We start from the raw sequence: 144,179 nt of genomic DNA on the forward strand, positions 1-144,179 counted from the left end.
ACAAAGATAAAGAGCCATTAATCTTACTTTAGGTCTGCCACAAGGAAGCCTTTTACCTACAGCCAGACCTCTGATAGCAGAAGACAGGAGTAGACACACGTTTCTTCAATAGCACATCCCATTTGCTCCTGGGAAGTAATCATGTTTTTCACCTCTGAAGCTGTGTGCTGTTTTCCTCAGTAATGACTAAAATGGTCTGTAATAGAGAGCATAAACTAAGGAGGTGATTTTACATCTGTTCATAGAATTACTGAAACCGAGCCTAGAATACTGCTTTCGGTTCGTTTGCCTATGTTTTAATAAGTATGTTAAAAGTTTGGAGAGAATTCAGGGAAGAAAGAAATTAAAAATTGAGTTAAAAAATTGAGAAAAATCTTTAAAGAATAAATTTACGTAGAGTAAATCTTTTTAACTGACTGAAAAGGAAATTGTGATTAGCAGGAAATACCAAGTATTAAAGTTCTTGGCTGTAGCTGGGAAGGACAGAAGAAGAACCATAGTGAGAAGCTGAAGGCAGTAAAATTCAAATCAGAAATAAGGCATGATTTTAAATACAGATGGTAATTAAATATTGAACACACCATAAAGAGAAGTAGTGAGTTTTCACTCTTTTGATCTATCTGCTCTAGCTGAACACCTTTCAGAGGCTGACTGAATCAAACACTAATTTCTGGGCTCGAAACGGACGTAGACTGGTGAAAGTGAGGCGCCTTTTTTGTGGTTTTTTTTTGTTTGTTTATTTTGTTTTGTTTTGTTTTGTTTTTTGATTCTTTGACTCTCTAACAATATTGACCCTGGCAGGAGTTTAGGAGTTCTTCCAATAAATGCCTACTTGAAGAATCAGACAAATCAGCCATGGATAGACAGCATGGAGCAGATGTCCCTGGGCTTGTCCATATCTGTATAGCAGGTGAACTTTGACTTTTATATGCAGCCACATATCCTTGAATATTTCCTTTTATCTCATTCCTAACCAAGTTTAAGCTGCAATGCGGTGGTTTTTTTTTTGTCGTTGTTTTGTTGTTCTTTTTGTTTTGTTTTCTCGTTTTTTTTTGTTTTGTTTTGAGGAGTGTGGGACATGAAAGACACAGTAAAGGTGAATGGAAGCAAAACGAGCTTTCAGTCACTTCATGCTGCCTAGATATGGAACAGAAATTGTTCTAGCTTCATGACATGACTTATGCTTCCTTTACCTAACAGCACCAAGCTCCTGCAGAGTTTATGCCTCTGACTACAAACTGCAGAAGTCTTCTGACTCTAGGCTCCTATCAGTGAAGCAAACCTAAGGATTAGAAAGGGTTTTATTCATCACTGAATCCAGTTCTTTGGTTATTGAAAAAAATCTCACTAAACTTTTTATAAATGGACCTACTAAAAGTAGTGGAGATATTTCACTCAAATGTTCATTTCAAAAGCTTGTTCAAAACTGTATTACCTTGATGACTTTTTTCCTTCTGTTTTTGGGGGTATAGATTCATCAGTATATTGATGAATATATGTATAAAATCCAGCACATACCTATATGGCTCTATACCAAACTAGTTTATATCCTTTTTTTTTGTGCCAACATTCTCATTTTTAATTTAAATTTCTTTCCCTTGACTGTTTCAAAAAATATATATATTATGCCATAATACAGGATTTAGCTGGGGTGTTAGTGTTACTGGGTTGACACAATGAAGATACGGGATGGAAGTATTTGGAACTCAAAACCCATGCTTTTTTATTTTAAAAAAGCAAACAAATAGAAAATAGAAAGAAGGTATGAATAGAAATGAAATGCCAGTCAGCAATATTTCAAGTTGAATCCAGATCCAGGACTGATGATCTGGCTTTCTCAAGTTATAATGCAATTCTTGCTATGCTTTAGCTTACAAAATGTAAGACATTGAAATGATCACCCAATAAATAATCTTAATGTATGTAATTATGATAGCGTAAAATTTCTTTTATACCATGATCAAGTTATTTTAACTTTTCCATCTTTCTTTTTGTCTTCCATAATTGGCTTTTGAGTATGTAAAGGGCTGGGTATCATCTGTGGCATGTGTTTACCCTAAGTTCTCTTTAAAATCAGTGGTCACTCTCAGCAACATACTAAATTTGGCTTCAATCTGGACAATTCTTAGGCAATATCTCGAATGTAATCATCTAAGTAGTCATATTAACTGAGAGAATAACTTCCTATTTTCTGTTTAGTCCAAGCTGCCTTTGGCTGAATGATGACTGGAAAAGAAGGCATCACCTATACAAATGCTGCTAGAGAAATTTAGATTTAAAGGCATGGTGCCAATTTCACATTTACAGTTAAAGAGGGTGATCTAAAATCCATTGACAAATTCTGTGGGAGCCTTCCCAGTCAAACAGTTCCAACTTTAGCAACTTCAATTTTTGCCAATTCAACTAATTTTATTAGCTTGAATATTCCAACATTTTTTTTGGAGAATCTCGCAAGTTAATCCAGTGCACATAAAACCTTCCTTGGGGATTCAGGATACCAGACACTTACTGGGTTATCCTGAAGCTGAAAAACTGTTCATTTAAAATTAGACTGAAAAAGAATAAACTGAGCAAAATCTACTAAATCTGCTCAACTTTTACACTGAGGGGTTAGGCACCACTAAATGTAAGTTTAATAGAAGTCTGTTTTTCATTACTCCTTTGTGTGTGTATATCTGTACATTAGCAACTTGAGAAAATGTTCTGTTTACACCTAAATCATGTCTAGATCAAACCTAGACAAAGCTCCTTAGGGTTACTGAGGAAGCCCTAAGAATTGCTGAGGATAGTCCCTCCAGCACTGTCTTTGTTATGTCTGAAGTATGGAGGAAAAACATCTATTTTAACCACTTTTAACCACTTTCTGGTGCAAGGTACCTCAGGCTTAATTTCTGAGGTTTTTCTTGTGGTATGCTTCAAAATACTACTTTCGTACTCCCATCAAAAATCAATGGGTTCATCAGTCAGCCTTCTCTTCAGTTTGCAACAGCTGCCTACTCTAGACTGCATTTCCTTCGATGTAAATAGATTTTGCCATGGTGGGTACCATGACCTTCCTTCGTGATGTAGACACCTCAGAACTGAGCAATAACTTCTGCCCACGAAAGGATCGAAGCTATTTTTTTTCCCTGTCTTCTTAGCAAATATAAATGTGTATCATGTTTCTGATGATTCATCTGCTAGAAATGGAAGAAAGAACTTGCCAGTCAATAGTATGAGACAAATTATGTATCTCCTCCTCAGATGTATTTCAATATATTAAAAAGAAAACATACAGCTCAAGTGGAAGCGGAAGGTTCAATTCTGCTAAATCTTAACTTAATTTTATTTCTATAACAGCTGCAAAAGTACAGCTCATTTTCCTTACAACCTTCTATTTCAGAGCAGTCTGCACATAAAGTTAGAGGTGTATGAAATCCTTGGTGCGTAGATACAAATCTCAGACCTCGTTACTGAAATAAACTTAGTTTCAGATTCAATGAGCTGTTCCTTAGCAGTGGGTGAATCATTTCCCAGGTATCTCAGGAACTAAATCTCACCTCAGGCCTAGATTCCAAACCAGCTGGCTGTAGGTATTGGTATTTACTGGCAGAGATTCCCTAAGAGCCTGTAGATTGCCCTACCCTAAGCTTAGTTCCTTCCCTTGACTCCTAACTATATCTTTCACTGTCTCTTCTTCTCCAAACTGTTTCACTCTTCCATCTGCTTGTTGGGGTCATCCTTGTTGCCTGGATCAACTTGCTGCTTGACTCCAGCCATGCTCCTCCTTTGTCTTGGTATTAGTATGTATATTTTAACATACTGATTGCTGGACTAATCTCTGATTGTTCCCATTTTTCCCCTTTGACTGGACCTTCTGGTCTTCCCAGTTCTTAGCTCTGGTTTGTTCTGGCTACAACACTTTTTGTTCCTCACATCCTGGTTATAATACCGTTGCTATTTATTGTGTAGGTCTTTATATAGCATGATGAAAGGTGGGAACCTATCTGTTCTGCACAAATGTTAAGCGTGACACTTTGTAAGAGCAGGGTTTCTCTTTGAGATATAATTTCTATAGGCAGCTCTGAGAGGATTTGATTTCTCTGGGGACAGGTTCTTGCATACCAAACAGTTGTCTACTTTTTCCAGTACTATTTGTTGTTATAATAAAAGATATTACTTCTACCTATAAACCTCATCTTCAGTTATACTGTTCTCTGTGGACCAAGTCCGGAGAGGGGAACAGCACTAGCCCCTCTCACAAGCCAGAGTCTCATGTAAAATTCCTCTTGGCAGTGACGGATGCTTTCCCCACTTTCAGCATCCCAAGAAGAAAAGGTGATTGAAGATAAGTGGGGATAGCTGAAGAAAAAAACCAAATGAGTAATCAAGTCTGCTTTTAATGGTCTTCTCCTCTTCCCACAGCCTCAGTAAATACCTAGAAACTCTTCTTCCCCAAGCAGTGGACTTCAGGAGGAGAGAGGTGGGGCTATTTGTGACCTCTCACACCCATGGTGTGATTCTGCCTGACATCCCTCATCTGTATCTTTGTAAGTATCAAAAGAACAAGGGTGAAACCATGGCCATACTGAAGGTGAAGGAAGTTCTGCATCCATTCAGAACTAGAAGAAATACATTAGACAGTCAAAGATTACTTTTCTAACTCTCGAATTTAATAAATACTTCACCGTCTGCTTTTAACCAAGAAAATGGGCCAGAGGCTGGGAAGTGAATATCATCTGAATTATAATTGGCATGGATATAATGTATCAGTAGATGTAAATAGGCAGAAAGTGATGATCCTTATTTTTGAAACTTCCTTGGAATAATGTTACATATTTGGGTAGAAATAAGGGTTTGATTTGCTAAATTACCATCTATAATTTATAGTGTGTCCTAGATTAATAGTTTTTTGTGTATATTTAGACAATTGATCTACTTGCAAACTCAGAAACAAAGAAAATTGCTTGTGTGTATAGAGGGAACAGGGAACAACTGGGAGATTGTGCCTCCGTACTACAGCGCTTGGCCAGAAACCAACACAGCGATTTGTCCATAGAAGTCACGGGAGGACACAAAGCTGCTCCAGACAAGTGGAACACAAGTTTTAACGTAAGTGCAATCTTTCAACCCAGAAATGCTGATGCATTTACGGGGAAGCCTGAGTTCAAGGAGGATCGACTAGACCAGCGGACCCCCGGGCTCCCTCACGTTGCCCGAGCCCAGTGACAGCCCGTAGCTATCGCGCGTCCTGAGGGGGGAGTCTGACCCCCGCCCACAGCCGTCTCCTGAGGGGCCTTCCTGGGTAGGACCGGGTGACTCTTGCAGGCAGCCCCCGGGTCGGGACGGCTCTGGTGACTTCTCCCACCGGGAAGGGGGCTCCCCGCCAGGCCCTGCGCCTGCAGCTCTCCCCCTTCCCGGCCACTGCCTGCTCCCCCGCCCCCGCTAGCGCCTCGGGAGCCTCCTGTGCCCTCCCCGCAGGGCAGCTGCCCCCCCTTCCTTCCCCCTCTGCCCCCAGCCCCACGACACGCGGGGGCCTGTCACCTGCCCGCCTCCCGCACAGAGCCTGCCCCTTCAGGACGGCCAGCGACCGCCCGCGCCGCCGCGCCTCAAGCCCCGCCCTTTCTCGCTCGAGCCCGCGCCTCTGGCTCCGCCCCCACCATGGCCACGCCCCTTTCCAGCCTAACTCCTGCCTTCCATTTAGCCTCACCCCTGGACGTTGGTTCGCCCTCCCTTCGCTTAAGGGTAAACTCCGCCCCTTGCTCCTCCCCCGCCCCGGGGCGGTTTGGTCACGCCCTCTGTCCGTTAGCCCCGCCTCTCCCCGGCAGTTGGGGGCGGGGCTGTGCTGTGCGCGGGGACGCTGCGTGGTGACGCAGCAGGAGGAGTTGAGGCGGCGCTGCCCGCCCTTCCTCCTCCTTCTCCTCCTCCTCCTCCGCGCCCCGCCGGACGGTGACAGAGCGGAGGAGCCAGCCGCGAGCGCTGCCGCCGGGGCCCCTCAGCCGCCGCCAGGGCCCGGGGGAGCAGCCGGCGCTGCCGCTGGCCATGGTGGCCCGCCTGCCGCCGGGCGGGCAGGAGCAGGCGCGGCGGCGGCGGCCGCCATTGCGCACGGGGGCCGCGGGACTATGAAGGATGGAAGCGGACGAGGTGACGATCCGCGAGCAGAACTTCCACAGCCAAGTGCGGGAGTACACGGTAGGCGACGCCGTCCTCGCACCGCCGTGCCCCCGCGGCCGCCTGCCCTCGCAGCGCCCCGGCTGCGCGATCCCCCCTCCCGCCTTCCTCCCTGACCTGTCATTGCGGTGCCCCGGAGGCCGCGCTGCCGCGGGACCCCCCACCCCCCCCCACCCCCCGCCTTCCTGTACTCTCCGCCCAACCCCGGTCGCCGGGCGGCCGTGGGGCTGTCTCGCTCCTTCGTTGCCTGCCCTTCGATGCTTTGCCCCTCGCCCCAGCTCCCGTGTCCAGGCTGTCTCGGGTGGCCTGTCCCGTGTGGGCATAGCTGTGCGTGCACCTCTCCCTCCGGGCCAGGTGCGAGGGGGCGCGAGGGCCGGCAGGTGGGGATCCCGGCTCTTACTCCGTTGTGGGTCTTCCTCTCCCTGTGCCTTCGGCGAAAGGGGGAAACACAGTGTATACGCGCAGGACATAGGTGTGCTTCTGAATGTGCTCCTATGCACTGTGCTAGGTGTTCAACACCTCAGGCTTCGAGTGCAGCCGTGTTACTGGAAGGTATGCATGGGACTTGATGTTATCGCTTGTGATACTAAGGTCCTCCTGTCTTTTGGTGCACTGTTTGCAACAGATGTGTGTAACCATGTTTTCCCTAACTCCTCATGTCATTCTCAGTGCTGCTGCGTGCCCCATGCTCTCCAAGTGGAGCAATACAGAGTGCAGTGCCTGTGCTGTCCCGTCTTCCTCAACCTTCTGTAGTCAAGTGCAACACTACACCGTAGGTGCAGATGGAGAGAGCTGTTGTGGTTTCCTCTCTGACTGCCTCATAACTGTTTTTCAGGACTATTCAAAGCCAATAGAGGTGTTCTGATGGAGCTTGTCTTTCTTCTGCGTCAGTTCAAGGAAGGAAATATATGCTGCACATAGGAGACAGGCAATGTTGTCTTCTATGCACATGCTATCCTAACTCAACTGGGTAATTGCATTCTCTTTGCAGTTACTGCTGCCTTGATTTCTTGAATAAAAATATGATTTCATAATTTAGCTTTCAATGTTTTTCAGCTGTATTGGGACACAATATTACATATCACTGTTAACTGATTTATGTAGGCCTATGGCTAGGTTATTTGATAAAAGACACTTGCTTGAATCCCTAGTGTGTTAATTTCTTTCTATATTTTAAGAATCCATATGTTAAGATCTTCTTCCTTTTGGTGAAGTATTATATTTCTGGGACATTTTCTTCTGAACAGTGCAAAACAAGTCTGTATGAAGAGATCTGTTACTTTAGGAGATTTTCTGGACCTTCACTTTTCTGTGAGTGGATGTAGCGTATGTCATGAGAGCTGCGACCAGAGGAGGGGCATAAAAAGAAAAATACTCTTTTGTAAAGAAGTCTTTAAGCATTATCTTAATCTCCTTTGTGCTACGAAAACACAGGTGTGTATGCAAATCACACATCTCTTCTGGATGCTAGCATCCGTCTTTTCCCTAGTGTCCATTTTTCTGTTTGTATTTCTCTGTGCGCTAATTATCTCCTACTTACGTCCACCAGAGTCTTGTTCTGATACATCGTATGCTGCATACTGTGCTTTTGTGCATAGTAGGATGCACAAATTTTGAGTCTGAAGGAATGGCTATGCGCAGCCTCTCCAGGTACTGTTACAAATAGTGAAGGTCTATTAAATTCTTAAAGAACTAGCTCATCTGCATCATACTGCAGCTACTTCTCTAAAGCTTTTTCAGCCCCACTAGAGCAATTGATAACTCTTCCTATTGATGTAGTCATGTGAGAAATCACATAAAACATGAAGAACTCATATTTTAGAGGTGCAGTGTTGCTTTATTTGGACAGTGGAGGCAGAATATACAGTGAATGACTTCTTGCTCTTGAAACTGTACTTTGATCTTTAATATTGGTGAGAAACCATCTATGTTATTGTTTAATCAGTGGGGATAGTAATAACAATTTTGCCTTTTAAATCATGCATTGGTACAGGTGTGATCTTGTCTTTAATTTATGTTGGAAGACCACTGGGTTTTTGAGTGCATAAACTGCTGCCATCCATAGCTGAGTGTACAACCATCTTGTGGCTGTCACATAGCTGCAGAAGCATATTGCAAGTATGATTACACTTGTGGTTAGTTTAAGCATAAGAAAGTACACAGAGTATGTTGCTTACACGTACCATTATGTTAACATCCCCTCCTAATCATTCCTGCCCTTGCTGGTCATGAAGTTACATGGTGAATATAATTTCTTAAAATATGCAAATAGATAGTTGTGGTGTGGGTAGTGGGTATAATCATCGGCCCCTCAGCTGGAGGAGGGAACATATTCCACTTTCTGACACACGTACAAGACTTTCATTCCAGCTGCAGGTGGGCTGGGGGCAGTGGAACAGCTAATAGAAGGATTTGATGTTTGTTGTGTAATATTACAGTGGAGGAAACCTCTCTATGCCTGTAAGAAGTATGTCAAATTTATGGAATCTGGTAGTATTGTCTTCAGAGACCTAGTTGTGTGGCCCAATCTTTACTGGAAGCTAAAATGATACATTCATGAGAGAAGAGAAATCAAAGTAAGTTGATGTAGTTGAAAAGAAAGCCCTTTTCACTTTTCTTTTACAAGTTTTCTTCATTTTCTTTGAATAGATATGGAATCCTAGATTGTGCTTTCTGATGGAGTCCTAAGGGCATGCTAAGCTTAACTGCAGTGTAATGCGTCATTTCTGTTTCATCTATTCTCTGAACTGACAAGCTACAAAGTTTTCCATAAAGTTGTGTTAGGTAACAAAAATTAAAGGCTTGTTATCCTTCTGCTGGTGGTGCCCGTCTCTTTCTGTAGGTGCCAACTTATGCTAAGTCCACCTTGCAAAGAGAAATGTTTCTGACATGTTTATAGGTATAAGCAAGGGTAGTAAAAGATTTTTTTTTAAAAATAAATCCTTCATCTGCTTTTGAGGTGACTGTCTCTGTGATTTAATGCTTAATTTAAGTCAGGCCCATTCACTCTTGACCTCGTTTGGAGTGTCTGTATGATACCTGTTTTTTTCAAGAGGGTGCCTGTTGGCAAGAAAATAATCTGCTGTGCATTTTGTTGCTTCATGAGGATGATCTTTTACTAATAGGAGGTTAACTCCCTGGTCTTGTTTCTGCATGGCTCTTCAAATGTGAATGTGCTGTGTTGAGGATCTGTTGTTTGGAATAGTTATTGAAAACACCCAGGCTCTTTCAGGCTTGTACGAACTTTAGAATTCAGATTCAGTAAAGTAAACATAGAGACTGAGAACTGATGACCCAGTATGAGAGACATGGCACAGCCATGAGTTTGCTCTAGGTCAGTGAGAGCCTTGACTTCAATAAAGCTGGAGTCATACTCAGTTCTATCTAAAAGGGGCATCTTTCTGAAAAGCGGTTTTAGTTGGTTACAAAATACAGAGGAGTGTCCGTGTTCTGTACTTGATCAGCATTTGTATGAAAGAGTTGCAAAGGCCAGGCAATGTTCTGTGCTAGTCTGATACTATCTGTTCTTTTTGTACAATTCATTAGTTTGCCTTTCTTGATCCTTTAGATTCATTTATAGTTTGCTGAGATCTTGCACATCCATGGAAGATATTTAAGCCTTTAGGGAACTGCTTTTCCTTTGTGTCCTGTTACTATATCTGTTTACACAACATCGTTATAAAGTGTTCCGTTTTCCGCTAGTATTGTTGTGAACTGTTTATTTCAAACGCAAATCAAGTAAGTACAATGGTTCAGTCTCTTTGTGTTCCCCTGGGTTTACTTTTTAGAATATTCTTACACTCCTTTTTTTCCATCTGGAGTCTTCTATTCTGCAACACTTGTATTTTTAAAATTTAGATCTACTTTTTGATGTTAATTTTTCATTTACAAAATGTAAGATTTTGAGTTTGTAAAAATATACACATACACTTGGTTATGAGATTTCCTTGACAAAATAAATACACTGTGCTTGCATTTGTAGTGTGGGGAAAACTGTGAAAGAAAACAATTTGGTGACCATAGAATTATTAGTTAGAAAGCTTAAGAACAAACACAGTATATTTGGAAATGACTTAATTCTATCAAATATGTCATGAAAAAAATGAGTCCTGGTAGAATAAGTTCAAATCCAAAAGTGCTATTATAACTCTAATTGCTTCATGCAAGTCCAGGCAAATGTTGAAACTGGTGTAATAAGTAGTTTTATGATTAATGTCAGATGCTTCCATCTGAAGGACTAAATGTTTTCAAGGGTGTAGGCTTCAGATGCATCTAACATAGTTTCTCTACTTCTTAATGCAATTCCCTCTACAAGAAGGCTTTTTTTTTTTTGTTAATAAACCATACCACTTTTAAATATTAAGGTGGTTTTTGTTTTTGTTATAGGTGATATGATGGTTATTTTGTGTGTGTGTGTGTGTAAATCTGAATATAAAAATAATTTCCAGCAGTTTAGAAAGGCCTTTTTAGGTAGTTGCAACTGTGTCATGTCTTTGATTTTTGTTTGCAACTTCACACTAATACCACTGGCTTTGTTTTCTTCTCTGGTTTCTTTTTGTATCTTTTGTCCTCTCGTCCTATCTTGGGGTAGAGAGGTGTTCAGGATTTTTCTATATGAACTAGTGCAGTTTGGTTACTGCTGGTGTTTGTGCCCTATAGGGCTGTAAAATGAGAAAGCTGATTTGAGCACTGTATTCCTGTTGGTAGCGTCCTCTTATTCCTGACCAGCTCTGCTTCCTTAAATTTGTGCCCCAGACAAAAATTGTAATCTTCATAGACCGTTTTTTATGCCAGTGATGATATTCTGATAGTGGACCAGGAAGAAAATGCTGACTGGAAGCATACGTGAATTTTTTTTAAGAACAAACTTATTACAAATACGGAAATGTTTTTGTTTGAATGTTTATGCAAGTTTTATCTTTTATTCAATAAAATTGATGCTTTTCAATTTTTTTAATCTATCTTCCGAAAATTTGAGGAGTGATTTATATCTTAAATGGCTTCTTGTATCTCAAAAATAACTTTGCCTAGGTTTCTCAGTATTGCTTCTTGTTTTTAAATGCTTTGGGAAAAATTGTAACTGAATAAAGGAGTATTTGAGGTGGTGGCATGAGATATAGGGCTGAAAGATTGGTGCACATTGAACATAATTACATATATAAAATGTTGGCATCATTCTGCCATCTTAAAAATATAACTTTACTTGTAAACATGGGTGCTGTACTGAACTTTAAGAAATGATGAGTCATCTTCTGGCTGCTGGTCCTGAGGATCAGCACTGGTGGATCCATCTGGAATCAATAGGCATCTACAAACACTTGGCGTAGACAAGTGGCTAGAGAGATGCTTATTCCCAAAACAGGAACAACTTTTGGAGAGTTCCACTCTTTCCATTTACATAAAATGGAAGGCAGAAGTGTAAAAAGTTGCTATTAGTTACAGTTCAATATAATTCCTTTTGAATATTGGTGTGTTTATTTGTGGTAGCAATTGACCAAAAGGGCGACACACTTCATGGAAGGTACAGGCATCTGTTTAAGAAAATTGAGGTTAAGGTGTAAATTAGATTTGAGAAAAAATAATGAAAAGTGAAAGAATGCACAGCAAACAAAACCAGCTATTGATTACAAGGCCACAGACAAGTAGATTGATCTTGGGTTTTGTTTGGATAGCTGGTCATGTAGTAGAGGGACTGGGTAAGATGGCAGGATGTAAGTGGAAGATGGTAGGGTTGTAATGAACATATCAATCTTTGCTGTGATGTAGGGATGCAAGTGTGATTGAATTTATAAACCCAAGACCCTCTGGACAGAAGTGTTTTCAGAGATGTTGAAGAGGGTTGAGGAGTGGGTGAAGCAGAGCAGCAGAGGAGATGGTGGTAATGTCAGAGTGGTGAGAGATTCTGAAGCGTGTTGCCAGTGAAGTTATGATAAGAAAGTGAAAGTTCAGTTCTGGTGACATAGATGGGAATTTGGGTTAAGGAAGACTATCTAAAGAAAACATTTCATTCAATATAAGCTTACTGCTTTTATTTGAAGCTTAGGTAAGTGATATATATACTTTTTTTTTTTTAAACTGCAGTGCTTTCTCCTTTCCTGTCTTTCACTCTCCCCTATTTAATTTGGTATTTATCCTCATTTAGGAGGGCAGTGATAACTCTTGTAGGGAAATACTCTCTACTCTCTCCATGCCCTCCCCCTTACCTTGAAAACCACTGAGGCTTTCCTGTAAACATGTACTTATGTCAAATGACTAGGGACACTGACTTCTTGGTAACATTAATGTGCAAGAATTTACATAACTTATGACACAGGAACAGGAGAGACTTTGAAAGTCATGACTGTAGTTTATGTTTTTATGCATATAATAATTAACAGCCTTGGTTGTTGCATTGCCCTAAAAGGTAAGCATACAGCTGGGTAGAGATGACCTGCAATAAGTCACTGCTGTAACCCCCTTATTAGTCATTCACGTGACAAGTGAAATTGCTTTGTACTTTCAGCAGCTTTGATCTGTTGCTCTTTGGGGCCCAATTTACTCTCAGGAAGATGGTGACAAAACTCATGTTGATGTTTCATCAGCTTGGTGTTGAATATGTATCATAATGTTGCTGAGCTGCTTCCCACACAGAGTTTTCTGGTTTCTTGATTAACTGAATATATTAGAAGTTGTTTCTAACTACCATCAACGTGGTTCCAAGAAAGACCCCAATGCTTTGTACTGTTTTAATATTTGAGCATATTGATAATAATTTGGCTTTGAAAATTTTTATTAACTGGAAAATATTATTCCACAAAACTTTGTTTCAGTTCCTCTATTTCCATATCACATGTGCTCTCCACAGCAAGTAGTGTGTGTATAGATGGCATCTAAGTCTGTGTATGACTGAGTTTAATATACAGAGGATAGAAGCAGTATATGTGCATGTTTCCTCCCCCTTCACCTTCTTGGCTTATAGTGGTGTGGTTTCGAGCATTAGGCTCCACGATTGTCATCGAAACGTGGTGCTTCACAGTTTTACTGTTCATTTTAAGTGCCTGTTTATGCCTTGAGTATCCCATTTTTCCATTACCTAGTTGTACGTTCTATTTTTAACATATTTAGCTGATAGGAAGAATTGGTGCTGATGAGTTTGTGTTGAATTTGACAATAGCAACATGTCTAAAATATTTGTTGAGTTTAAGACTGTGATAACTTATGTCCAGTAGAGAGTCTGCATAATTGGTGAGAATTATGAAAACATACAAGTATTGCAGTTTAAATATGTTTTTGTTTTGGGAGTAGGGGTGAAAAAAAAAGATGTGCTGCTTAAAAATTCTACAGTATGTATGTGTGAGAAGACAAGGAAGAGGATTTTCTTGAGTTAGGAGGAGAAAATTAATTAGCTCTGTCTTCTAAGATAGTTATGCATCTTGCCCTGGAAATTAATATTAGCCAAAGAAGCTCTTTAACACAAATAAATTGTTTACCAAGTTTGTATTAATGAGGCTTTTGAGTTTATTTTTTCAGAAAGGAATTTTTAATGGAATGACTCTGTGAAGTTTTAATATAACCGATTATTATAGCCTGGCTGTAAAATGTTGAATAATACCTTCATTCAGTGGCAGAATGTTAGGTTGATCTAGGTTGGTGCTATTCGTGTTAATTCTAGAGGGTGTTTTTTAATCTTGCACTAGTGCTGAAAAATATTATTGAATTTGATTTTAATGGCATTGCCCATACAGGTCAGAGAAAAATGACTTGCAAGTCATTTTTTGAGTGTATTACTGGCTATAGAATACAGTACCCTGAACAAAGGTATCTTGGGGCTATTACTAAGGGGTTTGGAGATGTCGTAACGTATTTTTTTTTTCCCCTTTACCCAGCAACATAAATACATTCCCATTAAGTATATAAAAGGGAGTTAAAAGCTAACAAATTCATATATTGATTTGAATTGCTTCATTAGTTTGAAGTGGGTCTCTGCTGCTGGTGAAGTTAAGGTGAACGTAGTTTTAAGTGAATGACATATGGAAGCTATCTTCTGAAGGGCTACAGAGACTGTTTTTTATCTTCAGCTGAGCAGTATTTCTAGCACACAGAATATGTTTTTGGATGTTTCGTACTTTCTGTTAGATCCTGGATTTTTTCCTAGATGAGCAAATCTAGGCACCCAGCCTCTGAACCACTTACGATTTCTTCATGACTTAGGAACCAACAAAAAAAAAGTGGGTCAACTTCTTGCACATGTCTTAAGCCATGGAGGAGTCCTGAGAGGAGACCATACATGTGGGGGAAATCATAGGTGTGGAAGGCTGTGTTAATGAGTAAAATTAATCTGTAGTCATAAGATGTATTTGACATTTTCTTATAAGCTTGAATTTAGTGTGTCATGCTAAGTGTATAAGGCTGGCTGGATTAAAGTGAGCTTAATCTAACCACAGAGTGCAAAGTTTTTAAGAATAAGTAGTTAATATTTCATTTTGAGAAAAATGAGTGTCCAAAGCAGATGATATTGTGAATGCCAAGGTCAAACTGAGAGCATAGCTAGAAATTTCACTTTTCTTTAGTGTGCATAGTTTGTCATAGGTTGTTGACACATGCAAAACAGGTGGAACACCTTGTTTGCTTTTTAGATGTCAGTGGGATAATGGAGTTATTAGAAATAGACTGAGCAGAACTGCTTATCTCCACCTGTATTTTCTTGCTGTTTATTCCCGCCATCCTTTCCACGAGTAAACAAGAGTAGTTGCCAAGTGGGACAGTAGGAGGAAGCTTTTTAGTTGCCGTATGGCATTTTAATGCACATTAAAATACTTTAGCAGCATGAGAGCAGTAAGAGATGGGTGTAAAATGCTATGTTTAGTTGTTTTCTATTATAGAAATTAAAACTCAGAAGTGCAACACTACTACTTTTCTGTAGGTAGTAATCAGTCAAGCAAAACGCTGACAGTTCCGTTTTCAACTCTTGAACACGTTCTTAGATGTATTCTACAGGGTGGCGTTACCCAGAGTGACCTCTGCCTTCTATTTTCTCTGTGCTGTTTTTTCTATTTAGGGAAAAGGACGTGTTCTGTAAAGTAACAGCAAGAAGTGGAGATATTTTTCATTATGTCTGTAGCTGCTTTTTTTGCATATCCTTTGCATAGAAATGCTGGTGGATGTAATAGCAGTAACGTTTTTGTTTTAATACTGACCTCTTTAAAATAAAGTTATTTCCTTCCTTTCCTTATTCCCTAGTTTTTTGGAGCTTTTGATCTTCCATTTCATACGTAGTGTAGTAAAATGCTGTTCACTTCTTGTCTATTTTGCTCCTCCAGATTTACTCTCCCTATTCTAAACGCTAGTATGCAGTCAAGTGGGGGGAAATGATCACTTGTCTATTTTGATGCTTTTCAAGTGGAAATCTTGAACCTGTGTTTCATGCTTGAAGTGAGTTAAAGAACATTACTAAGGTCTGTGACTGCTTTCTGCAAAGAAGTACTCTGGTGGTTCCTTACTGCTAAAAGTTGTTCTGTAAGATGTCCAGCTTTTTCATAGTGGGAGGACATCCCTGACACAGTCCTATAGGGGCCTGTGCTTCCACTAATACTTTTAAAGACATTCATAAATGGAGAAGGGTACAAATTGTGAGGTGACAAAGTTTCTAATGATACTAATCTATTCAGGATAGTAGAAAAAAAGGCTGATGGGACCCCAGCCTCCTGCTCAGAGGAGCGTCAGCTATGATGTCAGACTAGGTTACTTAGGGCTTGAAAACCTCCAGGGATGGAGACTGTACAACCTTGCTGGGCAACTGGTTCCACTGCTTGGCTCTCCTCATGGAGGGGATTTCTCCTTACCTCCAGTCTCATCCTCCCACCGCGCCGTCAAGAGCCCAGCTCTGCCTTCTTAATGACCTCCTCACTGCTACTGACGTAGCAGTCCCAGTCCACATAGGCACTGCTGTCAGGTCCTCTTGAAGCCTCATTGTCCTCGGGTCCTTCAGCCTGTCTGCACCAGGCAAGTGTTCCAGCCTCCTGACCATCTTGGTGATCTTCCTTGCTGGAATTACCAATGTCTTGCCTATATTGGAGGCTCAAAACTGGATGCAGCAACTACGTGTGACCTGGTGAATGCTGACTGGAGAGAGATAATTACTTCCCATGATTATTAGCTTTGCTTCTGGTAATATAGCCCAGTATGTTCTTTGGAGTGTTTGCTACCAGGGCACACTGATTTTCAGGTATTGAACAATTACTGGACAATGCAGCTGTATGCTTTTTTCCTAGTATAAACTGCAGCTGTATTTCCTGCACGGCAGTTGGGAAGAATATCGTGCTATATAAATAGAAGCTGTTCATCTTTCTGTATACAAAAATGCAGCTTTTAATGTGCGCACACACACACGAATTACAGTTGTGAAAGATGGTTGTATCTTGTGCATAAGGGAAAAAAAAAGAGAATCTTGTGCATTTTGAGCATATTCTTTCTTAGCATGAAAGTTTAGCTCTAGCACCTGTAACAGAAGATAATGCTTTATCAATCTGAGGCATGAATTTCAGTGCCAAAGGTTTAAAGATCATCCACACGGACAAATTAGTGTTAGCTGATCTTTCGTAACTGTCAGTGGGATAAGTACAAAGTAATTTGAGTTAGTTCAGACCTTTATTACTGGTGTTTAATGCTAGACTCTTCAGTGCCAGCCCCTTAGATGCACATAGTTATGAACTGAAATGCATGCAGTTTATGTCCAGCTCCATTCTCGCAGGAGCTGAGAGCTGTCTGGTACAGATCCAAAAGTATGACTTGGATCATACTTGGATGACTTTGGATGACTCTATGGAAGAGTTGGATACAAGATACCTAAGAATGTAGTGCAGTGTATCTCCAGAAGTAGCCTCTCTTGGCGTGTCTAGTATGTAATCTAAGCAGGAGCATAGAGCACTTCCTTTCCCAAATGAAGATTAAGAACTCCAGGGGAAGACAGGTTTCTTTTGCTTGTCCTACCAGAGGTTGTATTTAGTCCATGCAAAGAGATGTGAATGAATTACATGCTCAAGGTTTGAAGACTTTTTAATGTGACACCTGTTAAAAGGGAGCCCCCAGATGTAGCATAGAATCCATGAGTTTTGTTTTCAGTTCCTGAGCGGTGTGGATGAGGGAACATTAAAAATTATTAAGAATTGCTGTGCTTGACTGTTTGACTATAATCATATAAAATTCTCAGACTCCTCTTAATTTGCTTTATATTTTGAGGCAGCTGGTCAAACATGGGCTGAGTGTATTTCCCCTATAATGTGAGAACATACCATAGTTTGGTTTAAAGTAGCTGCCCAGAAGCAGTCTTACTATGGCAGCAGATCCAAACTGCTTTACTACTTTGCCCCTCTAAAGCTGGAATGAATTTAAGGAAATACATTTTAAGATTGGAAGTTATTACTTGGTTTTGTTTTGTTTTGTTTTATTTTTTTAAGCTGACATTATCAGGGAATGTCAGAAATCCTTATTCATCACAGTTGTGTACATTCTCTGCACAGTGTCTTCACTGTCTCCTCAAGTCAAATCTGGAAGAGCTTCATTTGAGCTCCAGTGAAAAACTCCTTGCAGAGAACTTGGGGTTATAAGGAATATAGCTTGTCCTAGATTTGCTGCATTTGCAGCATCCTTAACTTGTGTCTGCTCTTACTGTAGAGATGGGTGATGGCATAGAACACTGGTTTTTGGTTGAAAACATGGCTTGCAGTATGATTTGGATTTAACATTGTATTCCAATATTGGCTCCAAAACTGTTACATATAATAGCTTTCTGAAGAAAAGATGGAATTTAACGAATACAGGCTTTTCTTTCACTGAATATATCAATGCAGATTTATGTATGGTGTTCTTTTTTGATTAGTGCCCTATTTCGGTATGACTACCTATGCTTTTTAATAAGTGATTAGAAATGAAAGTTGACAGATAATTTAAGGTACTATGAACATATGTATGTGAATTGGCCCTCTTCTAAGTTTTTTTTAAGAAAGTCAAATTAGGAGTTGTTAAGAAGTCTATTTTCTGAAGCCACGTGACTATTGGTAGAGTGTTTCTTTTGCATATTCCAAGGGCTATATCTAGAAAATGCATTTAAAGGTATTTCTTAAACTAGGGTCAGTGCTCCTTAGTAGAAGAGCTGTACAGTAAATAAGAAACTGGCTGTAGTGTACATGACAATAGGTGTTGTGTTTGGGGGGGGGGAAGGTTACTATTCAGTTTCCTTAGGTATCAGTATTAAGAGTGATCTTGCTCCAGTTAGATGAAAATGAAGTAAAACATTCCGTTGTTAGCACAAAACCAATTCTTTAGGAGATATAGTCAATACAAAGGAGGGTTAGAACATGGTGCAGAAAGGACTTGATTACCCCAAAATAATAGATGTAATATGAAATTAAGGTGTGGTTTTTAAAAGGGGAAAAAAAAAAAAAAAAGACGTGTTGATGAACTTGAACTCTAAAAACAAGTTTCCACTGTAACTTGAGAGCTGCTCTGCTGGAAGCAATTGGGGAGGACAGTGTGGATGGATTCAGCGATCGGAGGATAATGCTGTTATTAGTGTGATTCTCAGGTGAATGTGTTGGAAGTATTTTCAGTACAGAAAGGAAGGCTTAGTGCTGTTATATATAGCCATAAGACCTTACCTGGAGTACTGCATACAAGCCTAGTTATTCATAATTGAGAAACATGAACTGAAGCGAGAACAAGTACAAACAAGGGCTGTATTTTTTTTGCAGTACAAAAATATCCTGAAACAAAGAGCTGTATGGAGTAAGAACACAGGATTGCAGTGTGACAGGACAGTGGAGGCTATTCTTTGGCTATCATGGGCAACTCATTCCTTTTCCCCAACTTAACTGAGTTCCACTCTAAAAATAGTTAGGATGCTGGCTTTTGTTACTCCCTTTAGAAAGCTATTCAGAATACATGGTTAGAAACACTTCAGGATCATAGATTTCACTAAGTATAAATTGAGACTGAAGTAATATTTCTGAGTTTGCTTATTGACTTGTTTTGATCAGTATGAAGAACTTTTAACTTATAAATACTCTTTTGTTAAGATTCTAAAGCTTTCACTGATTATCATTTACTCAATTCTTTTCTTGTCGATCATTTTAAAATTATGTGTATTTTCAGTAATAACTTTATCAAATATTTACAAAATTGTTCTCAATTCTGACAGAAGTAGAGGGATAATTACACTAAGATACATTGTTACACCTTGTTGCTGAGTTGCAAAGTAGCTGTCATCTAAAACTGGAAATACAGCTTTTGGCAGTTCATGTTACTGGACAGTTTTCTCCTGTTGTGCCCTCAAAATACCTCAGTTATCTCAGTGGTACCTTATAAGTACAGACCCGCATTTTCATTGTAGCCTTGCTATCACAGATGGAATAAAGTTCATCTATTTTATTTAAAGATACAAACAAGATTGCTGTCATTTTTATTCTTGTTTTAAATAAAATTAAACAAAAAAATGAGCTTAACTATATCTTTAAGTTTTTTTTACACAGGAGCAGTGTTATTTGGGTCTGATAGATTTTTTTTTTTTTTTTAAAGAATTTTACTGGCCCTGTACATGTGATACCCAATTTTCAAAAGTGGATGCCTAAAATTAGATGTCTTTCTCTTTAGCCTTGGTCTAGTTTTCAGAGGAACTGGAAACCTAGAGAATGACTCTTCTTTCAGCACTGGCATTGCTTTTTCAGATACTGACAGGACAAGCTGTCAGAGTACTCTGAAAATCCAAGGCTGTTCTCAGGTTTTTTTGTTGTTCCTGATTCAAAAATTTACCAGCATATTTTTTTATTAAATCTTAATAAAATTCTTTATTAATAGAATTCTTTAAATAAAGAATTAAATTCTTTTTCAAACCCCTTTCCTCTTTGAAGCATCCTCTGGAAAGTTGGAGTGGTGAGCTCTATTCAGATTAAATATTTCAATTCAGAGATCTAGTTATGAAATCTTATTTTCAGCATCTGTATTTCAGCTCCTGCTGTGTGTTGCCTGCTCAGAGAATGAGCGCAGTTGCCGCTTTCAGACCTATGGCACTGTAATACTTCTGGGGGACATCCGTAGGGCAGTTGCAGGCACCCACGTGTCATGCTCAGACACTTGGCTATGCTTTGGGGTTTTTTTGTCTAAAATGAATGACTACACAAAAGAAGTAAGATTCCCAGGTTATTTTTGTTATATTTCTTAAAAAGTCTGTCTTTCCTGATTGAGTGATACATTCTTTCCCTCTGTGATTCTGATTTGGATGTAATACGGTTATTTAGATGTAAATTTTTAAGGGATATCATCACTACCCTTCCTTTCACTTAGGGTAACTTTTTTGCTTCTGACTTTTTTGTGACAGTAAATTCTTAAAGGCAACAAATCTTTAAATGACTGATTAAAGAAATAGTTCAGCTGTTGCTCAGTGAAGTAATTTTGCAATTTCAGATCACAAAGGAGATTAAAGCTCACACTGAAGTAGAACACTTTTAGGGTGCTAATTATGAATTGCAGATCCAGGCAGGGCCAATTAAACAAAACACCTTGTATAGGTAATAGGGCAAACTCAATTAGTAGTAAAAACTGCTAAAACAGTTTTGCCTGATTCAGTTGGTTAACTGCTGTTAACTGTGTATTAAGACTGACTTGGTGGCTACTAGTGTTGTGGACAAGCAAAAGAAGATTAACAGTTTGGACTACTTCAGGTAGCTTCTTAGCCCGTGGTGTGTAGGTAATCTGCTTCCTGCAAGCTAATAAAAAGCAAAATACACTGTGCACTGTGACTGCTCAGGTACTAGTGAAGGCTAAGGGCCACAGCATCTTGGAATGGGATGCTTCGTTCTTGTTTCATTTCTGACTGATTAATGTTTTTAATAGGTATCAACAAACAAGATTAAGGAAGCAGTGTTGAGCCACTGATGCCTCATTCAGGAGCAAATAAGATGTTTTTTTCCTTTTTCTTTTTGTTTCCCACAAAGGCTTGGAGGATTAAAACTGTCTTGCTCTTTGATTCCTTTCCTCCAAAATTTCCAACATATTTGTAGGGGTTTTGGTCTTCCCTTATTGTATTGAAATTCTAGTGCTAAATCTTAGAAACAACTTAATGCAAGTCACGCTGGGCTCAAGGTACATGTGACGTAAATAAGCTACCTGCCTTAGGAGGACGGAAGTTGTGCCCTTGACTTCTGACTGTAAAGGAAACATCATGTTTGACTAGCTCATGCTTGGACATCCACTGTAGGCAGATGAGTCTCTCGTGTGTGTAGTGTCGCATGGAATTTGTTTGGTTCAAGACATGATGGAAATAGTAAACATAACTGTTTTCTTCTTTCCACATATGTTGATAGCTTACTTCAAAATACATCTTCAAGAGCCCATTGTATAAGATATTATCCTGAGGTTATATGTGAAGGGGATACAAAGCCTGAATAACTTTTACAACTCAAGTGGATTCCAACTTTGAAAAACAACCCAACCCACCTCACCCACCCCTCTCTCAAACAAAAAAATTGCACTGTAAATAAGGCTTTTTTCTTAATTTTAGAGTAAAACTTGCTAGCCATATAATTGATCCAATGCCTGTTACTCTAATTAAACTGTTCTTATTGGTTTAACTTTCTATTAATAAATATAAAACATAACAGTGTTGACATTTATTTACATAGAGTACACTTTTGTTGATCTGAATTCAATTTTAAATTGTTGATACTGGATTTCCTGTTTATTCTTATTATAATCCAGGCATTTCTTCACAACCTAATAAATGTAATGTTTTTTCTTCCAGATCTGTTTTCTCCTGTTTGCTGTTCTCTACATAGTTTCCTACTTCATAATCACAAGATACAAAAGGAAAGCAGGTAAGCATAGACTTTTTAATATATTCAAAAATAATTTCGTTTTTCAAGTGAATAGGTGATTCTTTTTCTTTCTGCTTCCACAAGGAAAGCAGAAGAACTAGATCTCTAACCAAAAGTGTTTCTCAGGCTGCTGGTCTATGGCAGCCTGGACTGATCTGACTGTATGTGTTGCTATCTTGCCCTCTATCTGCTCCCTTTGTGCCTGAGCCACGAGTTTCCATCGCCTCCCTTGTGCCCACTCTGGCACTTCTCAGACGCTTCAACGTGCCTTCTAGTATCACTAACCAAGGGAGGGAGTGCACGGAAGCATCTCAGAGAAGGATCAGGGAGTGCTGTAGCTGATACTCTGAGTGAGAATGGGTGGCTGTTGTGGAGGTGGTGTGGATGGCCACAAGCAGTTGTTCCGTTGTGGCTCTGTGGCAGACTAAATTTTAATGGTTTTGAGAGGGAATAAAAGGGAGAATTTCAAGTAGACGCTTCTGCCTTCCTTGCCTTTAGATTCTGTTGTTCTCCTTTCATGTCAGTGTTTCCAGAATAAGTATCTTCAGGCTGTGTTCTAGCACCAAAATCAAGTTCAGAGCTTTAGCTGGTAAAGGGGTTGCCAGTAATACAGAAGGGAAGTAGCGGATCTCTTCTAAAAATCCTGCTTTGCTCAGGATTTCCATGTTCTTAACCTGTTCCTTATGACCTTAGCACTGAAGTCTTATTCCTTGAGATAATCCTGTATTTTTTTTTCTTTTAGAAACATTGTCTGTCTGAAACTAATCTGTAGGGACTCCTGTCATTTTCTTCTATATTTCTTCTAAAGACAAATAGCAAGAAAATCAGCATAAAATGGCAGAATCTTTGACTGTTGGCAGCTTATCTGGGACCTTGGTGCTCGGTAATACTAAGGCAGTCATGCTGGAGAAGCATTCTGATGCGTGATGATCTTGGCACTTTGAACTTTGATGGAAACTGTTTATTGAGCTACTGTGACCTGTGTTATGGTAGAGCTGCTTTCGTAGATGGACTTATGTTTAAAAAAGTAAACTCTTCAAGAAATTTAACATCTTTAAAAAAACCAAGTGCACCTCTTTAAACACAAAAAATAGTTAAACAAGTGAGTAAGACGGATACTATCTTCTGATCCTGATATGTATTTTGGATGCTACAAAGCTGCTACCATTTGGAGATAGGGAAGAACAGGCAGGGGGAACTCGTTTGGCAAATACTATTGGGTGTAAAGACCCTTTTATTACCTTTTTGGCAGTTGATCTCATCAGCTAGTGAGAGGAACTGTTCTGCAGCTGTCCTGCCTTTATGAAAGTTTTGTGAGCATTTAGTTAGGCAAACTTTGTAGCCTGCTAGGATCTTCCTGATGAGACTAGCAGAGTTAGCACTTCTGGAATTCTTTCAAGAGTTAGCACTTCTGGAATTCTTTCAAGACAAATTGTTTGCTGTTTCCACAACAAGCTCTTTAGCCAAAATGATTCACAGGAGACCTTGACTTAGTCTCTCAAAACACCATAAGATTCCCATCAAAAAACCAAGAAATGATATCCCAATGTACTTTCACAGAAGAATTTCAAAATAGCGTGATGTTAGTGGCTACATGTTTATGTGCATGACTCTTAAGAACTTGAAACACCTGGCTTTATTTATTCTTAGATTTTAAAATAAAATTGAGTTGCCTCTCATGGAAAACCTGGGAGACTTAGTTTTAGAGTTAGTTTCTTTTTTTATTTCAAATGCAGAAATGCATACGTTTGTGTACAGATGTGTGTAGAGGAGGATATAAAGAATAAATGAAGGATATATTAGTGATTTACCTCTGAGTTAAATGTTGATAATATTTCAAAAAGTTGGAATATTAATTGAGGAATAAGTGAACAAAAATGGTCTAAAATGTGAAATACCAGAAGGGAAACCATAATATCTTAAATCCCAAATGAACAACAACAACTCTCCTTCCCCCTCTCCCCCAAATCCCCAGGAGTGGGCAGGAGGGATGAGTAAGGGGAAGGAACTGAGTCGTCATCACTACTGTTCTGGGTATGCTTTCTTATTTTAAAAATACATTAATATTGAAAATGAAACATCTGTTTAGGGGTTTATAGTAGTAGTTAGTATGGACCCTAAGACTTTCCTGTAAGCTGTCTGCTCTCCATAGTTTCATATGTGCCCGAAGGGACAGTTCCCAGCAGTAGCTGTGGTAGTTGTAGTCTGAAAGCTTGTTTGCCGTAGAGCCCTTTGGAAGATGTTTCCAAGAAGCTTTGGTCTGCATATTTAAATAAAGTGAAATAACTTCGTAGTTATATTGTTTGAAAAGAGTTTAAGACTAGGAAAAAAAAAAAGTATTCATTCTTAAAATATTGATGCTAATAAATTGTTGTAGTAATTCTAAATTTTAATTGTAAATTAAAATTATTCCTATATAGATACATTTTAGCCCAAGGAAAGACATCTAAGTATTGAATATAACCTGCTGTAATTTAATTTTCAGATGAGCAAGAGGATGAAGATGCCATCGTTAACAGGATATCGTATGTATAGCTCTTCTTTGCAGAACTTCTTTTCCTGAATATATTGTTATGATAGGAATCTTGTATTTCAAATTTCAAATAAATAACAGTCCATTTTAAATTGGACAGCAAATAGATTGCTAGAAGGCAAAGGAAGAAGATTTGATCAAGTGGTACCTTGTATTATGAAAGGTATGACAAGAGGCAAGGCAGTTTGGTCTAGGGCTTTTTTCACCTGTGGTTTTCCTGGTAGGGATGAAGTTGGCCAGAATATTGCATGAGAACCTGATGCAAGAAGTGGAATTTAGTGCAAGACCTGCACCTCAATTTAGGCCTCTAAAATGTAGGTGTTTGTATGGGAGGTAGGTGCTTAAGTTCCCACTGCAGTCGATGGAAGTCCCGTCAAGGGAGGCAGTGGATCCTGGAAAGAAAGTTAGCTCACCCTGAAGTAGACATCTGTATTTGATCATCTTAAAAAAGCATAACGAATGGAAGACAAACACTTGCCAGACCTGCTCGTCTGCCAGCAACTTTCTCTCCTCTTCCTGTTCCTTTGTAAAGCTAGGTATTAATCTCTCCTATTTAAATATGTATGAAGATTTACAGAACATCTGTGAGCTGCTGCTGCCCTCTCAGTTATGTGATTTCATAAACCGTGTGGACTTGCTACTTACTTATTACAATGTTCTTAGCTCTTCCATGGCGGTACTGTCATCCTCTTGGAAGGAGAGCTTATTGAGTATTTTATTGATTTGTCTTGTACCCTGGGAGAGTGCTGAGTACATTGCAAGCTGTTCACTTTTAGTTGTGCATTTGTGGCAAGCTTGAAAGATGTACAAAGATGATATAAATCTTAGGCGTGCTTCTTGCAGTAGTGTCTGATACTAATATTTTTTATGAATTTGAAATGCTTATTTGCCGTAAGGTCTACTTCAGATCTAGAGAGAGAAAAATACATACTTTTAAATGCTGTGAAGCTCTTCCCTCTCAAGTAGAGCAGCATCTCTCCTGTGCTTTTAAGACTACAGCAAAGGTTCTTCTAACAGTGAAGACTCTTCTAGATTGAATGATTTTCATAGCAGCTGTGGTCTTAGCCTGGTTCTGAATTTTTCAACACTCAAAGAGTAAAATTGGTCTTGTTAACTGTTATGCCCCCTCATCTATTTTCTAGCTTAGCTCTAAAATACAACATATATCAATTATAAATACTGTGTTCTTCATGCAAAAACAGTGTAAGACAAGATTAGCACTTCCATCAGAGTAATAGCCTTTCATTAAGTGTTGTTATAAATATAAAATGCTTCTTGTTCTTTCAGCCTAAGCGTTCTTGTTCCTTAAGTGTGCATGCTATTTTTCAAAAAGCAATAACTGTCAAGCATATGCAGATTGATATTTCTTTGCATAGCATAATTGTCAGGACGTAAGAGGTGGGTGGGGGGAGAAAACAAAGCCAAACTGCTGTAGCACCTTGAAAGACTGTGGTGTGTTAGGTTTCACAATTCTGGCTTAGAATACTTAAACATCCTTAAATAAAAGAAAAAAATACCTCAGAAACCAACAACAAAACCATATAAGAATATATTTTTTTAAAATACAATTAGTCACCCGGACTTTCTTCTGTAAGTTAAGTAATGTGTCAATGAAGAATAAATCTGTAGACTGTTAAGGAAAAGTAAGATCTCTGTAAGCAACTTACTGATATTCCTGTTGTAGCAATGATCTATTTAAGTTTATCTTTTTTGAGATGCAATTTTGAGAATTATTTCTAATTTTATTCTAGCACTGGATTAGTTCTGTAAGAATGTTTTTGTTGGTCTTATTTTTTTTAAGAACACAATTCTTTTTAATGCCACAAGATGGCATTTGATATAAGTTGTATTTGGGATCTTAAAAGAATAAGCTTAAACATTTTAAATAATTCTGACAATTTCTCTGTATTGACTTTACAGCTATCAGAAAACCCCAAGCTATGACTTTGTTAAAGAAAAGCAATATTTTTTTCAGTTTGGTGTTAAAATATTTGTTTATGTATAATTATACTCACTTTTCAGACATTAAAAAGCTGCTCTGCTTTTAAAAATTCTAGTAAGAATATAGAAATGGAATTTTTTTTCATTCTGAGTGTCTATGTGGAAAATTAAAACTAAAATAGGAGACTTATGAAAAGGTAATCCTGTGTATGACATTGGAATTGGATGCATGGAAGTCCCAGGAAAATAATTGTGGTAGTTGGTAAAAAATAATTATTTTTACTGGACTCTGTAAACTACTTGGTATTTGAAATTTGCTTTTTGGAAGTGAAATATTGTGGAAATCACAGTTTCTGCTGCCCCTTTACAATGTAAGAATGGATTGCCTTCAGACACTGATTAATACGTAGGCTAATTACTTTTTTTTCCCTGTTCAGAGCATGTTGGTGGTAACAGTGGTACATTTCTTTAAATTTCAGGCTGTTCTTGAGCACCTTCACTCTAGCAGTTTCAGCTGGTGCAGTCCTGCTTCTACCTTTCTCAATAATCAGCAATGAGATCCTGCTTTCTTTTCCACAAAACTACTATATTCAGTGGTTAAATGGCTCACTAATTCATGGTTAGTACTCAGCATAATGTAATTAAAATGGGTGTCTTCATTATACATGCACAGATATGTTCTTATTTTCAAACTAATAACTTCATTTTCATTTAAGAAACTAATTGAATTGTTAATATGTTATTGGCCAGTTGTTTTTGCTTCTGTGTGATATATCACAAAAGTCTGTCTTAACTGCTGTGTTGGGTTTTTTTAAAGAATTATGCAGAATTGATGGAATTAAACCAAATTCACTGCTTTTAGTATTAATGTAGAATAAGAGCTACTAGAAGCTAACTTGAAAACTCACTGTTCAAACTTCTTCCTCGTGTTAATGCAAGATTCATAAGTCTATCTGTTTATGGTGATACATATAAATTTATTCTCAAAATAAAAAATTTGTTTTAAGAAACTTGCTAACTATGAGCGGTTGGGATTAGATAGTTAAATTCAACTGTTAGTGATTTATTTGTAAACAAGGAAAATGATAGAATATAAGTGTATTGAGTATGGTAAAGAGGCACAATGAAAATGAACTATTTCAAGGAAAACAAGATGCAAGAAAAGAGTATTACTTGTACTTGCAGCGATGATGGCTTGATGTCTGGCAGAGTGAGTTTTGCATGCTTTCCAATATTGGTTAACATGCTTACGACTATGATGTGTATAATGGATACTAATGTTTGAAAATAATTTGGATACTTCTGTGTGTCTAAGGGAAACAACTGGTCAAAACAGGACACTCTTTAGTAGACTTGGCTGGGGAGAGAAGATAGTACCTTCACTATGTGAAACAGTTTATTAAATCTGGAACAAATAATTTATACGTTAACTGTGCTGTCATTCTTCTGCTCTTGTGAAGAGATAATAATTGGACTTTGGAGGATTTTTCTCTGAAAAATGTACTCTTTTTGCTAAATGTCTAGTAATACTCACAAATAGCAAATTCATGAATTCCAGATCCAAATTTTTTTACAACAAACTAAATGTGGATAGGTGAAGACAGGAAATAATGCATATTGTCTGCTTTCTGAAACTAGTTGAGTATTTTTTTGTGTTAGCTGGACAGTAACAGAATTTTTTTTAAACCGTTGAATAAAGAGGAGTTGACTGTAGGTGTGGTGGTCAATGATGACCCTGACTGTGTTGACTGAGTAGTTTAAGACCTGAGAAAAGTGAGGAAGGAAAATAGTAGAATAAAGACATTAGATTTTAAGAGAGTAGACTTTGTTCTCTTCAGGAAATGTGTATGTGGGACCGTACTGGAGAATGCCCTGAGGGCAAAGGAAGCCAGGAAAGATGGGTACTTTCAAGGATAACCTTCAAACACCGTAATGTGCACCTCAGTGTGCAGGTGTAATAGGAGGTCTACTTGGCTTAATGGGGGAACTCCTGAGCTCAAAACCAAAAAGGAAGTGTACAGAAGGTAGAAGTAGGGATGAACTGCCCAAGAGGGGTGTAGAAATATTACCTGGGTTAATACCCTGGTATGAAATTAGCAAAGCCAGGGGTGAGGGGTTTGTATAGAGCCAGCTTCTTCTCTGGGGCACGCAGTGAGAAGCGACAGCAGTGTTGACAGGACATAAAGCAACAATTCTTTACAGTGGGGATGGTTGAGCACTGGAAAAGGTTGTCCAGAGAGACTGGGAGATCTAAATCCGTGGAAGTTTTCCAAAACTCAGCTGGCTAAAGCCCTGAGCAACCTGATTGCACCTGCAGTTTAGCTGTTTTAAGCAGCAGATCAGACTACATGACTTTAGAGATTCTTTCTAGTTGAGTTATTCTGTGATCTGTTTTGTCACACATCATGGGGGATTGCTGATTTGGTATGTCTCTTACTTAGATGAGAAAAACCCAGCTAATTTTCATTTTTCACATGGATTTAGCTGCTCAGACAGATTTATATTCTTTACTCCCGAACATGAAAAAAAAATATTTAATGGAAAATAATCCTTCCTTCTGTGTCTGAATTGACTTTGGAAGAAGTACAATAAAATATTTCAGAGAGTGAACATTATATAATAACCAGTTCAGAAGTTTTCACTCTGTCAAAGTTGCTACAGTACTTGAGAAAATTTGGGTTAATTAGAAATCTGCTGGAAAAAGTAGCTGTCACATAGGAAGGCCTTTGAATTTTCCAGTGACCATCTTCTTTTGATTTTAATGTGATAATCTTTTGAAAGTACCACTTTATGCATGCACAGTATAATTTATATTTCATAAGTCCAATAGTAATGGCTAGCAAGGAAGTAAATTCAGCATCTTGGTGTTTCCAAGTTTGACTGCGTATTGCAAAGCTTACGCTAGGGGTAGACATGGCTGAACTAAACCAAGATTTACCACAGTTGATGTGAAGACTTCAGAAACATCAGTAGATTTTTGGATCGGACCACGGGCTTCTGTTACTGCAACTTGACAAAAATCAGTGTACTTTATTTCAAGACGTTACCTTGGAGAGGGGCTCCCTCTTGTGGTATTCAGTAGATTTGCACAATAGCATTGCACTGTTCTGTAAAAACCTATTCCATGTAGTGGCAATACCTTTTTGAAGTTAGTTATGAAATACCTGTGCAAGTTTTGAGAGCTGATAATGCTATCACAAGCACTCAAGCTCAGAAGATGTTCATATGTCCGTAACACTCTGTCTAACATAGCCTTCATGCATGGTTTGCTTACTGCTTTTCAAATGTTATCAAATGGGAAAATTTGTATTGCTTTAAAACACTTCGGTTTCGCTAGATTTATCAATTACAGTTATAGTCTGAGGTACTTGAATGTTACATTAAGGGTTTTTATACGGTAAACTGTTGCATTAGTTGTGGCATATAGAAAATATATGCCTCTAATTTTTGAAACTAGGCAGAAAGCCCATACCTGGATCCAGTATAAACACTCTTACCTAATGCATGTTGAACTAAACCCAGAAATACTTCTGACAGCTGGGTGTTCACTTGTGCTGTTGTTGGAAACAACCACCAGGTGGGGGTAAAACGTAATGAAACTGCCATGAATAAGAAAGATGAAAAATTCCTGAGGGTCTAATCTGTTTGCCAAAGACTGAAAGATTTTTAATTTTTATGTTTTATTAACTTGTTTTATAGGGGATATTCTGAGGTCGCTACAAATGCAAAAAATTTAAAATATTCTAATAGGCTGCTTAAAGCTGTTATATATGTTGATATCTGCAAGTCTCTTATGCAATTTTATGATGCAGTCAGTGTGGTAGGAAATAATTTTTCTGAGTCTATTTTAATTTTATTTCTGAACTATCAAATTGGGATAAAAAATACGGTAGGAGAAGAAGAGGAGCCTGTACGTTCCTTACTTTGAGGAAGGTGTATATGTATGTCAGCAGCTGTACAGCACTGTCCTTACCTCTCATAACTTTACATGCATATTGTAGCTCTGTAGTTTTATACTCTGTAAATGTGGTTCCTATCAGCTGCTAATGTGTAAATTTTTGGATTTTAACTTCTTAAAAATCACCTCAGATGTACACCACTCTCCTCTCCCTTCAAATGCTCTGTACATACTATGCAGCTCCTAAGCACTGTTTTACATTAGCTATACATGTAATGGAGCTGCTGAAATTAGGACAACCAGGTATTCAGCTTTACATCAGGTAACTGAATGCACTATCTGTCTTCAGTTGGAGAGAACCACTGAAATAAGACCCCCACCCCGATGTAGTAGTATTTCTACTCTAACACTAGTGTCTTCATTTTCTGAAAAAAAAGAAGGAAAAAAAAAAAGTACACAAACTGCTTGAGTTAATGTACCTCTGGTAAGGGCTGTTAATGACATTCTTGCTGATGTTGCTATGTGTGAATGTTCCTTGAATGGTAACAGGAGCTTCCTGGCTAAGCAAATTCAAAAGGAAAAATCCCCCTCTTTGTTAACTGGAGTTTAACCATCTTTAGGCAGTCTGTTTTCTTTAGCAATTGAGTATTATATTTCACGCATCTTTTGGAATTTTCTTGTTTTGTTTTCTGTAGTTTATTTGGCTAAGTTTGGTTCTTGGTGTCCTGGTGCTATCAATTGCTGAAGAGGTAGATTTCTTGGCCCCCCCACCTCCCTCCTCCCACCCTGTTCTTATTACTCCTTGAAATTTAATTTCATTTAAAGAAAAAGGAAGTCTATATGGTGAAAGCTTTTTTTAAGGGGTTGTAGGTGAAGATAACTGCTGATTATTTTACATTTTAACTAAATACAGGAATTTACCTCAATAATGAATTCCCCAGACATGCAGTATAAATGTTTCTCTCCTTCCCTATTCTTTCCAAAATGGAAATTTCAAAGAAGAGAACGAACAAGCCTGTATGTGAGAAGAAAGAAATAAACAAAGCTGTTAGTTCAAATTTTCTTATCACGGGGGATGTTCTTTTTTGGATTTCAGATGATGTAATACAGTCCTGCAGAATTGTGGAAATCTGTGTGTTTTGGGGAAGGTAGGGGACTAAGCCTGTTTTTCTCAACTACAAAATAAAAGCTGTGTTTTCAGGATACAGAACATGTGACACTAGTTAAACCTTTTAGCTACACTAGTACTAAATTGCACGTAAGCTGCTGCTTTTATAAAGAAGAAACACCGCATCCTGCACAACTTTGATAGGATGATGATGGTTCATGTTTATGCACCAGAAACCGGCTGTTCAGAAAGTGTTCAGCTTAGAAAATCTTAATAGAGCAGATACCTTTAACGGAGATCAGTTATCGCTTCAGGTTGTTTTCTAAACCTTTTCCCTTCCTGCAGATGTCACATGTGTCTTACAGATGTCCTAGTTTTAGTCAGTTGTTGATTTTTCACCTAGATCACAGAATGGTTGAGGTTGGAAGGGACCTCTGGAAATCGTCTAGTCTGACCCCCCTGCTCAAAGCAGGGTCAGTTAGAGAAGGCTGCTGAAGGCAGTGCCCAGTCGGGTTTTGAGTATGTCGAAGGATGGAGATTACAAAACCTCTCTGGACAGCCTGTTGCAGTGTTTGACTGCACTCACAGTGGGAAAAGCTTTTTCTTACATTTAATTTGGTTTTTTTTTTTTGTGCTTATTGCCTCTTCTCCATTCACTGGATACCACTGTGGAGAGTCTGACCCTGTTTTCCCTTCCCCCTCCCTCATCAGCTATTGATATACATTGATCAAGTCCTCTCTTCTAAAGGCCAAACAATTCCAGCTTTCATAGCCTCTGCTTCTGTGACAGATGCTTCAGTCCATTAATCATCTTTGTGGTCCTTTACTGGACTCACTCCAGTATGGCCTTGTCTGTTTTGTATTGAGGAGCCCACAACTGGATGCAGTGCTCCCGATGTGTGCCGGCAGTGCTGGGCGGAGAGGAAGGATCACCTCCTTCGACCTGCTGGCAACACTTCTCCTAACGCAGCCCAGGATGCTGTTGGCCACCTTTGTTGCAGTGGCACATTGCTGGCTTGTGTTCAACTTGGTGTCTGACAGAACCTCTAAGGCCTTTTCTATAAAGCTGCTGTTGGGACGATTGGTCCCCGGTGTGCGCTCTGCCCATTTGTCCAGCCTGTTGAGGTTCATCTGAATGGCAGGCCACTGCTCCTCCCCATTTTGTATCATCAGCGAACTTGCTGAGGATGCACTCTCTCCCATCATCCAGGTCATTAATGAAGATGTAAAACCAATTATCGACCTCCTGGGGTACACCATTGTGACTGGCTTCCAGCCTGACTTTGTATTGCTGGTCACAACCCTATGAGCCTGGAAGCTTAGCCAATTTTCAGTCTACCTCAGAGTCTACTTACCTAGCCCATAATTTATTAATTAGTCTGAGGAGATTATGGGAGATGATGTTGAAAGCCTTACTGAAGTTGAGATAAACAACATCCACTGCTCTCCTCTTGCCCGCTGCTCCTGTCATCTCATCATGCAAGGCTGCTGTTGCTGTTACCATGATACCTTCTTTTAATTTGGAGGCGGTAATGGTATTTTTGTATTGCTGATGTTAAAAGCCATGATTTGTCTAAGTTTCTCTTGAGGAAAAAATATGGAAGGAAGTGAATACACAGAACTGAATTTTGTGAGATTCGCTGATGGTAGTAAAATACTTTTGTCCTGAAAATTTTTTAAACAGTTATCTAAAGAGCCTTGAGTGGGATATTGTGGAAGTCGACCTGAGTTTACAGTCTTGTCTTCCAAGATTTCAGACAGTTGCTGCTGTTTAAGTTGATATCCAATTTTTATTTGAAGATCGTTATGCAGACAAATTTTTCAGCAGTGACCTGTAAATAACTACGTATCCATAAAAACCTGGCTTCTGTTAGCACTTGTATGTATACTACATTGTTAATAAGTAAGGGAGGAAAATGTAACATCTTTCACTTTTAAAACTGAGAAACTTAGAATGTAAACTCTTTCTCGTTTGTTGCAGGTTTATGGAATCTTGCTTCTCTTTTTTCAAATTTATGTTTGTTTGTGTTGATGCCCTTTGCCTTTTTCTTCCTGGAATCGGAAGGATTTGCTGGCTTAAAAAAGGTAGGAAAATACTGTTAAATACAGAGTAATTAGAGTATATATTCCATTTTCAGCCCTCGTTTCTGATGAAACTGAAATGACAAATTTGGGAGGATTTGGTGCTGAGATGTGTATGCTCATGTGAATGTTTATGTACAGATACGCACTCTTGCACAAGCAGGTGAAGCGAGTATACGGTGTGTGGCTGTGAGTAAGCTTAAGGGGGAGAAAAAAGTCCTTGAAAAACCATGTATACTGAGATCAAGAAAATTACTTAACTTGTCTTTTTTTTAAATAACAAATTGTTTTAAGCGGCATTTTATTTTTTGGAAAATGGTTTTGTTGGGATGCTAAAAGAAGAGAAGGTTCAATAAGTACACTAGAAATAAATTAACAAAGGAAAGAAGTACAGGCTTCTTACTAATGGAAAGGGTACCAGATGACCCAGAGAAAACAAGCTTGATGTGTGAATTTTAAAGATTACAGACATCCCAAAAATGGTTCAGGTGTGGTCGGTATTAAGAATAGTATGTTAAGAAAACTGTCTTAAATGGGTAGAGAATAATTAAAAATATTCAGCTTAGTTGAACATATTCAGGTTGAGAGGGCTGAATATTTCAGTGAAGCATGGAATTTGGCAAAGCAATTTCTTAACAATAAGATGATAACTATTATATTAATATGTGAACTAAAGAAATATAATGAAAAATTACTATAATGGAAGGCATAGCAAAAGGAATTTCAAATCATAAATATCAAATAAATTAAACTGGAACGACTGCCTGGGGACCAATTGTAGCAAGTTTTCATTAATCTTTATCATCCAAATGATTACACTTTTGTTTTTAATGATACTACACTTGAGGGAATTCTGCGCCCTTTGGATGACAGTTATTAGAAAGCAAAGGATTGTGAAAAGTGGTCTGAAATCAGGAAAATGAAATGCATTAATCAGGGATGGAGAAGACTATGAGTCATTGGTGGATCGCACGTAACATAAATCGACAAGGGGATGATTGTGGCGGGAAGGAATTAGCCACAGCTAATGTATATCTTTTCTTCTAAAAAAGAAATGTTAACTGATTTTAGTGGGGTTTGTGTCTCCTGCAGTCCAACCAAACCCAAGGATTTTCTCCATTAGTTTACATGTACGGTACTGTGGTGTGTCCCCTTGACTTGTAGATTTCTGTTGACTTCAACAGCTGCATTATGTATCCCAGCTGCATTAAACTTGCACTTTACATAAAACTTCAATAGTTAGACCGTAACTTTTAAACTTACTGGCTATCAATAAATCCCATTCAAGATAAACAAGATCACCGTTGCATTTTTACTCTTGGAAGCATTTGTAACTCCAGATGAGAGAACCATAATCTGTCTGCATATGTCAGCAAAAAGATGATTGTTGGTGCTTTAAGAGTAGTTTTGCTTCTTCATGGGGGTAGATGAGACCAGATTTTAGTATCAAATCCCATCTATTGTGAGGGGGGGGAAACCCAATTTTTGGGATGTTTTGTTACTTTGACTTCTCCTGGGTGTTTTTGTTACATCCCAGAAGCCAAATGTGATTCCTAGTACAGGTACTCAAGGCGTTTGTCCAATGTCTGTTCTACCTGGCTGCTCTATTTAAAAGTATCCAAAATGGATGCAGACATATACTGAACTGTTTTACCAGCTTTGAGTGAGCCCTAAAGCTATTGATGAAGATGTAGGAATTGTAGTCCATTTTTGTATGAACATACCTTGTCTTTGGTCGCTTTTCTTAGAAAGCATGTGGCAAATGTCACTTTTGGACTAAGTTGATAGTTAAAATTGAGTGTGCTGTTCTGTTCAAATTCTGATGCAGATAAATGATTCTGCTTGCAATAAGTACTCCATATATATACTAAAGACATCACATAATAGGGTGATTGGAATCTGGGAAAATTTATGCTTTATTGAACTCAGGATTACATGTAAGCTTTTCAGTTATAGAATCCGTGAAGGGCACTTCCCATCATTTTTACTTTTCTTAGATTTTGGCACATTGCTTATCTCTTTTCAGAGAAGATTTTGAGATCATCGTCACCTTGTAGAATTCTCGTAGAATTCTGGTACTTCAACAAATTATTTTGGTTTTGATTATACTTGTGCAAGTTTAAAAAAAAATATGTTGTATTTTGTCATTCATCACATCAGACTAATGGGCCAGAGAGATAAAACATCATTCAAATGCTATTACTGTTAACTGGCAAAATCAGATTTTAGTGATCTCGGTTTGAAAGAATATTTCATACATTGGGCAAAACTTGCAGCATTTAAGAGAAGAGCGATCTACTGTAAATGTAAAGACATTCAATAAGGAGGCATGGGATATGTGATGTTTAATCTTTCAATTGGGAGCTGGATACAAGGAGTAGGGAAAGCAGTTGATTCTAGATATCCAGCTCAGCTCAAAACTTGGCTAAAAAGACTTCCAGTGGAAGTTTTTGTGCAGGTCATCTTGAATTTGTCATAGAATTACCTTCATTATAATGAACAGATAGGTCACTTAAGATTTAGGTGTGCACAGTCGAGATAACTGTTTGAAGGTGTTCATGTAAGAGTTACTTGTTGGATTTTAATAGAATTTCTGAAAATTAATGATTAAAAGAGGTTCAATTCTGAAATTGAATTCATTTTTTAATGGATTTCTTTGTTCAGCTTAAATTGTGACAGTAATGCCATTATCACAAATGGGTCTAACCCCCAAAGTTTTTAGCCATCTGTTTGAGTGTTTATCATAGATTATGCTATAAAAGTTGATTTTCTCTGTTCACTGTAATGTGAACTTTTTGCAAGCTATGATATTTCAGAGAGCTCATAGGTTACTATCACAAGCTTTGTATAACTTTTCTTTCCATGTTCTTGTAAGGAAGTATTGCCCCCTCAACTGTTTAAGTTTCATGAATCAGAATGGGTTTGATTAACCATCTTCCAATTTACTATGGCTTTTTTTCTTGGTTGCTAGTATACTTTCTAAACGGCACATGGCCCCTCTTATAGACTCTCTTCGATTCCCCAGGGCAACAGTTTAAAACAACCAAGAACTTGCATATTGTGCAGAGGAGAGAAATACGGAAATTAGGCACTCACCATGGACGGATGCAGTGTTGTACTGAAAATCAAACTGATTCTCTGCCTAGTTTTTAATTAAAACCACTATGTTAATTCAAAAAGGGTATTTTGGGCCTAAGGGGGTTGATCATGCCCTTTTAAAGAGCCTAAGTGCTCTTCCCTGCTATAGGTTATTTCCATTTAATGGCAGTTGCAGACTTCTGTTATCAGGAAAATAATTGCAAAAGCAATATTGGAGGTACATTTTATATATATGTGTATATGTATATCTTTGTGTATATATGTGCACATGCCATGTGTGTATTTGTGCACACATGTATTTTCATGCACGTGTGTGAATTTGGTTTTTCAAGACTATTTGAAGTAATTGGAGGTCATTGTGATGTATTACACCTTAGCCTCTGATATTAACTGAGCTATTGGAGTACCTGAAGTAACTTTAATCTCTTGTATTGGTATTAAAAACTTTTTCGTATCTCTCTATATTCTTCTTGTCTTCCTTTGTAGAGTCTGTGCATAAAATTATATTTCTTGTACTCTCAATTCTTTGCCACTGGCCTTCTCAAATTCTGTAGTACAGTTACGAAACTATAGGTGTCAACCATGTTTCTTAATGTCAGAATTAACCTCATTCTGTATCATTCTCTCCAAAAAAGGAAAATTGTGGAATTTGCAGTTGAGCATCTGTAGTTCACAGTGCTGATGTTTCCATGCGTGATAACAGACGGCACAGAAAATTACATGTGTGCTGCTGTGTGAAGGAGACAAGCATTTTTGGATTTGAGGAGATAATTGCTATACCTTTTCTTGACCTTTAAAATATGCTTTCTCTTGATGTAACTTCAACTGAAATTTGTATTTGTTTGAAGTTGACAAAGATAAAGATGTTAGGAGTAATTTCCTTGTAAGAAAATACAAATAGTGCAATTTACCGCCGTGAGAAACTAGAATAACTGGGTATTGCATAATCATGAGTGTAGAGTTTTAAAAAGGCTTTATGAAGTATTTTACCTTAATACTGATCTTTGAACTTGAAGTCATGGCATAAAGTTTAACATGAGCGACAGCAACATCCTGACCAATTATCCAAATTATCCAGACATCCCAAAATGTTCAGAACACAACACACAGAGTCTGTGGATTAAGAGGTTAACTCCTGGAACATCAAAAGAAGTGCATGATAATAAAAACAAATAGTACAAAAATTTGAGGTAACTTCCTTGCTTAATTAATTAGGTAGACCAGGTGGAAGCGAAGAGGCCAGAGCTGGTGCTCAGAATGTCTATAAAGCTGAGCAACATGACAGCACAATGGAGGAGGAACAAAGATTTTTTTAATATACTTCTATCCTGTGTCACAGTTTGAAATTGTCCTGGTTTATGTCCCTTTTGGCAAACTTACATAAAAGTGACCCTGTACTGTATTTTATGACCAGATGACTTTTTTCCCAGTGGCTAATTTGTATCAGACCCCCATCTTAAAGAGACACAGAAATGAGTAGGAAGTCCAAGCCGGTTTGTCTCAATGAGCTTTCATTGCATGCTTTCATTATTTTTGCTCGTTTTTGCCACTGATCATCCATAAATTGTTGGAAATGAGTGATTAAGGAAGTGCTGCTTAGTGTTAGTGGCACATGCACATTCTTGGTATGTTTTTTGTGGGTGAGAGGAAATCGCGTACTGCACAAACAAAAAGGAAAACTCCTGCTGGGAACCTTTCAAGGAAATTTAACTTGCATAATGTTTTGATCTTGGTGTTTATTACAGAAAATAAGAGTAATATTTCACCAGCTATTGTTATGTGTCAGCTAGTCTCTCCATCTGCTTGCCTTTCCTTGATATCTCTTCCCAAATTCTCATTGAGTTTATTTTAATAAAAACACCACTTAAAAATATAGCAGTTTGTTCATACACTTAAGGCAGGTGAGATGGGCCAGTGTTCAGAACAGTTTATTGCGTAGTGCTTGCTACTGTATAAAGATTCGGCTGTCATGACTGCAGAGTCCTGCCTGTGTTAGCAGTTGCAGCTTAGTTGCATGCAAGTAAAACATGGTGTGTAGGTTCCCTTCCAAACAGTGAAATACAGTGGTTTCTGCTGTTAAAGGCAGATTTCTTCCCTTCCCCTCTTTCATTGGAGCATGGCTTTTAAAAATGTATTTTGTAAATAAAATTGCTTATTTGGCGGGGGAGTGAAATGTTGAAGCTTTGCAAAAATACGGTTACTAGCATTTTTTGAAACTGCTTTTTTGCTGTAAAGGTAAGCTATTGTTAACTTGCTGAGCAGCCACAGTGTGTATGTCTTCCATCTCTTCAATATTTGAGTTGATTTGATACACTCTATATTTATCAATAGGAATGACTTTTCCTAGTCATGTTATTATATAATAAAACTGAACTAAGCTTAAGTTTCTAATGTGTTGTGTTGCAGTGCATTGTGTTTGCAAACTCTAGGTAACTAAACATAGTAATAAACGTAAGTGAAAAGTAAACCTGCCGCTTTTACATTATTGGTGGGTATGGAAGTTCCAATTTCTGTATTTTTCCACGTAGAAAAGCTGTACTACCCAGTTTTGCTGTGTGTACTAGTAGAACTCTGGTACACCTATAGGTGTAGAGCACTGTAAAATACATTTTCAGTATGTGATGAAGCCAATGTAGGAAGTATGTTCAAAGTTAGTTTTGAAGGATTTACTTTTAGAAACTTTTTTGCTAATCTCAAGCAGTATTCCATGGAAAGCAATTGTTCCTATAATACTGGGGAAAGTGGCTTGGAAATCCTTTCCAATATGAGATTATCTCTAATTAAAACCAGTTAATTTTCTAAATTTGTCTTGATTTTTCTGGAGAAGTGATTTGGAGAGCGCAAGAGTCTTGAACCTTGTTTGGAAACAGCATTTGACTTCGTGTTTTATGCTTGCGTGTACGCCTGACTGCAATACCCACGGGCCACTGTGTGTAATGGCTCACCAAAGAGTCTTGAGGTACCCTGTTAACAGTGTATGTTTATTTGGCATTTAAGCTCATATTTATTTGTCTATAAAATCATTCAGCATGAACTGAGACTTTAGTGCTCTGATCTCCATGAAATGTTTACTAGTATGTAACTGAATTATTGTACACTATATTACAACCCATTTACTCATTCCATTAGTAATACCAGAGACAAAAGTTGTTTAATCAGTCACATCAAAGGCAGCTGTTTGGTTTTGTATTTTTTGACATAAGCTAACATCTTAAGTTCAGATATGAAGTCCAGTTCTTTAAACTGGAGGCATTTAAAATGACACCACTTAAAATTTATTAGACTTTTTTTGTTGTTGTTTAGAAGCAGATCCTGATTATTCTGGGATTCTGATTTGGCAAGTAGCTTTGCCTCCCTATTAAAATAAAAGCATACTGAACTGACAGTTATAGAAACCCATAACATAATCTGTAAGATGTAAGGTGGATAGCTAAGGACTATATTTAACAGTAAATCTTGCATTAAGAATGTGTATCTTGACTCTTTGTATGCTTCCTGCTTCCGCTGAAGTCTCAGAAATGGTGTGTACGCAGCTAAATGTAGAGTGTGTTTACAATTCGTAACGTAGAGGACAGGCACGTCTAATATTAAATTTGAGAAGAGCTTATAAAATGGCAGGAAATGGAAGACGAGAAGGTTTAGCATACTTGTTAGCATGTCACGTTGACAAGTGTCTACACTAAACTCTGAAAACACATTAAAATTATAGCTTTGCACTATCAGGTCCTTTATTTGCAGTTCTGCAAATACCTTACAAGCGTATTTCAGCAAATTAGTCTGAAAAGAGTTATGTGAGTGTATGACCTGCTTTTGAGGACCTGCGATTGGAATATGTAACTATACTATAGGTCAGTATGAGATGAAAATACTTTTGTCTGTAAAAGTATTGCAGGGATGTCTGTTTTTCTGTCCTTTCACAATGACTGTAAGACAAAGTTAAGTTAAAGACAGTAAGAACATGAAAATTACTACAGGTAGGTCAAGAACAAGTTGGGAACGTTGGTTGTATTACAAAGCCTAGACTTCAACATGCATAATTTTTTTTTTTTTGGTGTCTGTGTTTAGACATTTAGGAACAAAGGCTGTGCAGGACAGGTAAATAACACATAGGTATTCTTCAACTTAGGGCCACGTCATGTTTCAATGAGAGCAAGATAAAAAGAAATTCAAGAATCAGTGGCTAGGAGAGAGAAACTTGTGACTGTTGAGGAATAATGGCTTAATGTGAATTTGTTTTTGTAGATACATAAAACATTTTATAAGGTTTTATAAGACATCTTGCTTAAGTCAGTTGGGGACATTATATGCAAAATCTATCCTTTTTATTTTACCATAAGGAGATCTGTGGTTTGTTGAATATATGTAACAGTTCTGTATCTGGGGACAGCTGAGGGGGAAATAAGTGGATGTTGGTTGTTGCACACATTGGATCAAGATGTGATGAGATGTGATCTGTGCTCCGTTTCATTGAAGTAGTTAAATGTCAGTTGGTTGCTTCCATAAATTAGAATGTACTTCTTTTAAAGAGGCCTCATTGTAAGTTACAAAAAAATAGGCTAACAGGAGATAAGCTAAGGGTATAGTTTATTCGGCATTGCTTTTCTGCACTACCTGCCTCATTGCAACTTCATTAGCTGAGCAATGATTCAGCCTTTCTGCAGTAGTTTATGGGGTTGAGATTATAATTACTTTTTTTGACCAATTCTTTAACGTAGATAGAAAAGCAAGATGTGTCAGGTTAGTCTGTGTTCTTGCAACATTTTCATGTGTTTGAACTATGGAAATTAGTAGAGTAACAAGATGAAACAAGGATTGTTAGTAATAATGGGATAAAAATACTGTGCAAAGAAAATCCGAAACGCACTTAGTATTATTTCAAAATGTGGTTTTCTGACCATTGCTTCTCTAGCATACTGTGAGAAACTGTATTAGGTGACTGATGCATTATGAATAGGTAGTCATCTGTAAAACTAATTAGTTTTAGAAGCTAGCACTGGAGCATTAGTTATTCCATCTCATCTGAGCCAGGAATGAAATGCATTGCTGAACTTTTGTGCTTTCCCCACTCCTACGTCGTTCTGAACTTGTACATTTCTGCTGTATTTAGCATGCTTATGTTTTGTGGAATTTCCATAGTTCTTCGCTAAAAGCTTTAACATGAGGCTGGAAGCCTGCAAATGGCAGAAGATATGAATATTTTTCTCTGCTGCTCTCCTAGTGAATAAATTGAGTGGTTTTTTTATGTTACAGTTTTTATTTGTTTTTAGGATAACTTATGGAGTTCTGCATGATTAAAAATAGACATGCTAAATACTTCTACTACTTGCAAAGTGTACAGATGGTACAGCTACCAATACTAAGCTTGAATTTCTTCATTTATCGTTGATGTAAACTGAAGCACTGGGTTCTAAAATACCTTTTTTTTTTCTTCCCCTCCCCCCCAAGACACTTTTTTTTTTTTTTTTTTTTAGTCAGAAATTAGTAGTTTTCAAATTTTGTTTGGATGGAGCATTCTTAATGCCCTCTGTAGACCATTCTGTTTGTGGCAGATGATAGCTGTATATCTAAAACCTCTGAGATGTATTTCTTAGTTTTTTTTTTTTTATTGTCAGTTTATAATAGAATTTGTGTAACTATTTCATTTAAACTAGAAAATTTTGCCAACCTTTGGGAAGGAAGGAAGTATTCACACATGCAGGATCCCTGAAATGCTGTGATTTGGGGGATCTAGAAGCTTCCTCTCTTAGTCAATGGAAAAAGGCAGATGCCTCTAAGAATTTGGCAGTCTGGGTTAGAGGCTTCAAGAAGGCAATGTGAACACATTTCCATCTCAGTATTTGTGTTTCTTTTATTAAATGGTAAGAAACATTAAATTGATCTGCTGCTGTTTTTATTTGTGCGTGGTGATTTGTTTTATAAAAAATGGCTGGATTATGCATGAGGAATATTTTATTAAGATTTGAATATTTGAGTATTTTCACATTAGTCTATGTTTTCATTTTAATCTTCATTGACACCAAATAGTGACCTTTCAGGATAAGCAAAAACATTGTATCTATTTTAAGTATCTTCAAAGTATCTTTGTTACTTTTATATAAAAATAAAGAACGACTTTACAGATTTAATAGAAATGTCATTTTAATTCACAGAGAGGAAAATTGCCATATAATTTTATATTGATAGTGACAAGTTTTAATATAAATATCTTAATCATAGAAAGGCACGAAACAATTTTCTGATAGGCTTCCTTTTATTAAATGAGGCTTTGCTGGGTAAACACCATGTCTGATTCCCTCTCTAAAAACAATGTTTTTTTCATTAGTACTGATAACCAGCAATGTGATATTTAGACCTTTTAATCTATATTACTTATTTAGTATTACTAGAAATACTCCACATTAAGGATTGCTCTATGTTAAGAATTACTTATTCTGAATTGACAGGGCAAGGAAGGAGCTAATGCATCTGTAGTGAGGATTTGTAAGGCAGCCAACAACTTTATTTACAAAGGAGGGGAGGAAGGAGGACCAATGAGTTTGTCTGCCATCCCTGGCCATTTTCTTTTTTCTCTCTCCTTTTTTTTTTTTTGGTGTAACTTTTTGAAGGATTTCCCAGCTTATTAAAAGGAACTTCCAGCAGTCTGATACTTTGGCCAATTCCTAGAAGTGTGCTTTCTTTTTGATCTTATTTACTCTTGTACGGGTTTAGTAATCGACATGGACACCAAAAAACTTTAGGTTTCTCTTTATTTTAGAACTTTAGAATAGTGACCTGTGTGCTTCTACGTGTCATTTGCTTTTGGGAACTGTCTTCATGGCTTCTTTCTGCCAGAAACACAATCAGAAATTCCAAGTCTTTCTTTATACTTTTGCATTACTTATCTTAATCCTCTGCCAAGCTACAAAGAAGTTGGAAAATATCTATTTATCTTCCTATCACTCCAGTCTAGCAGGAAAGATTCTTTCTGATCCAAAAGTAAATGATTAGAGGGAGACTCATAGTGTCAGAAGTTCCACAGCTCCCATGTTGTTGTTGCAGGTGGCTTTGGAAAATCTGGGAAACTTGGTAGGTGGAGGGAGTGGAGCATTGAAGAGCTAATTAGTGAGGGCTGGGCTAGTGAATGGAACAACAGAGCAAACTTGTGGGGGAAAGGGGTAGCATTGGGGCAGTCATCATTTTACTATATGTATCCTTTCATTTCTTACTTCCCTTCTCCCCAAAAGGTCCGAGTTGTATGCTTTTGCTATAGTGTCAATAGATCTGCATCTGTCCTTTTTAATAAGAGCTTAGACATAATCCTGGGTTTTTTTGCAATTAGTTTCTTTCTGCAAAGGAGGGAAGGGCAGGCTGCAGCAGGGTAGTTGCATACATCTGACAGCTGTAATTATTTTGTTCCAGCTAGTAGGTGTTTGCATTTTCTCTGATATTCTGTCTAGCTTTTCCTCATTTTAAGAAATTGGTATGTCTTCTGTAACAAAATTTAAAGGGAAGGTTTTTCTAATACACTGTTTCTATGTTAAATACGCAAGAATAATACCTAGATGCGGAAGAGCCAGGTGTATGCTCTTTTCCCTTAAGTAATTTGAATCCATGTATTTGAAACAATGCCTTAACTACTAGGTAATAAATAAATCTCACGTTATCACTCTTGCTGGAGTCCGTCTTGTATTGGATAATTAAATAGATCCTAGGAAAAAAAGTGAGAAAGAACTGGTTTTTATCCCATTTGTGAGGATTCAAGTCTGCAAGAAGTCCACCTTGGTTCTTAGGTTATTTCAGTGGGTTATTTGCATGCAACGATGTCAACAGGAAAGTTTGACAGATATGGACCCCAAAATATACTATAACACTGTGGTTTGGATGCTCTTCTGGGACACTGGAGAAGAGGGCCTAAGTTTTCTTTGGCAGAGGAGTCACTCCAGCGGGTGTACTGCATCCTGGATAGATGTCCTCTTCACCAGTCTACTAAATAAAGACATCTTTTTTGACCTCTAGTTGAGTGATTTTGGTCCTTAGTTTCTAACCTGGCAGGCATAGCTCTAATGCTTATTGGTACATGTCTTTAGCCAATACCCAAAGAATTCATCATGGTTTTTTCATCAAGTTCCTTTAACTTTCATTTTGATTTTCTTTCTCCAGTTCTTAGTTTCTTTTTGATATTTCTGGATTTTGTTATTTATACTGTGTAACTATTAAATTCTATACAGTTAAATGATTTCAGCTGCCTCCTCTTGCTCCGTTGACAGAATGGTAACCACCGTGAAATCATTTGGGAAAAGATACTAACACAAAAATCAGCTGAAAGTTGCTGGGAATGTTTTGTGACTATGAATTTTTAAGATTTGTATTGTGTGGAAAATAAACTTCAAAATACATTCATTGTGTTGTGATGAAAAATGTTCATTTTAATCTTAAAATCTCCACAGGCTGGAAAGATTCTGTGAGGAAAGAGGTGGTGTGGAAAAGACACAGTCAGCACTGGTTACAGTCTGAAGTCTTTGGTTCTTGCATGGGCAAGGCAACTTTTTTCCTGATTGCTTGAATCTGATGCCTAAATATATTATTTCTTGATTAAAATTTTTTTAGCTCGCTCTGTGAGGGTTCTGAGTCGTTGGCTTCTACATTTTTAAAATGAACTGAGTTTTCCTAAAAATACAGCTTCTGTTTTTGACTCAGTAATTCGTGGTAGTCTCATAAGGTAATGACCCTTTGACTAAATATCAGTGTGCTAAATGTAGTGTGTGTTTCCATGTTACCTGATGGAAAATGGGTCTCCTTTGCTTGTTAAAAAAATTGTTTCTGCCCTGCCTTGAATAGGTCAGAACAAAGATTGCTCAAAGTATAATTTCTAACCATAGAAATGGTTAGAATGCTTGAAGCTGATCTTCACTAATGCTCACAAAATGAGAAAGAGGGGGTATCATGTGCTAAAAATGTAATTGATGTTAATACATAACATCCCTAACCTCATACCTGCTGTAATTATTGTTCTTTTTTAGTGCCTCCATTTATTTTCTGCAGATGTTAGCATGCATGTTTGTTGCAGTCAGCCTCTCACTGAACAAATCTTAAGGTTACTAAGAATCCTTTTTGTCACATGAAAACAATGGGCTTCGTGTGTACTTTAAATGTGCCATGATTGCAGAAATGTTTCCCAGGCTTTCCCCATGGGTCAGGGCATGGTGTAAAAAGTAATGTTTACCTACCTTGCCAAGAGGTCAGGATGTCCAAGCAGAACTGTGTTCAAATATTCAGCACCATAGAAACTTTGTTAGGACTCTCTGGTTTTGTGTGTAACATGTTGTAATTTTTACTTCATTGATAATAGTTTTTTTTGATTATTTTTTTCTGCACAATTTACAACCAAATTAAAATGTAGAATTATTATCTAGAATTAACAAAAGCCATACCATGTTGTACATTGGTGATGTAGTTCCAAAAATGTCCATCTTATAATGATGGAGCTAAATCTTATGAAGGAGCTAATAATGTGTTCATCAAAATCACTGCAGCCAGGTAATGTTCCAGCAAAGAAATGCTTTTTCTTGAGGTAGGGGTGGGGCTGTAGTTCTTTGGTTTTACCAGGAGTTTTGCCTCTTACAGAAAGAGAAAATAACATTGCAAGTTTTTCTACTCCTTCATCAGTGTTAAAAAACAAGAACTCTTGGTAAATATTATCTGTACATATATGTTGAAATCCTTACAGCATTAGAAAGCATTAAAACTTAGGCTTAAATTGCTGGAAAATAATATTTCTGTTACTAATCACAACTGGCAGAGCAAAAATGGGCAAAAAATGGTTCGATTGCTTTCATTTATGTAATCATTCTTTCCGAAAAAGTAGCAACTTGTGAGTTTCTGGCATAGGGTTGTGTCACTGCTTGGAAGGTAACCGTATCTTCCACAGTGTGTTTCTTGGATATATGGTGCATGTTTTACTTTAGCTTTGCAAGAATGGTGGTCACCAGAGATTTCCTTTTAAGCCTTTCCAGATTTTGCATGTGACAGTTAACGGAGAGAGGAGCGGTCAGCAGGTTTCTTGCCTATGCGCTGTCCTTGTGAGTCATTGTAGTCAGGAAAGATCCCTGTGCTAACTGCTAGTTACACAAGACACCTGAAACCTTGTGGACAACCAGCGTGCAGAGCAAGGTCTTCACTTGTTACCTATGCTAGCTTAATGGCAAAGCTTTTTGTATTGTTACATTTCTATCGTGCAAAACAGTCACAGAATTTCAAATGGGGAAAAAACCCCAACACTTCTTACTGTCTCCATTATCAAGAAATCTCCCTTTTCCTTATTGAAAAGCTGTAAGAAACTATCACCAAACATATGTTCTCTTATAAAGTAAAAACCAGCCTCTAGGTGTTATGTGTGAACACACATGGTGGGAAAAGTCTTCATGTGTTGCAATTGGCATAATAGTCATCCTGCTTAATACAAATGTACTGGGGAGGAGAAGTGGTTTCCTTAGTAATTATACTTTTTTACTTTCTTGTATGACATCCGTCATCCCTTCAGGACTGTTGTTCCCATTTGTACTTCATTGGGCTTTTCAGCTGAAGAATTACCGTTTTTTGGCCATGTGCTTTTTTTAATGTGTTTTGGATAGTTATTATCCAGGATGACTTATCTGTGTTAATCTTAATAGGAAACAAACATGGTAAGATTGTGATGATGCCTTCCAGAGTAGCAACTAAAAATTTGTTAGAACACTTCTAGCATAATTAAAACCTTTCTTGCTAAAATTAGGCTTTTCTGGAAACGTGAATCCTTAGGCCCGCTGCTCCAGGCAGCGTAAGTAGCTCAGTATTAAACAGTATAGAAACTTCTGAATGTCTCAGCAATTGAATTTTAAAGTAGAAGTCTGCGAGTCAGATATCTCTAAGGCGGTACAAACCACAAGATCCTTAGAATGTGTTCGTTGGACAGCTTTTATTTGTAGGCATGCCTTGAGAACTTCAGATGCTCCTTTTGTTCATCTTTTATTTTGGGCGTGGGGTGGGGTATTCCTCCTCATTATTGTACAGAGGAGATGACAGATATTACTAGGCTTCTGGCAAGTTCCACGCTGCTGCGATTGATATGTTAAACATCTTTCCTTTAAAAAAAATATTTCACTTGGTTAAGCACTCACGTTAAAGAACTAGGTGGATTTTGAAAACGTGCTGTGAGTAAAAACGTAGGTGAGCTGTTGAGTCTAAACTGTGAAGCTTTGAAGTTTAAAAAAAAAGTGGGGGTTAGAGGGTATAATCTGCCAGTCTTTTTCCCTGATTTTCTTGATAAACAGTTTAATTGTAATTTCTATCAGATTATAGTAATTACAGAATCATAGAATAGTTTGGGTTGGAAGGGACCTTTAAAAGTCATGTAGTCCAACCCCCCTGCCATGGACAGGGACATCTCCAACTAGATCAGGTTGCTCAGAGCCCTGTCCAACCTGACCTTGAATGTTTCCAGGGGTGGGGCATCTACCGCCTCTCTGGGCAATCTGTGCCAGGGTTTCACCACCCTCATTGTAAAAAATCTCTTCCTTATATCTAGTCTAAATCTACCCTCTTCTAGTTTAAAACCATTCCCCCTTGTCCTGTCGCAACAGGCCCTGCTAAAAAGTTTGTCCCCATCTTTCTTTTAAGCCCCCTTTAAGTACTGAAAGGCTGCGATAAGGTCTCCCCGGAGCCTTCTCTTCTCCAGGCTGAACAACCCCAACTCTCTCAGCCTTTCTTCATAGGAGAGGCGTTCCATCCCTTTCATAATTTTCGTGGCCCTCCTCTGGACCTGCTCCAACAGGTCCCTGTGTTTCTTGTACTTAGGACCCCGGAGCTGGACGCAGCACTGCAGGTGGGGTCTCACCAGAGCGGAGCAGAGGGGCAGAATCACCTCCCTCGACCTGCTGACCACGCTGCTTTTGATGCAGCCCAGGATACGGTTGGCCTTCTGGGCTTCCAAAAGTTTTTGTTGACCATATTTTTTTTTTTTTTTTTCATCCTCCACAAGAGGCTCCTTTTATGTGTCAGGTTGGCCTGTATGATGCCAAACTTCTGCTTCCCTGACAATAGGGAACCACACAGGTAATTCACTTTCAGAAGTCCGTTTTGCCTTGTGGATAATCTGAAACTCACTTGAGGAAATTGCAAGCTGTTGGATGTGTTTTGTTTTCCTCTTTAGCAGTTACCAAACATCATCTTACATGCTTGTAGTGCTGGAAGCAATGACAGTTGATGTTTTGTTCTAGATACCTTCATGGAAAAAGACTTTAAAATTGGGCTACTAAAACTAAAATCACTGTCCAGCAAGAGAAGTGCCACCTTCCTTCAAATTGTGGTTCATGTTTCCCAAAGGATAGCCCTAACTGAGTCTGTCCCGGGAACAACATTCCTCTCCATTTCAGACCTACAGAGAAATTTATGTACGAATTGAAGACCAAAGATCAGGTGCTTCTCAACACTTCTGGTTTTCTTTTAGCTCATAGTATTGCTGTCCCTTTCCCTTCTGTTTCACTTTCAGCTCATCTCTTTCTCCTTCTTAGTGTTTTACAGACTTCCCTCTTCTCTGCATATCCCTGGGGAGTAGGAGCAACACCAACACCTACAAAAGTGAGGATGCTTTCTGAGCCCCTTCTCTGTAACAAAAAAAATCTGTTCATGTCATGCTTGTTTTTTGAGATCTTCAGGGATTGTCTGAAGAAGTAACCATGGTCTACATTGCTTCATCCATTTCCTTTGAGGACTGTGTGTCCTGGTTACAGATTCAGATTTCTAATCTGCCTGACTGGCAAATAATCTTTCTCATCCCAGGCTTTATTCTAGACAAGTTTGGTTTTTTTTTTTTAAAAAGGAATATATGTTTTTTCTAGGTCCTCTTACTTCTCTTATTTCTTTCCCACTCCTCTCTCCTCATGCACACAAATGTAAGCTGAAGTTACAGCAATATTCTTAGTGTAAGGCAGTGAAAGTATGAAAAACCACTACCTTAACATGTATTTCCATTTCTCATTTAATTTTATAACTTCAAGCTCAATTACATTTTGTGTGGTTTGTGATTTTCTTTTTGATATCTGGTATTTGTAGCACTGTAAAAAAAAAAAAAAAAAAAGATTTTAAAATCTTGGTGTGGGTTTTTTTTTTAATCTCTCCAACTTAACCAGCATCCCAGCAGTAATTGGCCAAGAGAAAGCAAGGGATTTGACCTCCTTAAAACTGACACGCTAGTAGAAGTACTGCAGGGGTCAGCTTGTCTTGCTGAAAATAAAGCAAGACAATATTGCCTGAGCTCACTCTCTCATTTAGAATTGTCTTATTACCATATTTAAAAACAACACAATTTAGCCCGAGGTGGAGGGGAACATTTTTAATTATTTCTAAAGGCTATGGTTGTCTTCATCTCGAAAGTCTATAGCATGGGAGCGTTATTTAAGGCTGTGTAGTTAATGCTGTACTGAAATCTGACTTTGATATTTTATTTGATAGTGGTGTCAAGGTTGTTCTCCTTATGGCCCCCTTAATAAGCTGTATAGACATTTATAATTTGTTTCAGTCTGCATCTTACATTTGAATTCTTCTTTAAATACTAGAACACAGGATAGATGCAAACCAGTCTTTTTTTGTCACTGTGAATATCCTGGAGGTATCCTTCTGGTGCTTTATTGTGCAATCCATGCTTGGTTTGGAGGTAAATAAATCCCTCCTCCTTTAAAACATGTTAAACTGCAAGTGGAATTGCATTAAAGTAATTTATAAGACAGTGAGTTAATTGTGGTATATGCATTCTGTTCCTAATGAAGGACATCTTGAGAATGAAGTAGTATTTGTGTTATCAAATGCAGGTTTGAAAGTTGAGATGTAGAACAACTTTCTGAAAAACCTGATGCAAGCTGGTTGATTGTATAGTGCTTACTTTCCTTGTTCTTACCTGTCAGAACCATTAGGAAAAGAAGACTAGATGAAGACTTGGACAACTTAGTTTTCCTTCTTGAATACAATATGGAAAGCTAAAAATACAAAGTATTTTCCCATTCCTCTTTCTTACAGTCAGTTTAGTTTCCATAGGATTGTTAAGTAGTGATCATAGCAGCTTATGAGGCAATTTCTCCTGATTAAACAATTGAACTGGAAAACTCTGATGTAAAAGGTGACTATTCCTCCATTCTTCCCTTACCTGCCCCTGTGTGTGTACGTACATATGCACGTCCACACACACTTAACTTGCTGGGTAGGCCGCCTCCTTCGCTTGTGTGGTAAAGGTTTCCTTTGTTTCCAGTTGCACACTGACAATGAGGAATCAGAGAACTCTTCCAATTGATTCAAATGCAGTCACTTTTTTGACACTAGGATTTAATGCTGTACGACTATTTTTCCTTGCTTAGTTAGAATGCTAATTTGAAGTAGTCCTACATACCTACACTACATGTTTTTTCATATTGTACTCATTTGTTAATTCTGTACTCAAGACAGATACAGTGGTGCAGACTAACATGAACAATAAATGTACTCTTACAAGCTGATTTGAAATCTCCAGTTTTGGATGGGATTGTTGCTGTTTTTGAAGATGGCAGACTCTTATGCTCCTTTTCACGCAAAAAAATGCAAGGAGTAAAGGGATTCAAGAAGTGCAACAAGTATTATGTGAAACAGAAGGGGCAATATATTCTGTATCATGAAGATATGCCGTGACATTTGGTTCATCTAAGAAATCTGAGTAATATAATGGGGCTGTGGGAGAGAAGTGAAATGACTCAAAGAAGAAATGTTAAGCCAAAACCAAAATGTCAGTGAAGAGGTTTTTGCTCAGAAAAAAAAAAATATTCAGTGTTGAATTTCAAGGTTTAGTTTTGCTTTCATTGAAATAAAATGAAATGTTGCTTGTATTTATGTGTTTTTTCTCTCTGTTCTCAAAGTCAGGAGTATAGATTTTTGCCCAACTCTTAAATTAGTGATGTTACTAATGATAATGTTCAAGCTTTAAATTTTTCACTTGAACAAACAAAACTACCTTCAGCAAAAATAAGAAGTAGTAAGGGTGTCTAAAGCTCACTTCTCACTTTTTTTTTTTTTTTACCGTGAGGGTGCCTGAGCACTGGCACAGGTTGCCCAGGCAGGGTGTGGAATCTCCATCCTTGGAGATATTCAAAAGCCGCCTGGACACAGTCCTGGGCAACCTGCTCTGGGTGGCCCTGCTTGAGCAGGGGGGGTTGGACCAGATGATCTCCAGAGATCCCTGCCAATCTCAGCCATTCTTTGATTCTCTAGAAGTTTCCTCTGTGTGTGTATGTGTGCGCATGCGTGGGGGGAAATTCTGTACCTTTTGTTCCTTATAAATGGCAGCTATTTGACAGTTACACTAATGTATGTAAGTATGAACTAATGTGCTTGGAACATTAATGTTTTAATAGGGCACAGTCTTATGTGTGTTTAATTGCGATTAAGTATTTACCTATATGCTTTAAGCATTTGAATTTTTTTTTTTTTTTATTCTGGACTCTTACCAGGTATTCATTAGTGCTTATGACGGAATTTTTCTATCTAGTCACTCCACTGTGACTATTTTACTATTTTAAAATGATCATCAGTTTGCGAATTCTATTTTGTGAGTGTGTGTGTGCGTGCTGTGTATTATTAAAAATTGTTCTGCCCTTGGAGTGAACTGTCAGTCCTGCTTTTCAATACATACATGAGACTGCAGTGTTGTTGATGTATCACGTAGGTGCAGAGATAGGTGTAACTAGTGAGAACAGGAGATTGATACAATTTTCTGAGAATCAAAGATTATTCAAATTAGCATGGAAACCAAAAAATGGAGAAAGCTCATTAGGCAGCTTAACTGGCTTTTTCTAGCGTTTGTGCCAATGGTACTTTTGGCCAAAAGCAATGGTTACCTCTGAGTACTTGCTGTGGTCATCTCTCTTTTTTTTGAGAGAGTGTGTTATTTGTATTGTCCTAATCTCACCTGTCTTCAGAGAACACTTGCAGTGAATATGGAAAAACATTATTTACAGTTGACTGTCTCCATCACAGTGTATTTCTTGTTTATCTGTTTTGACAATTGTGCTACTCCATCCAAGGGAGGAGGATTTGGTGTTCAGGTCCCCATGTAAAATGAAGTATTTTCCACGTTTGTCCAGAAGAATCTGTTGCTGTGAAACTTGAAGTCAGAGAGGCTGAAATTTGTGCATGTGTCCCATAGCAGGAAAGTAAGGAATCCACTTTCTGTGGCTAAGGCTTTCAGAAACCCAGAAGGAAGCTTTACAGTATTTTCCTCTGTCTGGGAAAGGAGAGGAGTCTTCAAAGTTTTTGGAAAGCTTAAAGCAGATCTCTGTGCATGCATCCTTGAATGTTTTGGGTTTTCGTCTAATCCCGTGACTTTCTTCTGTTGTGAAGTGAAGGCTCTGTATCAATGCTCAGTACTTTAACTGTAATCTGTTTGTTCCCGGGTGATTTATTGGTCAAGTTCAAAACTTTAAACATGTGGCTATTTAATCTTCAAATACATATATTTGGCTTAGATGCTCACCTTCAAAATAACTCATGGAAGATTGAAAGCTAGTTTCTGAGCACTACAAAAATAACTTTTTAATAACTTTTAACAACCTTAAAGCCACTTTTATTATACACAAAATACATTCTAGGAGTAAATCCATATCCTATCCATACTACCTTTAATTTGAAATTTGGTGTTTGAGATTCCTTTACAGAGTTGGACTTAATCTGCCTGCTTAAGCCTTAAGGGGAATTTTGTGAAGGTCTCTTTTTGTCTGGTTTTCCCTTCATGCTATCTGTTCTGCAGAGGACTGATGGCGGAGAGGAATTGGTGTGCTGGAAGAGATCAATGCCCATGGTTAGGATGCCGGAGGTCCTCATTCATGATTGGATGCAGGGGTTATATAGGGAGCATAATTTTCAGAGTCGTGTAAAGATTACCCTCTTGTGTTAAGCAGTGAGGGAAGAGGTGATAAAAGTAGAGAAACAATAAAGTAAAACAAACTTTCTGCTTTTACCTATAAAGTAGACTTTCCAGTGGAATATGCCCAAGTTGGGGTGAACCTGTGTGAGAAATGAGATTGGGTTTGCTTGTGGAGGTGTATACTGGCAAGTGAAGAAAAATAAAAGTGAAATTGTTACGTGAACAGCAATCTGATGGTCCCTTAATGGCAAGGATGTCTGAAGAAAGTGTCCCAATGGCTCTGTTTGTTGAAATTAGTAAAATTAGTGTTAAAAACACCAGTAAAAAAACCCTAAATATGATTTTGTGTATTATTTGGTATATTTACATTTGCAAATCTAACACTCAACTATTAGAGTGCTGTTACATTTTTAGACTCAAGAGCAAATGCTATGATATAATCTTGTAGACCTGTGATTTGTGTGTGTTGTAAGAAAGACGTACGTGTTGCGTTCAGCGTGGAGCATGCAAGGATGGGAGGTGATGGATGCGGCTGCAGCAGCTGCAGTGTCTGGGCAGGCTAAGAGCGAGCAGTACTCCAACCGTACGCTTGAGGGCTCTGAAGACTGTGAGGAATGGTGCAGGAGCAATTGCAGTTGAAGAATGTATTTTAACTAAATTGGTGCATTGTACCTGCGCAGGGTTTAATGCTTGCTGGGCCATTTGGCTATTTGCCATAATTGGCTTTCCATTCCCTTGATTGGAATCATAGATAAAAATTTGCTAATCCACTTTCTTTGCTGAAAGTATTAGAAAAGTAATCCATCTTTTAAAAATGCTCGAGCAAAATCATATGGTATAAAGAATACTTTATGGAATAATGAGATTAATGAGAACTGTAAGGCATATGCAATTTAAAACATTTTTCTGTGGTTTTAAGGGGAAAAACGCAATCTAGGCACTATAAAGCCATAAGTACTTCCTTTTTTCATGCACTGCCTTTTAAATGTGCATTATATGTTATGCTTTTGTCTACATGATAAAATGTGAGTATATATTTAGGAAGAAAGAACTGCTATTTATTTATATTTTTTTTATGTTTGAAAATATCTGATTCAAAGTTCTTGGCTGTGTTCTTTCCTCCCTCTCCCCTCTTCTGCCCACAGGGCATCAGAGCACGCATTTTGGAAACCCTTGTAATGCTTATTCTTCTTGCACTGCTCATCCTTGGAATCGTATGGGTGGCTTCAGCACTCATAGACAATGATGCTGCCAGTATGGAGTCTTTGTATGGTATGGAATTTAAAAAACACCACACTAGTTTCATTTTAATTAAGGAAATGGATGTTTTCAATTAAATGTATTTCTAGTAAATGCTACGTGAGTATTGCACAGGTTGTGAAGAAGCTGTATTAATTTAGGCAATACCATTTTTTCTGTTAAATCCGTTCTTAGCATGCTGAGAAGTTCCATGCTCATGTGGACATGAGGTATGTTAAAAACAAGTGACTGAAGTGATAAAAGCTGAAGATATTTTTCAACCTAAAGTACTTGGGATTTAGTTGCCTGCAGGATTATTAACTGACTAATTCTTAGTTTATACTTGAAAATAACAATTGTTCAATCCTGAACACTTAAGAAGTTAATTCAGTTTTATTTGTGACATAAGTAGCCTATTTGTAATACGCTAAGGCTGTGCTCAATATTTGCTTTACAGACCTCTGGGAATTCTACCTCCCGTATTTATATTCCTGTATATCACTGATGGGATGCTTGTTACTTCTGTGTAAGTATTGTCTTGATTATTCCAAAAGATGAATGATTTTTTTTTTTTTAAAAATTAAAGGAAACTGTTGTTTATTGTGAAAATTAATATTGTGAAATTTAAGAGTGTGAAAAATGTTTTTTGGGTTGGTTTTTTTCATTCTTAAGTTTAAATTTAGGTGTAAATTTGTTAGACTTGGGTTCTGAAGGTTGTGAACAAATGTTACCTTACACTTTCAGGTTTTGAGGAATTTCACACCTCGCCCAAAATAATTTCAATGTTTAACTTTTTAAGGCAGGTATTTGAAAAGTAGGGACTCCATTTGGCAGAGAAAAGCACAATTTTTAAATGAAATGTCTGCAGGAGGTCAGTAGTATGAAGAGAAAATTATTTTGGAACACTTAGTTTGTCCTATATTCAGTAAACGATCCTTTTTCGTTTTTTTTAATTGAAAATCTTCCTGTATAGGCAGAAGTTGAAATACAGTGCAATTAGCTTTCATAATCATAGAACTGGTATCTGGCCAGTCTGGAGGTCAGTTATACGACTGCATGTAAAACAAGTGTGGTAAAAAAACCAGCCTTATACCAATTGGTCCTAGTTCGGTCATCTGTGTTTAGGGGAATAAGAAAGATGATGGAAGGCTCCAAATCCCACTTATAACTTCAGCCCCACCCCTTCCCCGCCCTCCCCAAATAATTTCTAGAAAATTGCTGAGAAGGGGACAGAACATCTCACTTCCTAGATTATCATGGTTTCTCCTGTTCTCCAGGCTTTATAGGTTTACAGCTAACACTTACAGGGCTGTCACTGTGGAGAAAGGGTGGGGAATGATAGTTGGAAACTTCCTGAAAACTAAGCAGATCTGTGTCTGAAAGGTGTTGCTCACAGAGACCTTGGTGAGTCTCCTTAGGTTCTCTGTATGTGGAGATTCTTAAATCCACTGTAATAGAGGGAGAGGGGGAAGTGGAAAAAAAAAAGTGTTTCTGAATGTCTCACGTAGGCTGTTCAAGAGTGTGATTCACGACAGTTGCTGAATGTTTTAATGGGGAAGTTGGCTTACAAACTTCCTACATCTGTCTTGCAGTTTGTTTCGGCAGAGCTGAGAACACAGAGTGTGTTCTGGGGCTATTGTAAACCAGTTCACCAAAATAATTGGGATTAAATGCCAGTTTTTGGAAGAGTTATTTGTAATTTATACAAGCAAATCACTGAAATTATTTAAGGCCCTCCAAGCTGTTATATCTGTGTGGCTGAACGGGCAGCATACAGCAGTGAGAAAGTTGTAGATGCTGGGGTAGAGCTTCATTAGATCTGCTGAAGCAGTGTATGAGTAAGGCTTATTGCAGTGGCGGTTTGGAGCATCGCTTCCTTTGTCTTTTCTCCTCTGTAGTAAAGGAAGTCTAGCTTAAGTTAGCCTTTTCGAATACTCTTGTATTTTTCTTGTAATACATAGTAGTCATAGTGAAACACTAGTTAATAAAAATAAATGTAATCCTCACTATAAAATCTTGTGTGCTGCTTCTTTTTTTGACAACACTGTTTTATTATAATGGAAACTATAAATGTATATCCTCATCCATACTGTTACAAATTCCTTCCATCTCCTACACACTTCAGTATTTGAAGGCTGTTCTCCCTAAACTGTTGATTTTTACTAATAATTTTCTATTATCATTGTTTGAGCCTTTCTCCCAACAAACATATATGCACCATACCTGGAAACCATCACAGGCTACGATCAAAAATGGTCAATTGCTATTTCATAGAAAAGTAGCTTAAAATCTGGTAGCTGGGCCTGCTATCAACTGAAGTTGCAGTATAACTTTCAGAGCAAAGCACCTTCATGCATGATTTCTTGATCTTACAGCTACACCTGTGCTAATAGATTAAATGTGCCTGAGATGTTCTCCAGTGCTGTGGCCAACTAGTGTCATTCCATCCATGATACTGCAGTTTGCAGAAGGTGGCTGTGTACATATTGTGCATGAACTCCAGAACCGCACCTGGAAGTTGTTTGGGAAAGTGCTAACTGGCCCAGGGCAAATCATGCCAGGGATAGTTTTAACAATTTACTGGTGTAGACAATCAAGTCTTAATGCCCAGGAATGTATCCTGGCACTGCTGAATTTACTAGTGTAGACATAGCCTCTGGTGCCATATGCTTTGAATAAATAATTACTTGAGCAAGTTTAAGATATCTGATTATATGGTGTTCCGTGTTGACAAAAAATTTACAGTTATGCTTTTGGAGGGGAGAGATGCTTGTCTTGTTCAGAATTCATACGATAGCAATGTGTTTTAAAGTTGGTATTGGGGTTTGAAGCTCTTGCAGTTCTCATCAAAACCATATTTGGTTATATGTGGAATAGCACATTGAACATCCAAATAAAAATTGGTCTTTGACTTACAAATCACTGTTTTGCATAATCTTTCTTCCTCTGCAGTATGCACGCCAGTGGGACTTTCACGGATGTTTACGGTAATGGGTCAGTTGCTCGTGAAGCCAACAGTAAGTGTTACACAAATCTGTCCTTGTGTGCTATCTGTTAGAAGGTAGAATGGCTTCCGGTACTTTCTTTTAGAATGCTTGCACTTCTACGTAATCCTCTCTTCAGTTCATCAGAGGTTCTATAGTCAGTATTTATGTACTTGTTTAAAATTTTTCATGTAGCACAAAAGCCTTTTTTTCTCCACAGAAAAAGTTTTTTTTAATAGTATAGACTTCCTCTGATTTTCAAATTTATATAACTGCTACTAGTATTAATATTTATTGCCTCTTATGTCTGTTTTGCAAATGCCTGGAAAGTGTGGGCTTGTTCTGAGTTCAGGAGCAAAGGATACAAGACCAAACTAAGGTTGGATGACAAGAAGGGTACCTGGGAGTGTACTTAGATGGGTGAAATGTAGGTAGTGGACATCTGTAAGAACTTGTTACACATAGTTCTTGTACTGAATGCTGTGAGGGAAGGGAGAAGTTCGTACCATGTGCAAGTGCTCTAGTGACTTTGCTCATGTTTCCTAGTTTGTATTTACTAAAATTTGGGTGCAGTTAGGTCTTGCATTCCTTTTCATTAGTCAGTTCAACCCTGAAAATACAAAGAAAATATATAATGTTTTGCTATCTGTAAGCTTAAACCTCAAAGCACCTGATAGTAAGGTAGACAGACTTAATTTATTTGGTTTTAGCTTCCAATAGCAATTTGTATTTGCTTGAAATACTGGCTTATGTGAAAAGTCACTTAATGTACGTTTTCAAAATCTGCAGTTATTTTTGTTTAAATCAAATTGAGTGTGAAGGTTGATAGGTTGTTAATTTTTTTCCCTATAAATGATTTGAATATAGGTCAGATGTACTGTCCCTTCCCCTGTTGCCTAAATCTCTTTAGATTGAAACTGAACATAAGAGCTTTAACCTGAAATGAAAACTTAACAGAAAGTTTCCTTACAGTAAAGAAATAGATCTGTAACAGAATGGAATAATCTTTCATGGAGTTCTTATTTGTATCAGTATTGTAAAGTTGTAGACTATATATTTAAAATATAGGTTACTAGAACAAAACAAACCTGACTAGATTAGTGCAGTCAGAAAAACAAGTGACTCTGATACTCAGTTCATGTTTCTGTTTCCAAATACAGATCCTTGAAGACCTAGATGAGCAGATGTATATCATCACTTTAGAGGAAGAAGCAATTCAGAGGAGGCTTAATGGTATGCTTGTTCTGATACTGCTTCAAATACAGTATTTAAGAGTAGAGTGGTTCTGATCACGAGTATTGATCTCACTGTTACATAGCCTCTTCTTTCAAAATAGAAAATTTCAACGTCTTAGTATGTAACAAGCATTATAGGCTTACATTTCATTGCTCACTGTGTTGTTCAAGATTGGCTCTTGTGTGTGTGTGTGGTTTGCTTTGTGTTGGTTTTTAACATGTTCATCAGCTCTAATATGTGAATATTCTGAGACTGGGAAAGCAAATTGAGTAGTTGACCAGACCCACCATCCTTACTGCAAAATAGTTTGGCTTGGTAAATGACTGTATTTTAGCCTTGTCTGAAGAACAGTGAACTTACATTAGCAAGAGGCTCAACTTCCTGCATGGTGAGTTTTGTTTTTTATTTGGAGGATTTTTTCTGTTTCAGTTCATTATTATTTAGAATCTTAGGTAATAATTCATTAAACATCAGAGCAATCCTTTAAATTCTAGGAGCTACTTGGTGAATTTAATAAATTTAATAATTCTATTAATTAATAATTACAATGAATAATTATACAAATGTTTTAGACTTCTTGTATTTAGTATTACAATTTTGCACTTCTTGATAAGGTGTTTCTGTTTTGAGGTATTTCAAAAGGAGTATGAAGCTTTGGCTTCTAAGAGAAAGTGTACTGCAGCATGGCAGGCACCAATTAGGGAAAATATATCAATTCTATAAGCCTGGAAACCATGTTATACAAATTCTCTTCTGAATTGCTTTTAGCCGCATGGATAAGCTATCCATCCACAATTTATACAATTGCTTCGGGTTGGAAAACCAAAGAATATTCATGTCATGACACATCCATTGTTGTGTTGTCTTATGACTTATTTTAGCCTTAATTTTCTTCATTTCCTGCCTTTCTCTCTTACTCTGCAGTCTTCTGTCATATATCTCAGTCTTTTCTTCTTTCAAGTCTCAGTAAGTCTCCTTTCGAAGTTGCTTGGTCAGGGAAAGTACCTTTGATAACAGTAGATCATGGTGGTCGTCTTTATTCCAGTGTTTAAAGTTTGTGGAGGAGTAGTGACTTTTGTGCTAAAATCAGCCATGGTTTCAGTTTAAAAGTAATGTTCACCTTTGCTGTTTTGGAAGCTTAGGTTTTTATACTGACACACTTATATATACGCATACACATACAGACATGCAAAAAGGTGCACGCAGTGAATGTCTTTGAAGCTGTGATGGGGTAATTATAATTTTTCTATGTGTTTGATGTTAGGTAGCAACTGTAAAATATTTGTTACTGAATATTTTACGTTGTCATGGTGATTGTGCTTATGTACAAGACAAACAATACAGAAAAATGACCCAATAGTTCTTCAGGTATCTACTAGAAGTAGTGCAGAGTGGTTTCCACTATTCAGGTGGAGAATGTGATTATTTAGGTGATGTCTGTCTGCTGTTTTTCTGCGTAGAAGTCTGTGCAACAGTTGTTTATATTGCGGTTTAGTAATATCACTCATGAGGTGGACCTGGTCTGTTTGTAGCCATCTATTAATTGAATCTGGATTTAGAACATGTGCCGGTGGCTCCCCTAACCACTAGCCGAAAGACTGGATTCTTTTTCAGCGAATCGTAGTATTCAAGATATTCAAGGTGAAGTGGAACTGCAACCTGCCCATGTTCCACAGAGCTCTCACCAGCCTACTCTCGAGAGGTGAAAGATGTGGGGCTTAAATGTCCCTTGACAGGAGAGGGAACTGAATTCTTCTGTTTCACTTGCTGAGGGAATGGTATTGACACCACCATCTGAAGGAATGCTTGACAACCCATAGTTTGGTGTGCAGAGAAAATTAATGGACTTAAGCTGAAAAGTAAATAAAAATCTAAACTTGGATAGAGCATGTAGGTGGAGGGCAATATGTTGTATGCACAAGAAGATACTCTGCAAGATTTTTGTGAGTAATTATTTAAGTAATTTTAAGAATGGTTCTCATTTATGTGGCAAGATGGAAAGCTTCATCTCTCCCAGAAGTCTTTCTAATACATACAAATTATGCCAGAAAAATAGATGCCATTTTTGCCAGAACTATGAAGACTCATGCTTATCACGTTTATTGTATTTTTAAAAAATGTGTACAAATGGAGGTGTGGTGCTAATTACATCAATAAATGTAGTGCTGTGATGTTAGAGGCCATAATCTGTGACTTGACATACAGATTGTGTAAGTATTTTTGTGCTGTATTGGAGCAGATACATTATGCTACACACTTCCTGTGCCATGGCTATTGCAACTCTTCCATAGTTGTGGTAATGGAAATATATGTGCTTAAGTAACCTTGCTGGACAGTTTCGCAGTATATATTGCAGTATATATATTCTGAAATATATACTCCATTTATATGTATCACCATATAAATGAGAGTTGAACTTTAATTAAAACTGAAGAGGACCAGAGCACAGGCTTAAGCAATACTTGGTGATTGTCAATGCTGATTTTTCTTTTTTCTTGGTGGAATAATTGCTATCACACTCCTAGCACTGCTTTGCCCTGTCCTAATTAATATTTCCTCAGACAAATGCCTGGGCATAGGAAGGGGATAACAGGAATCACTGTTCCACTGAACAGGCTGGGTAAAGCCTCTGTTTTCACAGGAGGAAAAAAGTTCAGCTGTGTGAGCTGGTGCCCTTCTTGTTTCATGTAGATGTAACTATTGTGGTGGTGATGCAATTGACAGAGTATTCTCTAAAGCTCTTCATATTTGAAAATAAATCTAACTGTGAAACTGCATATCTTCTTTGCGGAAACTTATTTTCTTCCTTCTCAGATGTCTACAGTGTATAACTGAAAATCGGAGGAGGAGGGAGGGGAAAGTTTGATCGTGTTATCTACCCTAGTATTTTTATCTATTGAAGAGATGCTGGGCTTTGGGAAAATGTTTGTTTCCAGTGTATTACATTTCAGTACCCACATCACTCCTACAGTCGAAGAATAAAGCTGGGACTTTTTTATATTAAAAGAAAAAAGTTGCCTTCAGCTATTAGTTTTCCTGAATCCAAAGAGACGGGTGGGGTAGGATCAAAAATACTTACTTGATCAAAGTTATTGGCTCTGAAGGTATCCTTACATAGGTAAGAAAGATGAAAGGTGTTGTTTTTATTGCACGCTAGTAACAGTGTAATTTTGAACTAATTGGTGTTGAACTGCCAATCACCTAGGGGGAATGCAAATAGATACTCTTACAATTTCCTTTGAGGTACTGAAATCTTATGTCGGGGCTGGAAGAAAAATAGAATAATACCGTTAAATTGACCTTAAATGAGCTGCTTTGTGGCTTTCTTGGAGAATCCCTTCTAACTTTTCATTGCTAGTCCAAACAAGTCTCGTCTACCAATTTGATTTATTGGCTAGACAGCGCTGACATTGAACTTTGTGCATGTTTGAAATAAAGCTAATGTTATAGAGCTTTTAAGAATTTAGCTGCATCCTTTTCAAATACTCTTTTGACTGATCTGAAACTTTGCCTTCCCCTCTCGTAAAATATCCTTTTGTATAGCAACCTGTTGTTTGCTACTACTTTTAAGGAGGAACTACAACAGCACTTAAATATGATTCAGAATTTCTACTGAAGTGTCTCTTAGGGACCTAATGTGGTCCTGCTGACTTTGGAGAGAATTCCATGAATATCAGTGGTTTGAGCTCTGGATTTTTATATTGAGGGGAAGAAACAATATATATCTTGAATAAAGCTTTTCCTCAGAGACCTCTGAATCAATTATGGAGAAGAAGAAAATGTCAGATGCTAACTTGAGTTTTCTTACTTTTTCAACTTCTTCCATTAAAGTTCTTGAGACTTTTCCCACTGAGCTCTATAGCTATCCTTTTCTTAACTCATAGTAATTAGTCATTCCATAAAACAGATGTTTCAGACTTTTTTCAGAGGGAATGCATCAGCACAAAAGCTTATTTTTATAATGATAATGAGATTTAAAAAAAAAACAACACCAAACCCCTTTTTCTAAAAATCCCCATATGATTACTTATTTAAAAAAAATCTGAGAAATTAAACTGACATTCATATTGCAGGTACTTCAAGTGAATAGAAGTTGTTACAAAACAGCATTTGTAGGTCTTGCTGGTTAGTCCTGGGATTTGAGATACTTATATATTTGAAGCCACTGTAAATATTACCACATACCCATTATACCAGTGACATCAAAGATAAATGTTTAGGCATAGCACAGAGGTTATGTGTTATATGCAAAAATGTGTGTGAAAGAAGCAGGTAATTAAACATTTAAAAATTAAGTTTTGAAACAGTTGGATACCTCACTGATAATTTGACTGCATTGAACAAATCAGTATTAATACTCTGAAATAAAAAGAGTAAAAGTTTAAAAAAAAAGTCCAAGAAATACGCTTGTGTATCTTGGTTTTCAGGTAGGACTTCACTGTGCTGGAATATGGAGAATGTGGGGGCTGGATGGGATGAGAAATTTACCTTCTTATCTTGTACTGAGATTGCTGCATGGATGAGCAGACAACAGAAAATAAGGAAATAATGAGACTGGACTATAAAGTAGTGTTAATGTGCCAGCAACCTAAGTGCTGTTTAGTTTTTGTAGGCAAATTATCAAGATATGAGATAAAAGCCTGGACAAGACTATTAATCTCATAGAAATTTATTAGAGAGTGTTTAAAAAAAAATGTATCTGGAGCATGGTGCTGTTACAGGTTAGCCCGCAATCAAAGGTGAGGCCGAGGGTAGGGAATGGCCAACAGGTGAAGGGTGGCAATGTAAGTCGAGAAAGAAGATAACAGAGAGAACTTAGGGCTCATTTGACCTTGAACTGTCACTGCCACAGTGAAAACACAGCGAGATTGGCTTGGAATAGACAGGGAAAATATGAGCCCTCTTAACTTGTTTTCAGGTGAGATTATTCAGAAATAAAAGGGGTGAAAGTGGGGCAAAGGTGAGTGGAGAGTGTTCCTAACTTATCCCGGGAAGAATATTTGCAGTTTGTGATTGCAAAGAGTAGAAGCTAAAGTAGAAATAACGAGATTAGAACTGAAATAGTCAGCATTTCAGAGCTCTATCATGGCTTGAACACTGCAGTGTTTGCAGAGGAATTGGAATCAAGGAGAGAAACCACAGTGTGCTTGCACTGGAAAAGATGGGTGGTTGGAAGAGTATGGGAGGTTGAAGAGAAAAAGGATGGAGAGGGAAAATGGGCTGGGTTTCCTAGAGCCCGTGTAGGGATAGGAGGAAGGGTTGCTGAGTAACTTTTGGGCAGAAAACCAGCAAGGGAGATGGTGGTTGTCAGTTTTCAGCTGGTGTAGAGGAGAGGGTTTGAGGAGTTGCACAACAGTAACATACATATGCTGTAAACTGTAAAAAGGAAGGTGAAAGAATACGTTCTCATGGGTGGTTTTGAGGAAGATCTGATTGTGGTTGTCAGAGGGGGCTCTGTGGCACAGAGAGACTGACCAAATCAGGCAAACTGGTATGAGCAGAAGACATGTCAACAAGCAGGTCAGCAGTATGGAAACTGAGTTTGCTGAGTAAAAAGGACTGGGGAAAGGGAGGGAGGGGCAGAAGCTGAAACTGGAGGTCCAGCCACCAGCTTACTTCGTTTGGAGACAAAGGTCCACTTTGTCTTTAAGTTGCTAAATAATAATAATGCCCTTGAAGGACATCCAGAGATTCTTTACATCTTGATATACGAATCATATAGAGATACAAGAATGAGGCATTTGAGACATCCTGTGTCAGGCTGCCACACTATAACTGGTTTTTTTTGGACCTGTACAACAGTTCAGCAGTAGCTGTTCTCTTCATTCTTGCAGCAGCTGGTCAACAGAATAGGCAGGGATCAGAGAAGGTCACACTGTGAAACCTCTGATGTGTTGAACTCCTCGGGTTAGACAGAATTAGAGGGTTCTTGACTAAGCCTCTGTTTTTTGAGAAGTAGTTGAACAGTCTCAAAGAAACACCTGCAGTTGAAAGCCACAAGTGTTAATGTGATGCTTCCTAAATCTGAATTGTCACAGTGTCTTACAGTACTATAGTTAGTCTCATCCAAAAGAAAATACTGTCTTCTGTTTTAAAAGGTGTATCTTCCACGGTGGAATACCAGACAGTAGAATTGGAACGGGAGCTTGAAAAAGTGAAAAGCAAGAAAACAAATCTAGGTAATAAACTTTCTTCTACTGTTTCATGTGGATTGCAGTTTAATAAATGACCTTGAGATGCTCTTTAGCTTGTAGCAGTTATTTGATTGATTCCAGTTTGTTCTTAACCAAATTTGTGCATTTGCAGTCCTTTCAAATTGTCATAGTTTCTGCAAATACATTACATGGAATCGTTGTGCCCCTCTAACAAACAAATTTAAGTAGGGAGTCTGATTTGGATCTTATTTTTAGCATAATTTTAGAGAAATAGTAACACTCTTGACTTCCTTGCATGGAGCTCAATAGCATGGACTTTTCATGTATAATGACATGCTTATGATTATTTGGGCTAATCTAAGACATTACTTTCCTCTCTGTTTTTGAATGAAAGTCAAATTGTGTTTAAGAACAGTAAAATAATTCTTAGCAGGTTTGTGTCTTTTAACACTGATACTTCTGGTAATGGCAGCCACTCAAAGGCTTGCAGGATTTTGCATTTATCATGTGTTATGTGCAAAACTAAGATCGTGGTAAGAAAACGTCGTTGGGTTTTCTTTTTAGACATATTAGTGATGTCCAGTGGGTTAGTCCGGTCTTTCTTGCCTTATGTTATGAGAGGAAAATACTGTTTAAATATTTGAAATTCCCTTCTGTCCCTTTAGGTTGTACTAAAATATACATGTAAACAGCATATTTTAAAATTAATTATATTTTAAACTTTGCAGAACTGCTGTTTGCTGGGGAAAAAAATGTTATGGTGAAACATGCCTGTAAACAAGAAAGAAAAACCTGCTTCTCTGTCTCACCAGCCTTTCTCTAAAGAGGCTTCATAGTTTTGGCATTGCTTTGTACAGCTCTTCAGAGTGGATATTTTTATGAATTGGTTGGTGTCGGTTCAATATAAGATTACTTTTGTTACCTATAGTTATAACAAGAGCTTATAGATAGCTAAATGATTTTCACTTGTTTTATTCTAACGTGATCTATGGTATATTAAGCTTCTGTTTTTCTCTTCTGAACAGAACGGCGGAAAAAAGCTTCTGCTTGGGAAAGGAATTTAGTCTATCCAGCTGTTATGATATTGCTACTGATTGAGACAGTAAGAATTTTTGCGCTCCTTTTTTTTACTTTTTCCCCAACAGAAAGTATGAAGAATTCTTTGGTCATTTGGGGGAATAGTTTTAAAATTTTTGAGTGATGTGTGTTTAAGCAACAAACTTGATACTCTTTTCTTGACCATTTTAAAAGACCTTAACATTATGAAATCTGGTGAGGATAAATATATACATTTTAAAAATGTGGAATACTTTTAAATAACAAGAATGTTTCTACTTCTTTATAGTCCATCTCAGTCCTCTTAGTTGCTCTCAACATTCTGTACTTGTTGGTTGATGAGACTGCAATGCCAAAGGGATCAGGGGTAAAGTAAATTTCTCTTATGATTTTTATAACTTTAGTAAAGCTTTGGAGGCCTTACAAAAGTGCAAGTGAGAACTACTGCTTTAATAACACTGAAAGTAATGAGCCTCAACCTTGACTTTGCTTCTAAGTTTCGGTCATGTGCACACATTAACATTTATTACATGTCATGTTCTAGTGAGTTCTTAATAAAACTAGTCTAGAATCTTTATGAAGATACAGTGATTCGGTAAAGTAGATCAGTAATCTGGAGTTTGCATTTTACTCATGTCTCCTTCTTTTATACGGAATAAATGTTCAATTGAAGAAACTATGTTAAAAACCAGTTTGAAAAGCCTGTCTTGGTTTGTGTTCCTCTTAGAAAACAGGACATTTTTTCCTCCTTTATTATAAAAATACTTCAAGAAAGTAAAGAACAGCACATTGAGTAGTAGAGTCTTTAATCATGAAGGTTTTTTATGAACTTGGTAATGCTTTCCCCTGTGTTTAGCTGTATATGAGCTTGCAGAGCTGTAAAAGGTGTTTAGTGGTGATGGCCACTTTGCCTGTGGTACTGCGCACAACTAGAAGTGTCTTCTTTTGAGACCTCTTATTTTAGTTTCCAAAGTAATGAAGTATGTATAAAATGCAGCATGGTGGGTAGATGCAGCGTGCATAAAATGTGACTCATTATACCTTCTGTCTTAGTAATACATTTCACTCAGGTTTGAAAGCCAGGTGATGCAATTGCATAGGATAGGAGACTTGCAGGTTAGAACATCAGAATGCCTCTTAAATACTGAATTGAGAAAAGGCTGTATTTCATGTAAGATGTTAGGTTTTTTGGTCCTGGTAGAAGTTAACTTTATGAACAGTTGCATGTATTTTATTAAATTATTCAAAGTTGTTTTTTTTTTTTTTTTTCTTGTAGAGGCCTGGAATAGGAAGTGCCTCCCTATCCACCTTTGGTTTTGTGGGAGCAGCACTTGAAATCATTTTGATTTTGTATCCTTTCTTTAAGAATTCTGTCTGTTAACAAGTATTCTGTCTAGTTTTCTGGGACACTGGTAATTTACTAAGACACTTGCCTGGAAAGAAGAAAGAGATAGGTCAGTCCTTCTCAAGCACTCGAAGTGTTTTTGTTATTTTTCTTTGGTTCTTAAGACTTTTAGGAGACTGCTGAGAACTTGAGTGAAACTTGCATTCCTTGGAGGTTCCTTTTTCCTTGATTCTCACAGCTATCTTATGGTATCCTCTGTCGTCGGCTTCTACAGTCTTCGTTTTTTTGAAAATTTCACTCCCAGGAAGGATGACACAACTATGACAAAGGTAAGGTAAAGTCTGTGATGGTGATGGCCCCCTCCTCTCTTTCTTGCCACCCAAGACAAACTGACTCTTTTAGTTAGTAATTGCCCTGAATGGCTCATTTGCAGTGATCAGTATTTGTTTGTAAGCTGCGTAAACACAAACTGGAAGATTTTCAAAATGCTGAATGAGTGGGAAAAAGGATGTGCTCTGTTTAGTTTGGATGGCATCCATTCACTTGTAAAAAGCCGGGAATAGCAGAGCTTGTTAACTAGCTATAGAAAAGCTAGTGAAAGAACTTTTTTCAAAGGAAACGTATTGCTAATGAGTAACTTTGATTGTGCTAACTGTACTTCAGGGAGCTTGTTTGAAATCTGAAGAACTTGGTTGCTAGAAGTAATACAGACAAAGTAATTCAAATTTGAATAATTAAACTAAGACTGAGGAGGTCTATTCAGCAACATTTTGCAGTCTGAGGCTAATTTGACTTTCTACAATTTAGCACTGGCTTCAGAATAAGAAATACTGTTACCTAATGCGGAAAAACATGCTTAGGTTTTTGGCAAAATATTCCCACAGCTGACAAGGGGAGGTGATCAGTAACCAAGGAACAGATGTTGAATTTAATTATTTTTTCAATGTGTTTCATTGTTGTTTTGGTTGTTTTTTTTTTTAAAGTAATGGATAAAGACATTTTTACCATAAATTGTTGGAAGTGAGAAAGTAGGTAACACACAGAATGGTTATAGTAGATAGGTAGTAGGGAGTTGGAATGTTCTTAATGCTTTCTATTGATTGTTTACAGTACACCAGGAATAGTGTAGAAATAAATAGTGAATGCATAAATGTCTACTTACTTTCAAGAAGTTTTCTGTTTTTTTTTTTTTTCCTTTTGGTTTCTGATAGAATTAGAGTTGAAGAAAGTGATCCCTTGTGAGAGAAAGTTTCAATTACTCTTTATAAAGGCTTCACAAAAACTAGAGTAAAATCTAACAGCTGTGAATTTTTTCGTACTATTTAAAGTAGTCAACAGGCATTCAACTGAAAGGAAGCTCTTTGTTGTAATTTTTTAAATAATGCTAATCCTGCAAGCAGTTACATACAAAGCTTAAGCTGATGTATCAGTCATCTATTCTAAGCCCATGGAATGGTTCTTTTATAAAAAGTTTGCAGGAATTAAGTAAACAGTTGGTGCTTTGCAACACGGTAGTTTTGAATTATTGTGAATCTAAGCATACGTAACACTTTGATTAAAGGCAAATGATTACATATTTGATTTGGTTTTTTACCTCGTCTCTTGGATCGTCTTCATCTTGTATAACACCATAAAGAGAAGTGTGACAGAAGTAAGCAAGACTAACAATATGTTATTGTAAAATGCTTTAGGTTCAGTTTGAAGAATGTAACTTCTAGGAATTCTTCTTTTTCATCTCGACCACTGTCTTTTTTTTTTTTTTTTTTTTCCTCTTCAGCAATCCCATTTATAATTTAAATGCTGTTTGTCATTTTGTCATTTTCAAACAGATCATTGGAAACTGTGTGTCAATCTTGGTGCTGAGCTCTGCTTTGCCAGTGATGTCAAGGACACTGGGTAAGTGAAATGGAAGTATAAAACATTGTAATAAAGGATGTTTAATTGAGTTTTTTTTTAAAAAAAAAAAGGAAAAAAGAATAGCCTGTAGTTGTACGTTTCATAGTATGTATTTAATTTGCCATCACTTTCACTAGAAGGAGCATGTATGTGTGGCCTTCTTTTCTACACAACATGAGCTGTTGAACATACATTCTACATACAGAACTGCAGAACATACATTCTAAAAAAAGAAGATGCTAAGCATTTTCTAGAGAATATGTTCTTTTGAAAAGGCAGGTCAGATTTTAAACTTAAAATTTAAGAAGGAGATGGTGAGAAGAATAGATATGGATATTGTTGTTCAGGGCAGTAAAAAATAGTTTCATGTTCACTGTGAAATTACAGTGCTCAGTTTTTGTGAAAAAAATACATTTGGATTTCAGGTATAAAATTTGAGATAACGTTGAGTGCAAATGTCTTTTTAAAAACAGTTAATGACTCTTCACTTGTTAAGTTTTTTATCAGCAATGATAAAGGCTACTTTCATTTTCCCTGAAGTAATCTGCTTGCATTCTTTGTTACTTCAGTTTTCAAATATACAAATTTGGAATCCAGCATAGTAGCAGAAGAAGTTCTGATTTTACTGTTAAGAACTGGCAGTAGCATTTGAAGTGGAAAAACTATTTTAACCAGTTGGAAAGACAAGATGTTTTGTATCTTCACTTAATTTAATTAGGTAATCATCAACTTGAATTCTTGAAGTTAGATTGCAAGGCTATTACATGTTTAAGTAATGCAGAATACTTGCAGCTAATGTGAATTTCATTGGGAACATTAAACAGAACAAAACAAAAATCTTCACCTCGGGCTGTACGAGTCTTAAGTACAAGCTTAGGAGTTTAAGCTCAGGCCCTCAGACCAGTAATGTGTACATAATAGTTCTGTAGCTGATTTTCTTTTCAACCAGAATACTGTCAAGTCAAGAGTAGTTGATATTTTCCGGTAAACTATACTGTATATTTTCATGCTGTGTATATCTACAGATGATGAGTTTTATTAGATTTACCAGATCATTTCTATAACAAACAAAAAAAACCTGTAATGCATTTTGGAGGGTTGGGTCTTAAAGTACACATTCTAGAGCTCACGTTTTAAAAATCTGTAGTAAAACTTCACAAAAATGCAAAAGAATATTTCAAGTATTTAAAGTAGTGCAGTTTTAAAATACAGCCAGTACAATAAAGATCTAAGAAGTAAAACAGTTCTAGCACTTAGAGCAAAATGTTATGTTGAAGAATTAGTGGTTTAGAATAGAATATTAATATTAGTATTGTGTACCCTAAGTTACTGCATTCATCATTTGTTTTAAAAAAAAAAATCATTGTTAATTATCTATGAGATTAACAGTTGATAATGAACAGATTCTGTGGAAGTAAGTATACATGCTGGGTGCATTGTTGTCTCATAGGAAACAGATTAATGGTAAAACTCCTCAAAAAAAAAAAAAGACTAACAAATGAAATTCCTGAATAGTTTGCCATAGAGATAAATAAAAGAAGAAAAAAGATGGAACAATTAACACACAGCTAACAAATGCACAGTCACAGCTGTCCAAACAGGATTAATAGAGTGTATTAGAGTACAGTGAGTCATGTGGTGCTTTGCAAAAATATCAACATGTGTTGCACTACATGCTACCGCCCTGTGGCACTGAATAGATGAAAAGAAATAAATATGTTAAGCAGATTCATAGTCTTTTCACTTTATTAAAAAAGCGAGTTTCTAGACCATACAGAAGAGACTGGACTTTATCATTATGGGAAAGGTAAAAAATCAGAAGTTATCTAATACATGTAGTGACCTTTTTCAAGTTTTAAAAATGGCAATAGGAGAATTTTTTACATGTTTCATAGCATTCTTATTAGATATGTAGGTGGTGGGTGTCTCTAATCTGTCCTTCTTTTAGAGACTCCAGGAAAGTTTTTACTAAAATTAGTTATTTTACTCAAATAAGTTAACTCACTTTTTCCAGAACTTTGCAGCCTTTTAGTAGTCCTTCTTCAAAACTGTTTCCCACCAGCACCATATTGCTAAGCACTGAGAAACAAACTGGGAACAGGGCACTTAATAGTCAAGAATACAGAAACAAAGAATTGCAAACAAAACTGTATTTTCTAATATACAAAAGTTTTCCTTGAATTCTACTCTTGAGTATTATGGTTTAAGTAAATAGCGATTTGAAACTTACTTGTATGTACAGTCTAAAAACATAGTATATATATTTTTTTTAACCTGAATAATTCTTTAATAGTTTATTTGGTAAATTGTCACCGACTTTTCTTGGATATATATTTGTGTCCACTAGAGAAGTAGCTTTCTGTTCAGTTCTGAGTAGTTTTTCAAATTGCAGTCTTAGGAATTTTTTTCTCTGTGGGCTGAGTAGATACTTCTTCTGCAAGACAGTCATCAAAAGCTTTTTAACCCTTTTCTCCCACAAATTTACAAAATGATACTGTGTTAGATTTTTTCTGATGAGCAGTGACTTTTTTTTTTTATTTGTAACAGGAAAATGAATGTAATTTATGGACAATATTTTTCCCACCTGCTCTAACAGAAGTGTCAGGCTTCATTTTTGTTTTTCCTTACAATGCCCGCCTGCTCTACTGCTAGCTATTCTTCTGAACCTTGTTGTGTCAAGAAGTATTATTTCTCTTCCAGAGAACTCTCTACCCAGTGCTCTACCTGTTTCGTTTCTTTTCCTTTAAAGGTCTGGAAGCCTATACATTCAAACCTGACTTTCTCAATTTTCCTGTAGCTCTACAGTCTGACTAAAACACTCTGCTGCTTTGAAAATGTTAAGGACACTGTTTGCCTTCAAGTGTGAAAGCAACTCTGAGTTTATTGTCCTTCATCTGTTTACCAGCTCATTTAGTTAGCCAGTTTCTTCTTTCTGTACTAAGACCTTCTACGGTTTTTTGACATTTCTACCTGCCTCTCTTGCTATTTTGATCAGCTTCAGTGGTTTTTTTTGCTTTATTCTTTGAAAATTCTTCTTCTTTTAATTTTCTTCGTTTTGACATGTTTTCCTTAGATACCAAATTTGATTCCCATATTTTTTATTTAAATGACTGATGCTGAGTACAAGAAGTATGCGTATCTTTTAACATTGTGATAGCTGGCTGTAAGTCTTGGGTATCAAGGTGCAATGAGATTCGTAAGTCTTGGGTATCAAGGTGCAATGAGATTCGTAAGTGCCAGGTTTACCCTTGAAAGGAAGGTAACTGACCCTTAATTCTGTCTTTCTTCATTTATTATCACTGTTGAAGTCACAGTTCTTAAAAGCCCCCAAACCCATTCAAAATCAGATGATAGAAAACTCGCTTCCAGGAACTTCAGAGCCAGGGTTTTCTTCTGATTGCCTAGTTTTCTGCTGGCATTTTGTTCTGGGGTGAGGTAAGCTTCCTTCACTCACACTGTTGGTCTCAGCTGTGAGAGGGTACATCATTGTGACATCATCTGTGCCAGAAGTTTTTTGGGAATATAACGGCTCATCAATCCTAGACAACTGTTATTTGGGTATCATCTCAATAGTCTGCCCTTTATTCAGTGCAGTCCTTCATGTAGACCTGGCAAAGGAACAACCTATGGTTCTTCCTTTTCTGCCTTCTGGGATGGACCCTATAGCTTGTAGAAACTTCCACGTTTCGGAAAAATTTTGTGCACTTAGCTGTAGTGATTGACTAGCCTTTGATCAGCACAAAGCCCAAGTGTTAGTGTTGTGAGGTCCGCTGTGAAGAAGACCTGTCAGCACTGTCTTTCAGCCAAACTCTTTTCCTTCTGTGCAAATGCTCTGTGGCTGTAGTGGTGGGTAGATCTAGGGGAAAAACTGCAGTTGGAAAGGTGTCTTTAAACTTTGGTTTCAAACGCTGTGGCTCCAAAAAAAACCACTTACAAAGGCATAGTGTTTACTGTAAGATGTCGTGGCTCTCGTGGAAAGGCTTTTTGCTACCTGTATTTTTTAATACGAAAGCCCATGGTACATTTCATCCTTTTCTGGAATAGATAAGGATTTCATAGAAACTGAGATTTCAAGCAGTTTTCATACTAATACTGTTTTTTTTCCTAGTTATATTTATTGAAATTATAAAAGCAGAACTCTCACCTAGAATAGACAACTTGCTTCAACTCACATGGTTCAACATTTTACTAGGGAACTCAAGAAACATTTTGATAAGTGTGTCTTACAGTTTTATAGTGGAAATGAAGTGGAAAATGACCTTGAGAACATTGTCTTGTGTGTTTGTTTAACCATGTGTCTTATAGCCTGTTGTCTGAAAGAATTTTGCTTCCATATATAAAAAGTAATAGAATGAAATTTTTGTGTTTCTTAAAAAATGTAATCAAGATTTTGATGTAAATCTTAAATGCAATTTTAACAGGAATCACCAGATTTGATCTGCTTGGAGACTTCGGAAGGTTTAACTGGCTGGGAAACTTCTATATTGTATTATCTTACAACTTGCTCTTTGCTATCATGACAACATTATGTCTGGTCAGAAAGTTCACTTCCGCTGTGCGAGAAGAGCTCCTGAAGGCATTAGGTAATATAGCACTGAAAATTTAGTTTGTACTTGAACGTTTCCTTTCTCCAGCATCGATAACTTGATGTGGTACTATTAAGGTTCTGTTACAGCTCACAGAGAACTTTCCTTTTGGTGGAAGTTTCTATAAGTTAAGGTGAGAATGCATAGCTTTGTGTTATTTTTTGAAGAGTTGAGAGCTAAGGTGTAATGTTGATTTTTAATGATACGTCCGGGTACTTATTGACCTGCAGTTAGATTTTCAGCCTTTAGAGAGCACAGAAACATTCTCATTGCTACGGAGCAATTTTTCCAAAATAAAATTGCAACTTGTGTGTGGGTTGGCTTTTTTGTTTTTTGTTTAAAGCAACTTATTAATTCCCTAAAAATAGTTTAGTGAAAGTCTTAGCTGCTTTGTTGTGATCCTTTTTTTTGAGCACTACATGTTCAGAAAATCTTTGTACCAAATATACAGTGTCTTAGTAACTGGCTGAGTAAAACTTGTACTTGATATAATCAAGAATTTGATCAAATTGTGCATTCATGTTTCTTGGCCATAGAAGAAAGGCTTGAAACATATTTGATACTAAGTGGATAAAATGTACATATTTAGTAATTGTGTTGTTACTATATCTTATCTTCACTAATTAATGAAGCTTCTACCTCTTTGGAACGCTAGAGTAGTATTTGCTTAAATTGAGAGGACTAATGATGAAACTTCAGTGTTTATTTATAACTACGGATTCAGTTTGTAGTGTACTGAAAGGTACTTATGTTAGTTTTCACCGATTACTGCTTTCCAGAGTTGTGACCCTGGTAAACAAAATCCAAGCACTTCCTAGAGTGCACCTCTACTGGTTAGAGGCAATTAAGTTATAATCAGACCTACTAAATAGGGAAATGCAAAATGACTGATAGTGTAGGATTAAAACAAGCTATTCTGTGATTTTTGATGTTGAGTTTTGAAGCTCCAGGGGAACGGAGTAGTGGGCCAGGGGTGTGTAAATCTGCCCATTGATTTTTATGCTGAAAATATTTTCAGGGAAGTTCTGTTGTTGATCGAGACAGATATATGATGTGAGTATGATGTATTTGACAATATCCTCTAGCTTTTAGCTAAGGTCATTTTATGAGAAGACCTTGATTCCTCTCTTTCAGTTGACTTACATAATCCTATTTTTCTGTGCAACTGTTTTGACTGTAAAGGGATTACTTTGTATAATGTAATGGCTGTTGCAGAGGTCTGAAGGAAATAAATTAACATCAGTCAGCATGGGCTTATAGCAACAAGTCTGGTAAAACTTTAATGTTTCTGTCTTAAAGCAAATGATGTAAAAGATTTATCTTGATAACTCATGGCACTCTACTGTATTAAACATATAGTGTTTAATTAAAAAATTATATATGTTGAAAGCAGATTAACAAACTTCAAAATGCAGGCATAGTAGGATAATCGTCATTGGATGGCATCATTCTAGAGGATTTTTTAGGGATTTTTTTTGGCCTCTTGCTATCACATATTGTGTGATTTTGTGTAAATATTGTGATCAAAATGGAGAAGCAAAGTAATTGGCAAACGGTTTGCATTTGACGCAAGCACAGGTTCTTGACACAAACTGGGTTTGCTTTCAATGCTATGCATAACAAACAGTGTCTGTTAAAAACTGTCACATGGAATTCAAAGAATGAGAACCAAAACTTGTGTGCTCATTTCTCCCCATGCTGAAAACTGTGACACTAAGGACTAGAGGTTGGTGGAGCATCATAGCTAATTAGTGGAAGGTAAATTCCTGCTGCAGGCCTGTGACAAAAAGAATTCATGTCATATTGGGTCTTACAAATAATACAATATAGAGTAGATGTTGATTTTTTTAGTAGTGCAGTCCATTTTGGAATTCTGATGATGCAAGAAATTTAACTTGGTACATCATGGCACTTCAGTGTTTAGTCTACACTAAATTAATAAGAAGCCCATTCCATTTTTGATCCTTAATTTTAGAGACTTGATAGGAGACCAGAGAGAAAGTGTAGCAAGCAAGGAAGGACTGACATTGTGCCTCTTGTGAATAAAATATGGTTAAATTTACCATCCTTCCCCACCTCCCCCCAAAAAAGAGTAGTTTAACTACTTGCCTGGGACAGGATGGGAGACTTTAATTAGCACTCATAGTAGAGAAGTATGCAGTCAGAACAAATGGCTGGAAATGGAGATAAACAAATTAGTAATAATATAGGCCTAAAAATATTATTAGACATATAAACAGTTTAGAGAGGTGATGTGTTCATCACTGATGATCTTAAGATCAGCAATGGATGCTTTTCAGAAATATGCCGTAGTTTAAAGGAAATATTTTAGGTAATTATTTTTGGTCTTTGTGGGTTGACAAAGTAAAGGATTGCAAGTCTTTCTCTGTTCTTAACATCCAAGTCTGTGATTTAAGCAATGTGAAGTTAGGCTTCTCTCGCTTCCACGCTTGTCCATTGTAGTGGACTTTTCTCACTTAAAACCCAACTGAGGGAATTTCCCAGAAGTAATTCTTACCTCAGCTAGAATTCAGCAAATGCGAAGTCCTTAATCACACAGTAGAATTTGGTTTGTATGTATTCTTTTGAATAGCTGTATGCATGAAACATGGGAGAATCTCACTTCTTCCTTATTGTGTAATGTTTTGCAGGATTAGATAAACTTCATCTATCAAACAATCCAAGAGACTTGGAGACAAAGCCGTCTGCAAATGGGCATCAGAAAACACTGTGATTAACAATCACCTGCAATCAACAGAGCTGAAAACATCAACCTCATGGCATTCCTGTCATCTCATCAGCATTTTTATATTGATTTTTATTTGTTGATAATTTGGGTCCAACCTTGTCTCATTTTTTGATGCTGTGTGATTCTGAGGAAGTTAGGTATATCAGATTCTTCTCTTTCCAGTGAACTTTTGGTTTGCTTGTTTATTTCCCCGTAAGTTAATGCAGGAGGTGCCTTGAAGACTGGAAGCTGAAGAGAATAACGCATTCCTTTTTATTTGTTGACAGTCTCATATCTTTAGATATAAACCTGCTACCATTTGAATGCACAGTACCTCCTGTGTTATATAGACACAGCTATAAAGAATAACTTTGGGACTTGGTTAAAAAAAAAAGAAGAAAAAAAGATACACTTGAAGCCCTATATGACCCTTGCTGGAAATGTAAACTACCTGGAGTAGGTATCCTTGACAGTAGATAAACAGTTCCACTAAGAATGTGTTAAAAATGGAAGTAACTGGTAGAGAACACAGTTCCTTTCGTGCTGGATACAGCAGGCTGTGCATAGTCTAATGTCACAAAGCTTTCTTGGAAGGCCAGCGTTTTCAGCTTTCTGTTCTCAGCTATAAATGCCAGGTTGCTTTACTGGTAGTCAGACAATGTCTTACGGAATGGAGCGAAGTACAAGATGAAGATTAACTTCAGTGTTAAATCTGAGCCTAGTATGCTTTGTAAAAAGCTGCGTAGACCCCCTGTCACAGCTCTTACAGTTCTGTAAGCCATTGTGCCATGGAGGTCACTTACCCTACCAAGAACATCCCTGTAAAATTCTTTATGAACTACTGTGTATAAGCAGTACTTGTAATCAATGCAAGTAGCACAGGCCTAGGAGGCTGCAATTGCAGTTTTTTACAATCTTCTTTAATTTGAAGTAAATTATTTCTCTGAATTTATACTATAGTTACCAGGATTTCTGTTCAGTGGCATAATACAGTATCTTTCACAAGCCTGTTTTTTAATGTACACATGAACATGTATATAGGCCTATATGTGTAGATATCGTAAATTAAATTCTAAGCTTATAGAGATGACGTAGGTGGCTTGGTAAGTAAAACTTGTGTGTTCAATTTTGATAGTATGAATTTCTGCGGTGTTACATTTTAACTGCTCAGAGGCCTTAGATTCAGGATGGCATCGGTGGGTGGTAACGTCCATTTTCTTAGCATTACTGCAGCCTTAGGAATCCTTTAAGAGTTTATAGTAAAGAAAAAACCCACCAACCAAAACCCAAGTAAGTATTCAAAATCTGGTTGCACTTTTGTCCTGCTCTGCCACAAGTAATCTTCAAACAGATTGGAATGGGGACACCTTCAGTGTGTGCCCATTACGTAGCGAGCCAGATAATGTTCCTGTTTATTTCCCATTTCTGTAAAACAAGTATGTCTGTCTGTAGTTTGAGGTCTTGCACGTGATCAAGCGGTGACAACTAGCTCTCCAGCGTGGTTCCGAAACAAGATAAACCTTGTGTCAGAGACGCTATGGCTGTTCTCCTGAGATGGCTGCTCTGGGCTGTAGACCTTGATGCTCTGTGTGTGAATGTGAGCTTTCCCCGTCCCCCCCCGAGCGCTTCAGAAATCGAGCTCCAGTACACACGAGGATTTCTCAGTTTTTTTTGCAGCTGCCTTTTCTGACTTGAACTGGGGCATAATGTAAATATTGCTGTAGTCAATATGATGCTAGAGAGTTATTTTTTTTTTTTGTGTGATTAGTATAAATTCAAGGCTTATTAAACTGACTATGGATGTGTTGTACTGAGTCTTGGAAGACGAAGTAAAATTGCTTGATTTCACTCAGATTTACAAGCATCTTTTCTGTTGTTTGAGTTTAATGCCGACATTTTAGTGAGAAATCTTTATCTGAGTCAAAGTTCTGCAACTAAGAACAGGGAGCTATATTTAAAAGTTGTTTTAAAATGTGTTTACATTTAAAATATTGGGAGATTTATTATTAGTGGCATCATTCAGGTATTCTCAGAGCTTGTAGCGTTATGTATTAGCATTATAGTTAAAAATAACTGAAATGTGTCTGCTTGTCCATACAAGTGATTGTGTGACCAAAATTGTCCTCGTGTCTTAATGGGGCTGGTGAATTGTGGTGTGTGAGGCTAGTTAGCTTTATTAAAATATGTCTATTACAACTTTAAGACAGTAACTTAAATACACTCCATGAAACTGAAGAAATGAATTTAAGGAATAAATCTAGGGAGTGTGAACCAGCATAGGTCTTGCTCCTCATGCTTCTGGAGAGATGTTTGTCCTGGCATCAGTGACCCAAGAACATAGAAAAAAATGGGATTATAATGTGTGTGTGGTTTCTGAAAGCGAGTTGGGCGATTACTTAAATTGAGCAGAGACAGTTCCTGCTGATAAGCACACAAGTTTCAGGCAAGACTTTAAAACTCTCTTTCAAAACAAATGTCACAGCCTTGCCTATTCCCACCCCTTCTGCTGGATTCTGCAGTCAGAGAAATGTATGGGTTAAGGCCACGTTAAGTGAAGACTTTACACTGAAATATGGAGGATGGTTAAGATGCTGTGTGGTTTCCAAGGTGAATGAGAAATTCAGAACTACCCCGTGCAACTACTGACAGTGTTTTGTTTTCAAATCAGCTGTTTATGTTGTGACACTGTCCACATTAAAATATGCCTTTGGCCTTGAAAATGACATGCTTATACAAAACTTCTTTACAGATACAATGCTACAGATATACTACGTGTAAGATACAGGTCACTATATACTTTTCACAGAAGCATATGGTCACTTAAATACAAGCAACTGGTAATTCATTAATGGATATTGACGATACATTCCTAGTATTTTGACTCATGTAGAGTCAGGTGGTCTATACCTTCAAGGTATATACAGCTGATCTTAGTAACATTAACATCTGCCTCACTTCTTACGAGGCAAAAAGCACATAAATGCTTCCATCTCCAACTAGATACCACGCAAGACCAAAAAATAGATGTAAACTAAGTGTTTTAAGTTAGCCGTTTCTTGGCTTTATTCTGTGTTGGTAGCACAATATTAAATGCAGTGGCAGAACTGTAACATTGTGGGATTTCTAAGCGTAAAGCACACATACTTATCACTTTAAGCTAAAAAATAATAGTATTGGTTACTGTACGAGTAACAGTTTTTGCATTCATAGGAAGCTTTGTTTACTGTCTGTAATGTGATGTTTATCTTTGGCCCTGTTCCTCCGATACCTTTTACCCTGTTGACTGTTTTAGTGTCATAGAAATTAAAGGATTTGACAAGTTGTCTCCTTGTCTGCTTCCAAAGTACCGCCTCGAGTACCGTAGAGGCTGTCGCTGCAGTCGAGTCTGTGCAGGCAGGAGCTCGTGCAGGCGTGTGCCTAATGGGATGAACACGTGAGCGGCGCTGCAGGGACGCTTTCTCCAGTACGTCACCAGGCGTGACGAGTGCGAAGGGGGCTGCAGCCCGCGTCTGTCCCGCCAGCTCTCTCCTGCTCGCCCATATGCCTCTGCAGCAGCTGATGCTACTTCAGGTGCTCGCATGTGCCCACTGCGGTGCAGTAAAGGCAAGATGGCCCTTTTCCTAAAGAATTTACAATCTAAATTAGAAAGGAATAAGGTAGAAACAAAAAGCAATTGGCTTCTTCACGCACGTGATTTTCCTTGAATTTTCTAAGAATGTTCTAGCTTATTTTCCTTTCTCTTTCTTTTCCTCCTCTTCCAGAAGCGGGAGGGGCTCAGGTGTGTACGTACAGCAGCTGAGCCTTGCGCTTGGTGGACTAGCGTCTGCAACTTCGCAATACCAAGTACAGGAAGACAGCTAAATCCTGTTGTTTTACCTATACTCTGATTTTTAAAATAGCAGTTTTTTTAATCTAGGTAAAGTCATTTAAGCAGAGACAGTACACTAAAGCCATGTTAATAACCTCCTTAAAAAGAAATGTGCTTAGTTTGGTTTAAAAAAAAAAAAAAGTGTTGATGTGAACTGTAAACCTTTAAATGCTTTAAGGAAATAAGATCCCCCACCCCCTAGCGTTCGTATTTTTGTTGTTATTTTGGTGCTGACTTGAGACGATATTGCATACAGTAACTTCCCTCCCCAACCCGCGTATTTCAGGAGCTGAAATCTTGAGCTCCTGAATATTGAATTGACCATTGGTAAACTGGCAATTTATTTCAGTCGCATTAACAGCATTTGAACTTTACAAAAATGCTGCTTTTGAATTCATCCCATTCAGGGAGAGCAATCTAAGCCAGCAGCCATCACCCAGACGGTGATAATCTCGCCCACCTTGTTCTACTTTACCTCAGACAAACAGTCTCTGACGCTGTCACAAGACGTTGTGATGCTCCTTTTCGTTCAAGGCGAGGACATCACCCGTGGTTTGTCCGTCTGCCGCACACAGTTCCAGTTGCTGAATTGGGTTGCTTTTGATTGGGATTGCAGACTCTCGGGGTTTCAAGGTGACAGCTGTGCATGTTCTTGAACGGCGGCTTTTCATGTTCCGCTCTGTTTTGTTGGGACTGAGGAGCCATTCAGGATTTTCTGGTTGTACGTTTCCGTGGAGGCCGATCTGTGTTTGAACGGCTTCTTGCTGTCTCAAGAATGCTGAGACAGAACCACGTCCCCCCAGACCACATCCAGAGGGGTTCTCCTACAAGTTTCATTTTAACAATTGAAGCCTGGCAATATTGGTCAGAATCATAGGAAGGAGAACACATCTGGCGGGGAATTAACACTAAACGTGACTTCCAGATTCTAACATCTTGGCTTGCTTTCCTTTTTCATGTTCTCAAGTCATTCACTGTCTCATTCAGTGGCATTGATGTTAATAACAGGTCCTCTTCTTGATGTAGGCAAAATGTGAAAGAACAGAACAAGAAGCAGCTACACAGATCTGATGGATGATCTGTAAGAATATATACCAGCAGGAAACTTAAACGGGGAGGTTTTTTGGAATGTTTCACAATTGAAGCACCTCAAACTCATCTTTCAAAGAGAAAGAAGAAACGTGTATCATTAGTCTATGAAAGTTAATTGTATGTTCTCCAAATATGCCAGTAATTCACTAACACTGCAAAGAACTTAATAAGCTCTTCTAAAAACTGGTTTTATGTTTCATGATGCAACAGTATCCTTGACTTCAAATTTATAGAAGCCTGTGAACTTGTGAAGATGGCTCTTACTTGGTAACAGAAAACCTGAGGATGCTTGCTTGTTCTGTATTAATTACCATATTTTTTTAAGTAACTTTTTCAGTTTCACTTATTGCTCATAGATGTTGGCTTTATATACACAGCATTAAATGTTTTGACAAATAACAGAAGGTGACTCCAAACAGGCAAAGTGATAGTGTAAGACATACCTGCAAATGTCGATAATCCTGACATGTCTGCATCCAAGCTATTTAAAAGCTGTATCTGCATGAAGACTTCACGTCAACATAGACATTAGGAAGTCCCAGTTCTTCAAGGCTTCAGGTCTCCGACTATTCATTTGTACCTACGTGAGCACTTTGGGATACTGCTTCTAAATCGCTTCCAAATGATTATTGTATATTCACCTCAAGTGTTGCTGTTGCTTCCCTCCCCGCCCCCATTACATTGTTTTGTAGTCGGCATCACTGGATGAAGCTCCTTTCACGCACAGTGCTTTATTTTGCATTCCTCATACATTCAGTCCTTCCATAGATACCAGCTATTGAAGTATCAGGGCACTTGCTTTGATTTTAATGTATTTCTTTTCCCACATAGACTACACAGAGACATTCCCTAGTTAGAAATGTTCTTCCATTATGAAAATCTTTGTATTTATTCATTCGTTTGTGCTTGATCTGTTTTTTACGACTAGATTCCATTAAAACAATCCTGTCATTAGAGTGGGTCCTCTAACGAATTACCAAGAGCTCGTGTAAGTTTGAATTAGGAGAGAGATGGAAATGGTTTATTGCATATATATGTGCTTCTAACTTAATTTGTAGAGTAAGACTATAGCTCTTGATGTGCCTTGCTGCCTTCCCTGATTGGAGATCGATGTGTCAGCAGCGTGTAACTCTCTCGTGTTTTGATCAAAGTCAAACTTCGCATGGTGCCAGGGTAAGACTCTTCACGTGTTTTCTGTGCCTTTTGTGTTTCATGCGTACGAGCATGTTGGAGACCTCCTCTCTCCATGCAAAATGATCATTCAGAAAAGCAGGATGATGGCGGTACCTGTATTTGTGAATACGATGGATGTGTTTTAAACGCTTAGGAGAAAATTAACTGGTGCGTGACTTCTGTTTTTCCCTAACCATAAGTTTTCCCAGTCTGGGCCAAAATACTTAGATTCACAAAATCTGTGTGATTAACTTTCTCCTCCCTGGTTTTATGTAACAAAACAAAGTTGAGCCACTTTACTTTTTTTTTTTTTTTAAAGATAGGTTTCAAAGTATATTTGTCTTACTTGGCCTGACTTCTATTACTTTGAAAACAAAATGGATAGAAAATGAAGATACATTTGGGTTATGGATTTGAAATCTTGAAGTGTATGAAACAGATAGTTTTCATACACAACAAATATGGCTGGATTTCCTTTACTTTCTTGGGGGGCCAGGAACCCAACCCTGTGTTAGCTAGATAGCAACCGCACACTGCGCTTGTCTTCACGAAGCTTTGTCTCTATAATTCCCGCTGAGGAGACAGAGAATACTCTGAGTGCTGCTGGCCGTCTCGTCACACGGGATCAGCTTCACGTGGGCTTGGGTGACGCCACCATAAAAATCCAGTTCTGAACTAGCATTTCCATGGATGTTGCTGCTGCTGGTGCTGTAACAATGGCAGCAGGTATCTTCTGTCGTGCACTTTCAGGTTTTCCACTGCACTGTTCCCGGTTAGGAATTTGGTTTACCAAAAAAAAAAAAAAAAAAAAAGTCAGGCACAATCTGAACTGTGTGTGAGGCTGAGAGATGTTGACTGGAGTCAGCCGTCCCTCTGGGTCCGATGTGTGCTCGAGGCTTTGTAAAGCCTGCAGCCTTGAGCAACTGATGTTTCTTTCACATGGATGTGTCTTGGAGCAAGGTAAAATACAGCTGAAAAATGATGCTTTTAGTGTTACTTTAATCAGAATAATTTTCTGTGTACATACCTTCTCCCCACCAAACCCGTCCTGGTTTATTTTAGGTCATCCAGAAATACGTTTTGTAATGTTCTCAGTTGTGGATACTTTGCTGTGTTACAAAACTAAATGAAAATACTTGCTGCCTTAGCCAGGTTGAATTTTTTGTGCAAAGCAGTGGCAATGTGTTTTTTCCTTTGTTTGAAATGTTAGACTGAATGTTTTGTAGGAATTTTTTTTTCTACTGTGTTTTCAATAAAGTTAAAATGTGATTTGTAGTGGAGTTTTGCTTTTTTTAAATTTTATTTTAAGCAATGAAGAAAAAAAAAAATCTCTGTGGCATTCTAGATTATCCTGTCAGTAGTTGGTGTGAGTAGTTGCATTCGTGTCTCTTCTTCCTTCCTCCCCCCCGTTTAACATGCTTTTGAGATTCTCAAATGGTCAGGTTTTTAAAAGGTGTGATGTATGGTATGTCATGGAGGTTCCTGTACATTGAGAGGCATTACAGCCCTGTGTTTAAGACGGGTGCACAATTAATTTGAACCCTCTACTTTAGGCAAGAGGGGGTTGTTTATAGAAGAGTGTGCTGATTATGTAATGTATAAGTCCCTTTCAATAGCGTAATAGTTTGACTGAAGGGCAATTTTTATGTATTAAAAACCTGACCACCATGTTTCCTAAACTATTTGAAACTTGAACAGCTTCAGACTTCCCTTTCCATTTCATGGGAGATTTGAGGCCGTTTTTAAAGTTCAAGAACCAGGTGGCTGGAAGGGACGGGGAGATGTCTGATCCGTTCAGCTGCACAGGATCAAACATACCTGCGTTATTCCTGGTGGTTAACCAGCCTGGCGGGGACTATCTGCGATGTCATTTCTGTGCTGTCTCTGGGCAGTATATTCCAGTGTTTAGTTGTCCAGGGTTTCCTGAATGTCAGGTGTGAGCAGCCGTTGCCACGCTTAAAGCTTTAATTTCGTTCTCAAATGTCCATAGTAAGACAAGTCTCTCTGCTTGCACCAGCTTTTTCCACACCAGAGAGGTTACATTTCCCTTTGTCTTCTGTGTGAGAAGTGACCCCCGGTTCCCTCAACTGCTTTATGTAGGGCTCTCATCATCCTTTTTGCTGCCTGTGGGGACCCTCGTGTTTCTAGAAATGCAGAGCTCAGAACTGGACATGGAAACCTCCAACCTTGAGTCCTCACACTACATCATGTCTTCAGTTCGGGTTTTTTTTGGTGGTCTTTTTTTTTTTGGTGGTCTTTTTTTTTTTGGTGGTCTTTTTTTTTTTGGTGGTCTTTTTTTTTTTGGTGGTCTTTTTTTTTTTGGTGGTCTTTTTTTTTTTGTGGTCTTTTTTTTTGGCAACATCATTCATACTGAACTTGTGGTCTCAAATATATTTCTGGATGTCTTTCTACAGAAAATCTCTATATTGCTACATTATAGAAGATGCGAGTCATCTCATACATGGGGTTATTCCTACAAAAGTGCATATTTTGCACTTTAATTTTTTGTGACAGTACATTTTCTGCTTCATCTGCTGGGCTGCATCCTGTTACAGAAATGAACTGAATTGGCTTGATACGATTCTCTTCTTGGCAAATCCCACATCAAATACTAGTTCTTTTTAAGTAGTTTGTACCAGTGGTTTTCTGGGAAATGAAACTAATGCCTGCATTTCCCCAGGACTTCTTCCCTCCCCCCTGGTTTCAAGATAGGTTTATCAATGCCTAGTCCTTTGGAGTGTCAGACATTCTCCACAAGTTCTTAGAGACAACCATCTCTGAAAGCCCTGCAGACACCTTTCTGGCTGCCCAAAAGCAGAGTCGATCAGCAACTGATCTGTAGAACACTTTATCTAACGATTCTCTAATACAGCCCTTCCCACTTCCAGCCTCAGACTGTAAACCCATCCGTACACCTGGTGGTGTGGTGGCCACTTCACTTGATGCATGACACAATTTGATCTTGTCAGCATTATTTGGAAGCTCTCTATCATTTATGTAGTTGATCAGTTATTGCTTTTTATGCAAAATGAATTTTCTTGTTACCTTGATATGTTGCTATTTCATTTTGTTTTAGCTTCTGACTTTTGTCTTTATGTGCTCATACTTTTCTTACAAATTATCTGTGGTCACCTGACTTCTTTTCAGCTACGCATTGCTGAAACTTCATCATCATGTTTTTATTTCTCTTGAAAGCAGTCTGCTTACTGTCGTTCCAGGTTCTCTGAGGTTCTGAAACGATCCTGCATCTTTGAGGGCCACGTTTATCTACTCCAGCTCTCTGGAATTGGTCAGAGTTGTTCAAGCAGAAGCAGCAGCCAGGGTTCTAGTTAGTAAACGTTGGATGAAGGAAAAGGAAAAAAAAGTGTTTCTTGCTACAACTGCCAGTTGCCGTAGTGGCAGCCCTTGTGAGCGGGAACCTGAGCTGCAACAAATCAGGTGTAAAAAACCAGGTGAGGGATAATAGCGGGGTATTGCTGAATGTACACAACGCCTGGAACAACTGCGGCTCACCTTTGGGAAAGGGAAATGAAAATGGAGGACGGTGGGACTGACAGAGGGAGGAAGAATAAAAATGCTGGAAGACCAAGGGTGAAACTGAGTATAAAAGGGAAGCAACAGCACCCTTCTAGCTTTTATTTCTCTAAATACAAGGCGAGTACCATTGGCCATACAAAATCATTGGTTCTGGGAAGATTTGGCTCTGAAAAGGCTCCAAAGTTAGAAGTACGTGTGTTGTCAGCTACAATCTACGAGGTAGTTCATTATGAGCGATATTTATCAACATTTGAGGATTTTCTTTTGATAATATGAGCGACATAAAGGACAAATATGTCGCCCTTGCAAGGAAAACTCTTCAAATGCTTGAAGACAGGTATGATGAAACAAATGCGAACAAGAAAGCAGAACAATCTGTCGTGAAAACTGATTGCTGTTACCAGAAAAGAGACAGGCAGGATGAACTGTAGGAGTGAGTGGCATGATACAGATAGGACAGTCAAGTATCTCTTGCCGAAATGCCTGAGTAAAAACAAACAAACAAATCCGTAGTGAAACAATGGAAGGTCAATATATCAGCAATATGCTAATTTGAATGTTCAAATGTTATGACTGCAATGTATTTTGAGAAATCATCAACATTTTGATTCTCAATTTTGTCTACAGCCTCTCTGGGCTCTTTAACTGAGTAGAAGAGAGATACTGCTGAGGTAAACCTCTGAACTATAAAAACTTTTAAATATTTCTGATCTGGAACATATGGACCAAAATTTAAGAAAACAGAAACTACTCAATTGTGCTGAAAAGACTGCCGTGCCTCAAAAGAGCATAAAAGAGCTTATAAATGCAAAACTACTTTAAAAAAAAGGGGGGGTGGGGGGGGAAGCCAACCAACCTGCATCTGGATCTTCTCCCAGTCAGTTTCACTTATTAATATTTCTTTTCCTTCCAATTGCTGAAACACATCTCGACTTGCAGCTATAGAAGAATCTATCTCAGAAAAAAATTCATCTAGGTTGATGTCGTAAGAACTCAACAGTCGATTGCTGATCTGTTGAACCTGAAAAGAAAATCGACTGCTGTTAGATTTGGAGTTACTTATAGGTAGTTCATATGTGGATGAATTATGAGCGATTGGACAAGTGGGCCTGGTTATTTGCGTGATCTATGGAATCTTGTTCCAATTTGCAGCTGGTGTCCAGTCCTGATTTAGAGATTAAAAGCATCAGGTCCCCAGACTCCACTGAAGGACCATTATCCTTCAGAGAAAACACAGGGTTTTCATCTCTGAACTTTCCCAAGATAGATGTACTACTCTTGACCCATATGGATGCAGCACAGAGGGTACAGCTGTGTTAGAGAAAGGAAGTACAGAACTTAGCTGAACATTGGTTATTTGATGGGGAACCAGTGCATAGGCTTAGTTAAAGGCGTGATACCCAATGAGAGAAGAGGCATAGACTTTTATGACCTACTGCCTTAAATATGTTTCTGCATATTGCACATAGGCCTAAGCAATCTGCTCATCATATCTGAAGGTGCTCAGCAAAATAAATACCTAAAAGCAATGAATGCTTTTCTTAAACTTAATCACCTCCTTGAGCGCAATCCCAACTCACTGTGGCCACTTTCTCTCACGGCTACCACAGTATCTGAAAGTTCTGTAGGGAGTCACACGGGTCTTAGACTTGTCTTCTGGGGCTCTGCTTGTAAATGCTTTCAGCAGTTTTAAGGAACGTTTCAACACCTGTACCATGACATGCAATGTCAGCCTGTCTCTCCATGCGTTTCCTGTGAGCGAAAACTGGATAGGAAAACAGGGAGCCATCTTTTCAGGGAGGATGGGATGGGAAGTGGGACGTGGGGTGGCAGAAGGGTTGTTGTCACCGTTAGGCAGCCTGATGGTACCTGAGAACTTTCCTATTGTTTCATTTCACTTTTTTTTTTTTTGGTAGCTTTTCTCTACCAGGACATGTGCTCTCTTATAACTGCTAAAGTGACCCTTTTTAGCATATATCAGAATATTCAAAGTGAACTTTTCTAGAGCCAAAGGAATCAAGAGCCCAAATCCCACAAAAAACCCACAAAAACTATCTGAAAAGCTCACTTAACGTTCTAAGATTTCATTTAAACTTTGAATTTCCTAAATTTTCTTCTAAAACTATGAAAAAACTAATCAGTTAATGTTTTTATTTGTGTTTTTTTTAAATTATGTCTATAGTGTCTTCCAGTGAAACCCGTAATGTTTCTCAATAACAACTTTAGAGACAACCATTAGAAGCATCCAGGTAAGGAAAATGGTGAAAACCACCACGTAAGGCAAGTTGTTTTCTTCTTGATGTTCGATTTGATCCTGTGTATTCTTTTTATTTTATGGTCTGATTCACTGCTAACTGAGACCTATTATGGCTTACTGTATTTCCAAATGATCCCTAACACAACAGTATATTGAAAGGATGTATCCATTTGTCAGTACAAATCAGATTTAGTTACCTTGTTAGTTAATGCTGAGGTATCAATGTAACATAACTTAAAAAAAAAAAAAAAAATCCCCTGAGACCCCTTGTATAGCATATGTATTTAAATCACAATGTGATAGGAAAGCAGCAGCCCCTTCTGTGCTCTGTGAGAGAGTTCTATGTCTAGCAAAGAGCAGATGGGTAATCTTGTGCTCCCCTCATGACTGTTCACTGACAAGAAAGAAAAAAATCTGATTCTATCCCATGCAAACATGTGCACTGACCTTCAGTGGTATGTGTAAAACAAAAAACAAACAAACAAGAATCCCACTACAGGCCTCCTTCAATATTTACACTTTGTGGTCTCCAAACAATCCCAAACGATGACACTGTGGGCTTCCTGAATGAGACACGAAATACTAATGCACTACACTTTAATCTGGTTATGTCTTTAATATTTTAATGTGATTATGTATTTAATTAAGCAATAACAGTCCTAGTAAGTTTTATCTGAACTGTTGTTACTTAGGTTCTAGAACTGAATCTATTCCACGTTGCAATTTTAACTGCTCTTACTGATTTAATTTTAAAATCTGACTTCAGGAAGAACAGGGTAAGATTACACCTAAACCTTATACAATTCATGGTTTCTGTTCAACATCAAGTAAAGGTTGATCCATTTGAAAAGACTTTTGGTGCTGATTTATGCTTGGTGTTCATTTATATTGGTACCAAACTTGAACAGCCCTGAACTGTTTTCATAAGAAAGCTAGGGGCATGTAATAGAAAGCTACAGCAGCCATGACAGTGCTTTCTCATAGCCTCTCAGGACCCAAAATTTGAGGAAAAGCAACCACATTTTAACTCTGCCTTACCGGGTGTCTCTTCCTGTGAATGTGAGAGCAACACAGACAGTTCCAGGACCTGGCCTGTCTTTGTGAACTATGCTATGACTAGACAGGCTGCTGAGGAAAACTAATCAAGACGAGAGCTGAAAGCAGAGGGCAGAGAGGGGCTGGGGTTGCATTAAGCAAGCAGTGCCCCCTTTCCGTCTGTGCCTGTGCTGCTTGTTCCTTTTTCCCTCCGTAGGGAGAAGCCCTCCATTTCGTCCCTGAGCTTGCACTTGTGTTTCTCTTCCCCATTTCACTAAGTGATCCTGAAAGTCCTCTCATGAGCCTCCCTGAGCAGAAACTGTAAAAATAAAGAGAGGCAAGCTCTTCTCCTGCCTGAGACAGTGATCTATTAAGTTCCCCTGCTGCTAAGATACTATCTGCTTTGAGCTACTCCTGTATTTTCTGCAGTATGACCTGACCCAACCCATATCCATCAATCAGCAAATAAAGTCTAAGGTTGGGAAGAAAAAAGTGTAACTGAAATTTAACCCAAAAGTTTTGCTAACTGGCAAATCAGTGCGAACTATCGATGTGAACAGAAAGGAAATAAGCATTTTGTGTGATTTGTTAGTGTTAACATGTTATAGGATTTAAATACTAAATCCTGCTGTGTTTTAATGCATAATAAATAATCTTTTTGCATAATGCATAATTAATAATCTGAATAATCTTTTTTTCCCCAGAACAACTGAAACTGATGAATTGAATTATTTCTGAAAACACCATACCTCTCCATTTTATGTCTGTGACTTCTTAAAACTTGAATAGAATGGCATAAACTGAGTATTTGAAATATTCCATCAGTATGCAAAACCACATCAGTCATCTGTACAGCAGCACAAGACTATGATAAAATAAAATGATGAAACAAAGCACCGAGGTGAACTTTGTCCACAAGGAAGCCTTTTTAAGTGATCCAATGTCAGCAAATTGCTTACTAATGTGTTGACTTATGGCAACCCTCAAAAGTAAAATGAAAAGGCTGGAATTTACAGCATATCAATGAATCAGTTGATAAGCTTTTACTGGTTTAATATCCTCCTAGTTTTGCTGCTTGGAGCCACTTCAAGTTAGCAACAGAATGTTTACCATCTCCATGTGATAAAGGAAGTCAAACGACTAAACAAATTCCAGGACCATTATACTGTTTGGTGAGATTTAAATTAAAATCGTTGGGAGAAATCATGTGGAGGGGGGAGGAAGAAACTAAAGTCAACTACATCATTTCACAACGACTTACCTCGCTTCCTAAACAATGGCAAGATTTTTAGCAAAGCTGGAGATAATGTAATGTATTTGAAAAGATTTAATTGCACCAATAAAAGACTATACCACAATTAAATGACATACAGAAGTGACATTTATAGGTAGGATCAAAGAAATTCACTACCTAACATGCTGAAGCAACACCCTGCTTTCTGTGTATAGTAGTGCTAAAAAGTAGCCTACTTTGGTTTCAGTGACCTTTCTTATCTCCTTTGATCTAGATTATTAAAAATTTTAACGATAGGTGTAATAAGGGCTACCGTAGCACGCTGAAATAAGTAATATGTGTCCTTCCTAGTACTAATATTGCAGACTTTGTTTTTTATTTTGTGATATTTATTTGAGAGTACGAAACTTGACGTTTAACCTTTGTGATCCTTCCAGAGGAGCCAGGGTTATTAAAAATTTGATTTTTTTTTTTCCAATTGTAATGCCATTTGATTATGCTAATGTTTAGGGAGTGACATTTTAAAAGCACAGCACAAGCTTGAGAGGCAAAATTTATTTTAGAAAAGCTTTTTAGCATCTGGAAATGGATAGGTCCTTGTGAAAAATTTCTTTGGTGTTTTCATTAACCAATACTTAAAAGTATAAGAGCAAACAGCAGGAAAACTCATCTCCAATTCCCACTTCAAAGCCACTAAGAAAAATAAGTATATATCCTTTAATCATAATTGGTACTGAATTAATTTAAACCCAGCTAATCCATATGAGAAGACTTTATAAATTTTTTTGTAATAGAAGGTGAAAAAGTAGTGCCCATTTTGTTGCCTGCAAAATCCTGAAGTGTTACGTATGAGAATGATTTCCTAATGCTGCGGACTATATATGGGAACTATGTTACATGAAGACTTTCCCATGGCTTATAATCATTTGATAAAACATGGGCAGTTTATCAGTCCCCTAAAACAGGTATCTAAGATAGGGGCCCTAAAAGCTAGCCCAGTGTAGGTAGCTTGGTAGACAGCTACTGTAGACATCTGAAGTTCAGTGAGAGAAATTTTAACAAATGACACTCAGCTGCAACTTTTGGCATAATTAGAAGCCTTTTTCAACTTCCCTTTCCTGAGATCTTGTTTGTAGCTAAGCATGGTACCTTGAGCCCACAGTCACAGTCTTGAGGGACAGTCACAATCCACCGGAGGATTCACTTCTTCCAAACTTAAGTGTTTGAGCACTTTCAAGTGTAACAGTAGCTTTCTTCAGTTACCTCCATATTCATTTTCTCTGTTACAGGGAAGGACTTTGCATTGATTACAGAGGTAGAACAGCAACCAGCAAGCTGTCTCTGTATTAAGGCTGAGAGCAATATTCCCTCTCTCTCCCCTGCCACTGTTACCACACAAGCAGAACAGTGGTACCAGTTCTGTTGCAACAGTCTGCCAGATCACCTCTAGGGTACCAACCTCACTATCATAGGTAAATGCATAATATAGCAAGAGAGCGTCTTTGCCTCCAAAGCTCTCCTCCAACAGGATACAACCAAGTAACTGTAAGAAATAATGACAAACGGTGACAAGCTTTTTTCTGCAAACACTCTTCTCTTTAACTAAAGCAGTGATTTAAAAAAAAAAAACAATGAACAACCGATTTAAGTATTGGTTTACCACTGATTTAGCTTGCAACGTGGGTAAGAGTATTTTCCCAGATGCACGCACTAGCTACATTTAAATGGCTGTCTTGTGTGGCTTTGTTCATCTCTGTTAACCAGGCTGTTTGGTAATCTGGACTGGAAGACGGCTTCTCTCGTTCCCTGAGGGACGGTTTGGTCATTGCTGAGGATGTGTCAGAGCAGTTTTTGTTACTGAAGAGCTGAGCTGGGCTGGCTGTTACTAAACTGGGGGAAGACTGGAAGTTGGCAAAGGAGGACTTGAGGATTGCACAGGGACTCTGCAGCAGCTGTGTGCTTAAAGGCAAGCAGGGTCATTGCAAAATGCTTGCACCTGATTTGGCCTCATTTGTATGGGGTCAGGACCCTAATTTGTTACAGTCTGACTTGCATCTGAGCAGAATTTCGAGAAGGGCAAAGCTATGGAATGGAACTATCCAGTTCAGTGTCCAGGAAGGGAACAATGACAGTGAAAAGAAGTTATGATTGGTTTTGGTTTGTTTCTCCCCTTAATATACCCCTTCATATAATTCTATTGGAAAACAGATTACTGTGATTTATCAAAAAGAGAAGGGAAATACAGGGCCACACAAAAAACCCACTATTGTTGGCCTAGGCAAACGGCAGACCTTGAAATTAAATATTTAAATTATTTTCCTTACTTCTACATTGTAAAGAGGATGGAATGAACAGACTAACAAAACAACCGAGTGCCTCCAGTGCTGTTTAATACGAGTAAGAAGGAATAAATGAAGAGGTAGAGAGCTGGTATTCAGGAGTTTTGATTTAAGGGAGCTGAATCAGACTAAAAAAAGAGACCAAAGAAACAAATGCAACATACCTTTTTCTCAAAGAATTGCTTTCTTAATCTGCTATCTTTAGGAGGCACTGTTTTTCTCAAGTTTTTATACCATTTTCTAACAATATATCCCCTCCAGGAAGCTTGAATTCTGTAAGAGACAGTTTTGCTCAAGAAAGGGGAAACTCAAATTTATATAATTTTACTATTTATATGAAACAATCATTTTATGCATTTTTTTGTAGTGCATTCATTCTGTCTAGTTTCTTATTATACTAAAGTTTTAACACATTTGGAACATTATTTAGAAATAAATATTGTCCAGTGACAACACCTGTAGCAGAAGTAAGGCTTACCTAATAGCGCACTTTATTTTAAAGAAGCGTGCCCCATCGTGTATTACTCTGGTCTGATAGTGCTCTTTTCTACACATAGGACAAGACTTTTTACCTGTAAATTTTTCAAAGGCTTTCAGGCATGCCTGAAAAAATAATTGCAATTACTTACAATATATGTCATAACATTGGAACAGATGAAACAGGATAGATTACAGAATGTATAAACAGTTTATTCATCAATCCATGAACACTCTACAAGATGCATATTTTTATAATTAAAATGTTAAGAGAATTTTGTAAATCTCCATATATTCGCATGAAATTTCATGAATTAAACTATTCCCGCTTAGTATACAAATGTATAGCTCATAGTTACAAACTATGTTTTCCCATACGGTTTTAAAAAAGGTAATAAAATGGAATTAAGTGCCTCATCATAAAAGCCTTAAATTATATTTCTAACCATAAAAATCTGGAATCAAAATTACTTTTAAAGATGATTACATTTAATTCATTAAGATATTCACTTTAAGTAAGTAGTTTAATTAAAATACTCACGTATTATGTGCTTGAATAGTTATACAAAAATGTACTCACTTTATGGAATACATGGGAACATGAAAGCAGCACCTGTTTTTCAAAGAAAAAAAAAAACTGACTTTAAACCATACTAAAAGCTGAAAAGTAAGAAATGCTGACAAGAAAAATTTTCACTACCTGAAAGGTCATCAGCTTCTTTCTGTTACTACTGCAATCTTTCTGATGAAAATAAAATTAGTCTTCTATAGAAATTACTTAATATATTACAGCTTAAACCAATATGTGAATTTTGTGTTAATAACACATGGAGTGGCAGAAAACAAGAAATGCCAACTGCTACTGACTGGAGGAAAAGATTATAAAACAAGTACTTAAAATGAAAGCTGATTAATTTTTTTCCCTTTTCCCCACAGAGACGTTAAATTTCAAGAAGTGATATACATCAAATGCAGCATTTCACACATACAAAAAAACAAAAGAGAAAGCATGTTCACAGGCTACAAGAAAACTTCACCTTTATCTGACCTAAATTCCCACCAAATGCTGATGATCTCCATTCTGACAAAAGATACAGAGTTGGACAAAAAAGGCAGTTGGCTCTTAGAGGAAGGAAAAACTGGGAAAGGAGTGAAAACCAGAACAAGTAGTGTGCACTATTGAGCTGGCAAACACAAAAGGATTAATGGCTAGCAGCCAGCTGAAGGGAAAGCTTTCAGATACAGTGGCTTTTTTCCCTTGAGGGAGGAAAGCTAACGAAACACTGAGGACAAAAAGAATTCCAGAGGCATTTCCTTTTTTGTGCCAAATCTAAAGTAACCTTTTTAATGAGTGCTGTCTTTTGCTCTCTCTTGTCAAGCTTTAGACTTTCAGGGTAGCCAGAAACTGGCAGAACGGTCTTTTGCCAGATCCATCCCAACTGTCTGTGGACAATTGTACACCTTCAGTTAATGTTGCTGTAAAAGGAAGCAAAAGCCCTGTATCTAAGGTTATTGAAAGACCTTGATTCACATCACAGACTTGGCTGTAAAAAGTTGTCAGGAAAAATTAAAAGGGGGAACAGGCAGAAAAAAACCACCCTAAAATGCACTGTGGAAAGAAACTTGCAAGGAGTTGGGATAATTCTTCTAATTACTATCATAACCTCTCCAAAGGTTACTTGTCCCTTGTCACTTGTCTCAGTCACTTGTCCCTTTTGCTTAATGTTTTCAAGATGATAGATGAGAGAATCTAATAAAACATGATGTATTTATGCTTATGCTACACACTTGCATTGAATAAAGCCATCAAGGTAAAATGCAAGCATTTCTTCAGATAACCTAAGGAAGTGACTGACTGGTATTAAGAGTACATCTACCTCCATTTTCCAAATAGAAATAACTCTTGAACTAAACTGCAATTAACAAACCTTGTGAGAAAACAAAATATATCTTAAACTGCATAATTAGTGAATATTTACCATTTTGATGAATGAAGGCTAGGATCGTATCTAACAGGAGTTTAAATGAAGCAAAAAATAGCCTATACTTGCTTTGCAAGAACAGATAAAAAGGCTGATTACCTTCTCCTCTATTTTCATAACTTCAGAAGTGAACAAACACTACCAACCTTTCTCTACCATGTCATGTCCAAAATACTTTCAGAGTTGGCCACTGAGAGCTGGGTCCAGCTATTAAATGCTAAATGGTGTCTTAAAGTAGAATCTTTCACTTCTTTCCTTTCTTCCTCCAGCTAATGATTTTTAGCAGTAACTCTGGAAATTTTTTTTTAAATACAATTGTGTAGTCCACACAATTACACATGTACCTGAGGTTGAAGTGCAAATTCTTCCCTGCATATTGCACAAGGCTGTATGGAGTCTCCATGCTGTATGGATCTCTGTTTTATTTTTACCCATTCTTCAGCAGTTAGTGGCGAGGAAGGAGGCTCAACTAGGCCTAATTTCTGAGCTGTAGACAATAACAACAACAAATCACTGAATAAAACCCATTGGCAGATGCAGGCAATGGATTTTCTTCATGTGAAATTCATCAATGATGCAGTTATTTAAAAATACTTTATACAGATACTTCATATAAATCTATCATCAGACAAACCACTGGCAGGCAACATACTTCTTACTATTAGTTAGCTATTCAGTAATTGTCAAAACCTCTTTTACATACAGGATTTATACAGGAAATTTTTAAATGTAAACTTTTATTTGCCAAGTAATTTGAATTTATTTTGATACCTTTCCACAGCCATTATGATGAGGAATATTAACTAGGCAATATAACAATGCACAATAACATAATTTTGTTTGTACAAACAAAATCTCTTTTAGAAGAGATTGTGAAGGCTTCCTCAACATTACATTTTTGTATTCTCAAAAATAAAAATGAACAAAGTGGTATAATAAAAAACTGTTGCTGGTGCAAAATGCTGAAGTGTAATGAGACTGTGACGGATGCAAGAGAAATAAAGAGCATAAAGAAACAAAGAGATGGTTACAAGACAGTAGTGATATTGTCACTGTGATAGCTGAGCTTGTCAATCTCCAGTGATAACTGTGAGGTGCCTTGCTGCATGTCCATGTGAAATCTCTGCCTTCTCAAAGAAGGAATCAGTGAAAATACAATATTCCCCCCCAATCACACAAAGTCCAGTGTCAGTATCTCAATAGTAAAAAAAGATGCTAGTAGGTACAGCAAAGAGTAGATCTTTGTCATCTTCGAAGACCAGAGGAAGCAGTTTGTGTGGACTGACCAAAGTCAATGGAAGAATGTCCGAGATATGTATAATAAGCCAATAACATGAGTCCATGATGAGGCCTCACTGGTATTTGCTAAAAGCAGAAAGGAAAAGGGACATGCCATAGTTAGAATGCAAGCTGATGACACTTAGATGAGAGTTTTAGTTCTAAATGGGAAGAAAAGGGTCAACTCTTTCATTCATACTAAAATCTTTGCAAAAACCAGACATTATTTGTTCTGTATAAGCTTTCAAAGCCCCATCAGACAGACAGTATCCAAACCGATTATACTAGTTAGTCATGAAGAGAAAAGGAATCCTAACAAACCAAAGAATGGGGTTTTGGTGATCCACTTGCTTGAGTATTTGATTGTTCTAGGATAGGATTTGTTAATTTTTGAGATGAAAATTCTGCTCCTGAGCTCATCCATCTACAGATGTATATCATTAATCATTTAAAATTTGCACAAAACTGCCTTTGATCTTTTTAAAGAACTTTTGTGAGGTACTAAAGGAATTATAAGGAATACTTTCTTCCCTCTAGTTGAACTATCTGCCTAAGCTACTTCCTTGTGAGCTCATGACATCCTTCAAACGTAAATCAATTTGATTCCGTATCTTAGAACAACAGGATGGCTTTGAGATTTCAAGCTGGCTCAGTTTATGCTTTTGGAACTGCGTGGAAAGTGCTTTCTCTACATATGGTTTGGTTCACATACACTCTGCCTTGTTACTTTTGTTACCCTTGTAAAGGTATCAAGTCAAAGATAAGCAATGCATGTAAACCTAAGTATCAAAAGAAAATTTGAATCAATGAATGCTGTGGATGACATCAGTGGTCATACATGAATTGTCTTAGAAGCACACTGTTTTGGTTCCTGGACAACTCAATACCCAGACAGAAATACAGCACCTCCACACGTGCAGGAGCTCACGGCTCTGCCTGCAGGCTATGGGCTAGGATTCAAACCACTCCATGTCAAGCAGCAAAGCACATACATATGTATTTACAGCATCGTAATTTCAGAATGTAAAATATACACCATATTAACATAAAATAGCGTTGTCTATCAATTTTTGGTGCAGTAAAATGCTTTCATCTGGTGCTCTTGATAGTGAAAAATAATATGAGCTTTAGAAGAAACATGAAGGATCCTGCAAACTTTCTTGTGTCTAAAAGCTAGTTCAGAACATGTATTTTGCTTAAAGCTTATGCATGAATTGCTGAAATTGGTAGCTGAGTGACAAGGAAGTTTTCCTAAGCACGAGTGCTTTCCCTCTTGACCATTCAACCCTTGAAGAGCATCTACTGTACAGAACAGAGTTTCTGCTACAAAAGAAGAATCAAATTATAAAATACATGATAAAAGTTTCAGTAAAAACATATATCAAATTTCATCTGACAGTAATACCTAGGCGTATCAGTGAATGAGTAAGGAAAAAAGATCCCATTTTGATAGTCCAATATACACAAGTGATGGTCTTTATGATGAGAAAATATGGATACACAAGGAGCGAACAAGATAGCAAACCAGTCACAGCATGAAAGACAGTATCACAACATAAAAAATGCCTACGCTTGATTTTCTTCAAGCACTGTGGTCAGAGACTGTTTTAAGGAAGACAATGGGATGGCTTTGTGGAAAGCCTTTTGTATACCCCCGGGGTAAGAAAAAATGCTTATTTAAAACTTTCACAAATGGATGATTAAAGCTGCCAAATAGGAGGAGATTGGCGGCAAAACCTAACTTCTAAATAATATAAATCAGATGGGATATTTGTGAGGGACAGGTTATACAGGTGTTTAGAAGGAAAGCTTTTATACAACATAGTTGATGAAGGAAAACTGGCAGCAGGACACACAAGAAGGGATATGTGGTTGAAGCAAAAAGCTCTATGAAGATATTCTCAAAGCAGCACTTTGAATAAGTACAAGCAATGAAAGCCTACATTTATCACAGCTCAAAACATCCAAGAGTTTTCATCCTCACGCATCAAGTTTACAAGCCCAACCCATTTACTGACACACCCATTTACAACCGAGTTATTTATCCTAAAATGAACATTAGCAAAGTGATTACATACATTAACCTTTAAACTATTATTATTTGATTTTAAGACTCGAGTGCCTATTGAGAAATATTTAATGATAGAGGGCCGTAAGATTGTGTTAGATTACCCACAAACTCAAGAAGAAAAAGGCGCATTAAATTATGTTTTCAAAGTTGTTTCACAGCTGTAAGGTTTAAACCACACAATTCTTATTAAGAAGAGAAATCTTGACACAAACATTTTAAAATAATGAGAGACTATAGGTGAAAATACTCATAAGCAAAACCCAGAAACAATTGCAATTTTAAAAAATCTTTCAGCACATTCTTTCAAATCACTTGCACAAGCATTCATATGGGACGTTTCAGTCAATGCTGTGATTTAAAGAGAAAATACTTTGTCTTTCTTATAATTGCAGAGAACATGCTCACACTTGGGCTGCATTTTTTCACCACAACCTTTAGCTTCCATAATCACTCATTATTTATATTTGCGTTAACCCCAGTACCTCTCTGCTGTTTTTTCCCCCCACTATCCTCTCTTCTTTCAAATTCCTCTTGAAAACGAACCAAAGAAAAAACCCTCCCATCTTTAGAACTATAACCATGTAAACATAGTAATAATCACCTTGTCTTACTACCTTTGTCCTATCACTTGTTACACTCACTTGTTGTGTATTATCTTAAGTTACCCTCTTAACCTTCAGCTGATTCCAAAAGGCAGATGCCTGTGCTTGTATGGAGCCTCATTGATTTACATGGTTCTCTTTAGAGCTGGGACTACTGTGACAGTTACTATAGCAAAGGCAACATGATCTTCAGAGAGGCCTAAGGGTATTTTTATGAAAAAGAATAAATAAAACAATTATTAATGATGGTGAAAGTTTATTATGCTTAAAACTGCAAACTGTGGAGCCGGAAGGTCCTTTAAGAAATGCCTAATCAAGACAACCGAAAGGATGGAGACAAGAAGATGTTCATGGCAAGAACGCTGTAGAAATCTTTAGAAAAGGGAAATACAAGACTGAAACGTATAGGCGGGAAGCCCATTTGGAGTCCTGGTCTGTTAAGATGCTCCCTGGCTTTGTTTTTTTAAGCAATATTGTCTGTCGCTGCTGTACACTGTATTATTATCACACTATTTAAAAGTGAGTTTTCTCACCAGGCATCATTCCAAGCCCTCACATCTGTGACTTTTATCTCATTGCATGTTTGCTTCTAAATTTGAAAAAGGTATTTAACTACAGGTGTTAATTCTTCCTGGCTTTAGCCCCAGGACCATTGTAAAAACAAACCTTTTTAACTTTGAGTAAAGGTGGGTATATATTAACAAAGAATACATTTAATGCAGCACTACTAAATGTCTTTTTATTGAATAAGGAAAAAACCAAACCATTTCAAATAGACTTAATAAAATCTTAATACTAAAACATTCCCCCAAATAAATACAATATCAAAATCAAGATGTTTGCTTGAGAATATAAGGTAAAGAAAGTTATGACAGTCAATATACAAAACATATTAAAAAAAGTGTAAAAAAACTTCCCGCCTCTTAACGAAAAATTCTTCTTCATCAAGATGCACTTACCTTCATTGTCACAAGAATAATATTTTTTAATATATTTCAGATATGAAAAGACACATTGAAGCCACTGATGGCAATTCCATTGTTTACCTGATGGCCTAAACTGCTGAATTTTGACAAATTTTAAAACAAGATTTTGTGCTGTTTAGCATTAAATTATCTTATTGAACAGAAAGCTTAGCGTCCTCATTTTAGTTTATTTTAAATAAAAACAAAAATTCACAAATGAGAATATAATGGTTTACCTAACGTCAGCTGTGGAGGACTGGAATCAAGAACATACTCCTTTTCTGCATCTTCCTTGTTTTTGTGGTGAGTGCTCTTTTTTCTTAGTCCAGTATCTACTACTGCTCTGACCATTTCTTTGTTCACGGGTTTGTTAATGTTCTTGGTATTCCTTGTCCTTGACTTAAAAGGATCTGCTAATGAAAGATCCTGGAGCTGATGACTGTGTATTATATGATCCTGTAAAGCAACCGCAGAAACTGCTATCGTCTCTCGTTTGGAGGACCGGACCTAAAAAGAAAACAAAAACCAACTTGAATAATTATTGTTATACATGATTTTAAAACATGTATATTATACTAAATTAAAAGAAATTCTGCTCTTAGCCAATATTTTTGACTTGTCAAAGGCTTTTATACACATGCAACTCCTGTACTTGAAGCCTAACATACAATTACCATAATATGAAATTTAAGATTGATGTTTCTGACACATCCTAGCTTTAACTTAGAAAAAGTCAAATGAAATCTTTGATTTATCATTTATATTAAATAAAATAGCAGTAATTTTTAAGTTTTAATTACTGAGCCCATAATTATTATATGCAATAAACTCATTATGGACTATAAAAGTTTGGCATGCCCAAACACATTTTTACTTCAATATAATTAAAAACAATCCCAAAGGCTAACCTTGCCTTCCAGAACACTGAATATAAACAAGAATATATTATTTTTATACTGGGAATGGGCTTATCTATCTATTCATCCATTTCTCCCCACCCTTCTGCCTTATTTTAAAAGATGTGAAATCGTACCTTGTAAAAATCACGATGTTCCATTGATAATCTTCAGCTGATTTTACAAGAGTCACGTGGCTCTGCAAACAGACATGTACAAGAACTTGAATAATATTTCTCAGCAGAAACAGCCTCATTGATAGCAGAAGAGAAGCCTACAATTTCATTCATTTTCTCCTAGGCCTACCATCGGAGACAGCTTAACACGTCTGCAGCCACAGAGGTTAACTCTGGATCCATAAACCATCAGCTTGCCCCTCTCCTGTCAGCCTCATCTCACCCCCAGTGGACTGCCCACAATGTACACAGAACAGCTTCAAAGTGAATGGTGGTAATCACAAATTCCATGTTGAACTGAGGAAAAAATATGGCCGTAGCAATAAACCCCGTTGAACTGTTCTGCCAGATTAGTTTACTGTAGACAAGGAAGCCTGTGATACATAGAGCAAGGACGATGTTAGCAACCCCTCTGGGGCTGAAGCTGCTCCGCTGCAATCTCAACGCCCTCACGGGTACAGCAGGAAATCCTGCGGCGTGGCTCGGTAGCGGAGAGGAGGCTGGCAGAGGGTGAGGCGACGCCCTTTGAAGCTGGCTGTGGCAAACTGGAGCCACCGCTTACTACGCTGTCCCGTTTCAGCGTGTACCTGTTCCTCCTGCTACCACAGCCAAGTTACCGCTCGAGGCTGCCTTCCACCTCTGAGGCGACCAGAGCGGCAGCGCTGTCACCGCCACAGCCCCTCACACGGGGCAGCGCTGTCCCCGGGCGGGACGAGGGCGTCGCGCCCCTGCCAGCCAGGCCACGCGGCACTGCTGACCCTGCTCCCGGCCCTGCACCAGCCCCCTGCCCGCGGCCTTGCTGCTCCTTTTTACCTTTCGTACCTTTTTTACCTCACAGACCACGGCCCCGCCGCCCCGAGGGCCGCCCCGCGCACCGGCGCTCGCCCGCGGCCGCCGCGCTCTCGCGGCAGCGACCGCGTTGCCGGGCAACGCAGCTCCCCGGCGTGGCAACGGCGGCCGAGGCTGCTGCGCAGGCGCGGTGGGTGCGCGGGAAGGCGCTGTGTGGAAGGGCGCCGAGTAGGAGGGAGGCGGCCGTCTCCTCGCCTCAGGGGGCTGTTGGCTGTCGCCCGGTCTCAACGGCTGCTCGTAGCGACGCACCTGCGAATGGCTCGTTGCTGATTTTCTCCCAACACGAAGCGGCATGCTTTCTTGTATCTCGTCCTCGCTGGTTAGTGTTTTCCCCTTTAGATCCTGTGTAACGTGGGGCTTGGTAGTGCACGTTAATGGAAGTCCTCCATGTGCGTTTTGACTTGAAGACTATTTTTCACTTTGCATTTTTCAATGTTTAATGTGTAGTTTTAACTTCAGAGCAGTTTTTAATCTGGCAGGTGGTAAGATGAGAGGGGGGCCCTGCGATTATCATACATGGAAGGCTTCCTTCAGCAGTGGCCTTTTAGCAGAGCTCTCCAGCTTCTCACAGCTTCCCAGCGATGGTGGCAGGGATGCAGTCTCTGGCCGTTTGCTCCGGTAGCCTCCCTGGTTCGTGATGAACACTGAGTCACTATTTGTGCTGCATTAGCACCAGCTGGCTGTTGATCTCTGATCCACTGGGGATCAGTTCAGTCAGACAGGGTGGCTCTGGCATGAAAAACACCTTTAAGGTGGTCATTTCAGTAGTCGTGACTGCACCTCTTTCTAAGCATGGCTGGGTGGGATGGCCTCCATTTTCCCCTCCATTTAGCAAAGTCAGGGTGGCCCATTTGAAGTTATGCACTGGTGGCTTTAAATTTTAAGGGAAGCTACATCACTGCTATTCTGGGTGATCTGTGTTTTTGGCAATTCTATGGAGTCACTATTATTAAAAAATCATTTCTATACAAAAAGAGCAGATGTGTGGTATCCAAATGGATCAAACCAAAGATCATTGTCACCTAGTGTCCCATCTTTGTCCATGGCAAAAAGCGGATGGCTCAGGGAGACACTAAGATCGGGGTTGGTGTACAGAGGCAGCTCCTTCAGGGACTTCCCGGGCTTCAGAGTGTGGCTTCCTGAGCCAGAAGCACTGCCCTTGTTTTTAATAGCCCCTGATGTGTTTCTTTCAGATCCAGAACTGTGCAAAGGTACTTTTAGCCCCTAGTAGGAGTGTAGGCTTCCTCTGACCATTTTCCTGGTTATTCTCACTTGGCAGCCCTTTATTTCCCCAGAGGAGGACAGGTACAGATGCTGCCTCAAGTCCAGGTGTGCCATTTCTTTAATCTTTTGGGTTTAAATAATTGTCAGAGTCCTTTTCAGCTGCAACTGACTTGAGAGATTTGTTTTCTTGTGGAACTGACATTTTCTGAGCAAAAGCAGTGAGGCTGTCCTGAGAGTAATCCTTCGAGCAGCATATAAATGGAGTGATTAATCCACTGGATGCACTTCTCTGTAATTATAAGTAATTACTTTAAAGTCAAATCTGTAAATGAAAATACCTCTATGTACTGTAGAGGAAGATGTGGAAAGCAACTGAAGTGGCTATCTTTAAAATGACATTAAATCACTGATTGTTTCTGAAGACAGGAATAAAAAGAAAAAATAATGGTTTTTAAAGTGAACTGGCAAGTTAGCCTGACGCCAAACCTGACCTTTATTTACAATATAAACTTTTAAAGGTTTTTAGTAATAAATTTTAATGAGCGAATAAAGTAGAAAACTTGATTTTCTGCTGTCTAAAATTTAAATGAAAGTGTAAATGCTGTAATATTTGCAAAAATAAATCCATTGATGTGTAGAAAAATCATTAGTATGTATGTATCAATTTGAATACAAAGATACTGAAAAATACCTCTCTCATGCACCTATTTTGGTTTCACTGTTTTATGCTTGAGCTTCGTCCAGCATTCTTGTGTCTTTTCAGTATTGCATTACTTTTTTTTTTTTTTTTTTTGGAATCCTTGACTGAGTTTCTTAAAGTTGCTAATAAGCTTCTTTTAAAATAATGTTTGCCATCTCTTCTATTTGTCATACCTCATTAAGGTGATCCTATACACATGTATGCTTAATTAAGGCTTTTCATTAAAATAATCCTTTAATCCAGAGGTGCTGGGTCTTAATTGAAACTCAGAGAAGATTAGTGTCATCTCGTATTTTGGTTTTCACTTTTACTGTACTTCCTACTGCTTCTAAACTAAAATGTCTGTATTAGCCTTAGCTGATACACAGTCAGGAAGAAATTAAAATTCATACTGGTCTTCTGGAGAGTTACATGCCTCAGTAATTGCCATTTCTTATTAAGTGCCACCTTTTACCAAGAACTTCCACTTCAAATGCAAAAGGTTGCTTTAAACACTCCAAGGACATTAACATAATGAACACACTGTCTGTTTCGAAGGTGACTAATAAGTGACTAACGATACTTGTTTTTATCCATGTGTATAATTTTAAAATGTTAATTGTGTGTTTAAATAGTGCTGAAATCATGGATCTGTCTAGAATGGTTGAGTTTTACAGAATTCTTTTTAAGAAGATTAGGAAAAATGAGAATTTTAGCCACAGGTTAGCGGCACTCATCTGAGGTACCATACAGTATAGCAAGTTTTAAAGCCTTTTTGAAGGAGTAAGACACAGATTCAACAGCGTCTGGTCTTCTAGAACAAAATGCAGTAGCTGAAGAGCCAATCCATTTTCTTCTTGTAGAGCTGCAACAGAGTATGGTACTGCTAATTAGCAGAGACAGGTGGTCTGCTGCCATCAATGGCAGGCAAGTAACTTTTTAGGAAGAGCTAATAAATTGTGTGGGTTGAATAAATCTGATACAGAAACAGCAATGCTAGGGCAAAGGTTTGAAGTAAAGTTTCTAGTATAATAACTGTAATGAGCTTCACTGAAAATGGGTCTTTATACCATGATACTGTCTGTCATATGTTTTTACACTTTGCCATGTTAGAGGAGTGTAATAAAAATATTAATATGTTTGAAAGGAATGTAGTACTTTTGTGGAGTTTACTTCAGATTGATGGCAGTTTTAAAAGAACATGTTATAAGAATGTATATTGACGCAATAAGTAAAGCCTGTGTTGTAAACAGCAAGAATGGTGAGTGCTATACCTGTTGTAAGGTTATCCCTGGAAGGGTTGTTCCGTAGTATTGTTAAAGTGATGCTGAGCTGTGTTATTGTCTCCAAACCAAGCTCCAGAGTATGGACAGTGAATAGGATGGGGAATGACCTTTGCATCTGTAAAGATATAGATTTTTTTTTTCCCCTGGAAATAAGAACATTTATGCTGCTGAAAGCGTACAAGCCAATAATTCTTCTAAGAATCAAGTGCACTGCTGTCATAAATGATGAGAGCTGAGTCTGAATGCGTTAACGAGGAATTCCAGCTTGAAATACTTCTGCTGGCTGAGGAAGGCAGGTTTTGGCAAATCTGCACATGTGAACCATGCCTTTGACTCAGCAAGGAACACCGTGTCACAGAGCTTTGTAGTTGCCCAGTTAAAGGTTTTTTTAAGAGAACTGAGTCAGACATCCTTAATTATAAAAATACAGTGTCTGCTCTTTCTTCTCAGAAGTTTGAAAATGTTTTACCTCGTTTACTATTTGTTCACATTATATTAAACATATATATTTGTTTATATGTATGTGTACACACACATACTATGTATTTTTCATTGTTGTGCTATTTGCTTACTGTTTGCATTTTCTGTCGGTTTCTGCTAACTTTACGGCATGTGCTTCCAACTCAGTAGAAAAGCTGCATAGTTTTAGTTTGTAAGGGTAGTAGAGGTGTTATTAGGTCCCATTTGAAGCCCTTTCAAGCCAGTGAAAAGGCTGTCACTGCTTATAGTTGAATTCAAAATTGTTCTGTTAAGTAAATATTATTTCCTTCTAGGGAGGAAAAGCTTAATTTAAGGGGAAATTTGAATACGTACATTTTTGGAACAAATTAGATTCCAAGCCAAATGTGATTTCATGCATGACCATTGATTTTTATTGAGCATATGTCATAGTGAAAATTTTTTTACTCCAATAATGCACATAGTAGTAAGGATTTATAGATCTGAAGTGCTTTATAATTGTAAAAACTTAAAAATGTTTTATAATAACGCATTGGAAATTACTTAAGTAATGTTACTGTAAAAAGAACAAAACCAAAACATCTGGTTTGCAGTATTTCTGATGCCTGTGTATTAACTGTGTATGGTATTATGTTGCATAATGCTGTATATGAATGAATGTTTAGTTTTGCACGTATCTGTGAAGTGCTGCTGTAATTTCCAGTTAGATGAATATTTGCTTAATGGAAACATTTTTCATTTTGTGGGAAATCCGCTTAATTATGTAAAGGGTGAATTTTCTACAAATGTGTACTGTAGAGTACAAGCCTCGAATTCATAGCATTGTCAGCATTTAATGCACTGATATTGTTTCTTCCTCTCTGTTTGTCTTTGGAGAGGTCCTCATTCCTTGAGGATGAAGTAAAGCTCTGGTTCCATCACTGCGGTCTTCAGAATTAGCACTGAAAACACAGGATTCTTTTCCTGGGTTGATGAAAGTAATTTCTTGTTTGCTGTGTCAAACAAAGCATGCTATTTGTCACATTGTGGTTTGTGTATCTTTTAAGAAGCTTTCAACTTTGATCTGAGTCAAGGTACACTCAGTAGCACAGATGACAGAAGTAACAAATCAGTGATGTGCATTGTCATTCATACAAACTCTTTAAGTCAACAAATACTGAGACTTAGATGTAGAAAACCATATTGCTTTTGAGGGGGCTTGTGCATTCTTGTGAGAAAATGCAGACCTTTGCTTTTCTTGTTTCAGACAAAGGTGTGGAACAATTTATTAGTTAAGGATTCAGTTCAGCGTCTGCAATCAAAAGGTGCCTCTTCTAGTCCAGATTCTGGCCCTTGCTTATATTTTCTAGGTAAACAGTTGCATTTAAAAGACATTGTAGAGGTGGGCTCAGTAGCACATAAAAGCTGCTTTCTTCAAACTGTCATCACAGAGGTTTTCAGAGCATGCTTTTAATACTTCTAGCGCTGGCGTTTGTGTCTCTTTTCCCCTCTCTCTCTCTCTTTTTATGTTAAATGCTATTTGAAACAGGGGTGGTTTTTTAAATGCAACTTTCACCTGCTTCTTACCTGATCTGTCTGTAGGGAAATTAACCTTTTGTGCAACAAGACAGAGGATTAGAAAACTGTTTCACAAAATTACCGTTTTAGGAGAATGCAAGAAAGACAATTATAACAAACAAGCAGTTGTTCTAAATGGTTGTGTGATTCTGAAAGTTATGTCTTGGCACATGTTAAAACTTTCAGGTTCGAGGCACAATTTGATCATCCAGTCTGACCTTCTAAGATTGTGCAAGGAATTTTATGCAGTTAGCAAAGTTTAGAACTTAAACGATTTGTTTAAGTCACATCTTTCAGAAAGCCATTCAGTTTTCATCTAAAAATTTCATAAGTTGGGGGAGGTTGTTTGTTCAAGTGGGTAATTATCATGACTGCTACTTTTTATTATATCTCATTTGAATTTGTCTGGCATCAGCTTCTAGTCATTTGCTCTTTTATGCCTTTCTCAGATAGGCTGAAGAGCTCTTTATTAACTGGTATTTTCTCCTTGAAAAGATACATTAACAATGTCATCAAGTCATCCCTCAATTTGTGTTGCTAATCTGAATAGATTGGGTTTGTCAGACCACTCTTGAGACATTTGCCTAGGCCTAGAATATTTTCCTGTCTGTTTTTCCACCCAGTGCATTATACAAATTTTCAACTTTAAAAAATTAAGATACCTAAACAATATAGTATTCTGTTCTTTGTTTCATTAACAACTTATACAAAGCAAAAATATTTCTTATTCTTGCTTAGTACTATAAGTTTCCTGAGAGAACAAAAGTGTACGCAGCAAAAAACATTCTTCACGAGAAAGAGTATTTTTCCATAATTTTGCTTTTCTCCTCTTGGTATTTTCAAATGAAAATGTCCCATTTCTCACATGCTGTTCAGACCTCTCATCTTTGCAAAATATATCCAAGAATAGGAGATACGGTAAGCAACTGCAGCTGTGGTGCAGCAAAGGTGAAAAGACACCTCTAAAGAGGAACATTTCAATAAAATAATAAAACTTGCAAATACTGATATAAGGAGCTTAAAGGAAACTCTGGGTAGGGCTTAATGTCTGGCATCAAGATAATATAGGTGTAACTTATCACTTGTGAAATATGGTGCTCATGAAAAAAAATCAATGAGGTACAATAATTAATTTCTGTATACTGCATAGGAAAGACAGATTGGGATGTGGAAGTGGAAGGCTGTTCTATAAATCCTATATGTTTTTTTCAGGCAAGAAAAGTGAAGAATGTATGGGACCATGAGAGAATATCTGGGCTAAGTACTACCTTCAATAGGTTAAGTATGACAGTAAAGAGCACAAAGCATAGACTGTTTTCTTCTCCAATGGGATTTTAAGGAGAGTATGAGTAGAGGTAGATGACATTATTCAATGTCATGTCAAAATGTGATATACAACACAATATAAACTAAACACCTTATAAACCTAAGGTCTGTAACACATCTAAAACTTGGAATGCGACTTTTGGTGTGTATTTTAAATAACAGGTTTTTATTATTATTTCAAAGCCACATCCCTGTAATACAAGTGTAATTAATCTCAAATAAGTTAGAGGAAATCTGAAGAATGTTTAGAGTTATAGTGATAATGTGCTGGAAATGCATGAGGAGTCACCAGGGCACAAAGGGAACAAACCTAAAAGACAAAGAGTTTATACAGAAACAAAGTATTTTGGTTGCTTAGAACTTCAGCAGAGCAGATCATAAGAAACTACCTGCCTTAGCGTTTGCTATTTACAAAGAGCAAGTGTTGCCAAAAGCAGTGATGTATATACAGGGTTTGCAACAATCCATGGAATTAAATGACAGTGAAAGTCAGAACATGTGGCATTCATCCAAGGAATGTGAAGGAGCTAAAGAATTGCTAACTGAATTCCTATTAAAACTTAGGTAATTAATCAGCAAAATGTGATACAATAGAGGAAAACTGAAGGTAGCCAGCTTCATACAAAACTGTTTTGATGGAAATGGTTCTGAGTATGATTCCAGGAATTAGAATAGTGAACCTTTCTTTGGTGTCAGGAAACTTACTTGATAAAATCGTTAAAGATAAAAAAAAACTATAAAGAACCTGGATGGAGTATAATTCTAAGGAGAAATAACTATGACTGTTGCAACAGTATATCTTGCTGCTCCAGCCTTACAGTATATTTTTAAGGTTAACAATTTAATGGAGAAAGGTGGCAATACAAGTACATATATAGTTTTATCAAAAAGACGTGAGTTCCACTAAGAGTACAAGACGAGGTTTTTAGACAGTAGCTAGTAACACAGCTAATCATAAGAAAAGACCTTGATAGTTAAGATGACACAAATAAAGCCAATGTGAAGAAAAACTAGGTTGGTGATAGAAAGAAAAAGATTTAATCAGAAAAATAAATCAGTCAGTGGAATGTCCAAGGATCATTGTGGATGCATTTAAATTGCCATCGAGACAAAGCACGTGCCACCTCTTTTTCTGATGCAGCACAGTAAGCAGGTCTTATTACCTGAGATGCCGTGCAGGCTGCACTATGTGCTTCCCCTTCTGCACCACGCAGAACCGTGGAGGTGTAGCAGCCTGGGACAGCACTGTTGCAGAGCTTTTTGTGCTGCACCCTATTGTGAATTTGTGTTTGGAGGAGAAGCTAGAAGTGGTGACTAATGACATCCCAATTTGCTGATGAAACAAAATAAAGCATTTTATCACTACATTTCTAAGATAAAAACCCAACCTCAAACACAGGAAGGGTCAAGGGGGAAAATAGAAATGATTAGAGGCATGTGGGGAGCTTCTTTACAAGTAAATTAACAAGAATGGTCCAGATTTGCAGCTGATGAAAATTGGCATGGTTCCACTAGAATCAATGGCACTGTGCCAATTTACACCAGCAGAGAATCTACCCCAATGCTTTTTTTAATAAGAAAAACCAGGGCGATTATAGCAGAGACCTACAGTAAAAGACCCAACATAATTACAAAAGGAAGGCTGCGATGGTTAGGAAGTGCCAGAATTGACACTATGTGTGTCTTGTAAAGATGTGTTCTTTTTTGAGTGTTGGTTAGGATCAGCTTTTACAGTCAACGCAAAGTTGCTTCCTGTTTTTTTGCTGTGGAATGCAGATTTTTCCTGTCTTATGCCAGTCTGCTCCAGCCTAGCCCTTTCTCTTACCTTCTCCCGGTTCCTATTCTACACCCATTGGCATCAGGGAGGTTTTTTTAACTATTCTGCTTAGGCACCACAGAGCGAAAAGGGGAGCAGTTGAGAGCACAGGAGGCAGCTCGAATGCCCATACTGCTGTCAAGATGTGCCTACTTGTCTGCTGTCATGCCCAAATTAGCTTTAAGATACGAAACTTGCCTCCTGCCTCTGAGTCTCTGCAACATACAGCTTAGTGAGAGCTGTAAAATCTTTCTGGAAAACTGAGTTAACACTTAGGTTGTTGGCCCAGACTGAGCTTAAGGCAGACTTGGCTGTGGTGTTAAACTGCCTGGGTTGTATTGCCCAGACGTGTATCCACAGATCTTGGGCTGGAGTGTAAGACTAAAAGTCATAGCTTTTCTGATCTTGGTCCCTGTGCTTCTTACACTGGTATCCCCTGGTTGCAGAAAAAGTCGTGCATAGACTTTTAGGACAAGGGTAGAAAACAGTCAACTGCTGGGGTTAAAATATGGTTGATGTGGTTTTATTTTCAGAGCTCTGGGAGGATGGAACATGTTAGCAGTAGTCAGAGGCTTTAAATCTGCCGACTCTAACAAGACTCCCTTGAGCATATGTAGAAGGACATGCCCAAATTTTATCTGTTTTCTGCAATTGTCACACCAACAATATCGGTGAAAGGAACAAGTTTTTGAATGTAGACAAAACAGTTTTTCCACTCACATAGAAGGTTTTTACAGAAACTTTAAAAAAAATTGTCTTCCTGAGACAGAAACCTGGCATGGAAAACAATTGAAGTTTGGCAAGGTTGTAAGCAACTGAAAAGATGTAATAAAGTGGTGTTAAACCACTTAATTATAAACATAGTTACCAGCTAAATAATTTGCATAGTGAAGATGTACTTGATGCAGCTAATTGCACTTCCTGATACTACCTGAAATAAAAGGTGAATTAATGAGAGGGAAACACAGAGTTAATGAGCGTTAATAAGATACAAGAATACGTTCATATAGATACATCCACACGGGGGAGAGAGAGAAGGAATCCAAGTTGCTTCTGTAGGGCAAGCTACTGCATAGAGTAGTAATTCCTTCTATAATTCATTTTTTCCCTGTAAGATTTCAATTTGTTTTACCAATCACCATTGCTTTATAAACTCTTATCACAATCTTTCTTGCTCATCTTCTCATTTGCCCTTGTCTCCTCACATTATTTTTATTTTGTTTTGTTTTGGCCCGAGTGGAAAGTTGTTCAAGGAGTCAATGTGCTCATCTCAGAGAGGAGAGGAGGAGAGGGATACCTTAGACCCTGGCCATGCATTTGCTTGGCATTGTTTATGGCTATTGTCATCTTGTATGCGTATCCCTCCAAGCCATTTTGGAGGGATAGGTGTTACTGAAGAACAATTTCATATGAGATGATTAGTATCTGAAATGATTTGTTTCTAGTAATAGTAACTATGGCTGCTATAGAAGTTGAGATAAAACCAAGATTTTTCTCTTAGCCCTGTATTACACAATAGTAGATCTTTTTAAGGGATTGTTTCTTCTTCTAAAACAGAATTCACTTAATATTTTAGAGACTGGTCACTGGGCTATTGGTGCACTCTGATGCCCTAGTATTTCTAATTTTAAATTAATTTTTCTCCCTATTAATTTTTAATAGAAATTTTAAATTTCTATTTTAAATGCCTATTAAATGCCTATTTAAATGTCTATTTAATTTCTGTTTTAATTTCTTATTAAAAGATAGTAACGCTGCATCTTCATCCTCCCTTTAAAATTTCCTAATGACCCTGATATTTCTAACTAGAGTTTATCTCAAAGGTGGAAGAACCAGTGAAAGGTTCGTTGTATAGGAGACACAAATGCTGCTGCTATTAATGTGGTAGTGTTGTAGCTATTGTGCCTGTGTGAGGCTTATGTGCCTGAGAGAAAATAAATATTTATTCCAAGTATATCTGTTAATCTAACAAATGTTATTAAGTCTGTTCACATATTTCATCTCTCCTAAGCAAAGCTTTGCATATTTTTTTTTCCTGAAGGTTATACTTTGGATTTGGAAGAATGAGTAAAATCAGACATTCTGTCAAAAAATATGCTAACATTTATGGTAGTCCATAGAATTAAAAAAGTAAATCGCAATTTAGGTTTAGCCTTTACGCTGTCAATACTGGTGGAAGGGTAGCTGAGTAGCTCTTGTTCAATGAGATTTTTCTCTAATGTTTAAGCCACCAATAAAATCCCCAGTTAAGCCCTTCATAGGAAACTTAAGAATTGACTGATGGGAGTCACATGGTTAAATCAGTGCTTGTTATTCATAATTTATTCAATGGTTGATGGAAAAAAATTGTCCAATTATTTGACAAATACTGCTTGGCAAGATGATTTACAGAGAATAATGCAAGTATTTGTTGAAGAATTTAAAGTGACAAAAAATGCCAAAATTACGGCCTTTATTCTCAATGCAGTGATTAGAGCTGATTGAATGATATTCAGACAGTTTGACTAATTTTGAATAGTCCTTACACAGGCAATATTCCCATTGACTTCAGCTGGAATTTTGCCAGAGTAAGGACTACAGGATTGGGCCTTTGAGTGTAAATGTCTTGAAAGGGTCCCTTTATAAAGCAGCAGCTTAAATTCTGAACTGCAATGAAAACCCATTTTCACTTTTCTCTGTTACTTTGCCTGTTCTGTGGAATTGCTCTGTATGAATGTTAATCCCATTCCCTCTTTATCAGTAGAGGGTGCTATGGGAGTTTTGTGCTCTCCAGTAGCCTTTTGTTTATGCACAGTTCAATCTAATTTAAGTTGAACTGACCATTTCAATGGGAGTCAAGTGTGTATTTAAATGGTGTGTGGGAGAGCCATAATTTAATGGCAAACCATTTCCTTAATTGATTCAAGTTAAAGAAGGGAGACATTTTAAAGTGGATAGTTTCAGATTCCTGGCCTCTACCCTCATACCCTCCTAAATGACCCTAAATGGGTCACTGAACGTAGTCTTATACCCTTACGTGATAAATAATAGCATTTTCACATATTTTTGAAAGGCAGGTTCAGTATTCCAAGTTACTAGAAATGTATAATGAACTAATATTTTTGAATATAAAGTTCAGTGACTTTTTAAAGTTCACAATTTTTTTAATGTTAGTAGGACTTTAATACAAAAAGGTGTTTTCAAATCCCTGATGTGGAAATACTCCAAAGTGGAAAAATGGTTTTTGGTAAGCCAGTGTATCATATGCTTTGTTATAAGAGTGTTAAGGTTGTAAAGTCAAGTGTAGAGAAAACAGAAAATACATAGGCAATCTTAGTTCTGGTAATTTTTCCGATTGTTCATCTGCATCCTGACAGGGATATTAAATTACATGATTGCATAGCTACTTTTTTCTATGAGGCGTCTGTGCCTTTAACATATACAATAGACACGACTGAATAGGAGCTTTATGAAATGTTTCTTTTTATCTGAATTGCTCAGTGTATGCCACTGAGTTATTTGCTGCACACCATTCTGTCATGCGTTGAATGCATGATTATTGACTTCCTCAAGTACCTTTCTATACCATAAGAGGGTAGTTTATTAATCCTTTGATTAATCACTGTTTAATGTGTTTTTACTATTTAACACACAGGGGCAGAAAAAATGGTGAAATGCAAGGTAAAAGTGATCACTAATTTTATCAATCCAATTTGAGATGCCTTAAACCTGATACATTTCAGAATACCTTGCACTTCCTGTAGTGAAAGCAGATGTGTAGCTGACTCCTCCTGCAGTTCTGAATTCTCAGCCCTTTCATAAATCAGATTCTGTGATCTCAGAAAATCTGGATTTTCAGAACGTAAGGGCCAGACAGTCAGAGTTCAGCAGTGAAAAGTTCAGGGTGATCTTTTCAGTATCATGTAGGCTGTGGTCAAAGCTGAGCAGATTCCAATACTTGAGGATAACATTTTTTAACCTTAAGACCATGTTTCTTGCTTTTCTCATGCACTGCCTGTCTTTCAAGTCCTGCTGTAAATGAGAGAGGATCTTAAAGATGGCAGTCTCATTTCCTGCATAGCTGTGATGGGTTCCTAGACTATTAGCCTCTTGTTACACTGAATGAAATGGCTTCATGGGGATGAACTACCGAGGTGCTGAAGTAAAGTTATGGAGGGATTCCAGAGTGTTGGGTTGTTTTTGGTTGGTTTTTTTTTTCAGCCTTAATATTTATAATGTCATCCTGTGGAGGGAAACAAAACTTCACAATTATTGGAAAGGTCGTTGTAAAGCTGCACCTAGAAATGTACTGATTGCCTGAGACACTGGCAAGGCCAAAATCCTTGGATGCGCTGGGCAGTGTACTGCCATTTTTTGTTCTTCGTTATGTGGCCCAGCTTCTGCTGTGCACTTTGTAATTGAGCTGCTTTATCCAATCATCCCCAAACTTTTCTGTCTGATCCTCATTCCAACTGTGATAATTTGCAATATTCCTTTCTAACCATGACCGAGGAGAGGAAGGATAACAGGCAGAAGCAATAAAAAGCATGGGAGGGAGAAAATTTACTGCTTTCATTCCTAGGCAGTGGGCCTGGTGGCTGCACACAGGCAGAAAGGCTTGCAAAGCTCTGCTAGGGGATGGACCTGCAATTCGGGAGGACGTGGCACACACGCTGGCCCAACAGGTTTAAGTGGGTGGAGCTTGCGTCTTATTATCTGCTGTACAGTCAAAATTTCCGCTCAGTCTGTGTGGGCAGATTTGTAGAAGCTCATAACTTGGCTGAATTTGTGGACATTTTCACAAGAACAACAGAATATTGATGCTATGGCAACTGCTATGCCGTGTTTCCAGATCCTGATCTGAGTCATGGAGGGAGCTGTGGCATCTGCACCAAACAGCTGTAAAAAGTGTTTTTTATTTAAAAAAGAAAGCAGGGGGGGAGGGAATGGGGGAAGCAATGTATTCATCCTCTCATCCCTGAGAAAGAGCAGAATTGTTTATGTCAACATTTCTCAAAAACTTCAGCCTTAGTCAGAGCTATTTTCAAAACTTTCAGCCCAAACCATTACAGTTTGAGAAAGCTGTGAACTTGTGGGAATATGGCCTTTTATTGGGAAGTCTGAGACAGCCTTGTTTAAGAGCACTGTCCTCTGCAGACAGTGCGTTCTCTACTGTAAACTGTAATCTTGTGGCGGTGAGAACGTTTTGTTCATTACTTTTGTAGTGCCTCCTAAACCCCTTAGAAATACATATTTTGATTTACTCTAGTCCTTGTTAGTTCTGCTCCACATGCAAATTTGGTTTTCTTTTCATCATCAAAAGTCTTTTTATATTCGGACTTTTTTAAAATAGCAGTTCGAAATCCAGAGGTGACTTCTATATTGTTTGAGGCTACTGCTAGAACAGGTGTAAGAAGATGAGTTCCCCCAAAATACTTGCAATAATATAAAAAAACGTTGACTTTCTAAATTGAAGACTATCCATCTTTTTTGTTTGACACTAACTAATCAGTGTGCTTCACTTCCAAATGTATTTAACTGGAAATTTTGCTTATTGCTCATTTTCACAGTTGTATTCTTAGTGCTTCCAATAATAGAATTTTCTTGTAGGTCAAATTAATGTCATTCTTGCTTACTGGTCTCTAGAAGGTGGGCTTGCTTTCCAGCTACTAAGGAATAAGGATGTTATTGTTAAGGATATTATTATTGTGACATGGCTTTTGAGTACAGAAATGGAGAATTTCTGTGTTTAGGTAGGTATTTAGGAAAAGTGATATAATGCTCTTAAACCTAGTGCTAGAGGAAAAGATTTGGTTTGTTGTTTATTTGCTTATATTCAGTGACTTGGAAGAGGTTTTTAAGTGGTGATCTGTACTAGTACAAAACTCTTACCTCATTAGATTGTTCATCCTGAAGGGACTAGTAAAATGCAGTCAGTGACGAAGCCCATCATCCTTTGAGTAGAAAACAAAGCAGTTCAAATCCTGTCTGTATCCATACTTCAATTGTGGAAGAGAGGGCAGTCAGATTTGGTTATACTAAAACTCTTCTTTTCTTACGGCCTGACCCGTGCTTTTAATTTGCTTAAAACTGCCATTTCCTATGTAATGAGTGCATTGTCACTCAGGACCTTATCTGAAAAAAATGCTTCCAGCCTGTGAGCCAGCCTGTTCATTTAATGTATACTTAAACATCTGAATGTAGGTAAGATTCACTTCCAGGTTTGACCCTGTGGCATCATGACAGGTTACCTGCAATGAGAGTGAGTTAGAGAGGTCTGAGGTATATTGCTTGCATAGTCTTTGCTAGGAGCTTTCAATAGTGGGCTGTGACAGTTTATTCAATGTTTTATCTTTAGAGATGACCCAGCTGAAGCTTGTAGGCATCCCAAATAATTTTATTATTCAAATATTGTGTATGTTTTTCTGTTTCCAAAGTCTCTAAATAAAAACTCAGCTTCTCAAACCATTTTTTAATTAGTAATTCTAAGAGGAAGTGTTATTTACAGCTATATATTTTCAGATAAGTGATAACTTTGTGTGGATAAGACCCATGACGTTTTTCACAAATAAAGGACTGGTCCCTGCACCAGTGAAGGCAATGTTATCTTGTAATTTGCTTTTGTATACCAAGACCATTTTGAAGACCATTTTTCTTATGCCCATTGAGAAAGTTAAGTGAAGACGGAGATTTTTCATTGCATGTAAATATTAGGATGTGTATGTGTTTTTGCTATTGCTATAATTCTCTTTAAGAGTTGCTGAGCACTGCAACATAACCAGTCAGGAGAGAATAAACTGATAAAACTGTACTTGCTTATCAGGAGGAGCTTTCTTGCAAAGTTCTGTAGCATAGAAAATTTTTGTATTTTTAATTTTTACTGTTGTAAAAGTGTCTTTAACCAGTATTTCTTCAGGTTGCAATAAGGAAGCCAACAATTTTCTCATATCTTTCCTAGTTTGTTCAGATCACTTGCAAAATTATTGGCACCAAACTTAACACCACTCCATCCTTTTCTATATTTTAATTTTTGCTAAGCTCTTCTGCCACGCTGTGTGTTCTTATTTTGTTATACCCAGTGAGCAGAAACTGTCCTCATATTGATCCTTGTGGTGACCTGCTAATCACTTTCCTTTGCCCTACACTTTTCCATTCACAAGGGCCTTCTTTCTTTGATATCCTCCTAGTCCAATAAATAGCTCCTTCCTAGTGCTGGGCATGTTTAAATTTTAGGTTAGGGTATCAAAAGGCCTTCTTAAATCTCAGGCAAATTATATCCAAATCTATTTAATATCAACATTTATCAGATCCACACTGGCTATAGTTAACTGTTTTTCCCATTCTGTCTCTCGATTATTTCTGATTGCATCCCACTGATTTTGTTTCTTTTTCAGCCCACTAATAAGTAAGATCCCCAACTTTCAAGGATTTTGATTATTTTTATGGTATATTCTTGTGTTGCAAGCATTTGAGCATTCTTTCCAAGAAGGATGGGAGAAGGAGGCACTACAGAAGGCAAAACTTACATGGATGAAGCAACTGGAAGAATGAAAGAAGAAAATAGAAAGCAGAGAAGTCTAGTTACTGATCTCCCACACAGATATGGTTTATAATTAGAAGTCAGAGCTCCATGTGGAAGGAATCTGTTTGTTCCTTGATTACATTATAAATGCAATGTAATATCCTTTTGCCAGGGCAGTGTACAATATCTGCAGTACACCTGTAAAGTATTTATTAGGTATCAATGCATTTGGATTTTGGGTTGAACACCGAAGTGACCTAGAATATTTTGTTCATGATGATCCAAAACCTGCAGGGGGGCAGATCTTTTCAGTCTGAGTCACTTAGATAACACAACAAAATCAAAAGGCCTGGATGTTTAGAGGGCAAAGCACTTACAGCATGAATTGGGAAAAGTGCAAAAGTGGGTGCTCACCTTCTGATAAATCTTTATGAATAAATACTTTGCAAATAAAACAAAACAAATTGGAAAAACAATTTGGAAAAACAAATTGGAAAAAAATGTGTAGGATTTTTCTTCATATGGTTTACTGTGTACCTTGCCAGCTTCTGTCAAGAGGAACCAGACAAAAGAGGACTCCTTGCATATATATGCTAGACATACGCTAGTGTGATTGTTCCTTATTTTGCAATAAAGCCTTATAAGGAACTGGGACTTAAAATTCCAAATCCCACCAATCTGCTGTTTCCTTCATGCTAAAGGCAGGCTGATTGGGAACTACCAAAATATGTCCCCATTCAATAAACAGTGTAGGGAATTCCAATTTCTCCTGTTTATGGAAGCTTAGACTTAGTCTAAAGACCACCTGAGGTCATTATGTATTGCATTATCTCCCAGTGCTTTTACCCTGGAAATTCCAGGAAGTCATCTATCTCATGATACAATAGCCTTTGGTCAACAGCTTGTACCCTTTGTATGAAAAACAGATAATGGCCAGTACTAACAATATTGTCCTGGGAGTATGGGTTGTAAATCCCTCCCAGGAAGTCTGGCAAATACTTAGGTATTTAGCATGAGTATTTGAGCTAACTTCATTGAGAGTAGCTTGTGTATGGCTTTGTGCGTGGTAGTGACAGTGGTGTAGATACTGTGCCAATGCACATAAAGTTTGAGTAGATGTTTGCCAGCATAAACTCTAGTCATTTAATTACTGACCACATTTCTCTAATGTGGAAAAGTGTGGTGGAGAAAATTGTCCACAGTACACTAGCAATTCCATTACAGTTCTTGAATGTTAATCAAGGACAGCTGACACTTTGTTATTGTGAATAGTATTTCATAATGCTGATGTTATCAGGTTGCTGCTTAATTCTTCATCTGTCACCTTTGACCTTATCCTAGTGCTGGCTGAATAAATACATACCCTTCCTTTTTAAGCATTTTTAGAACAGTCAAAGAATTTTCTTATATTTCAGTTTTTCTGTCTGTAGTTATCCACTATCATTCTTTAAAGAGCCTGTTGATGTCACATTTGTATCATCCATGTAAGTGAAAGAACATAGCTGAGGTTTTAAGTTCAGAAGCATGGTGTGTTTTGATGTTCACTTTTCCTTGTTCTACTGCATTTAAAAACCAAAACAATTCAGCTTCTGTTACCTTTTTATTTAGTGCTTGGAGAACACTTGAGAATTATTTTCCTGGAGATTGATGTCTGTTGTTCAGTCTCGGCTGAATGAGTAATACTCACACAGGTAGGGGAAGCAAACGCTATGTGTTACACTGTACTATCCCTTCCCTCTTCCTCCAAGACTGTGTGTTAAAACCAGCAACCCTGGAGAGACATGGTATGGATCTGGACATGGAGATCCGTGATTCACACAGCCTAATCTCCAGTTATTTGATGCTTTCTGTTGCTTGAGAATCCTTGAAAGCCTAAAGGCAACAAGCAGCAAGAGCTAGGATTCGGGTGGAGTTTGGGCTGTAAGAATCTGGACCTGAGATATTAGGAGCTGAAGTATGACCACTAGCGTGTTTCCTAGAGATATTGATGTGAAAAATCAGAGGGGAAAGGAACTGTTTTTTGTTAATGACTTTAGAGATGTAAAATACTTGAATAGTAAGATAGTAACAAAACCTTGCAGCATCTTGTGACTTACTTTGGATTGGAATGGCCAGCTTAGAAGTGACAAGGTCTGTATTCCTTCAGACTTGGGGATCTCAGAGGTATGTCTTACTAACACAGTCAGTTCTTTCTCAGATCTTTGCCACTATGTTCCTGTTTATCTGCCATAATGAAACTCTTAAATGAATTAAATTCATTGGAAGCCACCTCTGAAAAACATAGCAAATTTTCTTGAATATCCAACTGTAAGACTCCAAGAGTGGGAAAGTGCTTTGTTATGCTTTCATTGGGAAGTGGAAAATTTGTGCAGTACAAGTGAGCTAAGGAACGGTGTTTCTAGGTAGTAACATTCTTAAATAAAATACAGAAATATTTGTTGATGTCTTTGCAATCTGTCCAGTACCTTCAGATGGATTTGGCTTGGATAATGAATGGTATCCTATATGCAATCCTTAAGCAATGGTATGATGTTACATAATGTTGTATTTTGTTGGCAGCCCTTAAACTTTTCTCTTCTGGGAAGAAATTTCCCAGACTATATTCCGACAAGAAGTATGTTTTAATATGGATCTCCCTGCTCCTTTTTTTCTTCTGTTCAAAGAAAATGTCAGCTCTCTTTACTATTGGTCAGGAAGTATTTGTAAGAGGTTAAGTGATACTACAAATATTCCTTAATTGAGTTTAGATGCATTCCATGCATTTTTACACCAGCATCAAAGACAACATCTTTCCAAAGATAAGCAGCTTCTTCTCATATTTCAAAAAATCATCACGTATTTTCATCAAGCTTTCAGGAATGAAAGCTACTGGACTGCAGTGTTGTCATAATAAAAAAGAAAGGTGCACACAGAGGTACTGTGATCCAAAGGTGACAAGTGCTGAACAAATAGCGCGTGAAGACATCTTCCTAGCTGACAGCATCCGTCTCCATCAGTTATTGCTCTTGTACTGGTTCAGATATGTTTGATCAACTTTTAGATGATTATCCTGGCAGGAGCAGGTGAAAGCAGTCATGATACTTTGATTCAGAGTAAAGTACAAGGCAGTCTGAAGGAACCTTTCATTAACAGTTGATACTCAGTTGACAGTGAGATTCATATGAGCAAGTCAGGATGAAAACAGTTTTCCATTTCCCTCCTTTATAAGAGAGGTTTGGTCTGGGGTAGAGTTAATTTTCTTCATAGTAGCTAGTATGGGGCTATGTTTTGGATTTGTGCTGGAAACAGTGTTGGTAACACAGCGATGTTTTCGTTATTGCTGAGCAGTCAAGGCCTTTTCTGCTTCTCACACCACCCCACCGACAAGCAGGCTGGGGGTGCACAAGAGGTTGAGAGGGGACACAGCTGGGACAGGTGACCCCACCCTTGGAGGGACTGCAGCCATGGGTAAGGCCACGTTGGAGCAAGTTTACTTCTGAAGGGACTGTATCTGTGGGTAAGGCCACGCTGGAGCAGGTATATCTCTGAAGGCATTGTGGCCCACGGAGAAGGCCATGCTGGAGCAGGTGCACCTCAAAGTGACTGTGGCTGTGGACAAGTCTACGGCTGCAGCAGGAGACCCATAAAGAGACTGTGGCTCATAGATAAGGCTCCACTTGAAGCAGGTACACCCTAAGGGACTGCAGCCTGTGGATAAGTCGAAGCCGGAACAGGGGCAAGGGGAGGAGTTCATTGCAATGTTAAACCTGATGGTCTGGTCCAAAGTGACCAGGGGTGGAGATTGTAATGGAAATACCTTTAAATTATTGTGTCCTGGGATTTGAGTTGCATGTTATGGGAATTACTATAGCAGGAACCACCTGAACCAATGGAGGACAAGCCTTACAAGAAGCAGTGCAAGTGCAGCAGTGACCCGACCTGAGCTGGCTTTGGTGCCAAATAACTCCATGCAACACACAACCTCTCCTGTCCTGAGTGACCATCAAAAGAGAAGGAGCCCAAAGTCATGGACTAAATGAACTCAATGGACATTTTGTGGACATTTGTGGACATTTACGGACATTTTACAGACATTTCACAGAGGTGGTCCATAGACTAAGGGAATGATATCTGTGTATTGTATCAAAGGATAGGAAGGGAAGTGGTAGTTAATGAGGTTGTATTGGATAGTGTGGAACCTGAGCATGACGTAAATGGTATGGAATAAGGGGTGGAGAATGTGCTGGTTTTGGCTGGTGTAGAGTTAATTTTCTTCATAATAGCTAGTATGGGGCTATGTTTTGGATTTATGCTGAAAACAGTGTTGGTAACACAGGGATGTTTTTGTTATTGCTGAGCAGTGCTTACACAGAGTCAAGGCCTTTTCTGCTTCTCACCCCACCCCACTAGCGAGTAGGCTGGGGGGTGCACAAGAGGTTGAGAGGGGACACAGCTGGGACAGCTGACCCCAACTGACGTCCATACCATATGATGTCACGCTCAGCATATAAAGCTGGGGGAAGAAGAAGGAAGGGGGGACATTCGGAGTGATGGCCTTTGTCGTCTTATGTAATCATTATGCGTGATGGAGCCCTGCTTTTCTGGAGATGGCTGAACAACTGCCTGCCGATGGGAAGTAGTGAATGAATTCCTTGTTTTGCTTTGCTTGCATGCACAGCTTTTGCTTTACCTGTTAAACTGTCTTTATCTCAACCCATGAGTTTTGTCACTTTTAGTCTTCAGATTCTCTCCCCCATCCCGGGGGGGGGGGGGAGAGTGAGCGAGCAGCTGTGTGGGGCTTAGTTGCTGGTTGGGGTTAAACCATGACTGGGTAGTATGAGTGTAGTGAATTTCTACTTACTGACTTGTGTATTAACACATCTGGTATTCAGATTTACCACTGCAAGATATGAGTATAGAAGGGAGGCCTTCTGTTCTTTTTGTACCTTTTGTTTGTTTGCATCTAATATTTTCAATTAAGTGACATGGTTATTTTTTCACTTGGGTTTAGTTTTTAAAAGTAACTTTGAAACACACCTATTCCTATGACAAAACCAATGCAATTGCCTGTGCAATTTTAAAGCACCCCAGTTTCAAGCAGCTTAAACTGAAACCCAACTAAACCTTCCCAAAAAGAAGTTGATTATATTGGTAGCAATAACATTATCCAATTAAATCAATCTTTTTTTCCCCTTGTAAGTCATTTGGCAGATTGATTCCAATTTCTGTGAATGTATTTCTTTTTCATGAGTATTCACGAAATCATTCATGGCAATTTAATTTAATTTTATGGCTTCTTCTGGGCTATTTCCCTGCTGTATCTTTGTTTTTCACTGTATACTTTGGGTTTGGTTACGTAGTACACATGATAATGGTTTTGCTTTCTGAATAGATTACATAGAGCTGTTGATGCACATCCCAAGATGTTCACATCAAGTATGAGTCTTTGAAACATTCTCCATTCATGCAAATGAAAATGAGCTCAGGTGAATATGCATGAATGATGAATAAAGAGATTAGAAACCTAGCTAGTCTGAATAGTTTTTGGAATATGAATACTTCTTTTTTTCAGTATTTAACCAGCTCTAGTGTTAAATAATTTAATTTTATTGAAGAACAAGATTTAAATTCTTGTCAGCACTGAAGCAGATGAGGTCATGCCAGTAACTCCAGTGGGGTTATGGTTTCACTGTATATTTCATTTAAAAACTCTTGGAACCTGCTTTTTTTTTTTATCCAAAGCCACTTTAAACAAACAGAAAGGAATAAAGGCTCCGTAACACAAATGAGAATCAGGCCAGTGGTGTATTTTCATATCCTAATATCTGTGCCTCTTTTTAGCATTCATCTGATCTCTTTGACTCACGTTACAATTTCATGCACCTTCCATTTCTTGTACCTGACATCCTACCGTTTGTGTCTTTTAATCTGTGTCCATCTCTTCATCACCTCTGATACTTTACAATATTATTTGAACCTAAAGTTTGAGTGACATAACCTAGCTTAATCACATAGTTGGGTTTAGCTGGCTACTAATGTTAGCTGCTGACAGTTGTTATCTTATACACATTTGAGAAAGAAATGCCTTTTGTATTATGCCACTTTACAGTTTACTTTTGCATTTTATCAAATATTCATATTTTGTCACTATTATAACCTATTAAAAATTCTCTGCTACAAGGAAATGTGATTTTTAAAAGTAAACAGATGCTTATGCAGGCTTTAATAATTGTAACTTTTGTACTTCCTCCTCCCAGTTTCCTCAATGAAACAAACTCTTCATTAGTTCTTTATCTTCCCTGAACCATGAATTGTCGAGTGCGATTAAGACTGAACCATGTTGGTGCATTGTGAGAGGTGAAAGCTGGTTGGAGATGTTGAACTGTGAAATAGAGTAGAGAGAGTACAAATGGCAACCAAAATCATAATTTGAATTTTTTTACTGTGCTGCATTTACACAGTTGCTCCAAAATTGGATTAGCTCCTCACCTGAATAAAAGATAATGAGATAGTAAAATAAAATTCTGCATAGCTAGATTCTACAGGACGTCTTCTGCTTTTTTTATATTAAAACCAGGAACTCATATGAATAATTTACATTTTCTGCAATACCTTCTCAGTTTTTCCTGCAATTGAACAAGACCTACCATGAATCAATATTTAATTATTTATAAAATTGTAAAAGGGTTCCATACCTTATTCTGGATACCTTAGCATAATATTCTTCAATAAGCATGTGAAAGTAGAGTTCTCTTCTGGTATTAAAAAATAGTTACAGCGAGCACAATTAACTAGAATGTGCTCCTACAGGCAACACTCACAACAAAGTATTCCTTTAGAGACAAAATCATCACGAGCTGAAAGGCCTCAGCACCTTTGCGGCTATCGTTCTGGGCTTGTACACTCCCGTTCGCAGCAATTGTCTGATTGAGAGCCCTGATACCTTCAAAGTTTATCATTTTTGTCATCCATTTTTATGGTCTCTGTTCACTGCACTTGCAAATACCCCTCCTATGTCCTGACAAAGTCCTTTGCAAAAAGAAGTGTACAAGGAAAAGCCTCGAGTCATTTGGTTTTTATTTGCTGTAATAATGAGCTGCATTGTTGACTTTCCATTGTTTTTTTGGTGAGGAAACTTCGTTCAAATATATCTTACATTGCTTGGTAGTAATGTGATGCTCAGGTCAGCTGTTGTAAATTAAATATACAGCATTTGCCTTGTAGGGGATATTTGGTTCTTGATGCAATGGGTATGAATAAATGAATAATCTTTCCCCTAATTCTTATCAGTGTTCTCTTGATTCTGATCTAGTTTCTGATTGCACTGGCAATGGTCTTGAGAGCAATGGAAAGCTTCTTAAAAATAGGAATAATTTGTGAGACACATTTTTTGAGGATATTTTGAATATGAAATGAATTTTGACACAAGAGGGTGCACAGTGAAAGTGGAAACTTTGAAATTCTGACCCATGCTATCCCACCAAATGCCTAATTCTCTGTTACATGTCACAAGGTTTTTTTTCGACAGCGGCACATTAGAGAGCAACTTAGAGTCTTTGATCTGTAAAATGTCCATATTCACTCTCAATGTTAAATGAAGAAAGAATATAAAGCCCAAAGGCAACCAAAAATACATCAATAAAACTTTCAGGCACTATAACAGTTGAAGAAGTAGGGGTCTCTTCAGAGAAGCAGTATTTTTCATTCCTACAACAGATGTACTGGTCATCTTGCAGGTGTACCATTTCACATGAAACTGAAGCAGCATACAGCAAAATGCATCACAGATTTGGGGCATCTTGGCTGTAAGAGGGATTTTCCTTATGGTGACATCCCCTGCAGTGCAGAGGCCTGCCCAGTTTCAATTGTCTTTAAGTAACGGCGAGATATTACAGTGATAGCATGGACACAGAAGACTCTTGCACTAGAAAATTTGTAGTAAAAAGCTGTTTTCTTTCACCTGCATTTACTTCTATGGCATATCCTTTTGCCTGCACAGCTGAAGTGATCATTATTAATTAAAAAACAATAAAACATGTACCTCCTCTTCAGGTTGTCCCATTTCTCAGCATGACATCCAGCACTTCGCTGCCACCAGGAAGGGTCACGATTGGAAAATGCCCAGTTGCTCCCATGCTTTTAGGATGGTTACATACTGTAGAATTCTTCAGTTTAACCTGATTTTTTTCTTTATTTTACCGTGTCTGTTTTCCTTCACTGAAGTTGACTCCAAGGAATATTTTGGCCGCCTTCTGAGAAAGGACACCTAAGGCTTTTCTTACAGTTTATATACATGAAAATGTGAAGAGAAATCAGGCAGAAAATTTAAATGCCACCACTTGCATAGTCTAAAATTGTAAGTCCCTACAAAGTAAGGCTAATTAAAGTCCCTGTCTTCACTAACCAACTATTCATACTCGGTCTTGCTCCAAAAATGCCAGGTACGTGGGGGATTAGTGAGTGCCTCCATTATCAGATATCTGGCATCAAGTAACCAAGCAAGATGTCCAAACTTCTGTGATTCATTGGAGCTGTTTATATTTTTCCAGCTGGAGTAGGCATTCCTCAGCTCTGGGAAAGCAGGGAGAGAAGTACACCGCACCTCCAAATCCCGTTTACTTTCTCCTTTCCCACAGGAGAGAATCACTTTGTTGAGAGACAACGTGGTTAGAAGTTAATTGCAATTTAATTACCCCCCGTGTATACCTTTGCAACTGAAGGAAAAGACAGCCTCTCAGTTACTACATTAATGCTTTCAAAAATAGCCCAGTGAGGCTTTCAAAAGAGGTCGAAATTGGGGTGCACTTTTTACACATACAGTCAAGCGGGTCCCCCAGTCTTGCTCCTGCAAATGCCATGGGGCGGCATGGGTTTTTTTTGGGGAAAGATGATGTGTCTCTGATTAAAACTGTAAGATTTCTGAGACTAAGATAGATATTTTCATTAATCAATTAACACAGTACTAATCCAAATATTACTGGTTTTATTTATTATTCCTACGATGATGTCACCGAGGATGAGGTCTTCTTTCCTCCAGGTGCTATACAAACATGAAATAAATAGCCTCCCTCCAAAAGAACTTAAAATCTTAAATATTCTCTTAAGGGGCAAATTTTCAGATAAACCTCTGAAAATCTAACCTATTCTATGGCCATGGTCTGTTTTAGAAATAGTATAGTTATTAGGTTGATAAAGACTGCCTTTTAGCAGGTCTTTATTGTACCATTAACTTAAAAATACCATTATTGTAATATGATTTTTATTATTACAATTAAAGATTGGCTTGATTTTACAGGATTGGGTGTAATTGGGTTTTATAGAAGCCTCTACAGTGAAGCTCAAATATTCATCTGAAGTCAAAAGCATATGTGTCAGTATAAGATTGTAGTTTACTAGATACACCTGGTACAGAGGTGGGGTGAAAATATGTGTAACAAAGTAAATGTTAGAACCAGCATTTTCTGAGGAAGATTGATGTGTAGGAGATACGGCAGAAGACTGAGTTTCAGGAATCAAGTGCTGCTTTTTTTTGTTGTTGTTTTCATTGTAAAATGTTTAAAATTCTTGTGTGAAAAGGCCTATGTAAATGCTCAGTATTGGCTTGTTCCATTTCTTCCACTAGCTCCTTGTTTAACCAGGGACTAATAATCGCTTCGCTTTTGTATGGCTGAGTTTACTCATGAATGTATTCACTATGAGTATTTTGTCAGAGGTGTCTTTAAGTTCCATTTCTTTTTGAATCTGAAGATAAAAGGCTTTATTTTAATAACTGTCTAATTCCTGAAGCAACACTGACATACTAAGTAAAACAATACACAATTTTTATAATGTCTTCTATTAAAAATACTAAGCCCTGAATGTATTTTACAGACATATATTTTCTCCTCCATATTTGAAGGAGGGGAAAGATGCATGCTACTAGAATTTTTGAAATACAAGAGCAGCTGATGGTAACATGGTGCATCTACAAACAGTGCTCTGCAAGGCTCTGAAGCCTGTGAACTACTCATTTTAAACTGCAAAACACAAAGTTTAACCTTGGACACCCTATGGGATAGTTTGGCACTACCTGAACAAAGTCCTCAGGGAAAGTGACAAGAATAATACTTTGTACTTAGAATGCTTTTTCACTGGAATAGCTCTTAGTAGTGCATTTTGCAGGTGGGGAAATTGAAATACAGAGGAAAGGCGAGGCTCCAATGCAATGAGACACTAAAGGACATCTTTATTATGAATGATTGTTCTTTAACTTAAAATTAAGCATATGCTTGCGTATTATGCTGGTCTGGGGCTGAATCGCTTGTTTAAGGTCATACAGCAGAGTGTTCCAGCCTTAAGGCTGTTGGAATCTGTTGATTCTCGCTACTCTGCTCTTTTCCTAGATCGTGGATAACATCAACAGCAGAGATGAGAAAATGCAATCATTAGAAAAGAATAAACCTGACCAGCAGGTGGTTAACACTTTTACAGAATATGACATTTTCCATCTTTACTAGCACTAAACAACCAAGAGACACTGATGGTCATGGAAGAGAATATAGTATGAGAAAAAAATGCAGTTAAGGGCATTCCATGCCAATTCAAGGCTGTATGTGTATTGAAGAAAGACCATTGAACTCTCCTGAGAGGAGTGAAGTTTTTAGTAATAGTGTGACATTGAGAGATGATGTGGTTATTATGCTCTTTGACATTAATCCTCACTAATGCGAACTAAAATTTTGTGCATGCAGCTATATGAAATAAATATGTGCATTTGCCATAGAATTCCTGCAGATCGACAGCTTTTGTTACAAAAAACTGTATAGTGTTCAACAGACCCTTTAGCAATAATGTATTTTTTCTGCTTTTATAAAGAAGATGTAAATTGTTGAGTGCAGTGTGTTTGTATAGCTAAGATATTTTATTGATATCAGGTTGCCCCAAAGTCCGGCTTTGGGCTTTGGAAGGGACCAAATGGTTTCTGGAGGTTGTTTTTTTTTTTTTTGACAGGATTAAAGAATGTAAAAGACTGTTTGTATTAAACAGATTAAGCTGTTAGTAAACATGTCCCCTTTAAATTAAGTGGTGGTGAAGACAAAGAAAGTGCTTTGTTGTTGTCAGATGGATTTGTCTTAAGTCAAATGGGCAAACAAGTTTAAACATCAGTCCTTTTTAAATCCCTAATGGCTGTGCATATTAAATCTCAAAAGGTCTGTAAAATAAGTAAAAAAATTAAATTGCTTTACTTCTTCTCATCGTTTACTTTGGCTAAAGCATTTTTCTTCTTCCTTTTCTTTTTGCTTCTCTTTTTTCCTCTCATCCAGCTTTAGAGAACTTTGTTTTCAAACTGCATTAGCATACAGACAAATATTAAACAAGAATTTCACTTCTCTGCAGTCTTGTCACTTGTGATGAATACATCCTTGCTCGGTAAGTGCTGGTGACACATCATTGTGGCAGCTTCTGCCTCTCAACAGAAGGATAATTAATCTTGCTATCAACACTCCTAAACAGGGGTAGCTAGTTCAAAGTTTTATTCCATAGAGCTGCTTTGTGTGGGGTGGGATTCCTTCATTTGAAATGGCTGCCTGTGAATCATGGCCTTCCTGTGATTAGCTTTTCTTTAATGCTGGGGGTGTTGATCTGTGTGGGAACAACAAAATGAGCAGGCTTTGCGCTGTTCTGACCTGGCACTTTTATGCCTTAATGACGTGAGTGGGTGCAGCATGCAATTCAGAAAAGATACCAAGAGCTAAGGTGCCTCGTGGCAGTGTGGAAATGAATTCAAGGTGGTGTTCTGCGGATTCTTCTTCCATCCGACTGACTACAGTGGGAATTTAGGTAGTTTGGTTTCTGGCAGGAAGAGATCTGGGGTGAACATGTTGCTTATACATCCCAGCTATGAGTGTGAAAACATTTTTTATGCGCATCCAACAGCTGTCAGCATCAGAAGTATTAGAAGGGGGACAGACTGCTAGCTAGCTAGCTAAACATTTAAGACTGAGTGTTCACAACTTTTTCCCCCATGAATTTCATCATTCCAGCAGCTCTGTGATGATGAAAATCAACCAACAGAGTATTTGCTCCAATTGGATTTTCATTCAGTTTATAAATGATAAAGAAACCCAACTTCATGCATATTAAAGGAGTGTTGATTGAAGGTCACAGAGGTGTTAGCAGTGGTGTCCTGGCTAAATTCCAGTTGGCTAATTACAATCTGCCTTCCTAAAACTCCCTTGTAGTTTCATTATTTAGATTATTAGCTCTTTATATTTTGTTCCAAACTCTTAGTAGCACGGCTTTATTTTTGTTAAAGAGCTTTCACTGTTGGGCATGTTGGTTCATCAGAAAGCAAACGGTGAAGCCAACTTTCTGCCTCTTTGAATGCAGTATCAATGATATAGATATGGGATTTAAGTGGGAATACATCTAGCTCCAGTAAAAAGCAACTGAGGCATGTTTTACAATGTCATGTCACACTCTGTGACTGTCATTTGCTGTACTAGAGTCAGATGACACACATATGGAAAGGTGTATCTTTTTGCTATTTTCTTCCAGTTATCTGAACACATCATTTGACATAATTTTTCCCCCACTCTTTCATTTTTGAATTGTATGCTACTTGCTCCTGCTTGCCTGATACTTTCTACCCTTCTGTCAAGCATCCTTTTTTTGCAAAGGTTTGTTGAACCAAGTAGGTCAGATGGGCAATTTCTTTTTGCTGCTTGTCTCATGGCAATTGCTTTTTCCAAAGATGTGTGAGCTATCTGTGGACCTTCCAAAGAGATCATGCTGGGAAACACGTAGGAATGTATTTTCTCTTTGATGGTGCAGAATACAATTGCCCTCCACTCCAGACAAACCTCAGTTTGGTCAGGCCTCTTAAAGCTCTCTGTAGTGGAAAGATGGGTTCTGTACTTGGTTCTGAGCTCAAGCAATCATGTTGCATCTTGCAGAGCTGATCCATAAAGTTAGGTGGCATTTGCTATCTGCAGTATTGTTTTCACACGTAACAGGGGTCACGCATCAATGGTGTTGTCTAGTAGTAACAGACCAAGATCAAATTTGGCTGTGGTCTATACTGACTTTACCCTTATACTCCACTCGTGATTTTTGGTTGCTGAAGGTCCACTGTGAACACTGATGGAGGAGAAGCAGTGAAGCAGCTATTTAGAAATGGGTTCAAATGCAGTTGAAATAATTGGCTCTAGAGATTAGGTCCATGCTCTTAATTGAAAAAGGGAAGGAAAATGATTTATCAATTATTCAAGATGTTTTCTTTGTACAAAACACTGAGGTTTTTTGTAAGTATATGTGTCTCAATATAGTGTTTTTATTGAACTGTTAAATGTAATTAGAAACCAAAGGTAAGTGGTGCCTCAGTGAGTCAAGAAAGCCACAGAGGAGCTGAGTGGTGTCTGTAGCTTTCTGAGCACTGTCAGTTCCCTGCGAAGCCTATCTAAGGGTGATTAGCTCTTTACTCACGCTTACTTCAGCTTGTTTCTAACTAATGATGATTTACCATTTTGCTAAATGCTAAGCAGCATTTGTGTGACAGAGTGCAAAGTGCAGGCTTAGGGAAAAGCAGGTAAAGATTCACTACAAAGGGCCTGTCAAAATACTTCTAAAATATACTGTCATAGTGTTAAACAATTTATTAATAAGCCTATTAATACCAAGGATTTTTTTGTGTGTGTCTTGAGGTTCTGTTAAAAACATCAGTGTTTAAGATGCTATCCACACAGGCTTAATGCCAGGGAAAGCAATCCCATTAAATTGGACCTCATAAATATTTCATGAGGTCCAATTTAAAATTAATCTTGGCATGAAGCCAAACCAGGCAGTATATTTGCTACTGTATTAAAAAGAAGCAGCAGATGAGGTATTTTTTCACAATAGTAATCTGACTGGATTTTTGCACAATCCTAACAATATTTTTAATAATACAGCTGTTAGTTTTGGCAGGAAGAAATGCATTTCTTTCATCACCCGTTCATGCAAGAATCATACTGCAACTAGCATATTTTGAATGTCATCATTCTAGAAGATGATTTTTTTTTCTGGTGATGAAATCTCTGTTTTCTGAAAAAAATGTCACCTTGTTACTTGAAAGGAAATAAATAGTCAGATTTGTAACTTAACAGTGAGAGAGTAGGTTTCTTTGGGAAAGGTCTATGAAGTAGTCAATTTTCAAAAGGGATTTAGGCAGGTAGGAGGTTTTCAATGCGATTTGAGTGTGAAGTACCTAATTCAACTGGGAAATAAAGTTTATGTTTTTAAGTCATTTCGATAGGATTGTGAAATTTACTTCTGGTCACAGTGTTAGTAGGCAAATGGGAAGAACTGCGATTTGACAGCAGTTGAGACTCAGTAAAGATATATCCCTAGGTATGATCGAAATCTAGGAAAGCTTTTATGTATTTTTCAGAGACAATGTGTCCTGATTTAATGCCTCTTTGAGTCAATCGGGGTTTTAATTGGTGGATGCAGAATCAGAACGCGTAAGACATAGGCAGAGAAAGGGCAACTCATTTACTTTGCTCATTTAGGAGATCAGATGGTTCTGGGGGACTGCCTGATGGAAAAAGAATTCAGGCTGCAAAAAAATCATTGCAAAAAGAAGTCGTCTCCTACTCTTGGCAATAAGCATCAGATGAGGTCTCTAAATAATTGCTCATTTTTGACAAGAATATTAGGAGACTCTTTCTTTTCTGTCTTTCATATATTGCTTGTTCTCCTAATCTGTGACCAAATTCCAGTCTCAAGACTTTCCCTTATACATTTGGAAAACACTTAAAACTGTGTGTGAGCAAAGGGAATAAATAATAAATACAATGACAATATAAGAGCTTGAGTAACAGTTTGTGTTGTATGGCTTTAAAACTGGTTTGAGGATGAAGAAGAAAGCCTTTTATGCTGGGATAATTTCTGGGAGACACTGGTAAGGAGCAAGATTACAGGGTGTTTAGAGATGTGCGTTTCAATAAGGAGCAATCACCATTCATATGCATACGTTTCATTTAAATGCATTATATACACTAGCAGATTGGGAGGCAATCCTGAGACATTGAACATAATTTATTTGGATTTGAAGAAAGCCTTTGCTTTTGTGCCTTACAATGGGTTTGATTTACTAAGTCAGGAGACATAGTGGAAGCAAATTCAAATGGACTTGCATTTGGCTGAGGAAAGGGGAAGAGCAATAATATCAATGTGGAAATGGACAAAGGTAATGTGTAGGAAACGGCATGGGGTTCGATTCACCTGAATTGCTGCCTGAAATCCTTGTTTAGGAGTCACAGAGTGAAGGGGGAAGGGGAGGCTTCTTCAGGTAGCAACTTGTGCCTCCTGTCTTAGAGATGAATTGCATCCTTTTGTGAAGGTGCTGCTCTACCCCATTTACTATAGATGGAGCCTAGAGACCTAGCGTGGACTAGATGCCTCATCTGAAATTAGAAGAGGTGAATCCCAAATTTGTTATTTCCTTTGTGTGTTAATTGTCTCTTTTCTTGATTGCAACCAGTGAGAGACCTAAGGGTCCATTTAATTCATCTGGACTCTTCTCTAGTGGGTTTTGGACTGGGCCCTCTAGCCTCATTGGTAGAAGGGAAGGAAATGAAATGCTTCCTATCAAGGAAAGGTGACCTTGATCAAACACTACGTACACTGGCAATACTGGATGGGTTATGCAGGGAAGGAGCGGACAGCTCTGGCAGCCAGCAGGGATTCACTGAGGATGGGTCACCTCCAAGCTGATAGTGAGAGCTAGTTACAGCTCAGCAGTGAGGTATGTCAAATGCTTCAATTACACATAATGGTCTTCAAGATCTGCATTTAAAAGAGTTGTGAGATATGAATAAAAGGACACGTAAGAAACCAGACGGGCTTGATCCTTCCAAAGAGGGGCTTGTCAGTATGGGGGAAATGAAAGATGCAGACTTTTGAGAAATAGAAATTTCATTAGTTCAAGGAACTCTAGCTGTAAGATTTTTATTGTTTAGCAAAATTTGGTCAAAAGTTGAGTCTCGTTTAGCTTTCAATTTACTTTCCAGAGTTACAGAATCACAGAATGATTGAGGTTGAAAAGCACCTCTGGATTTTGTCTAGTCCAACCCCTCCTGCTCAAAGCAGGGTCAGCTAGAGCAAGTCAGTCAGGGCCATGCCCCGTCAGGTTTTGAATATATCCAAGGATGGAGACTCCACAACCTCTCTGGGCAATGTGTTCCAGTGTTCAGTTTTTTCTTATGTTTAAATGGAATTCCTTGTATTTCTTATGTTTAAATGGTATTCCTTGGGCACAAGACAATGTACCCATTGTCTCTTGTTCTTTCCCTGGATACCACTGAGAAGAATCTGGCTCTGTCTTATGTACACCATCTCATCAGGTATTTTTACACATTGATAAGATCCCCCTCAGCCTTCTCTTGTCCAGGCTGAATAATCCCAGTTCTCTTTGTATGACAGTTGGTCCAGTATCTTAATAATCTTTGTGGCCCTTTGCTGGACTCGTTCCAGTGTGTCTTATAGTGGGGAGCCCAGCACTACAGCTAGCACTCTAGATCTGCCCTCACCAGTGCTGAGTAGAGGGGGAAGAATCACCTCCCTCGACCTGCTAGCAGTGCTCTTCCTAGTGCAGCTCAGGATACTGTTGGCCTTTGCTGCAAGGGTGCATTGCTGAATCATGTTAAACTTGATGTCCACCAGGACTCCCCAGGTCCTTTTCTGGTGCTTTCCAGCTGGTCAGCGAGGTTATAATGAGGTTATTCCTCCCAAGGGACAGGACTTTGTGTTTCCCTCTGTTGAACTCCATGAAAGTCCTCTTTGCCCATTTCTCCAGCATGTGGAGGTCCCTCTGAATGACAGCACAATCATCTGGTCTATTAAACACTCCTCCCAATTTTGTATTATCGGTAAACTTGCTGAGGGTGCACTGTGTCCCATCTTCCAGTTAACTAATGAAGATGATAAACAGTATTGGCCCCAGTATCCATCCCTGGGGTACACCACTGGTGATTGGCCTCCAGCTGGACTTCATGCCAGTGATCACAACTGTTTGAGCCCAGCAGTTCAGCAAGTTTTCAGTTCATTTTGCAGTTTACTTATCTAACTGGTACTTCATCAGTTTCTCTGGGAGGATGTTGTGGGAGGCACCACTGAAAGCCATACTGTAGTCAGGATGAACATCATCCACTGCTCTTCTCCACTGCTGTCCTTTCGCCCACCAAGCTAGTCATCTCATGGTAGATGGCTATCAGGTTGGTGAGGCATTTCTTCTTCATAAATGCATGCTAACTAATCCCAAACACTTTCTTGATCTTCAGATGTGTGGAAATGGTTTCCAGGATTATTTGCTCCATCACATTCCCTGGAATTGAGGTGAGGCTTCAAAGGATGCAAAATAAAATAAAGCAATAATTATTCTGAATAATTAGATTTTGACTTAAAAATTGACCTCCACATGTTAATATTGCTAGATCCAGATAAAAGATGAAATAAAATAATTGGGAGGGAAGATTAAAGGGCAAGGGAGGGTGTATAAAAGCTGCAAGGTCAGAAAGAGAGGTCAAGAACTCAGGTTCTGAGATTCTTCTGCCAAGATCTTTGGCTTCCTTGGACTTGAGGTCGTCCAGGAACTAAACAGCAGGCAACTATTAATGCTATCTGCTGGAAAAGGGAACTTGCAATACTGGGTCTGCTTCCCCACAATATTTTTAATCTACTAATCTTGATGAAGATGGCTGTTTTGGAAATAGTTTCATTCTGAGGGAAAAGTCATTATTATGCATCAGCTCCTTGGAAAACAAATGGCAGTTTCTTACAATGAAAGGTCAGTTTATCGTATGTACATCTTTATATATTGGAGTACGTGCAAGGCCATGATAGTGCCATTGTTGTGAGTCTCGTCATTGCTTTTAGCATTGGTTCCTGCCCAGTCTAGATGCTGTTCACAATACCTTCCTCTAGATACCAGATTTAAATACCCAAATATAAAAAGCTAGATTGTCTGTCTGCAGATAATTAGCTGTTTTCATTTGCTTTTTCCTGCTCCTTTCTTGCTCATATCCTCTCAACAGAAAGCGACCCTGTTTTCTTCTTGACCCAGGATGTAAATTCTGAACTAATAAAGACCTTCCTCAGTTATGCCAAAGAATGGAGAGCTCGCAATGATTAAGAGTGAAGGTGAGAGCTCATGTTTTATCAAAGAAAGGATATATTGAATGGTGGTAAAAAGATAACCTAGCTGGATATAGAAGAAGGAAGAGAAAGAAATGAAATAAAACATCATAGTATAAATTAGGGTTATAAAAAGACAAATGTGCTGTAATCTGGAAGCTCACCCACTCAAAATGACAAAGAGGGTAGAAAGGCTGGAGTCTGCTAGTTAACAACAGGATGTCTGTGATTCACCAAAGTGACAGCAGAAAAGGCAAACAGAAAGTCTCAGACACGGTGTTTCCAGTAGTGATAAAGAGTATTAATGTCATCACAAAAAGCATTGTTAAAGCCTAGCATTGTTTAGCCTAGCAAACATTGTGCTGTAAGTGTATACGGCTTCTCTCTGTAAACCTATCAAGGGAGGAAAAACACTAGTGCTATTGAAGCTAGAAGAGACTGGCATTGAAACAAATGGGTTTAATCATCCATGAGTAAGGCTGGCGATATGAACAACATTTGTAAGTATCAGAAAGAGCTGTTAAAGTTCTGGAGCCACCTCCCATTACAAACTGTGGCGAGATAAAAATTTAAATAGCTTAATGATGGAGTGTGCTCAGTTTACAAAAGAGTATAATGCAGTAGCCTATGACAGCTCATAGGCTGCCATTATGACACTACGTCCCAAGAGCTTTCTTCTAGTAAGCATATTGCTAAAATCACAAGAGGTGGGCTTCAGTTGCCTAGCTATAGGTATCTAGTGCCTTTTGAGATACCTTAGGATATCATGGCTGGCCTTCAGCTGCCACTCCTGAAGGGTGTAGGTCTCTCAAATCCTGCGTCACATCTGATGGGTGTCAGGTGGATGCTTCAACGTCTCTATGGTATCTCAAATGGCATTAGATGCTTGTGTCTGGGCAGCTGAATCAAGCCCTGAAAGTCAATAGAGGAGAAGTTAGGAAAGTTAAACTCTGCTTTGCTTATCTCTGGTTTGTAGTGGTAGTGAAACATCAGCACATTATGCTGATATAGTGTGCTCTTGCATCAGCTCATTACCTTTGATATGTGTTTAAGTTTTCTTTTTTTTATGAACTCATTAGAAATGAAGGAATTAAAACTATATGATGCATAGTTTGTGAGTTATGTAACAAAATATCTATTGCCGCTGAATACTAAACTATGCTGTAAAGGACAATTTAGGAGCAGCCAACAGAAAATTCTATACAACACAAACATTTTTTTATCACTATCAGGAGTCTATACTGTCCTCTTGCCCTCTGCAACTCTTTCTTCAGTAACCAGCGTTCTCTCACATCTTAAATTGATGGGTAAACAGTGATGTCTCCAATCTTACTTAAACGCGTCAGCTTCCTGAAATGCCATTATACATCTTTTGTAATAACATTACAGTATAAGCCCATTTTAGATCTTTGGTACCAATGAATGTTTGTCTTAAATTAATAAAATATAGGATGACTCCAAAGCCTGCTGAAATGAAGAAAATTAGTTGAATGTTATATTGATTTAGAACAAACTATGCATATGGAAATAGGATTAATTAATTTTTATTGACTGCAACATAAATGGAGAGAATTCCCCAAGAAGAGGTAGAGGTGCCCTTAGAAGTGGGACTGGATGATATCTAGTGATACCCTGGAGTTGATATTAGACAAATTTGGCACTCTATGAAAGCAGATCAGCATTCCATTCAAGTTGTCATGCTCCCCTTTCAAAAATAAACTTTTATCTTTTGCCTTCAGAAGGAAAGCATGTGATTTTTACAACCAGGTGTTTCTGACCATATGCCAATATTATTAATATCAACACATTAATAATATTATTAGAAGATTATCCACCGTGCATAAGGACCTACATAGCATTTGCAATTTCATATGTTAATGAGCTTTGGGGATAAGATGGAAGTTGAAGTAGATTTGTATCTCTACAATAGCATGCAGTGTCCTGACAGCATGCTACTGTTTCTCCATTATATGGGGTAAGATTTATACCAGACTACCAGCACACCACGTTAAAGCATTATCTTTGGCTGTATATCTTACAGGGGATTTTTTTTAATAGAAGGAACTTGCTTGATACTAGATAAGATTTTCTGTGGAAATGAGGGAGCTGCAACTCAGGTATCCCAGTTGTAAGCTACACCTGGAAAAGGAGAAAGCATTTGACTGAGTGGAGTGGCGATGTCTACTTATGATAGTTCAAGAATGTGTATGAGATACAGGTGATGTATCCTATAATATCAGAGCTTTCGTTTTTGGAAGTGATTTAGTTTCAGTTCTGGCAATGCCTTACTGATGCTTCTATTCTTTCTGTCTTTGGAGTTTCAGGAATGAGGCCATTGCAGAATGGGTTTTATGGCTCTGCTAATTCAATTCTACACTAGTGATTTAGATATTTAATGCACTCATGAACCAAAGATATTTTAGATTTTCCATGGCAGATTCAGCCAACATTTTAATTTTGACTCACTTTATGGTGTGGGATTTTCTCTGTCTTTGAAATCTATTTCATTTCCCTCCTCTTCCCGCTTTAAAATAAACCAACAAACCACATTGCCTTTAGACTGATTTCCTCTGCAGATATATTTTTAGATTGACCGGTGTTACCTTATTATTCCTTAACTTACAGTCTCCTTTGTTTCCTTTTATAGTTAGATGGCCGTAATGTGTTTTGATGTATTTACATTTCCATATGCAATATTTTTCCTTTTTTTATAATAAATACTGGGATATGTCTTAAGAGACAAAGAATGTAATTCAAATACTTACCTCCTAGAACACATTCTTAATTTAAATAAATTAATAAATAAAAGTTATCTTGTGCAAAATCCACAGTTCAGTTTAGACTGAGTAAATATGAAATGTTAAAGCATAACAGTAGGAAAAGCCAATTTGGACCCAAATTTTGCAGATAGACCGAATCTACAATGTCATTATATTTAGGCTTAGTAGAAAACAAACCATTGCCTACATAGACAGGCTTAGGTTACAGCAGAGGAGCTGTTTCTTACCCTAATTTTATGTTTTTTATGTAGTAGAGATAAACGAGTATTCCCAAGTGGAGTGAAATGTCTTTTGAACTCTCTCTGGAATATCAAAATTGAAATTACATTGTTCTTCTGGTGTATATGGGTATAGACAGGTAATACAAGGCCAGGTGAATTGTACCAAGGAGGCATTTTTATTAATTTGGCATGCTTACAAAATGCTTTTAGTCTGGATGGCAATCAAAGCTCTGAGATTTGAACTAATGTCAAACCCTTAGGACAACTTCTTGGTATTACCACATAGCATGATGCTTGCAGAAAGCTAAAGAAATCTAGCAAGTATCATGTGTTCAATGAGTTTGGCATACCTAAAGCATTCTTTTGGTTCCCCAAGAGTAAATTGAAGGGGAGAATTAGACGTTCATTTTTACAAATATAAGTGGGTAAAATTTTCAGTTCTGATAAACGATTACACATGGAAGTAAATTTTGAATGTATCTATTGGTAAATGTTGCAGGGAATATGAGGGATTCCATACATGTGCTTAGAGGTAGAATTGATTATTTCTTAGATATGGTTTTATTCCAAAGATCAAGATTTCTTGAAACAGGACTTTGTGATTTACCCTGTTTAAGACCACATCAGCCATAGATACTTTCCTAAAGATCAATAGCATGTTATGGGTAAGACGAGAGATACCCATGTTTTTATGCACTCATGCTAACCCAAGTGGCCTGTATTACTAGTAATGGTGAAGTTTTTATTCCATAGATGAAGAAGGAGAGGGAGAAAATTTGATAAATAATTGAGTTTGTTCCAAACAAATTGGGTGGCACAAAGTAAGGAATATACATGAAAGGTGGTGAAGAGGATGGATTTGCCAGAGCTAAGGAGTGTAGGAGGAGATGAAAGTAGAGACGTGGCTTTGAAAGAAAGCTTTGAAAGAAAGAAGAAGAAACATGGATGAGGGAGATTTGAGGAGACACACTGAAAGAGAGGAGCTGTAGGGAGCTGAATTTCAAGTGCAAGAGTTGAGAGTGAGAATGTGTTATGGAAAATGGGAAATTAAGTTGTGTCTTAGCAGTGAGGATGACAATACAGGACACAGCTGGAGAGGTAGAAAGTGGAGAAGCTTCAGGGTCTGGATATGAGGACTCCACAAGAGAAAACTATGGGGATTTCAGCAATAAAAAGGCTGGTGTCATCAAACAAGTAATAAGGAAAGAAAATGCAATATTATTCATATTGGGTCATATTCTCTTTGAGTTAAATTGCCTTTACCAAAGAGAGTTTACCTACTGAGGTGCATTACTAAGTGATCTTGAGGATTAATGATATCATAAAAATATAGACGTCTTAGGTATAACAGGATCTGTAGAAGGTGGAGAGAAAAACCTTGAGGGTATGGCAGAGGAGGTCACCTAAGAGACCGAGAGAGGTAATTAGCCAGGAGGAAATTGTCTGAGAGAAAATCAAATGAAGAGCTTCAGAATGCAAACTGAGAAATGTTACTGGTTTTTATCAGTTCTGCCTCTCCTAAAGATTTGTAAGAGACATTTATTGCACCAAGCAATTGCTACTATGCTAGTGGACTACAGACACAGGAGCAGAAAGATCGGTGTTTAGAACAGATGGAATTGCCTCTTGAGAAAAATGGGTGACAGTCTGCACTTTGAATTTTGTTTTTAAAAATTGATTAAATAAATTTTCATCTTCCAAGCAGAAACAAGTTGAATCCTAATCTCATTTTATCAATGCTCTAGGATTTTAGGAAAAAAAATTGATTTTGCCTCAACTCTATTTTGATGAATCAGCATGCATTTTGAGAAACCTCATATCTAGGCAGACAGGGGTGCATTTTTGTTTTGTTTTACAAAGTGTGTTTGTTTGTGGTAGGTATGTTCAAATAGACTTTATATTTATTCTAAATATTTCAGGAAATGATCTAGCATAAAGTCCATAATTTCTATTCTCTGCATTTTATAAATAGGAAATCACTGACTGGAACTTCTTGTGAAAAGAATGTGTTGATTTCTTAAAAGTAGCTAGAGAGTAAAGGTACTTAAAAGAAGTGTAGGTGTTCAGTATCTTTTGTGTTCTCAATAAATTTTTTTAGCCTCTTGCATAGGTTTCATTTACATTGCTCTTTCTCGGCATTAAAAAAAGGACTGAGAGAAAGCTGGTGACTTTTTGAGGACTTCACCATATTACCTTGCTTCTATAATTACATTGACTTAAATCAACTGATTTACTCCACTCTGAAACTAAGTAAGCCTTACTCAGCCTTATCGCACAAATTTATCAGCACAGTTCTGTTTTAAAACGTTATTGGCTGTAGCAATTACAGTCTTCATAATTTATGATATTATAATATAAGCTCTTTTTTGCCTGGAGCTCTATAATTTATTTATGTGTGTTTTTATTTACATAACATATTTATTACTTATGAAAGACACTTCAGTGGTAATGCTGAAGAGCAACAACATGGAATGCATGCATAGAAGAGTGGTTTTAAGGTATCTTTGGGATCATCTTGTGAAGCTGGTAGTTCCAAGCAGCATCCAGAAATTATTCATTCCTTTCTTCTTACTCAGTCTATTCCCATTTCAGCAAGCTACTATGTAAATGGCATGTTTTCAGCATGCTATCTGTGTGTATATTTAGCATTTGGACTTCTATTGATACCAATAGGACTATACGGCTCAATTTCTGTCCATCCATTCAGAAATACACATCCAAGAAAATGGGGCCATGTAGGAATATGTTTGGTATTGGTGAACTGACTCACTTTCTAAAAGTTCCGTTTGCTGCTTTATAAACATTCCAGGGCTGAGTAATATGGAGCTGTAAATCTTGAAAATAGTACCAATGAGTGTCGACTCATTGCTTAATGCCTCCAGACTCCTGATTTGATTGTATATTTGTGAGGAATAGTGCACCTTCTTGTTTAATCTTTCTGAGTTATGAGACCCTCAGTGTAGTGCCTAGATTCCATAAGCTGTTGGTGATCCATGAAATTTATTGTCTATTAGCCAACTAGACCAACATTAAGTACTAAAGAAGCAAAACAAAGGTGCTGGTCTTGGTTTGAAGAAGTTAACCACTATAAATGTGGAAGTCAGTAACTGAATTTAGTAAAATCGCTTCCAGAAACCTAACTGGTTTCTGCAGACTTGCAGTATAAGACTATGTGTGATGTGAAATTCGTGCGGGTCTGCTCCCAGCTTTTAGGAGCAACAGCTCCTTGCATGTAAGAGTACTTCCAGCGCGTATGTGCAGTCCCAGGGAAATCAGCAGAAACACTAAAGTGGGTAATGGTTCTCAGGTTGAGCCTCTGCTTATAAGAGTAGTGGGTGGATCTCAATGCAAACAAACGCTTGTCAATACACAAGATCGTGTCTTCCGTGGACACATCATCATGATGAAAACCTTACACTTACTCTGCATCTTAAATTCCAATGGAATATCAAGAGTTCTCAAAATGTGATCAATAAGCTAGCCTTAAAATATGACATATTGAAATACAACGTAGTGTCTTGCTTTTAAAAATGAATGTGATCAATACATTTTGTTTAGATGTCCACAATCATGGAATTGATTAATCTTTAATTCTGAAAGGTAAGTGAAAGTGCCTGAAACATTTAATATAGTAATACATTAAGACAATCACTATAAACGCAGTGAACCCTATGCCCTAGAGATACCAGGAAGGAACGTGTTTTTCATAGGTAATGCTTGTTGCTTTGGACGCAGTGTTTCTTCTGCAGGTTGTACGTCCAGCATGACATATTAATGTCACTGGATTTCTTTTTAGTATCACTGATTGCATGGTATTCAAGCTTGATTTTTGCTTGGGTTCAGCAAGGTGGCATGTCATGGGCTTCCATACTCATGCATGACTTGCAGATAAAGAGCTAAACAATAATTGAAGCTCAGAGTGAAAGTGTTGGCATTATGTTTTGGCACTATAACTTTAGGTGGTTCCTTGCTTAGACTGTGGCAGCTGGGTAGGATGGTTCTGCTAAGAAGTTGATATTGCAAAAAATATCATACTTGACTTAAGCAGACTGCTTCAGAGGCAGTTTAACCAGCTCTGTGCCAATCAATGGAAGAGTTGTACAGTATTTAGCAGGAAATTTTTTTCTTTTTTTTTTTTTTCCCCAGTCAGTGTGATCACAGCTCCTAGGAGACCCTAGGCCAACTCTGTGAGCGTCTACTGATAAGTTGTCACTATTGAACGTGGACTTCTGTGTCAGGGAGAGTGAAGCATTATAGAATATTTTACTCACGCTACTCATATCAGCAAAGGAGATGGTCCCACTTTGCAAACAAACTTGCCTCGGCTGTACATGTTTATGGAACACTTTCTTCCTGAAGTGAGTGTTATATATTCAATTATACGTGGTACAAGATGATTTGTACCACTCTGAAGCAAAGCTGGTTAAAAACAACCAGCTAATGTTAGTAATAAAAGTGATGTCTCAGCAAAGTATGTCTCTAATATAGCCTTAATAATCCTTCCATTGCCTCCTGAAAGTATATTTGTTTTGAAAAATGTTATTTTGGGTGAGTCAGAGCAATTTGTGAGTTTAGGTTGGAGTGCATAT

The 144,179-nt window shown here is 37.8% G+C and overlaps 2 protein-coding genes across 6 annotated transcripts; one reads left to right on the forward strand and one right to left on the reverse strand.

Moving 5' to 3' along the window:
* The first annotated feature begins 5,841 nt into the window (after window positions 1–5,841).
* On the forward strand, window positions 5,842–80,101 carry LMBR1 (limb development membrane protein 1). Of its 5 annotated transcripts, XM_075144143.1 has the most exons (17): window positions 5,845–6,171; window positions 21,923–21,995; window positions 24,481–24,520; window positions 26,949–27,088; window positions 33,457–33,560; window positions 54,699–54,825; window positions 55,250–55,318; window positions 57,745–57,809; window positions 58,937–59,009; window positions 65,111–65,191; window positions 66,193–66,269; window positions 66,513–66,590; window positions 67,500–67,573; window positions 67,807–67,897; window positions 69,398–69,464; window positions 73,886–74,047; window positions 76,702–80,101. In XM_075144143.1, the coding sequence occupies exons 1-17, from the start codon at window positions 6,109–6,111 to the stop codon at window positions 76,782–76,784; spliced, it is 1,467 nt and encodes a 488-aa protein (XP_075000244.1). In that variant the 5' UTR covers window positions 5,845–6,108; the 3' UTR covers window positions 76,785–80,101. The 5 variants fall into 5 exon arrangements, with proteins under 5 accessions (XP_075000245.1, XP_075000244.1, XP_075000246.1 ...); XM_075144144.1 differs by lacking the exon at window positions 73,886–74,047 and having other exon boundaries at window positions 5,842–6,171; XM_075144145.1 differs by lacking the exon at window positions 26,949–27,088 and having other exon boundaries at window positions 6,104–6,171.
* A 5,033-nt stretch (window positions 80,102–85,134) lies between these two features.
* On the reverse strand, window positions 85,135–102,903 carry RNF32 (ring finger protein 32). The gene is made up of 10 exons (XM_075140873.1): window positions 102,574–102,903; window positions 101,722–101,783; window positions 101,597–101,612; window positions 100,925–101,195; window positions 96,117–96,259; window positions 94,371–94,403; window positions 93,792–93,916; window positions 93,478–93,586; window positions 87,305–87,469; window positions 85,135–86,931 (listed from the first exon to the last, which is right to left on the reverse strand). The coding sequence occupies exons 1-10, from the start codon at window positions 102,901–102,903 to the stop codon at window positions 86,692–86,694; spliced, it is 1,494 nt and encodes a 497-aa protein (XP_074996974.1). The 3' UTR covers window positions 85,135–86,691.
* Between the last annotated feature and the right edge of the window lie 41,276 nt (window positions 102,904–144,179).

Source organism: Calonectris borealis, chromosome 2 (genome assembly GCF_964195595.1).
Source record: "Calonectris borealis chromosome 2, bCalBor7.hap1.2, whole genome shotgun sequence".
Taxonomy (NCBI): Eukaryota; Metazoa; Chordata; class Aves; order Procellariiformes; family Procellariidae; genus Calonectris; species Calonectris borealis.

What these genes read in the sequence shown, in the direction of transcription:
- LMBR1 (XM_075144143.1), top strand. Translation starts at nt 6,109, where the DNA reads ATGGAAGCGGACGAGGTGACGATCCGCGAGCAGAACTTCCACAGCCAA. An exon ending in CAGTATGGAGTCTTTGTATG is followed by an intron (nt 54,826 to 55,249) that starts GTATGGAATTTA and finishes TTTGCTTTACAG; the next exon opens with ACCTCTGGGAATTCTACCTC. An exon ending in AGTTGCTCGTGAAGCCAACA is followed by an intron (nt 57,810 to 58,936) that starts GTAAGTGTTACA and finishes TTCCAAATACAG; the next exon opens with ATCCTTGAAGACCTAGATGA.
- RNF32 (XM_075140873.1), bottom strand. Translation starts at nt 102,903, where the DNA reads ATGCCGCTTCGTGTTGGGAGAAAATCAGCAACGAGCCATTCGCAGGTG. An exon ending in AAAATAAAGTGCGCTATTAG is followed by an intron (nt 93,587 to 93,791) that starts GTAAGCCTTACT and finishes TGTCTCTTACAG; the next exon opens with AATTCAAGCTTCCTGGAGGG. An exon ending in AGCAATTCTTTGAGAAAAAG is followed by an intron (nt 87,470 to 93,477) that starts GTATGTTGCATT and finishes TTTTCTTTTCAG; the next exon opens with GTTCAACAGATCAGCAATCG.